The sequence below is a fragment of the Ipomoea nil genome, unplaced genomic scaffold (assembly GCF_001879475.1).
Source record: "Ipomoea nil cultivar Tokyo-kokei standard unplaced genomic scaffold, Asagao_1.1 scaffold2480, whole genome shotgun sequence".
NCBI lineage: Eukaryota > Viridiplantae > Streptophyta > Magnoliopsida > Solanales > Convolvulaceae > Ipomoea > Ipomoea nil.
This window is the reverse complement of record NW_017618908.1, coordinates 4063632-4182604: the sequence shown is the minus strand read 5'-3', so window position 1 is coordinate 4182604 and position 118973 is coordinate 4063632. Positions and strand designations below refer to the sequence as shown.

Here is a 118973-nt window from a genome sequence, read left to right as displayed (position 1 = left end):
CGGGCCGTAAGAGCATCCACACTTGTGGATATTGTTGAGATAATTCAGCATTCATTCTTCCCTCTTTGAGATAATAGCTAGTGTGGACATGAGATAATTGAAAAATAATCTCCCTGCAAATGTAGGGAGATTGTCAGAAAAAAAAAAAAAAAAAAAAAAAAAAAAAAGAAAGAGGAAGAAGCAAGGCTGTGCGCGTTCGCGCAAAAGCCGGGCGCGTGCACTGCACGCGCCCGGAGGCGCGTCAGGCGCGCCTGACGCGTCTGATTACTTTTTTTTTTTTAATTTTTTTTTTTTGTTTTGTTTTTTCTTTTTTTTTTTTCTCTCCCCTCCCACACTCTCTTTCCTAATCACTCTTACATTATCTCCACATTCTCCCCAACCAATGTGGATGCTCTAAGATCAATTTAGCAATTATGATATATAGGTGGGCCCCCAACCACGATGTTTTATTGCGGAAGCTGATGGGCCCTTTAGGTACAACGGTCTGCGCTGCGTGGCAAAATTGTATGAAGTGGGCGCTCTCAACGATTTTTTTCGTTTCTCTCGTTAATTTTTTTTTAAAATAAAAAATTTCCATGTTTCAAATGTACGAAATTGTATAATAGAATACACATAAACTCTTAACATAATACACATAATTTAATATAATACACATAAATACTTAATATAATACACATAAACTTTTAACATAATACACATAAACACAAGTGTTAAAAAAAAAATTTAACACAATACACATAAACTCTTAACATAATACACATAAACACAAGTGAAAAAAAAAAAAAAAACTGTAACGGGATTGGACAGATGGAACGGTGTACGTCGCGTCAACTCGTCACCAACTTATAGAAACGTCGCAAGATATAACGATTGGCGTTGCGTGCCCAGAGTTGTTATACCATGGACCAGGGTCCACCTTGATCCTAAAGGAAGTATAAATTGTGTATTTTTAGTATTAGAATTGTGTTTCTAAGTCAAAACACATAACAGTTGTAAAAAGGAATTTATAAATACAATACATGGTCATCAAATTCTAATTTGTTAATTTTGTGTGCTGCAGTATTTGAAAGGAACTTGTGAATACAAAACAAGGTAATTAATTACATATATGTTAGCATTGTATGTTCGTAGTATACAAATTGTGAATGTTTAAAATGTAAATTGTGAACATTTAGTATGTGAAATGTAAATATTTGGACTTGGATCCATAGAATAATTTGCAGTGTGCCCAAATGGAAAAGATCAAGTAAATGGAGTATAATTTTTGTACTAATGTTTATAATATATTATCAAAAATTGCTTTCTCTTTATGACGTAAACATAATCTTCCTAATATAAATGAAATATTATAACAATAAGTCAATAACTAATACTTAATCCTACCACAATTATTAACTATAAATATCATCTATAAACAATATTGCAATTATTAAGTGTGACATTTCTTTCATTTCTTGTAAGTCGTAACACTTGTTGAGTAATGCATGTTTGTACTTTATCAAATTTCAACATAATAATATGGATTTCACCTTCTTTACCTTATTTATCTACTATTGTTTTCTTAAATTATTTTAATATAATTATACTTTTAAACATTAAATACTTATTTTTTTTATATATACAAAAATTAGTTGTGTAACAAAGTGATTATATGATTTCAATATTTTTTTTTTATAAATAGCTACTCATGTGTGATTTGCGAAAGTATGTGTATAATATTAAAATTATGGATACATTGAAATAATTTGAGAAAAAAAAAATCATCTAGATTTAAAACGCTGTAAATTTCATATTTCATTGGAAAATGTTGTTATGCATTACCAAACAAGTGCTTCAAGAAATGGTCAAATTAGTAATCACTATAAATTATAGCTGATAATTATAGATAATTATGATATGATTAATTAGTGTCATAATATTAAAGTTTAATGCACTAGATATTTTTGTATATGGTATGAGGGTCACCAAAGTTGAAGCCAACTAGTAATGGCAACCAAGTTGATCAGACAATTAATTTGGTAATCACAAAGTTCTAAGGTCAACTCCCTATGAGAGCTATTTATTGACAAAGTGTACCTTCGAATAGCGATTGTGAGTCACCAAAAAAGTGAATCAATTAATCGAGAGACTCAATAATGTGATCAAACATGCATTGCTAAGCTGGCACATCCTAGAGCCTATAGCTAATACTGGACTACTCAACAAGGAGAGTTCCCCACTACAGAAGCAGAATTCAAAAGAACAGTAAGAATGATACATTAGATATTAGTTACTAAATATTGATCCTATGGAATAATATGATATGACTAATTTGGGGAATTATATATATATATATATATATATATATATATATATATATATATATATATATATATGGCTGCTGAACTTCTCTATAATTACTCAATTCTTCATGCTGTGATGAACTTTGCAATTAGGCTCAGAAACTAATCTGTAACAGCTTTCTTCAAACTTGCCATGTATGTCAGATAAATGGTCCATATGTATGAACATGAACTGTTCATCAATGGCTGGCCGAAAAAAGTACAAAATATTACACTTTTATACTAAGTTAGAGATTAGTAAAAGGCTGCAATTGTATAAAAAGGAATATAACAGACCTGCAAATGGACTGGGATTACTTTGTATGTCAAGAAATCACAGACTGGCCAGTACATGAGACCAGACATCAATGTTGGCAGCAAGTCACGCTTTAACCTTGCAGCAATCTCCTTTCCACTTTCACCTAAAAAGTCTCACATATAACGCAAATGAGCAAAGGAAAAAATTAAGATTTCTTTGATATGCTCCAAGTTTACAGAATATCCTATTAGGTTCTCTTTACCTTTCCCTTGGCCTAATTTATTGGTATTCATACTCATAGTAATATCCAATAACTCAGATGAAACTTCAGATCTTTCAATGGAAAAAGGAAACCATCTAATCCTCTTAAGAAGACTAAAAAGACAGCACAACTAGATATGTTCCATTGAGTGGTTCCTAGTGTTGGTGTTTAGTTTCCTTAATATCTTCTTTCAAATCCTCCAAATTAGCACCTTGTTAGGAAGTTCATATCAAATCATAAAAAGAAAAATAATAATATTGTGAAGATAATGCTTTGGAGCATTTGAAGAGGTGTGGCCAGTGGTGTGCTATGACATGCAAATTGCATGTTTGATCAAGAAATTGGAAATTTTGTTTGCATATTTGGCACATGCATTTCAGATGAAGCTAAAAGCTCAATTCAAATTTGTAATTGGGAATTTGAGGGTTTTGTTTGGGGTGATCAGTGATCACCATCACCCCCTGTTTTGTTCTTCCTTTTAGATATAGAGTTTTGTTGCCTTCAACAAGAGGAGGCCTTAGTTACAATCACGCCTCAACTTTCTGTTAACAAAGAGCACTTCCCTTAACTTATTACCTTACCATTTCACTCCATAAAGTCCATAGGCACTTTGCTTATCCTTATTTACTCAGGGAGGAACCATCATTTAAATATGAAAACCACCAAAAAAGCAGAAATAGCTACAGTTGTTTCATTGTTTGTCTGCACCCTGTACTTATTGGTAGTCATTCAATTTTAGCAAAGCTCTCCACTTCATACTTCTCTAATGCACTAAGTGTTGTGTTGCCACTAACTCTATCCAGCCTTGCACTATGCATGTGCCTATGTATAAGTGTATGTGTGCCTTTATGGTGCTGCCACTAACTCTATCCAGCCTCTCACTATATATGTGCCAGTGTATATGTGAATAGGTGTGTCTTTATATGTATAAAATATGTGTGTGTGTACATATCTGTACAAATGGATATGTCGTGAGGGTGATGATCTTACTTTTGCTTCATCTATTTCCTCCTTGATCACTACCTTACTCTAACAATACTCTGCTGGACCATCTCTTCTAGAGAATCAGCCATTATATGAGTATATAATTTCAGTTTAATTTGTACTAACAAATGTGAAAATTTCCATCAACAGCATGTAAGTATGTAACCACCCCAGGTAACCCAGCCAAGTTGGTAACGCTGATGACTTGGTAACCGCAAGGTTACAATTTCAACTCCCAGCGGGAGTTGCCTATTGACCTTCTTGGTTTGAGCCGGTTAGCTATGGGCAACCTAGATTGGTTTATCTTCTTGTGGTCCTTTGCTGACTAAGGTCATAAGGCATAGTTTACCTAGTGCACACCATGGGATACTGACTACCGGTTTCTCTCATCATTCAAAAAACAAAGCATGTAACCACCCCTTCAGTCATTGCACACTAATTCAGTTAAGGAACTAAACAATATGGAGAAACGTTCTATCAACTAGATATATCAGTCAGCTCATGAGACAATGAATCAAATTAAGTTGATAAACCTTGCAAGCTGGCGTTGAAAGAGAAGAAAGTCCCAGTAATACATGGTCCCAAAACAAGCTGCCCCAGCACCAATTTCTTCAAGGTAGTTGCCACATCTCGTCTAGGCAATTTTCTCCCCAAAAGGTTAAACCAAGCATGTTGAACTGGTCCCAAAATAAGTAGCCCAAAGCTCGCCATGCGCAGCACCCTGATATTATCTAACGAGTCCGAAGGTGACATTGTAATCATCTGAGAGATTCGAACCACAAAAAGTCTCGGTTTCACATTTCTATGTATATTGCTGTGCACATCGAACAATCCCAAACGAATCGTAGATATATAACAGTGCGTCAACAGTAATCAAATCAGTGAATTAAATTCAAATGATGAAAAATACCTGGGAGGTGGAGTCGGCGGCAGCGTATATAAGACCAGAAGATATGCTCTTCGTGAGAATGGGACGCGAGTCCAGCATTCCCAAATACCACGCCAAAACCCCCTTCTTCGAATTCGAAGACGACGAGGACGAATACGATTTCCGGAGAAACGGGAAGAGGTGACAAAACGGAGCATTCGAAACCCTAGTTGTACTGAGCTGGTTGCTGTGAGATCGAGAGTAATAACATCGGCATTGTTGCAGAAACTGCGATTGAGCAGAGACGCCGGAAACGGGATAGGCGGAGGAGCGCCACCGGGAGTGTTGATCCGCGGCGGCGCGTTTTGCTAGGTTTTTGAGGGAGCTGATTCTCATTTCCCCACTGCAAATGTGAGTTGTTTTCCTTCCTAAAGATGAAATTCTCGTGGTTTGATTGAAGATTTTTTGGGGCGAAACAGATAATCCGTGACTGGAACAGTTAGGGAAGAGCTTGAAGAAGTGATTTCATGGCTCTCTGAAGTGGCGGGAGAGATATGTGGTTAGCTGTAAAACTTGAGTTAATTATACCTTTACCCCTTTAATCTTATGTTTCTTGGAAATGACCCCTTGAAACAAGGTAAATTAAATTGTAGACATAACTACATTTTTTAGTACAATGGAAGCATAAATTTTAGTATGTGGTTAAAAAAAAAAAAAAGAACCAAAGGCGAAATAGACATATTTCATGGAATGCTATTCCATTTCTCGTCTATTCCACAAATCAAACATCACTGCACGTCAAAGTCTAATAGATTTTAATCTAAAAAGTGCATTTAGTTCTTGAAGTTGATTTTGACGGGTTTAGCCTATTTGAATTACTAATTAAGAGTTAGTATGTAATATATTACAGTATGATATTATGAATAAGTTCAATTTTGTATGGTTTAATTTGTCATTTATTGGTCAAGTTTGTGAGTATAAATGTACATAGCTAATTTAGTATAATTAATAGTATGAATGTCTAAAACCATATTCAAATTTAAGATAAAGGCCTCCTATTTATGCTAGCTAGTACTTTCACAAAATATTAAGAGTTAATGGACAAAATTATTAGGCTAACATTATCAAGATGCCATCTTGTCACATGTGCAATAACAATATAGCTTTATTGTGAACTGACAATAACTATTGTTCACACCTCTCAGAAGGCGTATATATACTCATTTGGTGGAGTTTCAAGCCTTAGACTGTTTCATTATGTGGTTAATATAATATTGAATTGAGCGAATTGAGCTAGACCAATTACTAATATTTTGTTAATTTTTATTTTTCATTCCCATGTCTTAAAATAGAATTTGTCGTTTTCAAAACAACAACAACAACAACAATAATAATAATAATAATAAGCACAAGAATATAATGAAAGCAATTATTGATTTATTATATTTGTGTTTAATTTATTGCATCTTTGGGTATGGGAGTCCTTATTGATCACAATTGAGTTTGGAGAAATAAACTAATGAAGTAAATGGTATGGATAGTTATATGACATATGAGAAGCTTTGCTAGCAAGAGATGATTGCTAGAAAATTATTCTTATTTCCAAACCTCCACCACCAACATCACTACCAACCGTAGGTCAGTTACCTGGCCCATATCGGCCATAGCCACCACTACCACCATCACCATCACCGTCGTCTCCAGCAAACCCTCCACCGCCGCCGCCACCACCACCTCCTTCTCCACTGCTACCTTTCCCTCCCGAACCATACTCTCCACCGTCCCCAGCACCACCTCCCCCGCCTCCCCCTCCCCCACCTCCGCCGCCTCCACAGTTACCAGCCCAGCCACCGCAGCTACTGCCACCACCACCGCCACCGCCACCGCCGCCACCCCATCCACCACCGCTGCATCCTCCCCCATTACTGTACCCATACCCATATCCAGCTGACCCACCCCCTTGCCCAAACCCCCCACCAGAGCCCGAGACCGAGCCCGAGCTCGACCCACCTTTCCAACCTTTTCCATCCCCACTGGTAGCGAGCACAACATGAGCCACCGGAGCCGCCCTAACAGTTTTCTTGCCACGGTGGTCTCCGCCGCCTGCTACATCCTCCACCTTCATCTGAACCCCCCTTGTCCTTATCGCTTCAGTCGCCACGAAGCCCTGAATCACCAGACACACAACCACCACAAAAAAACCCACACTCCGGCGGCAATGCTCATAAACTCCTCCTCCCATCTTCTCCGGCCTCACCACCTCACAGATAGATACAACCACTTACACCAAATCTCACACCAAAAACCGATCAAAGGATGCCAAATTAAAGTCCCAATCTAGGAACAAGTATTAAATTAACTTATTAAGATTTAAGCTGCATGAACTAAACAATTAAGGTTTATGTTGTTGGCTGTTCTTAGCTCCACTGAGATATATAAATAGCTTATAAGTGAGACTGCATGCATGCATGCCGCCATGGCCATGGAGATTGCGTGATCGATCGATGAGGGTGGTGATGTGTGTGAGGAGGTTCAGGTGGTAAGAACAGTTTGCATGATGATAAGATAGATGGGTACAAATTTACAAATTAAAATTAGTGGGAAATAACAGAGAAAAAAGTAATTTTATATAATAAAAAAAAAAGTGTAAATTATAGGCAAGAGATGAATTAAGGGTTTGGCTTCAAGGCCTTTAGAACTTTGAAAAAAAATAAAAAATAAAAAAATCACTACTCTACAACCTAATGTCTTCAATCATCAAAAACGTCAAAACTCAAAAGCTTAGGATTTATGAGTTCACAAAATTAAGGTTTTCGACCTTTTTTGAAATCCACAAATTTGTTTGCGTGCTACTAATACCAATCATCTAAAAATATCATAGCACTCAGACCCGATTTAGTAAAATAATTAACATATGAGTCAATTTTAACTTATTTGATCACTATTAGATGTTTGACTTGCATGGTTAAATAATCAATAGGAGTGTTTGATTAATTAGTTTTTTATAATAGTTTATTGCTCTAAAATGCTAAAATTCAAAAAGCTTGTCAAAAACAGTTTTTTGAAAAAATCATTTTGTATGTAATCAGCTATCAACTAACAACTAATTTACCAAACACTTTTCCACAATCAGCTAATGCTATCGACTAGTCAAACACACTAACACAATCAGCTAACAACTATAACTATTGGTGGTTGCCAACAATTTTCAGCCCTTATTGGTGGTCAGATTTTTTCATTTAAAAAAAATATACATAACAACCATGATACAAGTATTTTTGTAGTTGGGTTTCTACAAGAAATCCTTTCTTTTTCTTTTTTTTTTTTTTAGAAATCTAAGTTTATGAGAAACAATATAATAGAAATGTAGATTTTCTAGGTAGTTAAGTGGTTTCTTATAACTAGAAATCCACTTTTCGACTATCACCAACCGCATGTTGTTAGAAGAGTTGAAAAAAAAAAATTATCTACTTTTTAAGTGATGGGATGATAATGGTCTTGTTAATTAGTACAGTTGTTTTGTACGTTATATAGTACTGCTGTATATATATTTGATTGACACTACATGAATTATTAGATTCCTAACTACTTAATTGAAAGATCCAGTAATGAGGAGATATAATAATAATAATAATAATAATAATAATAATAATAATGATGATGATAATAATAATTATAATTATATTATTATTATTATTACTATTATTATTATTATTATTATTATTATTATTATTATTAATGTTGAGGGGATGCTTGACAAGGTGTACGTACAATATTCTACTATTAAAATGTATAAAAAAATATAAATATACAAAGAAAATAAAATTCTATTTTTTTATTACTAGTTATAATTTTTAATGTAACAATAAGTTGCAGGTCTATCATAAATAACATACGTAATTAACCTAATGGAAAGAGTAATGATATACTCCGTAATATATATAATCGCAAAGTACGTAGCAACGACTTTTAATGTTATCGACAAAATGTAGGAGCTGTCTACTTTAGCAGGGAGGGTCATGTTATATAGATTAGACATGATATATAGTTGGATAGCCATGCAAGAAACAATAATATAATATAATTAATGACCGAATCTGACAGTATTATATTATTCTGATTAATTAATAATACATTCATTATACATAATGTCTTAATTACAATTACTCACAAAATGAAAATAACTAATCATTTATTATCACATCAAAAAATAAAAGTAAGAGAGTATAACTCGATTCATTTCAGTAATTCACCTGGTGTCAATTTTTCAGACTCACAATAGTATCTAGCACATAACCAACACTAAATGTCAGATTTTCTTTCATATGTATGTATGTGTGTGGGGCAAAGGTATATATATATATATATATATATATATATATATATATATATAGTGTGGAAAAAATCGCTAGGCGCCTAGGAGGCTGACTACCTAGCGCCGCCTAAACGTGATGTTTGTAACACTGTGTGTGTGTGTATATATATATATATATATATATATATATATATATATATATATATATATATATATATAGAGAGAGAGAGAGAGGGGGACGCACTCAGGTGCGAATAAGTGCCCAGGAAGGAAATGCGAACGAATCAGCGCGTGACACGTGTCCGGATCTAATAAATTAAAAAAAACGCGGTGGCATTTTCGTAAATAATTGAACATCGAAGTGCAAGTAAAATCTCTTATAAGTGCATGTAATTTTGCCTTGTTAGCATTCACTTTTCGCAACCATTCATGCACCTGGGTGTGCTTATAACTATATGTGCAACTATTTATAACTATAGGTGCAACTACTTATAACTATATGTGAACCTACTTTCACCTATAAGTGCATGCAATTTTGTCTTGTTAACATTCATTGATCTGAGTTCAGCAGGTAGTAATACTCCTGAAAACCACTCGCAAACATTCATACACCTAGATGCAACTACTTATACCTATGTGTGCAACTACTTAGAACTATAGGTGCAACTACTTAGAACTATAAGTGCAACTAAGTATTGATGCTCAGTGTAAATTTTTACTTGCACCTATAATACATTTTACATGCACTTGTAATACATTTTACTTGCACTTCGATGTTCAATTATTTACGAAAATGCCACCGCGTTTTTTTAAAAAATCAGTGTTTCTCATCCATTAGATCTGGACACGTGGACGAACAGAATCCATTCCTATTTCGCGCCTGGACGATCCGTTCGCACCCGAGTGCAACTCTCTCTCTCTCTCTCTCTCTCTCTCTCTATATATATATATATATATATATATATATATATATATATATATATATATATATATATATATATATATATATATATATATATATAGACTTATTAATTATCCTTGCATTCAGACGGATATACATCAAACTTGTGCATCACATCTAGTCAACTAGTGTTGGGTTATCAGCCCACCTTCAAAGTCTCATCATCTATCTAATCTTAGTCAATCTGCACATAACACATTACCATACACCAATAATAATAACAAGACAAGTGCTAACAAGATACTTAGAGTGTGATGTTATACTATAAATTTGATATTTTGAGAGTGGTTGTTAGTTTGTTATATTCATAGCGGTTTTAAATTTAAAAATAAATTTCTTAAAATATTTATACATCTTTAAACAAAATATTTATAAATACACACTTTTTTTTTTCAAAAAATAAAATACAATTATTTCTACACTTTCCTCACGTTTCATATATATCAAGAAGGCCTCTGACTAAATCGAATAGGGTTGCCCCACAAATATTATATATATACCGATCGAAATATACCACACAAGTATTTATCTTCTTCGTTCATTTTATATCGTTGTGTTCTTCTTCCATTATTTAATTAAAGAAATATGATTGAAAATGGGGTGTTATAATTTGTGTTAGGGTTTTTGAATTCATTAATAACTAATAAATGTAAAAAAATTATGGTTTAGTGGCACGAAGTAGCTCTCCCAAATAGAAAGTTTTGAGTTCAAGTCACAATGAGGGCAGTATTGACTTTTTGTGCTTAATTATATTGAGTATTGACTTTTTGTGCTTAATTATGTTGAGAAAGTAGTTATAAATAGATATTAACAAAGTCAGTAGTACTCAAAAAGAAAAATGGGTATTAATATATTAAAATAAATAGTATCCGCTTAATATTAAGATGAGTAAATACCTAAAATGGTCCCTCGACTATAGCTAAATTCACAAATTGATCCTCGACTTTCAATTTCAACCAATTAAGTCCTTAACTTTGTAATTTTGACACGATTTGGTCCTCCATCTATTTGACCGTTTGTTAACCGTGATCGACGATCTCCAGAAGAACCTTCAGCTCTCGTCGGAGCACGTGGAGGCCTCCAAGATGACGTTGCACTGGTTCGGAAACACGTCGTCTTCTTCGCTCTAGTACGAACTCAACTACATTGAATCCAAAGGGAGGATGAAGAAAGGCGACCGGATTTGATAGATTGCTTTCGGCAGTGGATTCAAATGTAACAGTGTGGTCTGGAAATGCAACCAGAACCTTAAAAAAATCGACGATGGACCATGAAATTACATATATATCTTCAAAAATCACAGTCAACAAACGGTCAAATAGACAGATGACCAAATTGTGTTAAAATTACAAAGTTAAGGACTTAATTGGTTGAAATTGAAAGTTGATGACCAATTTGTGAATTTAACTATAGTCGAGGGACCATTTTGGGTTTTTACTCTATTAAGATTGACTTAGATTACATTTTTTTTTGGGTCACATCACTCCTACTAATTAAAATCACTCTCTGAGGGCTATTATTGTATTGATATGTTTTTTGTATTTTATTATTGCATAAACTTTTCATTAATTAGCAGTTTAACTGACTAATTTACAAACAATTTTTCTTTTCGCTTAATTGTTATAAATAATTTAACGTCTACAATAAACATTGAAAGGTGACACTTTTTTATAACATTGCCTCTTTGCCCAATCCGAATCAGTTGTCTTCCCTCATTTACTATGAGTAGGTATGCTGTGCATCCATATGCACCATACGGATACAAAAACGACGTCGTTTTATTAAAAACACGCGTCTTCCCTTAAAAAAAAATTCAGGTTCGATTCTCAGCAACAACATTATGTTGTTCATTCATTCTGGAATGTTAGTTCATAGATTATGGAATTTTAGTTCATTGATTTTGGAATTATAGTTCATCGATTCTAGAATTGTAGTTCATCGATTCTGAAATTTTAGTTCATATATTCTGGAATTTTAGTTCATTCATTTTGAAATTTTTAGTTCGTAGATTAGATTCTGGAATTATAGTTCATAGATTCTGGAATTATAGTTCATCGATTCTGAAATTTTAGTTCATATGTTGTTGCCGGAAATTGAACTTGATTTTTTTTTAAGGGGAGACGCACGTTTTTGCATCCGTATGCACCATGTATGGTGCATACTGATGCACAACATAATTTGCCATTTACTATCATTCTAGGTGTAATATCTTAATTTGCAATGTGAACGACCAATTTACTTAGTCAATGAAAATACACAATTTTGCTAGACTAAATATAAATTCGGCCCGACTGCCCTAGCTAAATCATTGGGGTCTCAATTAATGGTTTTTCCTCATTTCACTATCATTCTAGATAACAATTTTAATACATCATATGGTCAACCAATTTACATACAATCAAAATATACAATTACCCCCACCTTTGTCAATCATTATTGTATGAACCATGATCCACACAGTTGTGTAGGCCATATTATATAAAATAATGTATTTTTAGTATATTAAAAATGTACATTGTACTCAATAAAAGTACATTATTTGAGTACTAAAAGTACATTATTTTATATAATGTACATTTAATACACAAATAATATATTTTTTATTATGATCTACATAATACTATGTAGGCCATAATTCACACAATAATTTGTCCACCTTTGTTAAACTAAACATGAATGTGGCTCATATCACCCGTCCCAAACTCCCAATTTTACTTAATAAAAGTAAACAAAATTTCTCCATCTCTACCAAATTAACCTAAATTCGGCATAAGTCATGCCCATAGAATTTGACTTTTCAGTCTTCTTCCAAAAGGTTGAAGACCAACCCTAAGGGCCCCCGCACAGTCCGACCCCCGACAAAGCGTTTAGAAGTATGTAAATCAACTGAGCATGAAGCACAGAGGCTAGACATTTGCTCACCGCGTACAAGGAACCCCCCTCAGTTTGAGAGGGAGCTAAGACTCGATCCCTGGTCATTCTTCCAAAGTTTCACCTCTATAACCAGTTGAACTGCCCATGCGGGTGACTTTTCAGTCTTCGTAATTACATTAACAGTTCACTTACCAACTGTCCAAATAATTATTATTTTTCTTTAAAAAAAATGGCTTTTTTTTTTCGGGATAGCATTGCCACTTCCAATCAGTGGTCTTCCCTCACTTCACTATCATCCTAGCTTAAACACAGTCAGAACCATGGTTTGCATTGCAAAGGATGTGGGTTCTATACGCAACCTAAAAGCCAAGCCAGAATGTAGTAATAAATACAGTTTTATGACAATTGGATTCAACTAAGATAGCGATAACGCTAATAATTCAAAGACCCAACGTGGGGGGTGGGTCACGAGCTTTTCATTACAGGCCACACAAGAAGGCCTTTCCAGACAAGGAAATCTCAGATCGAAGAACAGAGCGTCGGAAACCTCAGCCACTAGGATGAACACAGCCGGCAAGGTTTCAAGATCCCTTTCAGCAGCCCCACAGTTTTGTTTGATTATGGAATTATGATTGAAAATGATATGGTGTTTAAGGGTCGAAAACGACGGCGCCTGGGGTCCAAGGATCGCACTGTTTTCAAACATTAATTGCATGTCCTCAAGCAACTCCCCCAACTGTTTATCTGCATTATTGTTGCAGACAATCAGTCGTTTATTAATTGTCGACGATGGACAAGATGCTAGACAGAGAGAAGGGAGGAAGAGGGTTTGTGTAATACAAAACCAAAAAATTAAGGCAATTGATCGTAAGAGTGGTGATGAGGTGAGTAGACAATGCAGTGAAGAAATCGATGAAGTGAGGAAAGATGAGTGAGGAGGCGACGAGAAGAGTGATAAGGCTGAATTATCAATTACGTAATGGGTTTTGTAATTATAGGGGTAATCAAATCCTATACCTGTGTTTTAAAAAATTGTCAACCAATCAATGTGTATGACTTTCATTCTCATTCCTTGTCTCTAAACTCATGAACCAAGCACACTCATAATCTTTTTAGTGTGGTTTACCTCTTATGCGTGGTTCGCAGGCTACACGGAGTGGAGTTTACCCATCTCAATGAACAATTAGGGAAAGACATGGGTTTAGACATTCAAACGGGCAACCGAGTAAATAGGCCATGAGCTGGTAAGATTGGAAATCTTGATGGACAACTGAGTGAATTATATAGGCTCTCGATCCAGCCCATCCCACATAATCTTTCTAGTGTGGTTTACAGGCTACACAGAAGTGAAGTTCACCGATCTCGATGAACAATTAGGGAAAGACATGGGTTTAGACATCCAAACGGACAACCGAGTAAATAGGCCATGAGCCAGTAAGATTGGAAATCTTGATGGACAACTGAGTGAATTAAATAGGCTCTCAATCCAGCCCATCCCACATAATCTTTCTAGTGTGGTTTACAGGCTACACAGAACTGAAGTTCACCGATCTCGATGAACAATTAGGAAAAGACACAGGTTTAGACATCCAAACGGAGAACGGTAAATAGGCCATGAGCCGGTAAGATTGGATATCTTGATGGACAACTGAGTGAATTAAATAGGCCAGGGGCTAGACGATGTGGACATCCATATGGATAATCGGGTAAAGACTAAAGACACAGGCATTGGGGCTGGCTGGACATTTGGACAAAAACAACCAGGTAAATAGGCCACAAGATGTTAAGATTGGCTATCTACAACAGGCCAATGGACCAGACCAGACCTATCTAATACCATGTTAGAATTCAATAACATGTATTAATAGATTCCAAACATATTTAAGAGAGTCAAGTCGAACATAGTAAAAATACAAGGGAGTGATGTCTTACATAGGCATTGCATTATTCCACATCAATTCATTCCTGTCAAGGCAATAAATAAAAGTGATTCATTTGTTGCATAGTCAATTCAAAATCAAGAACGGCTGCTAATTAATCAGGGAGATAATGGTTGTATTAGTCATATTCAAACACACCCAGAATGAAAGCTCCCCCTTTTCCCATCCCTTCCACCAGCAATTATGGGTGGTAGGGTCACTCCAGCTAATTGCCTCAACAGGCACTTCTAAAGTGGGATGTAAGATACTGTATCATAATTGGCTAATACAGCTAGCAATTAGGCGAATAGAATTAAAAGAACATACCTTTAATAGTATAATCTTGAAAGCGACAAAATTAACATGAAATTCAGAGTCACTTTTGAGCACCCAGTTTCCTGGTGTTGCAGAATATCATAATCTTTTTCACTTTTCGGCACGCTCAGTGGAGAATTTCTTAGTAAAAATCATGTACGGACTATTTTCCTTATCCTGATGGAGCTGATGATGCTTGTTTCATGGTAAAATGACAGTTAGCCAATGGAGAGCCATTCAGCAAAAGCAGAAGGTGCCTCTTCCATTTCCAGGAAAAAGAAAAAGTACTTTAGAAATAAGCGTTGGAGAACAATTGAAAAATAAAGATGACACTTAATACTTACTTTTCATTCACCGGTCGTTATAAATTGCTCATCCTATTAAAACTTATCAAGTACGGAATATGTAATTAGACATAATATGCTTGAGATAATAGTTTCTTTATGAGCAAAAATACTTACCTGGACAGGAAATGATGCACCAATAATGCAAGGTTTCCAATTGTAGTCAGGGTTGGGGCGGAGCCATTTTCTGCTTAAAAGTAACAAAATGTGAAAACCATGAACACATTTGATGGTCACAGCATTCTTATCCTCATGTCAATAAAAAATTAATTAATTAATTAATTAATTAAAAAAAGAAATCTGTGTTCCACAATCAATTTTGTCATCAAGTGGGTACAAATAATTCTAAGAATCTTGAGGCCTAGAGTATTAGGGAGTACCTACACAGTCACTAGGTAAATATTAAATAAGTATCATAACGGAGAATAAAGTGTATCACAGTGAAGAACAAGTTATGATACGACGCATTGTAGTAAAGCTTAATCAATGATCATCTTTATTGCAACAATAATTGTTCTTTATTATAATACCACTTGTTAACCAGTGCAATGCAATATGAGCTCATATCATATGGGGACAATTTGGGTAGGACACAGACACAGTAGACTTTCCCGAACTCAATATATTAGCCATACCTGTGCTCCACAATCAACACATTCTCACAAATTAGCCACTTTCTCCTTTATGGGTCCATTCTTCCATTAAAGTCCTCCTTAGGATCTCAAAAGCAGTGCTCACAAAAATCTGTTTCCTCCCTGGTTTTTCTGATTCAAAGACCATAGGAAGATGATGATGCAAAGATTGAGGCTTAGGCTTCTTCCAATATTAGTGCTTCTAATATTCCTTCATGCATGTGTGGATGGAGAAGTGCAAAACCAGAAGAAGACTTATATCATTCACATGGACAAGTCCAACATGCCAGCTGGCTTTTATGATCATCTCCAGTGGTATGACTCATCCTTAAAGTCAGTATCAGATACTGACATGCTGTACTCCTACAGCCACGTTATCCATGGCTACTCAGCACGGCTAACTGCGGATGAAGCCAAAGCACTTGAAAAGCAGACAGGAATTCTTTCTGTCCAGGAGGAAGTGAAGTATGAGCTTCATACTACACGGACACCGAAATTTCTTGGACTTGATGGGAGTGACAGTAAAGCATTCTTTCTTCAGAATAACATAAAAAGTGATGTCATTATTGGTGTTCTGGACACTGGTGTTTGGCCTGAATCAAAAAGTTTTTATGACACCGGACTTGGTCCAGTTCCCAGTAGTTGGAAGGGTGCGTGTGAGGTAGGCAATAACTTCAACTCATCAAACTGTAACCGAAAACTCATTGGAGCAAGGTTTTTCTTGAGTGGGTACGAAGCAGCAAACGGACCAATTGATGAGGCCGTTGAATCCAGGTCACCAAGGGATGATGACGGCCATGGTACACATACAGCATCTACAGCAGCTGGATCAACTGTTACTGGAGCAAGCTTCTTCGGTTTTGGTGCTGGCACAGCACGTGGAATGGCACCCCAAGCAAGAGTTGCTGCATACAAAGTGTGCTGGGAGGGAGGGTGTTTTAGTAGTGACATACTAGCTGCTATGGAGAAGGCCATAGAAGATGGTGTGAATATAATATCGATGTCACTTGGTGGTTCCGTTGCTGAGTACTACAGTGACCCGATAGCAATTGGAGCATTTGCAGCAACAAGTCGAGGAATCTTTGTCTCTTGCTCAGCCGGAAATAGCGGGCCATTTCCAGAGAGCCTCTCCAATCCTGCACCATGGATAGCAACCGTAGGTGCAGGAACAATTGACCGTAAATTCCCAGGATATATCAGCATAGGGAATGGGAAGAAATTTGATGGTGTATCACTTTACAGTGGAAAACCCTTATCTAGTTCCCCAATACCTCTAGTGTATGCAGGTAATGCCAGTACATCAGATGGCAGATTATGCACACCTGGCAGTCTGATTCCTGAAAAAGTAGCTGGAAAAATTGTGGTATGTGACAGAGGTGAGAACAGAAGAGCAGAAAAGGGTTTAGTTGTAAGAGAAGCTGGTGGCATAGGGATGATTCTAGCAAACACTGACCTCAACGAAGATGACCAGATTGCTGATGCCCATCTTATCCCTACAGCAGCTGTTGGTCAGACTGCAGGTGATATGATAAAGGAGTACATATCTTCCACCCGCAATCCAACAGCCACAATTGCATTTGGAGAAACCAAGTTGGGAGTCCAACCCTCACCTGTTGTAGCAGCATTCAGCTCCAGAGGGCCAAACACAATCACGCCAGAAATACTCAAACCTGATTTTATAGCACCTGGTGTTAACATCCTCGCTAGTTGGACAAGGAGAATTGGACCAACTGGGATGGCAGAAGACAAGAGGCATGTTGACTTCAATATTGTTTCTGGGACTTCTATGTCATGCCCACATGTAAGTGGGTTGGCAGCACTACTCAAAACAGCCCATCCAGAATGGAGCCCTGCAGCTATAAAATCAGCACTTCTGACAACGGCCTATAGCACATATAAGAACAGGCAAACCATTGAAGATGCAGCAACTAGTATGCCATCAACACCATTTGATCATGGTGCTGGACACGTGAACCCGGTATCAGCACTTGATCCAGGTCTTGTTTATGATGCAACAGTTGATGATTACATAAACTTCCTCTGTGCCATAGGCTACAGTGCAAGTCTGATCAAGACTGTCACAAAAAGAGACATATCTTGTGGTACAAATAAGGAATACAGAGTGGCTGATTTTAATTACCCATCTTTTGCTGTTCCTCTGGAGACGGCTTGGGGTGAAGCTGGAGATAATGAAGAAACAACAGTGATCAAGTACACAAGGACTCTCACAAATGTGGGCAACCCAGCTACATACAAGGCCTCAGTCTCTTTTCAGACCAAGTCTATGAAGATCATAGTTGAGCCCCAAACTTTAAGTTTTAGTAGACTAAATGAGAAGAAGAGCTACACAGTGACATTTATTGCTAGTTCAATGCCATCAGGCACAACTAGCTTTGCTCATCTGGAATGGTCGGATGGAAAACATAATGTCCGTAGCCCGATTGCTTTCAGCTGGACATGATTCTCCTGGATCTATATCGTCATGGGAGTTATCCAAGTGCACATAGTTCCTTAATGAATAAGAATAATATGGAGTAATGTAATAGTTATGTGTTTAGTTATCTAATCTGCCTACAGTGCAACCAGACCTGACTATATTATCAAGAAACTCTTGTATAAAAAGCATGTGTTGATTGTATGGTAGGTGGCAACAACTTAATAGAACTTAATAGTTTCTCTGTTTTTACTTATATTTAAGTTATTTGTCTAAAAACTTTGCATTACATGTAGCTTCCAGCTGATTTCACATGGAGAGAGTGCTCTTTATTAGCGATAGTTAAAAACTAGAATTCAGCATCTGTCTATAAATACTTAAACTAAACCTTTTACACCTGAATTTAAATATTATTATTGAAAAATCAATTTGTTTAGGTGATGGAATATTCCAGCCAACTTTTAAACATGTTGATCAGAACTACTGCTATTCTTTTTAACAGCTTATGTATATTATTCCTTAAAAGTAATTAAACTGCATTAACAATTAATAAATACACCATGATGATGCCATCCTCCCCTTTCAATTTTCCTTATACATAACAAGATGCTGCAAGCCATGAGATTTTGTAACAAACAGTATAAACAAGTAAAACAACAACAACAAGAGACAATCCACCAGTTACAAAATTCTAAATATCATTGCTGAAAATTAGTACACATGGAATAACTATGAATTTAACAAAATATCAAGAGATGCGCATCTCCTGCTGTTACGTTTTGTGAACGAGAATGATCTTTACTTGAAAATAACTATATTAAAAAACAAATAGAAGCCTGGAATACAAAGCTCCCCCTATGTATGGGGTCCACAAAATGGTCTATTGTTATCACTAAAAAACAAGTAAATAAAATCAGTCAGATTCATTTGTAGACTGACAAACAGGGAGATAATATGTATCCAACTCCCAGTACTTGTGTTTAACACCTTCCCAGATTTCTTTGCTTAAGCAATCCTTCACCGGTAGAGGTATCAACTGTGTAGAATAACCCGTGCTGGCAAGTTCCAGGGAAACTAATTGACAGTAAACAACATGGAAGAAAGGGTTACCTCCGCAGAGGCCATTAAAGAATGAATAGATACCACCAGGATTCAATAATTTAGGAAGATATTGGTGAAACTCTCGCATATCTTCATAATATTCCCCATATGTATCGAAGAATATACCTAACAAATTGAAAAAATAAATCCAAGAATTATTTATTTGGTAGAAGGCTAGTTGTTAAAACTTCACATCAAATGACAGTTCCGCATACAATCAAAAAGGCCAAGTTTAGACATCTCCAACTAATTTTACAAGCTTGAAGGCTGAATTGTGCTTCATCAGAAATCACAATTCAATGGCCATTTCCCATTGAAGTTTCATCAATTCTTTACTTAAGGCACGTGTTTTAACTCAGTTGGATCCAAAACCAATTATAACTACAATGAGTTGACCATAGTAGGTTATATATGATTTCACTTTGTTAAGTTTTTAGGGGAAAGGCTTAGTAGGGGGGTTACCATCATAAGATTCAAGTTGTGAAACAACGTCCTGCCAACGACCAAAAATGATCTTCACATTATCCTTCTTGTCCCATCCTTGACGTATCATGCGATCATAAACCTCAGGATGAGCTTCAATAATAGTATGTGAAGCAGGTGCATATTGCTGTATGGCAGTATCCACGAGCCCCATTCCAAATCCAACGTTCAAAACATGGCCGCCATTTGAGCAAACTGCCTTTGCATGAGCCTCCATCAATGGTTTCTCCCAAGCCATCATAACAGCCTTGCTTTCTGCATCCATAATCTTATCCTCACTGAAACTAACTCTATCTTCCAAGTAATCATCAGAGTTCTTGTTCGCATTTCCCTTCCTTGCAATTGTGCCAAGTATCAATTCTGCTTGTAATGCTATACATACAAACCAGAAGGTTCAGGGATAAACTCTTGAGAACTAACATAAAGTACATAAATAATGGCAAACATATTGAAAGTACCAACCATCACATAAGGGGATGTACGAAGCAACTTCAATCAATTATATTATTATCACCCCCAAAGAAATATTAGAGTTGTTCCAGATTGCTAATTTCCCAAATTACTATAGTACTAGTCTTTCAACGGCTGCAGAAGTCTAGTGTGATCACTTCAGCTGAGATATTACCATTTTATACTTAATACATGTAAAAAACTTTCAATTTCATAAATTTAACTTTTATGCACTGGAAAAACTCATTGATGTAAGTTGGATTTGCACTTTAACAATGAAAATGGTAAGGAGTATGAAGTTTTAACCTGCATTGAGGAGGGCGTCGAAGGCTTCTTGGTGGCCAGCCTCCATGGCGAAGTCGCCGGCAGAGTGATTGGAAGGAGAGAGAGCATTCCAGGGAGCGCCGGCGTCGATGAGGTCCTTGACCACCTCCGCGTGGCCGTGCTTGGCCGCGTGCATCAGTGGATTCAGGCCGTCGCTATCGAAATATGAGACGTCGGCTCCGGACTCTATCAATGATTTCACTTTGTCCGAGTCGCCGTTCCGAGCTGCCTCGCACAGCGCTTCTTCGTCGGTCATGGCTGCGCCGGTTAGAGACTTGATGAAGTAGAACCAGGCTTAAATCTATATACCAGATAGGGTTTTAGTTTTGTATTTATTTATTTATTAAGATTAATAGTTTATAGTTTTTTATTTGTAATACTATTGACTCTATTACGTGTTATCTGTTATTTATCTATTGCAGTTTAAATAGTCAAGAATACAAGATCCACCAGGGCTCGATCTGGTGACCTTCCCTTAATGGAGGGACAGATGTGTCATCTGAGCACAAGGCATTTGGTAGTTTATTGTTTACTACTAGAAATATTTTGTGATTAAAAATACTTTCTAACTTGATAATTAAAGACGAAAATGCTTTGATTTACTGGACAATTAGAGTAGTTATGATGTCCATCCGTATGCACCATGCATGATGCATACGGATGCAAAAACGACGTCGTTTTATTAAAAACGCGCGTCTCCCCTTTAAAAAAAAATTAGGTTCGATTCCCAGCAACAGCATTATGTTGTTCATTCATTCTGGAATTTTAGTTCATGGATTATGGAATTTTAGTTTATGGATTATGGAATTTTAGTTCATTGATTCTGGAATTATAGTTCATCGATTCTGGAATTGTAGTTCATCGATTCTAAAATTTTAGTTCATAGATTCTGGAATTTTAGTTCATTCATTCTGAAATTTTTAGTTCATAGATTAGATTCTGGAATTTTAGTTCATCGATTATGGAATTATAGTTCATCGATTCTGGATTTTTAGTTCATATGTTGTTCTTGGGAATCGAACTTGATTTTTTTTTAAGGGGAGACGCGCATTTTTAATAAAACGACGTTGTTTTTGCATCCGTATGCACCATGCATGGTGCATACGGATGCACAGCATAATTTGCCGGACAATTAGGGTCGGTTTGGTTCGCACATAGTAATCGGAATCGGATTGTGAATCAAATACGTAGTAATGATAATGAGTTTTAGTGAAAGTATTATGTATGTTTGGTAATTGGCAGTATGATGAGTTGAGAATAAGTATCAATATTGATGATTATTTGTGTATGAGCTTATAATAGTAATAAATGTTTTTGATGGATTATATTGACCTGGGGTTCGAATCAATTAACCCGATTAAATTAAGGATTATGACAAATAAGGATAATGGTATAAAGACAATGATAACTGTGATGGTAATAAAAGGACAAAATTGATAAGTCACGGGGACAATATTGTATTGATCCAGTGTAATGTCATTACAAGAAAAAATTTATGCAATAACAAGAAAGTAGTGGATAATGAATGAATTATGTCTTAACAAGACACGATGGAGTGCTTTTATACTCTAAATCGACCCCAACTACCTCGAAAAAAATAGTGGGAGTTACAACCTCCTTGGACTGCAACAAACACCGCCAAAACCGCGTCCACGCGAAGACTCGACACCCGCCCAAGCACGGAGCTCAGCCGAGTGTCGAGCTCAACCCAAGTGCCGACCCCGTAGCCGAGGAAGCCGACCTTATGGCCAAGCGCGGGGCTTGGATATGCCCAAGTCCGTCAGGTCTAGGTCCGGGTTACCTCCGGAACTTCGAACTTGGTTCGCTTTATGTTGTCCCGTTCCGAATTCATTTGTAATTATTCCATCAATTTTAGAATACAAAAACAAAAAGTCAAGTGAATTGATCCTAATAAAATGAAATTCAAAGCATCAATATGAACAAAAAAATTAAAACAAAAATCTAAAAAGTAATAATCAACTAAGGCTCAAACTCACAACCTCACAATAGAATAGCAACTTAGTGCTAATAGACCACATGGTCCTTGACATCTCTTCTATTTGAATATGCGTTAAAAATAAATACCTATTGTGATCATAATAATAATTGATTGATTAGTTAAAAAATTAATTAGTCTAGTGATACCAAGCTCTTCTTCCATATAGGAGTTTGTAGATTTGAGCCTCAATATTAATACTGCATTGTAATAGAGTCAGTTATATAATTAAATTCAATATAGAAATGATTACTATTAATTATAAATTTATTCCAATAATTGAAGGACAAAAATATAATTCTCCGAAATTAGAAATTATTTGCTAGAAATCCCCTCCATGGTCAACATCAGTCAATAGCACGGTCATTTTGACTGTACCCCCAAAAATTCGTACGTTAACGCAAATTTCTTCGGGTTTTGCTTACCATATATATATAACCGAAATCGAACATGGAAAGAAAAAAAAAAAAAAAAAAGGAAAAGGAAAATTAGTTCTCTGAATCCAAAAGAACGCATAAAATCTCCAATTTTCGTATTTCGCTCGCGCATTTGAATTCGAAAGACTGTTGTTCATCCTTAATTTCGGCTTGTTCTTTCCCATTTCGACGTAATCTGTGAATTTTTCTGGACAGAACTATTGGTTTTCGGTGCTGAATCCTTTGGTGTAAATTGGGAAACAAAAATCTCGAATTCGAGGATAAATGGCGACACATTTTGAACGGTGGGAGAAAGATCCTTTCTTTCCTGCCGCCGAAGAGGTTCAGCAATCCGCCGACAGGTAACATTTTCTGCAAATTTTGTTTTTTCCGGTTGTTTCCCTTTCCGCTGCGTTTTGCTTTATTTGCAGTATTCATCAAAATGTATATTCTCCAGTTTTGTATGGGTTTGATGGATTTATGCGGATAGGCCTTTGTAATATATAATAATAATTTATTTTCTTTTGCTTTTATAATGAAGGATGGAATCCACTTATAGAAAATGGGTTATTTCCAAGAAGGAGAAATCCACCATTTGGAACTCTGATGATATTCGTCGAGATTTACGGACTGCTCTTGGCACTGCTAAATGGCAGGTAAAGTATTCAAATGATTCCTATTTACAGAAACTATAACCCTAGCCTCCAAAGTACCACAAGGAGGTAAATAGGCTACTACCCATAGCTGATAGGTTCAAACCTAGAAGACCAATAGGTTATAGGTCACACTTGCTGGGAGTCAAACTTGTAAGCGTTTGGTTACCAAATCAATTGTTTGACCAATTTGGTTGGTGCCTAGTTTACCCATAGTTGACTGATTTAAACCAAGAAGGCCAATAGCTAGAGAGAAGGCCAATAGACCGCTTGGGAGTGGGAGTCGAAATTGTGAGTTTGTGGTTACCAAGTCAACCGTCTTACCAACTTGGTTGGGGTTACTTCTGGTATTATCAATTCTTGTTTCTATAAGCATTGTAGCCTTTCCCTTAATATGTATAGCTGCCTATGCATGGGTGAAATGTGGATTATTAATGTAATGCAGTTGGATGACTTTGAGAGGGCTGTTAATTCAAGCTACACTAATAATAATCCAGCGGATTCTGCAAAAGATAGGCATCGTGAGTTTGCTGTTGCTATTAACAGTCAGATTAAGAAAGTTGAGGGATCTTTAAATGAACCAGCCGTTTCTCAGGGCAAGCCGCCATTGCCATGGGTCTTGTTAGACGAGAGAGAGTGCAATGAGCTTGCAGTGTTCCTATCAGGACCATCCACATCGTCTGCTGTTCGAAGAGTTCCTGGTAAAGAGCAGCAGACAGTGAGTTGTGAGGTAGCTGATAGAGAGTTGATGCCCGAGTGTTCGAATATGTCCAATTCTCTAGAGCAGGGTCGAGTGGAGGCTAAGGAGGAGAAGTGTTCAGGGCACCGTAGGACGGCTAGTGCCAATGCTGACATGGGTACATTGAAGATTGCAGTCGCGACTGATGTCCCCAATAGACGACCTGAATCTCCCATGCGAAAGATTCCTAGCTTTTCAGGATTTTTGAATGGCATGGAGTTTGCAAACCACTTGAAGTTCTCAAGGAATGGTTACAGAAAGTTGAAGGCCTCTGATCACAACAAAGTAGGCTGTGCTTCATTCCCGCATATTCAGCAGTTGAGTAGGGTGAATATTTTCTTCTTGCAGATGTTTAGTCATTCCTGGATGGCTACCGATATGGTTAGGAATTTTCCTTTTGAATTCAACTGTATTGTACTATTGTGATATAATCTGCTCTTTTCTGTGAAGGACATTACCAAATGCCATGAAAAGAGTAAGAGTTGCACCGATGGCTCTGATAAATGTTATGGCAAGCGACTGTATGGTCTGTACGGAGCCATTCAAAGACAGCTTCAGAGGTCTCAATATTACATGCAATATAGTCGCTCCGTTCGAGTTGTTTTCTCAGCCATTGTCCTCCTTTGTTTGATTGGTAAGTCGGTTGCAACCTTCGATAATAGATATTCCTTCATGACTTCATTCATGATGACATATTACATTCATCTTGCCCCTAGGGACATAGCTCAGTGGTCGAAAGGTTGAGTGTGGGTGTAGTGACCCAGCAAATACTCGGGTTCGAGTCCTCAATGCGGGAGGATCTCAGTATTGGGGCAAAAAACAAGCACTCAGGTTTACCTCCTTTCACAATCCCCAGGGCACGGGGTGAGGGCCCTCAGGTTTAGGGTTTAAACCAATATCGCATTCATCCTTGGGCATTTTTCACGGTTTCATAGAATGTCAGAGCTTGTTTCAGTTAGCATTTCACTTGAAAGTGTAAACAATGTATGTCCCTGGGTTTAGACCCCAAGGCCTCCACCTGCCATTGCCCTAAAACTTTGGTGGCAAATCCCGCTCCCCTTGGTAGGATTTGAACTTGCACAGCTGCCAATTAAACAATCCGTTAACTTTACTCTGGGTTGATTTGGTTAACCACAATGTTGAAAAAATCGCTAGGCGCCTGGGGACCGCCTAGAGCGCGATTTTTGCAACACTGGTTAACCAATTGAAGTACTGAACTATGTCCGGGGGCAACATTGTTTGTGCTCGGGTTTTCTTCTGCATTTTGGTACTTATATTATTTCATCGCTTTCTGCAGTTTTAGTGGTGCTGCAGACCATGCGAGGAGCAACGAGTCCTCTGCTACAATAGACAGCGGTGTGTCAAAAAGGCTGATTCAAGTGTAGGTGTAGTTTGATCTCGGAATTTGATGCCAGTGTTTGGTATTGCACCAAAATTGGTGCAGAGAAACCTTATCATCATTAGCAACTAACGTTATTGTTCTTGTTGGTTGCCCAGTCTTGTTGTCATTGTATGTCTCCTGTGGATGACAGGTGACCTCAGCCATACTTGCATCCCACAGAATGAAAGAATTAGGCTTTTGCCACTGGTTTTTGTGTAGTCATTAGCTTTTATTCTTTTTTGCCCACAAAAGGGATCTACACCTTGGTCCGATAGGATAGTGAAAAAGTGATAGGATAGTGGAAATGTAAATTATGGCGACTACTTATTAGATGGGAGGACTAATGTTTGGTGTTCACAAGGAGTCCACCATATTAGGTGAAACTCTCATATTGCGGCTGCTAGGGCTTAATAATGTGTCTTTGCTTACAATTTATCCCATGATCCCCTTTTTGAAGCTACGGGCAGTGGAATCCTGAATAGAATAACATCATCTTCGAGTGCAAAAGCTGGATTAAGAAAGATTGGATCGTCAATTGCTGTCATGTTTTGCGGGAGCAAAATCAAGTGGCAGAATGGTTGTTGAGAAATTACGGTCCACAACCTGATTTGGCATTGCTTTATTTTTGTCCCAATGCCATTCTTGTGGAGTTGTGGAACTTGTTTATAGTGATTGGAGCGGGGTTCCTTACGCTCGTGGTGACTAATTTTGTGTTTTGTTTCTCTCCGGGGCTCAACCCTTCCTTATTTCCAAAAAAAAAAAAATCACCCATGAACCAATTGAATTGTCCTTGTGAGTACTTTTATTATTTTTTGATAACCTAAGCTTTTCTTCTTTTGTTGCATTATATCCTGAACTCCATGAACCTACCTCTAGACCCATAAAAAGGTAAATCAAGTCAATCTAACTTTGAGATCATCAAATTATACACTGAAGTACAAAAGAACCCAATAATACTATCACTGAATACAAGTTTTAAGTAAGACTTTTTCATTCACTAAACCAATACTCTAAAGGCGTCATCGAGCCTATGTTATTTATCGAAGCTTGACAATGTTTTGGGTCATTTGTGATGATCTTCGTTCAGATCTTGGTGAAAGGATACTGTGTGATTGAATTATCGTTTTGAATCATTTACTATATCTTTATTCAGTCAATATCCTCACTAAAATTTAAATATATAACCTCCCATTCGAGAGAGTCACAATTATGTCACCCACAAGTGACAACATGGTTTTTGGCAAATGGGCATTTTTGTTAAATTCAAAGCAAAATGTATTCACCATCGTAACATTTATTATTGTCAATATTTGCCCTAACATTTCAAAAATTATAAACTGCTCCTCCAGATTTTCTTTTACCGTCTATCTATGATCTATCGCTCCACAGTTACAGCCGCCGCAGAATTCAGCTCAGGCGAGCGAGGGGTTCTTTACCAAGTAGACCAGCGGCTTCTCCATGGCCTTTCTGTTTAACAAATTTCAAGAGGTCATCTTTCTCCCATCCTCCATCTGAAATTTCATACATTGATATGCTTAAAACTCGATATTAGTATCTTAGTTTTTAAGATTTTATCCGATATTGGCATGTTTTTGTTTCGATCACACAATATGAATAAAAGGGGGTCTTCCAAACCATCATTTTGAACTAAAAATCTGATATTTTTGCTCTAATTTTAGGCTGTGAAGGTTCTTGCAAAAAGCCCCACGTTTGCAAGAGATCCAAGGCGTTTTCAGTTTGAGACAGATATAAATCGCCTTTTCCTTTATACTAGGTGAGTAGCAGTTTATCGCCATGTTTTTCAAACTTTGTGGAATGGTGGAGCTTATGCTTATCTTAGCAGGATATGGCAGGTCTATGAACTATCATTTTATTGTAGTTAAAGCTTTTAAAGCTATTTAGTCATGCTGTGTACTTGTATTGAGTGAAATTTGCAAGTGTTGGAGATTTGGCCAACCACTTTTGCCCATCTTACAAAAGCTTTTATTAATTTGATTAACTTCTAATTAGTACTACTCGGAAATGATCCTTGATGCAATTGCTTCTCTTTTCATGAAGGTGTAATCAGATTCATCTTCAGTAGCGTTTGGGTATATATTTGCGTGTTGAGCAAAGTGCAAACATTTGAGCTTTTAATAAGATTGAAATGGTTTCACAACCATAAAAGAGAGAAGGATGAGAATTAGACATAAGAACTTTGCCAAGCACCTTGTGCTCAGATGGCACCTCTGTGGCTCCCCTTGAGGGAAGGTCACAAGATCGAACCCCAGTGGTGGGGTATTGACTCATTGGGCTGCAGTAGTTAAAGAAAGTATAGAACAGATACTACATTGTAATAGAGTCAATAATATTCAAAAAAAGACATAAGAACTTTTGTGCAAGTATCATTAATATGTCCATTATTTTTCATTCCTAGATGGTAGAGGTTTTGATATTTTATTTTATTGTAATAGTAACTAGTATTTGGGTTTTATATGTAATTTTATTTTTGTCTATGGAAGATGGCAGACACATGGCTTATGGCTAATAAGTTACTACTTTCCTTTTCTTAATTACAAAAAGAAAAAAAAAAAAGTAGTTCCTTCTTTTCATAATGTCGTTGATATACTTTGTTAAGAGATGTCGAGCTTTGACATGCCCACTGTCTCTTTTAGTTTCTCAGGCTCTCCTTTGTGTCTGTTATAGCTAATTTTTGTTTATATCATTCTAAATTAAAGTATGCTGATATGTTTCAAGTGAAGGACGAGTCAGTCATTGCTTCCACATTTTACAGTTTCACCTTCTCATGATAATCCAATATTTTCAGCCACAATCGTCTGGGGAAGGGTGCTGATGAAAAAGATGCAGAAGAGATAATCGATATGGCTAGCAAGGCCTCCCTTGACGATCAACAGAAGCAGGTTCAGGAAAATGTTCACTGTCAAGTTGAAACCTTCTGCACATGTATGGATGAAATTTTAATCCCTGTTTCGAAGAGCCCTGTTGAGCCTCAATTACCCTTAGAAAGGAGTAATCCTCCTCGTCGTAGTGGTCTTAGTTTCGCTGTTGGTGGAAGTTCTCCTTTGAATAATTGCCCTGGTAAGTGCCATTTTATCATATTATTCTCTCAAGTTCAATAATTCTTCATTTTGTGTATTTCATTTGAGAATTAATATTTATTTTAACGTGCATGCAACTTTACTTCTCCTTACCTGACATGACGATTGCGCTGGCCTTATGCACTAGGACCAACCTTTTATGTGATCTCTTATAATCTAAGATTGGGCTAGGGTCACTCAATTGGGTTATAATGAGCATGGGCCAAGCCATACTAAAAGATTGAATCCAATCAATTAGCTAGTCTAACCTAGAAACGAAAGCTCTAGACGCCACCAAAGTGGACCGAACAAGACAGCCGGGTGAACACAAAGTGGACCGAACAAGACAACCGGGTGAACACAAAGTGGACCGAACAGACTTTGATATCATGATATAATCTAAGTTGGGCTAGGGTCAATCAATTGGGCTATAATAGATATGGAGCCAAACCACACTAAAAGATTGAATCCAATCAATTAGCTAGTCTAACCCATGACCTTATAAACCTATATGTTCTTTCATATTTTATCAATGACTCTTAACATAATCTATATTGAAATCTTCCATAGCCCACCTTGCTATTTATTTCACCTTTGCTTATATTTTTCATTTAGTACCTTTATGCATCTTCACTCAGAGAACTTTGTTTGCTGAGTAGCTAGCTCCCTGGAATCTAATCACGCACAAATTTGCAGTACAGCTGTTCCTGAAATCAAGGCTTTAAAGCGTGCAGAGGTTTCTCAGAGGTTGAAGGAGCTCATTGGCTATACTCTCGAGGTAAAACCATCTCAAATTCCCCATGAAGATGCTGGCAAAGGTTTATTTTTAAACGGCGAAGCTGAGCTGGGTGCTGTTATAGCATTCTATCCTGGTGTAGTCTATTCTCCAGCTTACTACCGTTACATTCCCGGGTATCCAAGAGTTGATTCCCAGAATTCATACTTGATCACAAGGTATGACGGGTCCGTGATCAATGCAAAGCCCTGGGGTGCTGGCGGAGAGTCTCGTGAAATATGGGATGGATCGTGTGGCCCACACGCTACACCAATTAAACAAGCTGCTGAAAACAACGGTTCTGATCGAGTCTGGAGGATGCTTAGTAAACCGTTGGATGGTACGAGTATAGGACGTAAAGGTGACGTGTTGGAGAGGAGAAACCCTCTAGCTTTTGCGCATTTTGCCAATCATCCAGCCAAGGACATGGCCCCGAATGTCATGGTTTGCTCCTACGACTTTCCACTAACCGAGAAGGACTTGAGACCTTACATTCCGAATATTTCATTTGGAAATGGAGAGGTTAACATGAAGAAACTCGGCAGCTTTTGGTTCAAATCTTGGAAATCAAATAGCAGTGGAGGAGGAGCAGATGTCCCCATCCTGAAGTCTCTCGTTCTCGTGGCGACTAGACCAATCTGTAACGAAGAAGTGCTCTTGAATTACAGATTGAGCAACTCGAAGAGAAGGCCTTGTTGGTATACTCCAGTAGACGAGGAAGAGGATCAAAGAAGGTGGAGCTGAGCTAAGGCGGGTATATTCGGACAATCGGACCGAGTTTTGAAACGTGTGACAATAACAGTTTGCTGCAACCAAGCTGCCTCGTGTTATCATAAAACGAGGCTTCAAACTAAATCTGCTGGAAAACTTTCAGCCAAGTTATAAACACTGCATTGCCTTTGCATATGCAAAATGAACTGAACTCAGAACTCTTACCTTTTTTCAGTTCTTGATTTCGTAACTTATGAGCGAAGACAATTATGTTACAGATGACTTGATTATAAAGAAAAAGAAACTGAAGGATGAGTTGCAGCTTTTGATTGAGACTGTCAATTGTTTTAGACTCCAATTAACCCTACTTTCTTGTACCCTTCAAGTTCATCAACTATGAAATGCATTTTTTTTGGGTACTGTACTTCTGATTAATCTAAATTTCAAACTATAGACTATTATTTTTAGAAAATTGATGGTGAGACGTGTAATATTTTTTAATTAAAATATAATTTATTATTATTATTATTATTATTATTATTATTATTATTATTATTAACATGTAAAATGACAATAATAATTGTTTTTAAAAAAAATTAAAAAAATATAATTAAGTCAATCATATTAACTACTTGTTGGAGTATTCAAATTGAAGTAGAAAATCACCTCGCAATGTCCTTGTTTGGCAATCAGTAGTTAGCTCTTCAATATTTTATGCCCTAATTTTTATTTGCTTCCCCTTATGTCCCGTATTTGGTTTCAACCATACCTATACAATTATTTTATTGACAATTATAATCAATGTTGACTATATTATCTTGCATTTGTAAACTTATAATTACCTATTTAAATATGCAAATTTAATATTCAATTATCTATGTATGAACAATTCAATATAATCTTGCCTTGATATATATACTTTAAAATACTTATTTAAAAAATAATAATATTGGGCATTATCCCAATCGCGCAATGCGCGTAAAAAACTAGTATATATATATATATATATATATATATATATATATATATATATATATATATATATATATATATATATATATATATATATATATATAGGATTGCATTCAAGTGAGAACACTCTTAAAATACAAACCTATGGACTAATATGGACCATTAGATTAGATTAGATGAAGGGATTAGATTATAGTGGGAAAAAATAAATCAGAATCCCAATCAAATATTAAAAGGGTAATTAAGACAATTGATGGGAGTATTAATTTAGGTAAAACTAGGATTGTGATATTTAACCTAAATTAATAAGACTAATTATAGTATGATTAGAATGAATCACACACTATAGAACACGGCACTCCAACACCCAGCGTGAACCTACCCCCCACGGCAACGGCAAACAACGTACGGGAAAGAAACTTCGACGCCAACGGCACTAAGGGCAAGCAACGAACATGAAGAATCAGAGTCAAGAATGGATTATACATCACCATCACAACCAGGTAATTATCACAAATTCATTACAATAGGTAAAGCATAGAATTTGAATAAACATTGAATAGTACATTGTGTGAATGTGATAACAATGCAACGCGGTTACTATGTACAGTAGGGGTAATTGAAAAACCTAACAATCTACATCACATGAACACAGACAGGTTGGGGGGAAAAATGACACTAAGGTACCATGCACACGCACAGATAGTACAGTGCACACCTAGGACACCAGTAGCAATAACGTACACCACGGGCGGGGCCTAACTTACCATACACATACCCGTGCACGCATCTGGGTGAGTCCATGCACAAATCCAGAATCACATGTAAGCATGTTAAAAAACACCCCGAGAAAATGAAACAACTATACTGACATTCACGGAGTATGTGTTTGTGATACCACGCACACAAGCGGGACTACCCGAGCACACATCAGAACCCCCACCATATTGGAATACTCCTAACGTACTATAGAATGAGCACAACCTTCATACTATATGACGTAATTTACAAGTGACGAACACCTCTAAACTGTATTTCGTGTGATGAACAGGTGAAGATAATTGCGGACACGGAATACACGAATGTGAAATGGAAATAGGCGTAGACGGTCCGAAATACTGGAGACCGACAACTCCGAAAGAGAAGACACCGTACGAAGGACAGCGATTCGAAACAGTAGAGGCCGGGATTGATTTCTACATAGCATACGCTAAGGAAGCAGGATTTGACGTTAGGCACGGCTCAAAGCGTAGAAATCGAATAGGGGAATTTAGAATTACGAACAATGTGTTGCACCGTACTTTGTGTTTTTAATTGAACATTGCGCATTAAAAGTTTTAGGAAAAAAACATATACCCACCGCACGCATCCCACAATGGTGTGCACACATGTCAATAATTAAAACCACAACACACCCCATCCCCGTGTTCAAAATTCATGATGCAACGTACAGAACTAAACCCAAGCACATGATTAACAACATACGTGCACATATAGTCATGATACTAGCTATGCCATCAATACTGAACAAACCAACTTAACATACATTTACGAACCAAATTTACACGAAGCATACTTGTTACATGAAGCGTACTTTTTACGAGCCAATAAAACAAAAAACATTTATGAACCATGCTTAGAAAAACAAAAACACAACCACGAAACCCCTACGCACGCAGGCACAACAAGCACGCGCACACGTGTCCCACGGGAAAAAAATAAAAAATAAAAAACAAAACCAGACTCACCGCACACATTGTACCACAACATTGCACACATGTAAGAAAATAACACCACCGCCATTTTGAATAAGTACCTTAACCGTTGTTAGCTAAGCACACGTTTGAAAAAGTACGCGCACACCCATTTTAGTGATGGTGTAGTGGAAAACGGACTAGAACAAAAAAGAATCGAAATACGAGGCAAAACGTAACATCACCCCACTACGCTCACATGAAGCGACATACACGCACACACACTACGATGGGGTCAAGAGAACACCTTGCACGTAGCTACATTAATAAACGTTGCACATAAGCAAAAACGTAACAAAACAGCCTAAGTCTACAGTACCAACATACACCTCCACCCACGGGGAAAAAAAAATAAAAAACAAAACCAGACTCACCGCACACATTGTACCACAACATTGCACACATGTAAGAAAATAACACCACCGCCATTTTGAATAAGTACCTTAACCGTTGTTAGCTAAGCACACGTTTGAAAAAGTACGCGCGCACCCATTTTAGTGATGGAGTAGAGGAAAACGGGCTAGAACAAAAAAGAATCGAAATACAAGGCAAAACGTAACATCACCCCACTGTGCTCACGTGAAGCCACATACACGCACACACACTAAGATGGGGGTCAAGAGAACACCTTGCACGTAGCTACATTAATAAACGTTGCATATAAGCAAAAACATAACAAAACAGCCCACGTCCACAGTACCAACATACACCTCCAAAACAACGCCAACACAAAAACAAATACTCCAAAACCAAAAATCAAGCACAGTAATCAATATCGGTGTGCCCAGAATAACAAAAAGCCAACAATGACTACCTAAATAATCCACATGTCTAGACAGGGGGCAGAGGAACAGAAATGGACTGGTACGCTCGCGAAAGATTGCGCTGCCTGTGCACATTAAACTCCGAAATCACAATCTCCGACATGTAACGTAGCCTAAGCTTGTGCAAAGTAGTAGTGTCCCCCTTCAATAGACCTCAATCCCAATCACGAACACGCTGGCCAACATACGACTCCATATGCCGCATGAGAAAAACTCCGCAATCAATCTTGTTCTTCGAATCCCGCCAAGACATTTGCAAACGCTTCGACTCAATACAAACACAAGCAGCAGACCGAGAAGGAGAACGAACCTCATAGAATCGGGAAAGCATCCCCATCTGAAAGACAAAAAAAACAATATCCATTCAAACACCACTCACACCAGCGACATACGGAGAAATCAACACCATAAACAGAATAAAAGGGGGAAAGGGGTGCAGAGAGAGCCGCACTCACTAAATCCTCAACACAATCACCATATCATTCTTTTGCTGCACCGACAAGTCCACAAGCGCATCAACAAGAGCCGCGGACTGCGCTCAAAACTTAACACTAGGCAAATCTAATTCATCTTCAGACGCGTCCCCAGCACCCGACCCCCCAGGCGAAGCATCAACCTCAGGAACAACATCAGGGGCCTACTACAACGGGTCTTGTTCCAATCTCGCTAAAAAATCCAAGGGGGGTGAAACAAAATCATCATCACTCACCGAAGACAAAGCCCCACTAGGACCACCCTACACACCCTTCAACTTCTTGCCTAACAAAGAAAAACAAACAAAACCACCCACGCACGTAACTGAATACCAGACAAGCACACAGAAAATGATAACAAAGCACACATCTATAAACAAAGTCACGCACCACCACCCAATTAAAATACAATCATACAAGAAAGATTTAAACGACAAATACATCCAGTAAGAAATACAATAACACACTACTCTACATACTAAAAGCATTACAATTAAAAATTATAAAGGAGCCACACTTGACAAAAAAAAAAAAAAAAAAAAAAAAAAAAAAAAAAAAAAACCCAACAACTAAAAATTCATAACAACAAAGAAAGAAAAAAAAAAAAAAACCACAGAACTCCTTCAAGCCAATACCTTTGAACTCCACTAATTCCAATCTCTCACTGAAATTTTCTTTCTCATCACTTTTTCCTAGAAAACTACTAATAAGATTTCATTTTCTGTGTTATGTGGCACTTGTGCCCTTTTTAATTTGAGAGAATTTTTAAAGGGAAAGGTGTATAAACTGATTTAGGCTACAAGAATGACAACAGTATATACAAAAAGAAATTATAAATCAACTAGATATACATGGATGAATCTGTTTGAATTTCTTGATGTTCATTTATATTGTAGAAAACCAAAAAAAAAAAAAAAATAAAAAATACACACACATCTATTTTTGAATAAACACACACATCTGTAATATACACAGCAATTTGTTAAGAAAGAAACTGCAATAGGAATCTACAATACACACACACACTTTGATCAATCTGCAATATACACAACAATACTTAACACATAAACATGGATGAATCTGTTTTGAATTATTGAAGTTTGATTAATAATCCAGAAAACCAAAAAACAAATACAAACAAAAACACACAAATATTGTAGATTAAGAGAACCATAAGCAGAGCTGCAAAAACTGCCACCACCCATCCCCGGCACCATCCACCACCATGCACAGCCGGAAATGCCCCCAAAACTGCCACTACACCACCCGCGACAGCCCCCGAAAGTAGAACCCCCATCCCCCCGGAAGTAGAACCCCCAACACGCCCCCCCCCCCCTGACTCCCCAAAAAATTTTTAAAAAAAAAAACCACAATAACCCGGACCCAAACCACCTCCGTGCCCCGCGAAACCGGTAGAACACCAGACACCCACCCCCGAACCAGAAAACAACGCCACCAAAAAACCCTAGCTACCCAATCCGGCCAAAAAAATCGTCAATACCCACCCCCCGCAGTCAAACACAGCTACCACCCACCAAACAACAAAAACCCACCGGTAAAACAACAAAAACGGAAGCAAAACACAAAAATTGCAAAAAATTTTTTAAAAAAAAATTGAAGCATGTGCTCCATCTCAACTAAAAGCCTAAGCTAATAGTTGGACTACACATTAATGGCTATATGCTCACACGCCCCCTCACGTGTGCGGTGGGTTCCAAGCAACACGTGGACCGGTAAATCGTAGTCGCTTACGAGTGGCGTTGGGTTCGGCTCTGATACCAAATTGAAGCATGTGCTCCATCTCAACTAAAAGCCTAAGCTAATAGTTGGACTACACATTAATGGTTATATGCTCACAAAAAAAAAAAAAAAAAACAAAAGGGAAACCAACCAACCTCGCCCGACAACCGGTGGTCCCCCTCCCCCCCCCCCCCCCCCTTCAGTGTGCAGCGGTCCCCCCGACAACCATGGCTATGTGGAATGGACGAACAGAGACACAAGCTCGTGGAAGAAGCGACCAATAACCTATGCACGATCGGAGAAAAAACAAAAGCAAGAGGGAAGACGTGCGCGAGAAATCAGATACCTAATCTGACTACGTTTTAATGACTAGCAAAATACCCAAACTAACCCCCTTAACATAAAAACACACTAAATTAAGCACTGAGATTGCGTGAGAATCACAACCATCCAATAGCAAAATTGAATGGCCAAGATTAGTCCACAAGTTTGTACTTTAAGATGTGTTTTCACCTGAATGTAATTCTATATATATATATATATATATATATATATATATATATATATATATATATATATATATATGTATGTATGTCGCAACTCGCAAGTCGTATCCAGCATGTCATTTGGATCGGAACATAGGACTATATGAGAAGAATGTGAACTGATGAATATGAATTGTACGTTTTACTTAAAATTACATGTTTATATATATTAGTGGTCGGACGTATTTTCCATCAGTACAAGTCTCTAATTTTTCTCCCCTTCCTCTAGTACTTGGGGGTATTTATAAGGGATAAGGGTGCCGCATGCTGGCCTTTTGGCATGTATGTCGTCCACCTAGTGCCCGAATAACAGGTTAATTAAACGTTGGTGCGTGTCAAGTATAAAAGGATTCCTGAAGTCGAACCTAGCTGCTACGTGTCTGAAGAGTCTTGACGACAAGAAATGTTGGCGTCTGGGACATATATATACGCCATACGGGTGTTGGGTCGATACATGGGAAGGAGGATCATAGGTCTGGTACTATTCGAAACGCCCCCAACCATTTTACTCGAGTTAGTCGGGACTAATCTAGTCAGGTTCGAGTCTAATTGCATGCTCATGTTAAAATATTTTCCCATTAATTAATAAGAATTAAATTATATTTTACTCACTCAGCCATGCCCGGGGCAATCAAATAAAATCTTTAATCATATTGTCGGGTCATAACTTGGAAGAGTTCTGAGTTTCTGAGTTCTCCAAGAAAAGCACAACCACCTTAGCTTTAGTCGTTTATTGACTAATGGAAGTTTCGAAACCTGAGATGCAGACTTAATTAGATTTGATCAGTAGATTTCAGATTAATCTCCTTAATTAATATACATGAGTTCAGTCTTAAACTAATCTGGATGCCTATTTTCCATGCCCACACAATTATCAATAAACAAATATTAATTAACTAAATGCTTTCCAACGAATCACATGTGTCGGCCTTCTGACCTCTGAACAGAATGATTGGTTAGCTAGGCAGCTCAACATTTTTTTATACGATGATCTTGTGTTAATTAAGGTTAATTGTCTGTTTTTTTTCCACTTCTGATCAATTTAGTATAGCCGCATTTTCTCGAGACATTCCCCATTTGTACTCATATTCTATTTATAATCTCTCTCTCTCTCTCTCTCTATATATATATATATATATATGTTCGGGCGCGCATTTAAGTGTTTCACTGCGTGAGAATTGTGCTTAATGTGCGTGAGTTTTGTACTTAATGTGCGTGAGTCTTGTGCGTAATGTGTGTGAGTTTTGTGCTTAATGTGCGTGAGTGCATACTTAATGTGAGTTGTTGTTGAAACTTTAAAGTGCATAAGTTTTATGCTTAATGTGCGTGAGTTTTGTGCTTAATGTGCGTGAGTCGTGTGCTTAAGGTGCGTGAGTTTTGTACTTAATGTGCGTGAGTGTGTACTTTATGTGAGTTGTTTTTAAAACTTAAGGTGCGTGTGTTTTTGTGCTTAACATGCGTGAGGCTTGTGCTTAACATGCGTTAGACTTGTACTTAACGTGCGTGAGACTTGTGCTTAACATGCGTGAGGTTGTGTTCTGAAGGTGTTTTGTTTGTGTGCTTAATGTGCGTGTGTTGTGTACTTTAAGTGCGTCAGATTAATGCTTAACGTGCGTCCACCCGCACAACAGCACGAGAAGTCTTAAATGCACATAATCCCTTCCCATATATATATATATATATATACCCCATATATATATATATATATATATATATATATATATATATATATATATATTCTCATTTTTATATATTGTTATTTTTACTCATAAAATAGATTTATGTAATTTATTTTATATTATTTTGATTACAATCAGACATGCATGAACCCATGTGATTGAGTAACGCCAACTTATATATAATTTTATGTTAGAATATTGTACTATGTTTTATATCTAATCCGTTGCCTCCATTGGATAATTAGTTGGGTAATCATCAGTAGGAGTTAAAGATGGCTCGCGACAAGAGTTTATCTAAATTATAAGTAAAATTGAATTCTAAGACAATAGTTAAAGCAATCCAGAATGAGGCATTGAGAGTTGAGAGTTGAGAGTTAAGGACGACTACACATTTATCTTGGATTACATTGCGTTACTTAGGCAAGGTTGGCCGATTTTTGGCGTTAGTATCAAGGAATTCAGTAGGCTCCTTGACTGTGCCATCAATGTATCTCAACAGGCCAAGACCTATGAGAGTCGAGTGAACCTGTCGACGCCAGACTGTGAAATTAATATCAGTGAGGCGGATTGGGAAATTGGTCGGGGCGGAGAGTTGATAATAGCAGTAGTAGAGGTAGCCGCCATAAGATTGAATCGGGAAAGAAAAGGGAAAAAAGTGATAATGAATCTCGTGAGAGTTAAGCTCTTGATACCATGTGAGAATGAGCAGAAAGAATGTATATTCAATATCACAATAACACTGTACATGCAAGGTATAAATAGAAAAAATACTAGCAACAGTTCTAGACCACTTCTCCGGGAGATAAAATATAACCACTCAGACCCAATCAATAGACTAAATACATGTGGACAAATATTAATGTTTAATATCACATACCCGTAGGGAAACAGATGTGCGGATTATATGACTAACCTAAGTCAAGTTAAGGGAGCATTTGGTGATTTGGGGCAAAATAATTTTTAAATTAAATCCCCTCCTCCAAAAAGTATTAGGCATATGTTTAATTAATGATCTAGATATATAAGATGATCGAAATATAAATCTCATAGAATTAGGGTTTAAATATGGTCAAATTAAATTTGTGATATTATATTGTTGTATTACATTTAATTTTACATTTTCAAAATTTATAAATAAAAAAAACATGTGTGGCAAACAGAATGAACGCAGAAAATTGGAAATGCGGAAGCATTGAGAAAAGGAAAGGGGACCAAAACTTCACTTCGGATATGAAGGAGAACATTCTTAAAAAGAAGTTTTAAGTGGTCCCTTCTTAAGCCTCATTGCAATTAACATTTTTGTAACATAATAAATCTATATAGAAGATGTTATGGCTTTTTAAAGATTGAACTTTATACTGTTATGTTCACATTTGCAAGAAATTATCCTATCCTGTCTTTCTAGGTTATTATACACATTTCAAGTGTGGTACCATGTTACATAGAAAATATATATAAAAGTCCTAATTCTCTACCCCGTGAAGCATGTATAATAGTAGGTTGGGGTAACAATATTGTAGCCCATTAGAATATTACAACTTTTATTTAATTTGTGTGTATATGTTATGGATGTCTCATATGTTACTTAGCATAGTGAAGGGGAGTGACAACACTTGTTTCCAGGGTTCGTTGAGTGCGTCGGAAGTGTGGGTCGGGGCAGGTTCATGTAAGAACATATATTTTGTAAAACATGCAAAATAATCTCAACTGTCCATCTAAAATGATTAGACAATAATTAAAAATAAGAGGAAAAATATAGTGATATTTTCATAATTATTACAAACTTTGGACATATAGTAAACAAACTTGACTGTCGTCCACAAATAACAGTAGTGCACTCAAAATCTAAAAATAATACGTGCATGCACTCGAGTTTAATTTGTTACACAGTAACATATCAGTGCAAGAAACTTGAATGCATTGTTAGTTGTCAACTGATACACTATCAAACTTGTTCAATAATACACAATCAAAGTTCATATTACAAAAATGTTATCATATTTTTCTTTTTTCCCCTATTTTCACATTGTTGATCAATCCAAATAGACATATGAGATCATTTCACTTTTTTCTTTTAATACAAAGACATGTATTGTTATTCAAGACCCATATGTCATATATATACTCTTCAACTATAATAAACTAACTTTACTAATCAAAACATAACAACCATTAGCCACTATAGAGGCAAAAGGCAAATCGTGCAATCAATTCACCAATTACTGTTTTCAGTTGTGACATCAATTCAGACAACGAATGACTATATATTTAATAATTACATGAAGTGCATAGTTGCATTGTATATTTAACGAAATTATATCACATATTTTGTATAAAGAAAAGATAGTATATATAATTTGATCAAATATAAACTATACCGAGAAAGAATTTTCATATATACATGGGTTATCTTTCATCTTATCATTTTATTCTTCGTACGTGCATGTGATATTTCTAAGATTAGAAACAAAAGATTTCAAGAATCCTGATTGTTGGCATCATGACAAAACACAAAAAACCAGAATAGTTCTGGAGAATTATATTATGTCGTCATTGGAATCTAAGGTTTAGATGCTGATGAGGCATAGAAAACAAGTAAAACCAGAAACATTTATATATCCAAACAGGATTCACATAAGATAAGATGATACATCAGACAACATATATGTCTGTAAAACAATGATGAAGTTTACTTCTTCTTAGTACAATTTACCTCTCATCTCTCATGTATAATTTGTGTGTTATTATATAGAAACGGAGGTGAGACACAAGCAAGAGAAAGTGAAAAAAGCAAGGGGTAAAAGCGTCAGACAAACACTGAAGTACAATAATTTGAAGCACACAGTACAGTAGAGAAGAGGAGAACAAAAATGAGTCACCATCCATTTTGGATATAATAATATTAACGACAGCTCTCTTTTATGGTAAAAGTAGATGCGACCTTGAAGCCTGCACCATGTCTTTTCCACATAAGACAAAATACCTTTTGCAAGAGAGAATGAAGAATTCATCAACTGATCAACCTAGCTAGATACAAAGGTCTACATTTTATTTTTAGCCTTCATATTTCTTTTTTTTTTTTTTAAAAAAAAAAATCTAGGACGACTGAAGTAATTATAATTTCGAGACTCAACATCAAACTATAAACTTCTATGCACAAAGAGTTCAACCTAAATTCACAATGTTCGTGGCAGTAATTAAACTTCACCTGTTGCTAGAAGTAATTTTAAGTGAGGGTTTTATCAACTAGACTAATGTCTTTTTTTTTTTTTTTAGTGATGAGGGAAACCAGTTCCCTTTGCCCAAGAGTATAGATTGTGTAAACCTCAGGTTTATGTAATAGTTGACAAATCACACATGAAAATAAATCAACTAGGTGGACAAAGTGGTTGGTTTAATTTGAAGTCATTCTAAATACGTTAAGGAGTATATATATTAACTTTAAAAAAAAAAAAAAAATCTAATGGTGACTCGATGGCTTAGAGACACGGCCAAATGTCGGTACGCACAAGGGACAGGTGACTCGATGACTCATAAGACAGGACCAGTACACAGAAAGAGATCTGCCTACTTTGAGCATAACTCTCATCACGGTGTCTCAATGACTCAATAGACATGTCCTGAACATAATTCTCACATGGTGACTCAATGGTTCAGACAGGGTCTAGGCATAATTCCCACATTGTTATTGCCGAGGTTCAAGCTTTATCTTTTCTTCCAAATACTATCTAGTGAAGCAGTAAGCTAAATTCGTGAGGCGTGACAACTTGTTCATGTAAAGGTAGTAGATGAAATTAAGCTGTTTACTAAAGTTGGAAAGTTCCCTTTTTAGTGTTTGTTAACTAAAAATAATAATATTTTCATTCTCATGCGCCGGTGGCGGTTTCCACTCACAACACAAAAGCTGATGAACTTACACATACATATATACATACATACTTGGCCACAGTAAAACCCTAACAAATTAAACCACAAAACCTCCAACCCAGAGATCATATATCCCCTAGAAGACAGCAAGACCGACAACCTTAATTAACCTCGTATCATCATCATCAATCTAATGCCTTCTCCTGAGAAAATGGAGAAAAACCCAAGCTCTTGTTTCTTCTGCATCATGAAGGAGCAAGACCCCACAATCAGAAAACCAAGACTCAGAGCCTTCTTCAAAGCCATGGAATATTTGGTTCAAGATCAAGAACTTGTTGTGGTGCTAAGTGGGATATGGAGCATTGCCATGGCGGACCCTAACGACGGCGAGCTGCCGGCGGCCGGCGTTTTAAAATGCATGGCGGAGCTAATCAAGAAAGCCCTGGACGATGAAGATTGGCTGCTGAGAGACCAGAACATTTATGTCCCATACTATGCAGCCCACGTCATAGGATCTTACACCATGAACAACGTCGGATTCGCCGTTAAAGCGGTGGATTCCGGCGTCCTTCCGCCGCTTCTGGAGCTTCTTAGGGGGAGGATGACATGGGTGGAGCAAAGGGTGGCCGTTAGAGCGCTTGGGCACTTAGCAAGCTACGAGAAAACCTTCAAATCCGTGGCGGTTTTCGAGCAAGAAATCGTGAAGTTAGCCATGGGTTTAGCCTCCACATGCTTAGAAACCGTGTACAAAGATTTTGTAAGCGTGGAGGATAAAACCAAGAAGGTGATATTAAGACTTATTTGTTATGTTGGCCTAGTCTTGTGGTTTTGTTGTAACTAGTTTCCTGCTTTCAACAGGTGAAATACCACAGAGATTTGCTGACAAGAGGGGTTGGGGGATCAGAAATGGAGAACAGAAAAGCCGAGGAGTGGGCTTCCCAGCTTCAATGCTGGAGCCTTCATCTTCTCAACTGCTTTGCAGTGAAAGAAAGGTGTTTAGATCTCATCTGCACTACAAAATTCTTGAGGGATTTGAGTGGAATGTGGGGTGGGTTAGTGAACCACACTTCTCCTGGGGGTGTTGGGCTGATCAGAGTGCTTTGCTACAACAAATATGGCAGAAAATCCATATCTGAATCCCCAGAAACACTCAAGAGCCTCTGCAACCTCTCAAGATCTTCAGATGACTGGCAATACATGGGAATTGATTGTCTTCTTCTCCTCCTATCCGATATGGATACTAGGTACAAAGTACTAGAAACCTCAGCTTTGTGTCTTGTGGATTTGGTTGAGCTTAGAAGCCTCGGGGGAAGACTAAACGTCGGCGAAACAATCTCAAGAGTACTCTTGAGAGATTTCAAGAAGAGATCAAGAAAAGTTGAAATCAAGATTATTAATGCAGAAGGTGAAAGGGCATTGGAGGAAGTGTGGGGTTTAAAGGTGGAGAGGAGGAAGAGAGAGCAATCCATGTGTGAAGAAAAGCTTGAGGAGAAAAGGGTTATGGTTAGTCTAATGAAGCAACAAGGACACCATAGTTTCAACCTGGGGAAATTTGCAGAAGCCAAGATCACATACACAGAAGCCTTGGAGTTTTGCCCATTGAAATACAGAAAAGAAAGGGCTGTGCTTTACAGCAATAGAGCACAGTGCAGGTTGGTGGTGGGGGAGATTGATGGAGCCATTAGCGACACGACTCGGGCACTTTGCCTCTCAAACTCTCATGCCAAGAGCCTGTGGAGAAGATCACAGGCTTATGACATGAAAGGGCTGGCTAAGCAGAGCTTGATGGATTGCATCATGTTCATCAGCACCACCTGTTTCAGGTCTGAATCTGCTGGAGCCAAGAAGGGTGTGAAGATCATCCCTTATTATGCAGTCAGGATGATCACCAAGCAGATGGACTCCACCTGGCTCTTCTCCAACTGCAATGGAACACAAAAACACAACACCATTGGTGATGATGACAACAATAAAAGCAAAAGCAAAACCAGAAATTGCAGACAGAAAGGCAGGTTTTTCAAGGCCTGTTGAATGATTGATCATACATATATTATAATATGAGATTTTGGGGACAACCTCATCCAGACATGGTAACCATAAGGTTACAAGTCAACTCAAAACGGCTTATTAGCCTTCTTAGTTAGTTTGAGCTGATAGGGTTTACTCAATGCACACACTCGGGTAATGGCTGTAGGTTTTGGGAGGCAGTGCCAGCTAAGTTGGTCGGGCTATTGAATTGATAACGATAAGGTTACAAGTTTGGCTCCTTCTTGGTCTGAGCTGGCAGGTACCCAGTGCACGTACAACCTCGAGTAGTGACTGCGAGTTTCTCTCGTTACTAAAAAAAAAAAACATATAAACACTTGAAGATTTGTTCTTTTAATTTTCTAATAACCCATCTATGTGGTTTGATGTTTCTGCAGGAATGCCCACTATCTTGAAGAAAGGTGTGATGGGTGAAACAATGTGAGTCCAGGCAGATATGCAGCTAGCACTAAGCAGTAAGCATAAAATGTTGATATAGTGGCATTGCCACAGAATATTTGTACCATTTTTATATGCAGTCAACATGGTGATTTGCCTGAATCCTAGCTTTGTACTATATATTAATTTGTTTCTTTTTTGTCTGGTAACATATGATGGTACAAATTAAACTGCGATCATCAGATCACCATTATTCTGCAGCTTGGATGTGGGGTTTGTGGTAAGGACCACAACTCCATATTCATTAAACAATTACCAGAATTAAATTGGAAATTTAGTTGCATTATATTGTGAAAGAGCTGAGATCAGAGGAGCATGTTCATGGATTAAACTTATACATACACACACACACACACATATATATATATATATAGAGAGAGAGAGAGGGGGGCAGAAAAGGCCTCTATTGATTGTTTTTAAAATTCTCTTAGAGTTGAATTTTCATTTTTGTTAGGTTTATTAATCTCTCTCTCAATCTCTAAGTTAGTGCATGTTCAAAAGAAGTGATCAAGTAAGTGAAGTATGATTCTCATACTTGATATTACAAGTTCGGTTCTTACTAATTCTTTAGTACGACTTGCATGGTCAAATTGAGAGAATGTGTGAGATAATATAGAAATAACTATGTTCTAAAACAGGTCAAAGTATCTATGAGGTCCCTGTACTATAATGTTTTGTTCAATTGAGTCCTACCTTAATTTTGTTCAATTTAGTCCCTATACTTTTGAAAGTGAAACAATTAAGAACAATAGCTGATGTGGCGTTGACATCATATCTGTCAAGTCATCATACTTACATGCCAATTCATATATTATTTTATAAATATTTAAATTAATTATTTTTACCACCAATATATTACATTAATATGTCGAAAATAAATATATAAATATAAGCTATTGTCATTAATTGTTTCACTTTTAAAAGTATAGGGACTAAATTGAACAAAATTAAGGTAAAAGGACTAAATTGAACAAAACACTATAATATAGGGACCCCAAACTCTCAAAGCTACTTTGACCTCTAAAACATATAATAATATATAAGTACGTACTACATAGGAATGATAGGATTACAATTGTTGGACAATGAATTCAAAGTCCAAGACATATATAATCCTATTGTAAAGGAAAATGGTCAAAAAAATCCTTGAACTTAATATTAATAATAATAATAATAATAATAATAATAATAATAATAATAATAATAATAATAATAATTTCTTGAAATTTAAAAAGTTGTAATTAAACATACCAATTTATCATTTCTTTTTTTGCATTAGGTCCAATAACCTGGTTATTCACGGGTAACTAGGGTTCCAAACTTCCAAAGAGAAAATGTAATTAGGTCATCTAATTTTAAAAAATACAATTAACTCCCTAAGCAAGCTAAATTTGTACAATTAACCAAAAGTTTTAAAAAATACAATTAACTCCCTAAGCAAGCTAAATTTGTACAATTAGACCAAAAGTAACACACACACGCACGCACGCGCGCGCGTACACACACACACAATAAGGTTGATTAAGGTTGCCAGAAACTAGATTTATTTGCTTTTATTGCAAATTATGTTGTGGACCCGGGTCTAAAACGACATCGTTTTGCTTCAAAACGGTACCGTCTTAATTAAAAAGAAAAAAAATTGCTTCCTCCCTTGTAATTAATTTTCTGTTTGTCTTGAGAATTCGTTCCTCTATATTCACAAAAAGAATATCATTTTTTTATTACAAAAGAATATATACACACAATATTCGCCTACACCAAAACTCGAACACTAGACCTCCCACATAAGAAAACAAATCAAATATCAATGAACTATAAGCCACTCAGTACAAAAAGAATATCATTAATTGAGGAAGTGGTGCCACTAAGACACCGTTATTCCAGACACGCATTTTAGACATGGGTCCGTGGCATAACAATTGTGCTTTTATCACTAGGGCCTTTAACCTAAGAAAACTTGAATACTAAGCCAGAATCCAACTTTAGGCCCACATTTATGTGGATTTGCTGTGGCCTTAATAATCTTTGATTCCTTTTAAGCCCAAAAGCCTTATTATTATTATTATTATTATTATTATTTTGATACGGCTGGAGCAGGAGGTAAATTGTGAGTTGTCCTGTCAATCTTTAAGTTGTCACCCCTTGCATATATATGTGTACAAGGGACCTTCATCACCTCTGATGGTCAAGGTCCTCAATGACCCCTTAGGTTCTCAGTGAATTTGAATCCCTACACTGCCGTTAAAGCAACACTTTAGAATAATTGGTCAAACCAACTGAGTTATCCCTGCGGAAAAGTTTTATTATTTGAAGTTACAACTTACAAGTGAGATATAAAATATCCAATCATTAAAAAGCTAAGCGGAGTGTATGGTATGACTTGTTTAGGGTTAACATTATATTTTCCAGGCCGGCGTTGGTGCATGCGTCCATAATATATTGGTGTAGAAAGACAGCACAGAAACCCCTGGGTGGTACAATCATTAATCATCTCTCTCTTTATCACCCCAGAAAATACAATATCTAATTTCGATTTCTATTCTCAACTTTTATTCCACACTTAAAATTTTGATATAGACACTTTTATAAACGCCTACATAAAGAAAATAACATATCAGCGCAGCAAATTATATCATGGATCAGGGTCTACCTTGCATTGTAAACTCTAGTCCAAAAATAACCTTCAGATTCTATATCTATAGTGGACACATTCTGTATTTGCAGTTGATAATTTTTGTACCTTTAACTATCATATTATGTGTCAACAATTATCCAAAAATAATCTTCAGATTCTGCATATATAGTTGACACATTCTGTACATCCAGTTGATAGTTTCTGTACTTGTAGCTATCATAATATATGTCAGCAATTATCCTGTTATTGTTGAAATGTACATAAACTATTAAGTGTAGCTGTGTAGATACGATATGTTAACTGAAGGTACCAAATTTTTATATCTGAGTATGAATTCTGGTCTATGGTATAATAATTATATCAACACTCAACACATTACGGAGTAAATTTAAGAAAATAAAATTTAGAAGTACACATAGTATAGCTCATCCGCCGGTGCCCCGTGGCCACCCTCTTGTGGTTCACTTTCATGCCAAAATTTTCTAAAGTGCACAACCAAATTAGAGTGGGTGCAGAAATGTATGTTTTTAAAAGAGTGAAAAATATACACTCCCACTGCATAGCGACAGCGTGACCCTCTGCAATAATCACCCATCATGCATTGTTACACACCCACGGCTTTGCCACTCATTGCAAATTTATGTCTGCTTAATTAAAACCATATATTTTGGTTGAATAGTCAAAAAAGAACAAAAATAAAAAGAATATTTGTTTGCTTGATTGGGATTATAGTTGAGAAGTCATAATAGTTTATTGGAGAAAAACAATTGAATCTCTTATAGAATTTTAATGAATCTTTAATTAGGTGGTAAGTGTCAAGTCTTCTTCCTTGTTGTCAGTTAGGTGATAGATATCGAGTTTTATTCCATGTCCTTGACCAGACCAATGGTGTCAAGTTATTTTCCTTGTCCTTGGTCATATGACATGTGTGAGGTGTCAACTCATCCTCCCTATTCTTAACTAGGTGACGGATGTCGAGTATTTTTTCATGTCCTATTGTCTTCATATGGTAGGTGTCAAGTGTCAACTCCTCTTAGCTCCCTTCTTGTTCTCAACACGATAAATGTCAAGTCTTTTTCATGTCCTATTATCCTAATATGACGTACAGGTGTCAATTCCTCTCCTCTGTTTTCAACCAAGTGACAGGTGGCAAGTCTTTTTCATGTCATCGACCAACTTACATGTGTCAAGTCCTTTCTCTCGTCCTTGGTCATGTGACAGACTGGCAAGTGTCAAGTACATCACCCTTGAGGCCATCCTAAGCCGGTCTTTTTAGGACATCATCAATAGTTTTTTTTTTTTTTTTTTTTTTTTTTTTGTAAGTGTGATTAGGAAAGAGAAGATGTTAGGAAAGAGAAAAAAAAATATAAAACAAATGCAAATTAAAAAAAAAAAAAAAAAAAAGAAGTAAAAGAACGCCATTAACACGCCCACTGTGCGTGCAGTGCACGTGCGCCCGTTGGGCGCCATGGTGGCCTTCATGCGTGTAGCACGGGACTGGCCTTAGAATGCAGTGGGTCCCACTTTTTTGAAAAAACTCCAAATTAGCACAAAGAACTTGGACATTCTCTCTCTTCACTCTCTTTTTTCTATGTTACATTTTTTTCTTAAAATCCGTGAACAATCCCCTTAATGAGGATGCTCTTACATTGCTTATTTTATCATTAATGTAGTCGTTAATTAGCATGTAAATGTATGAAATTATATAAATCCACTTTTTATTCACAGAAACCACAGTTCAGAGGGGCAGAATTTTACAGAACTATAGAAGATGCAAAACCGCCAGCCTTACAATTGGAATTCATCCTAGGAAGTATTACATTACAGACTGAAAAACCAAAATGTAATAAAGTTTTGGAGAAGTAATCTCTAAATAATCCTGTGACTATGTACAGATTGCCAGATTGGGATACACAAACTTAAAACTTCCATGATCACCTTCACCTCAAATACTCACCCAATGTGACGCTATTGGTTTTGCCACCACACGATTTATCGAGTGCAGAAACTTTAATTTTGCAGGCCTCGTTCTTCGTTCTCGCCCCTCGAGAAAGCTCACAAGCTTCCCCGTTGGAACTGTGTCTCAGCTCTGCAGGAGGAATGAAACACTCTTCTGATAGCCCGGGGACGTTGAATGCTACTTCCTCGATGCTCCACGCTTCTTCCATCCTTGTCTTTGTGTGGCTCATGGCGGTCTCGCCAAAGCGGAAGAGGGTCACCACTGACCGCCCCGAATGGGCGATCACGATTCCCTCGACGGGTTTATAGTCGTCGAGAAATGAATTGATTGTGGTCTCCCAATAAACAGCATTATTAGTACTGCCTCCATTTGTTTGGATTCGGGTGAGTTGCGAGTCTTCCAAGTGCACGAGAAGTCCCGTTTTCTGGCTAAAATAGCCAAAGATAACGTGCCTTACTATCTCTGCTGCCCCCTCGCTCCTCGCCTTCAATGTATGTGGATCGGCTGCGAGTTTGAGGACGAAACAGTCCTCGCCATTTATCTCCTTTTCGCCCGTGCATCTTGCATTGGCAAACATGTTGGCAGTAGTTCGAGGGTCCAGTCCCTACAAGCAAAACCGAAGGTCTTAACATAAATGTGCAATCCAACTATCAGCTTAGACTTTTAGCTCATAAATATGCAATCCAACTATCAGCTTAGACTTTTAGTTGAGATGAAACACATGCTTCAATTACCCTCACCTGAAGGGCACGTCGCAAGGGTCTGACGGGACCCTTTGCGGCGTGTGTGCCAAGCCAAGGTGTATGCCTCCAAACGAGCCCACCGTTACAGCCAGCATGAACTTCGTTGCTACCAAGCGCGAGCTCAATGTACCACATGTCGGGATTCATTTGCCAGAGCACAAAACCACCAGAATCAGGCGTTTTCGAAGAGTTCCTGTTCTTTATAACCTTGGTGGCTGTCTCGAGATCCGAGGCCAACATCTTCAGCTTGCCCATCGCGTATGCATTGGCGATACTCTGAAGCTTCTGGCCCCCAGAAGCCGCCATATACTGCTGCAAGATGTACTGAGCTGACGACGTTTCCTGCAGGCATGCCATTGAGTTCGAACAATCCAAACAAAACAAAAACAAAAACAAAAAAAAAAAAACCGAAACTCTAATAAACCACAAAATCACAGAAACCTCGTACCAAATCACAAGAACTGACAGCATATCTACAAACTACATTACTGTACCTTAAAAATAGCTACAAGAAATCCATTTTACTGCAAGCATAGCTTTGAATTTGCTTCAATCCAAGTTAATCTATATCTATACTCAACAAATTGAAAAAAAAAAAAGTCTTTGTTCCTTTCTTGTGAAGACTAATATACCCTTTAATCAAATTATTCTCCCTATTAGCTATACTCTATTTATGCTTTACACCAAGTGTCTAATGCTTGTTCCTTTTCTATGAAGATTAACATACCCTTTGACTAAATTTTGTTAATCATTTGATAACAGTATCATTAACTAAATTCCTTCATTAAATTAAGGAATATAACTTCAAAGTTCTAACTATGGTTCCCAATTGCCACTGTCAATAACTCCCATATTAGTAAAGTGGTGCAAACCTGGTCGGGCTGTTTGACTTGGTAACCATTATGTTACAAGTTTGACTCGATTCCCTGACTGGCCCGAGTGGCTCAAACTGGCCTAACCATTATGTTACAAGTTTGACTCCACTCTCTGACTGGCCCGAGTGGCTCGAAGTGGGCCTAACCATTATGTTACAAGTTTGACTCGACTTTTTGACTGGCCCGAGTGGCTCGAACTGGGCCTATGAATAATTTAGACTAGTTTACCAAGAAAACAAGAAAGTGAATAAAGATGAGATTTTTAATCAAGAAACAAGAAAATATAGAGAGAATAAAGGTGGAGAGACGTAGACTGACAATTGGGGTGTGTTTGATGGTGAGATGAGGCAAAGGGTCGTTGTTGGTGACATGCACGGGGGCGAGCGGCGCGCCTAAGATGCCGAGGAGGAGCCTGAGGTCGGAGCGGGAGGCGGCGGCCGGCGGCCGGAATATCCAGTTCCCCCACTTTTCGCTCTTGGACTCCCCGCAGTCCGACCCGGTGGGATCCGGACCCTCCAGCAGCGGCGACAGTGCCTCGCCGCCGGGGCGGCGGCGACGCCGGATGATTTCAGAAGCGGAAGGCGAGGGGCGTCCTCGGCCCCGAGGTCGGGCTCTAACCAACTCCTCTTTGAACGCCGAAAAGAAGCCCTGTTTTCTCTCCATAACTGTAGAAATGGGCTCAAGAGAAGATCCCGAAACGAAGACCCTCTCTCTCTCTCTCTAGAATCAAGTGTGGAGAAGGAAGAATGATGGCATCTGCAGAGACAGAAAAGCGTGCGGAAGGTGTGTGCGTGCAATGGGTGTCAGACTGAATGAACTAAAAGGAAGCAGAGCAGAGATGATCTTCGTATATTTAAAGCTACAAATAATTGTGGGGTATTTCCACTTTTTTTTTTTTTTTTAATACATTTTTTTTAGAACGTTAACTTACTTTTTTGAAGTCAAACTTATAACTCTGTAATTTTTAAGGGGAGGGCTAACTCGAATTAATTGATTCCTGTAACAATTTTTTCATGATAGAGAGTCCGGATTGATCATTCATCATAAGTTGCATCACTATTGGCGGAAGAATTTCAAGATCACTTTCCATATTCATACTAACTAGCTTATCAATAACACAAATTTTGCTCTCGATAAATATGATTAAAAGAAACCTCTCAATCTCTCGTAACACCTACCTTTTGAATGTCTCAATTATTAGGACTCTATTATCTATATTAGACTAGGACTATATTATTCGTATTAAATTAGGATTCTATCTAGCATCTCTATATATTCACTCCCTATACTCTCAAACGTTATCATTGAATACAGAAAATATATTTTCATATGGTATCAACTAGGTTTTTTCATGAAAAATATCGGTGTTAATGACGGCTTTGTTCTTGGTTCCTCTGAACAGACTGTTGCCGAGATTCCTACGATACCTGCGAGTGGTAGCCTCTCATCGGCTCATCACTTTGTTTCGTTAAAGTTGACCTCCCGGAATTATCTATTCTGGCGGACTCATATATTTTCTGTATTCAATGATCAACCTACCGTGCCCGTAGCCAAGGGCTAGCGCATATAAACCGTCTCAGCAAGATTGTCATTTAGGAAAGCATTGTGAATGTCTAACTGTCGAATAGTCCATCCACGAGAAATAGCTAAGGATAAGAGAAGTCGTACTGTAGTCGGTTTAACCACGGGACTAAAAGGCTCAAAGAAATCCTCACCGGCAACCTGATTGAATCCCTTGGCAACTAATCGAGCCTTGTAACGCTCAACCGAACCATCAGCTTTTCTCTTGGTTCTAAACACCCACTTGCAGCCAACCACATTCATACCTCATTTAAAAGGAATGAGCCGCCATGTATTGGTGTGCACCAAGGCATTAAATTCCAAATCCATTGCATCCCGCTATTCGGGAAATTTGACTGCTTGAGTAAAACATGTAGGCTCAGTAGTGACATCAGTGGATAGAGCAACATGATCATGCGGCTTCGAGCTCCGTGTATTCATCCCATGAGATCACGGACGGCTCGGCAAAGGCAGGCTGATCGCGGTGCTGGTCGGACCTAACTACGGGCACGACAGGTTGATCATTGAATACAGAAAATATATGAGTCCACCAGAATAGATAATTCCGGGAGGTCAACTTTAACGAAACAAAGTGATGAGTCGATGAGAGGCTACCACTCGCAGGCATCGTAGTAGTCTCGGTAACAGTTCATTCAGGGGAACCAAGAACAGAGCCGTCATTAACACCGATATTTTTCATGGAAAAACCTAGCTGATACCAGATGAGAATATATTTTCTGTATTTAATGATAATGTCTGAGTACAGGGAGCGAATATATAGAGATGCTAGATAGAATCCTAGTCTAATACGAATAATATAGTCCTAGTCTAATATGGATAATAGAGTCCTAATATATTATTCGTGTTAGACTAGGATTCTATCTAGCATCTCTATATATTCGCTCCCTGTATTCTCAGACATTATCATTGAATACAGAAAATATATTCTCATATCAATGATATTCCTAAGTAGATCCAATGGCATTGCATTTTATCACTTCGAAAACATATAAAATTTGTTCACATTTTATCAATTTAACATTTTAGTTGAAATAGAGCACATGCGTTAATTTAGTATCAAAGCTAACCCAATAAAAAGAGACTATGGTTCGCTCCTATAAAAAAAATAATCAGTTCGCACATGTGAGGGGCATACTAAGCATTAGTTTAGCTAGTTGATATGAAACACATCTTTCAAAAGTAAATATATAATGGTGGATACTGCGTTTCTAGTTTTGATTCGTTGATAATATTTTACTTGCAAGAAAGATATTTGGTTGTTAATTTTATTTATATATTTTTTTTTAAAATCCACGATTGTTGGCCAAGAAAGCTACGTGAGGGTGGGGGGAGTTGACGTACTTAGGTGATGGGTAGTTTCCGTGACCTAAAATGATTGTGAAATTGTTTCTAATCTCCTATAAAACATACAACAATTCTATCTGCATTTGATCATTCTATTAGGGATTACACATGATTGATATGACATTTTAATGAACATTTGTTTATTTAATCTTCAAAAAGGACAAACATTTATGTTTAAGTCAAATTTTTTAGACCACATGTTTCCTCGATCAGATATACTAAAACCCCTCACACCAAAACTAATCTTGTTTATGTCGAGCATTTGAGTAGGACATCAAAAGGCAATAAGACACTATTTCACTGGTTCTAAGGTGGCTATATTTCTAGAGAGGTTAAACCTAAGAATTCTGAAAGTTAAAAGCGCAGGCAGACGACTGGAATAGGTAGAGTTAAGGAAAGCTACCCAAGATATTGGTTTAGTGGATAAAAAGTTTTACTTAAAACTTGCTTTCACAATGGCATGGCAGTGACTTGATCGGGATTGGGATGTGCTTCTTGTGTGTAGTAGAGGTTGAAATGTGCTCCTTGTACACAAAATTTATCGGAATTCAGAATATAATTCGACATAATCTAGAAAGATAATCCAAAAGACAAAGTTAAAGAAGGCTAGTTGTCGGGATAAGAAATGGCACATGTCGTTTTCCTAACCACTTCTATTAATAACAAAAAAAAAGAAACCATAAAAAAGGACCCCTAAAGTCTAAAGAGTAGATATATGACCATACGAAATTTATGAAAAATTTTATAATATTGTACATTTGTACGTGAAAATATAATGCATTATATATGTATTTGAATCCCCTATATGTTGGTAATGTTTAGTTTAGAAAATAAAAATGTGAGTTGATAGCATTATTGTTGCTTTTTATAAGGAAGATTAGCAGATAATTATAGTTGTCCAGCACCTTTTCTCTCACAAATGTAGTAGCACCTTGTCTTACGCAAATGGCACCTTGTCTCTGGCAAATGTAGACAAAGTCGTTTTCAATAAATAAATTGCATGCCTACATAATCTGTTACCGCAGACACATAATTTAAATGTTATTTTAGACCAGAATCTACAAAATGAACAGTCAACCCTGGTCCATTGTATAATTTGTCGTCTTTTACTGACTAAAATCACAAAGTAAATTTACCCAAGACACTCCCTGAAATAGTGACACAAGTTTCTCTCGTCACACAAATAAAGAATAAATGAATTCAGAGCATACTTTCAGCAGATAACCAAAGTAAAGAATGAAGAAACCTTGTGATGAAGAGGCTATGATTTTATACAGAATGAGAACTGAAAGCATTTATTCAGTGGCAGTCAAGAAAAACTATTACATGCCCTAAATACCTCAAATAGCCACCCATCAACAAAAATAAACAAAACCAAATTATACAAAAATCCCCCAAAAAAACAAAAAAAAAAAAATACATTCTTTGATGCTTCTGCGGCGCCAAATCGTTCGCCATGCATCATCCCAAATCCCTTTCTTCTAGTCTGCTAAATTCAGTCAAAAACACAAACAACATGACACAGCGCTACAGTTTACATACCGACAGATCAATAATGCGAGCAGAAACCGACGAACCCATGCGTGCTAGCTACTTAGAACAGAGAACGCTGCCGCCTGCATGTACATCCCTACCGCCCCTACTCAAACAAGCGAGGATCATTTTCCCGTAGATATTACTCTGCATGGATGGCGCGTTAATCATGATCAGATCAATGAGTGCGTTGAACACCTCGCCCTACATATGCAGGAGAACAAGAAACACGGGTTAATGATCAAGAAACGAGGTTAAACAAGACATTCACGAGAGAAATTATGAAATTTCCGACCACCTGAAAGTGATCTTAAATCAAGTTGAAAGTAAAAAGTGGTCGGAAATAGCAACCAAGGTTTTTCCGGATACCAAAAGTGGTCGGAATAAGACTTTCGACTTGATTTAAGATCACTTCCAGGTGGTCGGAAATTTAATAATTTCCAGTGGTGATGTTCCCTATACAATTCTTTTCTAAAAGAACGTACGAATTGTCAAGGGAAGAAAAAGGGTATAGCATCATCTTGCTTTAAATGAATTCAGATATTTATGATAGTGTTTCATAATCTGCTACGAAGAAGATGACTTAATAAGCTTACCTTTGCTACTTTCAATGCCTTCTGAATGACATAGTTCCCAAAAGGATCCACTAGAAGCATCGAAAGATTCGGGCTCGAGATCAACTCCTTGATAATCTTAGTAGACTGCTCCCCCGAATTCACAAAGAATTTCTCGACAACATTACTAGCGTATTTGTTGCACGCGAGAGATGCAAACTTCCCTTTGAGCCGCCCCAGCAGATTGTCTTCTACTCCCGCTATATTTTGTCCCAGAAGATGTTGCACGACATAGTTGCTGGGCATCGTGAAAAGATAACAAGAACCATGTTATTTAGCGATCGACCCAGAAAGTAACGATAAACAAAAAGGTTTCAGAAGCAAACCCGTAGGGATTTTCGGATAGCTGCACAGCATTTGCTATTATCTCGTTTACGAGACTCTCCCTCGCTTCTCCACGAGCATTTTCTATACAAGACTGCAGCACACAGCACCCGTTTCTATTGGTCGCAATCCCGAAGCAGTTCTTCGCTATTTCATTGATAAGATGCTGCCAAATATAGTTTTTGTCAGACCGCTAATTGTGCGAGAACCTATAGAGTATTTAATAAAGATCTCTTATCAAGTAAAAGATGCAATGGACTCGGGAACCAGATGTAAAAGTAGTAGTATCAAACAAGAATAACGTGCCCATATGGCAAATCTTATTTAATTAGATATTTAGATAATTCAGATACCAATTCGAATAATATGAAGCAGATAATCGATTATTCACAAAATGCAATACTAAACTATACGAACTATTTTTGTTTTTGGTCCCTCAACTATAGTGACAATTTCACTTTTTCCCCTTCGACTTTAAAATCAAATAGTGTTGGTCTCTTGACTATTGACAAAATGGACAATATTAGTCTGATTGTTAAGTTTTTGGTTAGTTTTGTTCGGGATATTTATGTCCATTAATTCACTTTAAAAGAACACACACAAAACTCGTTATCAATGCCAAGTGAGCACACTCTAGCAAGAGAGTTTTGACTTATAATCTTGTCCTATTTATATACACATGCTATACATTTGTGCTTGGCCCAGATTGCCATAATCAATCCTTTGTACTTAGTACTTACTACATTTGTGCCCTAGCCACTGTTTTGTGAGCCAATTCGATTGATCTTTATGTTTTTTGACACTAATAAATTCATTATTTGACAATAAGAAATAGATATTAATAAACTATATGAAAAGCATTAATTGATTCAAGAATGGAAATTTCAAAATCTTAAAGAAATATATTTTAAAAGCTCAGTCCTCGGGAAGAGAAACCAGACACGTAAAATAGGACAGAAAGGCTGGGGGAAGAGGGGTGGGGGGTGTATGTGTATTCACTAAGAGCATAGAGAGCTATTAGAGTATTAGACCAACACCTTATAGTGAGGTACTAAGGTGATGGGTCTAGATGAAGTAAATATGGCGAGGTATCATAAATTCGGTATTTACGGTCATAACATGATGCAAGAAGACCTTCACCAGTCACCACATATGAAATGCATCCTAAGATGAGAAGAAATGTCGGGGAGAATTCAATGTGACTGCTGGAAATGAAGCAAAGGCCTCGGGACTGGGTCCTACAAACAACTTTTTGAGTACTACTGACTCTGTTACAATGTAGTATCTGTTCATAGCTACTTTCTCAACTTACTGAAGCACAAAGAGTCAATACCGCCCCATTGGGGCTCAAACCCATGACCTCCCTGAGTCTCGATAACTTGTGATGAGCCGATGAGGATATGGGTTATGCCAAACATAGCCCAATTTGGAGGAAACTGTTTTATTGGTGTGGTGGATATACTTTAGGTCTTTAGCCAAAATTAATTAATTTACACTATTCAACGAGTCCAAATGGAGGCCCAAAATTCAATGGCAAACAAATGATGCAAATCTACAACTTTTCGACAACCTTGACATGTTTCAGTAATTTCGATATATCTTTTCCATACAAAGTTGGATTGATGCTATTCACGATTCTATTGAAAGCAAAGAGAAAGATCTACAACTTTCATGTGTCGAGTATGAACAAATTGAGGCCAAATCATGGTTAAAAAAAAAAAAAAAAAAAAAAAAAAAAGTGGGGTGGGGCTCAAAGTTACTGCTCGTGCATAGTCAGATTCCTAGAAGGGAAAGGAACCTTTCTCTACTCAAATTAGGGACTCTAAGATGCATCATCTCATATAGTTCAAGTCAGCTATTCCCATAAAAAATTTTAAACTCAAATTGCTCTTAGTTATCCAAGACACCTTTCTATTCCGAATGAAGTGTTAAATTTCAGTATAGAAGAGACACAATTTACAGCACCCATAAAACGGCTTTATTGAATGGAACCATTGAAATGGTGCTTATCAATCCAGTTCTTGATGGTAACAGAAAATGAACCGTGCCTCAAAAGAGGGGTGAAGAGTGTATCATTCAATTATATATAGATACGGAGTGAATTGATACATTATCAAGCTTGAAGGAGTGTTGAATCTTTACCATTCCCATATTTTCATACTATTAGGTTTTACATAATCAACTGAGCACTATGAAATATAACGGTTAGAGGTGACAAACATAAGAGTATACAATCTAACAAGACATCAAACGAATTCAACTGCCACATATAAGTCTCTACCAACATTTTTGTCACCCAACATAACTAAAAACAATATATAAAAACATAAGTTTCATCAACATTTAGCAGCATCTGATAAAGAGAGCTATTAACCGTTACCTTGTTGTATTCAAAGGAGAAATTTTTCAAGCAGTAAAGAATCACAAGGTGGCCATTGGGGTCAGAAGCCAATGTAACAGCACCAGGGCATAAAGCCGCAATTACTAAGGATCTTTGCTGCGGCGAACTAAGATCTTCCAACAATTTCTGCATTGCTCGGGCCCTTAAACACACACACAAGATCAGTTTATTATATATTTCAAAATGAAAATTTTTGAAAAATCTTGAGAATTAAGCATACCCAAAGGGGTTGAGGCAAATGGCGACGAGCTGAAATGGTTTCTTAGTTACAGCTAAAATGATATTAGTTCTTTGTTCTTCACTGCCCACTGAGAAAAGCTTCTGAATAAGGTAACTCCCAGATTGGTTCTTCATCAAATCGCCCAAGTATTCGATAACCTCAGAGAGTACAATCTCAGTTCCTTCATTGTCCAAGAACACGAGATTATCCTGCAATATTCTGCTCCCATTTTGATCCTTTGCTAAAGAAACTATCTTTCCTCGAATATCCTCAAGATTCAAGGCTCCCTGATGAATTTCATCCTTCTGGTTCAAATTACAGGTCAGAGCATTCAAAAAGCTCGGGTTTCTGGGCATTGAAACGTCCATGGATTGAGCAGAATTTTGGTTCAAATTAGGGAATGGGAGAGTTTGGTTTCCTGGAAATGGTTTCTTGCAGAGCAAGAAAGGGTCCTGCTCATGATAAACCATTTCACTGTTTCTAGACCTCAGAGGCTCTCCTCCTCCGCCACCTCCTCCGCCGCCGCCATACCACAGCCATGGCTGGGCGGCGGCGGCGTCTCCGAGATTCCGGGCGGCTCCGGCTCCGCCGCCGCCATCCGCAGCTGTAGTGGGCCAGCTCCTGGCCGGGCCCACATTCAGATTATGGTGGGGCCCACCAAAGCTCAAGAAATCCCCAGCAAAACCAACATTCTGACTCTGGGCCCTCCTCCTCCTCATCATCATCATCATCAAACCCTGCACGTCCACATTGCCACTCGTCACTTGGTACCCAGGCTCCGATCGCAACCCGGGAGACACGTCAGCGCCGCCCCACGTGGAACCCGCAGCCGGCACCGCCAGAGGGTGGTAGCGACGGAGCCCGTAATCCGGCGACACGCGCAGATTGGAGAGAACTGATTCGAGGCCAAGAACCTCGGGGGGGTTTGGGTAAATCTCCGCCAAGCTGCTCCGCTGCGGGGGAGAATTCTGGTGCGATTGAGGCGCCGTCTCCGTCTCCGTCGCCGGCTGCAGATACGACGGGATTCTCACTCCCCAGTGCTGCTGTTGCCGCCTCTCCATCGTCGCCGTTACAGAAAAAGAATCGGCAAAGAAAGAAAGGAAAAAAAATGAGGTTTTTAATGGGTTGAAACTCCAGTAGTGAAGACTCGACTCAAGAGTAAGCAAAGCCTTTTTAAAATCGGTTTTCACATTTTGAACTTTTGGTTCTATGAATATGGATTTTTGTTATTACTATTATTATTATTAAATATTAAATATTAAATATTAAATATTACAGAATAAATAGACATAAAATCTTATACATAAACATAATCATCACGTTTATAAATATTTTTATTTAATACCTTCGTATAACGAATCATACAATTATTTTATAATTTGTATTCTTAGTGTGAATGTTATTGTCATTTTTTATGGATAATGAAGAAACTCAGTCAATAAGGTGTTAATAAGAGTCGAATTAAGTACGAAAATCTGGTTCCATACACTTGATTATTCATTTTGGAGCTATTATTGTTTATTTTCTTTAATGGTTGGGTGATGTAAAGCTGTAATTTTTAAATAAATATTACAAGTTTAATTTTTAATTTGTGTTCAATATTTAATAAAGTTGTGATGTGTAGTTGTGCACCCAATTAAACTTGTGACCATCCAAATAAAAGAATCATGTTTCACTCAATCAACCACTCATTTCGAAAACTTGTTGGGTGTGAGTGAATAAAACAAATAAATAAAGTATTTTGATTTGTCTCTTTTTTTTTTTTGTCACTTAATAAATAACTAAATGACTAAATCTGCATTACAAATAATTAAGGGACTAGATCTACCCAACAATAATAACTAAGTGACTACAAGTGTCATTTTTCCTTTCTTTTTTAGCTAATATTATTTAAATTTATTTATTTTTCGGTGACGTTCACTGAATTTGACTTTTACTCAAAGAATGCTTTGACTTATTCTTTTGTAGCTCACTTAATAATCATTGCTGATTCTCTCATGATGTGTCATTATTTTTATAAAAAATTGTAAAATGCATTTTCAAAAGAATGGTTTTAGTAGGGGAATGTGACATGATTTAGGGTGTGTTTAGTTACAAACTTTTGCATAGAAAGTCAATAACGCCTCCACCAAAACTCGAATCCACAACATTTAGAAGTTCAATTTGATATCATTGGACCACAAGGTCATTAGTTGTTTTCATTACTTTAGTCTTCTAGAAATATAAACAAGGTATTACAACATTTTCTAATTTAGTAATATCTATCTTTTTGAGACTTTATTTCAATTATCCCTAGAAGGCAAGTGCTTTAATTTTAGGAAATGTATGTTATGAGAAAATGAATCATAAGAGTACCTAAAATTCACTTGTTAAGACCAACTAAATTAAAAATTATTATTGTAATTATTTTATTACTATTATTATTTAACAAAGACATATCAACTTTTTTAGTGTACGTTAGATCTTTCCTACTAACTATTGTACTAGAAAACAAAGTTCTAAAAATGGTGCTCCAAATTTGGTTGCAAATTGTTATTTGAGTAATATTTATATTTCCTACTATGTGATCTAATGGTACCCGGGTTGGACTTCCATTTGGAAGATTGTAAGTTTGAGCATCAGTGGAGACGTTATTATTAGCTCTTTGTATTTCAGTAGATTGAGAAAGTATATGAACAGATACTACAATGTAATAGAGCTAGTAGCATTCAAAAAATATTCCTCTACAAAAAAAAAAAAAAAAACACTTTCTTAAATTCTTTTTATGTATTTAATTATTGTATTGATTCTTTATTAGTTGGGATTGATAAATTCATGAATAGTTAATAAAAATAGTGAGTTATTTTTTTTTAAAAAAAAATGTCATATTAAAAAGTGAACATTATTTATTATTTTAGTATGGAAAATTACAAATTTTTTAATGTTAAGGTGTGAATAGTGTATTCCTAATGATTATACGTGTTGGTTTTATAGTACGAGTTCAATGGTCATACTAATTAAGAACATAAATTTGAATAGAGATACTTTAATTTGGTTATAGAAAAGCGCTTGGGAGTAAAAAACTCATAAATAATTAAACACGTGTATTGTTATAAAAATGTGACCGTATCCATTTCCTTTGTTCTTGGGGAAAATTATATAATTTCGAAATAATTAATATTGATTATGATCGGCTATTAACACCTAATAGCTACAAACTTAATGGCCTTAATCAGTTACAAACATAATTGATAAATGCAGGTAATGTCCTTTTAAGTTTTGCATATCATGTGTTTCTCCTTGAGGCATTCTTGGCTCCAAGTTATCATTTTTTTTTCTAAACCACGAGGTGGTCAGATCTTTCTCTGTCTGTTTAACGGTTCAGGTCCATCCGATTAATTTCCGTTCGCTCTAATAGGCTGGGAGCTGGTCTGGGAAGAATCGTCACGGTTCCAAGTTATCATGAAGGTGTGAAACTAACTCTTGATAACCAAACAGAGGGCTTGATTGGACATGCAAACATGGGCTGAGACTAAGAGCAAACACATTAGTAGATTTTAATGAATTTTTTAAAGAAAAAAAATTATGATTTTTACGCTAATGGAGAAAATGGTTTTTAGGTGGTTGTTATTATTGCAAGGGATGATTTTTAGTTGGACTGGAGTGAAAAGAGAAAATGAGAAAAAATAAATAAAAAATAAGCTCTGCGTGTTGAGCGCAATATTTGTGCCTAGTATGCGCGTGCATAACATGCGCCATGTTAGACGTGTAATAGTAAGTTTTTTTACTTAAAAAAAAAAAAAAAAAAAAGATTGTCGGATTTTTTTTTTCTTTTGGGTATCCACTATTCATAACATCTTTCCTTGCCTTTTTTAGCCACAACAGTTTTTTCTTTAATAATACCACTATATGAGCCTTTTAACTTCTTTTTTTATGGTTACACAAAAATAATATTTGTTTCCTTTATATGAATATATCACAATATAGTTGTGTGTAAATTACATGTGGATATTATATATTGGGAAAATGGCCAAATATTTTTTTTAAACTTTATATGAGAAGTTAATTAAGCTTATGAACTTTTAAAAGTCCGAAACGTTGTTGGAGCTCGCCAGAACCTTAGTGACCTGCTATTATAGGTCACTATTCAATTTGTGGACTTCGATGCTCAAAAATAACTAGTTGATGAGCTTAATTGTGATTTTTAAAAATTCAAGAGCCTAATTGGCTTCCCGTATAAAGTTTAAGAGCCTATTTGACATTTTTCTCTTATATATTTGGAATATTGAATTCTAGGTGTACACAATTTTAAGAATTTTTATTAGAGATTAGAGATAATTTTTTATATATAAATATGAAACAATAGAAATATCAAAGTATTGAACCCCGCGCTCTATCACCGTTTTTTGTCAAAATCTTATGAGGTAGTCAAAAAACTCTACAGGTATGATCTACACATATATTTACCTTGTGGTCCAATGACACCAAGTTAAACTCTCACGTTCTTTGTGTTGGAGGCCCTATTAGCTTTCTGTACTTTAGTAGGTTGAGAAAGTAATTACGAACAGATACTGCATTGTAATATAGTTATTAATACCATTAAAAAAAAAATTGTTCTCTAAATACATGAGTAATCTTGACTACCCATTACCTTCCCAACAAACAACAACATTCCTCAATGAGGTTTCGTAATATTAACACAACCAATATGTAATAATATTCATCTACTCATTAATTACATAATAATATTTACACAGAACTCAAATGTTCAATATACTTCATATAAGTTTAAGAAAATTCTAAGATGTTGATCAACACTAGTACTGATTACACCCCACAAAATCAAAAGATTAATGCAAAAAGGTATCGAGTTTGTACCGAGTACATTGTCTTCATTGCACCTGGTAGAACTCCAAACTTTTTGAATTACAATATAATCGGTATTAGCATTGATCAACACCATACAAACTCAGCGACGAGTAAATATTTTATAAATTTACTTTCTATATTCAACAAACACAAAATACACCTGTTTATATCATGTGTATGCAGCAACGCCTTTGAGAGAGCTATCTGAACGTGATCTGATCGAGACTGGGCTAAATTAGTCCAATCCATTCTATCTAGTCAAATGAAAACATATGGCCTGTCATCTCTACAATGCCTAATTCTCAGTTCTTGAATATAACAGTTCTGCTATTCCCATAGTTTCCTGCAAGGATCAAAATTTTCCTCTGATGAATCGAAAGATCAACTTCATTCTAGCTTTCGAGGTGCGAAAATCCATTGGTGTTGCTAGACCACGGCGAAGAATGGCTGCCATGGCAAGCGATGAGGTAGACGAGGAAGGCTACATATCCTGCAGCTACAAAACCCATTGCCAAACCAACGAGCAGCCCGTCAAATTGAGAAAGAAAGAAGGTAAGCATAACATATCCGTTTACCACGATTACAAAGGCTGCTATGCCCCATACCATCCTCTGCAGCAAAAAAAAAAAAAACGAATCAAGAATTACGTAGCGAATCAAACCACAATGTGAAGAAACCGAAACCACGAAGTCTATGTGTTTACCTCTACGGTGGTCCCGATTTTGAAGACTCCCATGATTCGCTCGTTGGACACCAAGGTTAGCAGAGGTATAATCGCGAAGGGTATCTGCATACCTTGAACCACATTAAGCCACTCATTTAGAGAATCCAAAGAAGATTGGGACCGGTTGAAAACCACAGCCACTATGATGGTCGGGACGATGGCACAGCTTCGAGTGATCAAAGATCTCAGCCATTTCTTCATTCTAAGATTGAGAAACCCTCCCATTATAAACTGCCCAGCATAAGTACCCGTCATGGTGCTGCTCTGCCCGGCTGCCAGGAGGCCAACGCCCCATATGTACAAAACCGGGAACAGCTCTCCACCGTATTTCTCCTGCAGAAACTGCCCAGCATTCACGAGCCCTATGCTCTCCGCCTCGTAAGTTCCATAAAACCCCTTGGCGAAGATGGTTGTCACAGCCAGATTGAGCAAGAACGACACGAGAACAGCAACAGATGACTCGATGGTGTAATAGTTGAGAGCCTCTCGCACTTTCCCTTCCCTTTTTGGATCGATTTGCCTCGACTGTACTAAAGCGGAATATAGAAACACGTTGTGAGGTGTTATCACACACCCCACTATCCCAACGGCCTGTTGAATCGTCTGTGAGCTAAGCCTTGGCACTAACATGCCTAACATGAGTTGATCCCCACTCGGCCTCGTCTCTACAAACACCCACGCAAAGGATAATGCCATTGTCGTGATCAAAACCGCGAAAATAGCTTCTAGCTTCCTAACTCCATAGTTTTCAAGAAACAAGAAAATAAAACTGCCAAAAAAAGGAAACTTCAACTCAATACTCTTTAAGTGCATATTGATAACAAGTCAACAACATCTATGACAATAGCACACTGTTTGATAGGTATATTAAACTCTAGACTAATTCAGAGTTGAATTGTTATAAGATCTCGTGGGACTTTGGGAGCTCATGTAAAGCCTGGTCTCCACTAATATCATTAAAGATGTCACTGTAATAATAAACTTGTAAAATTCTCGCCCCAAGGGCCCCACATTTCGATCCAACAGGATTGTAGAGGGATAAATCACGGTGAGTTAGCAGCTCATTAGGTGGGAAAACCCGTGCCTGGTGCCCACAAAGAGCCATCCCAACGGGTGAAACACCACACTGCCGCTGTCGGGGCTCGATTTACATACCCCAGCCCAAGAGAGTATTTGGAAGGATGTAAATCACGGTGACTCAATGGCTCAGCATACAGGGTCAAATGCCAATGCCCAAGAAGGGATCTGCCCACTTTGGACATAATCCCCACACTGCCGCGGCCGAGGCTTGAACCTTCGTCTTCTCCAAATATTGCATACTGAACCATTGAGCTAAGCCCATGCGGGCAACGTGATAATAAGCTTCTCCCAAAAGTGTTGAATCCCCAACCCTAAGGGCCCCACACCCCGGTCCGAGAGAGCATTTGGGAGGATGTAAATCATGGTGATTCAATGGTTCAGCATAAGGGCCAAATGCTAATGCCCACAAGGGATTTGCCCACTTTGGGCATAATCCCCTACTATCGCCGCCGAGGTTTAAACCTTCGTCTCTTCCCCTAAATATTGCATACTGAACCATTGAGCTAAGTCCGTACAGACACGGTGATAATAAGCTAACATTATTGCTAATTGAACATTAGTTTTGTTCAGAAACTATGTATTACTATACTAATTAATACTCCTATTGTTACAGAAGGTATGCAATCACTATCAATTTCAAAGGCAAGACTTAAAGAATGATGAGAGATTTACCAATCAAAAGCAGTGATGAGGACACCAACCCAGAGAGGGATGAAGTCATCACTGAGAATCTTGATGGCAATGGCGCTGCCAATGACTTCTTGAATATCGGCCCCAATCAAGGCAAGCTCCGCCATGAACCAGAGCAGAAGCGTGGCCCAGTAAGGATACTCCTCGCGGCAAATCTCGGCCAAGTGGCGGCCGGTGGCGACGCCGAGGCGGAGGGAGAGGAGCTGGATGAGAAGGCCCATGGCGGTGGACCACATTAGGACCCAGAGGAGAGAGTAGCCGGCGATTGCTCCGGCTTGGATGTCGCCCTCCAGGTTCCCCGGATCTAGAAACGCTACGCTCATCAAGAACCCTGGCCCCATGAACTCCCACAGCTTCCTCCACGAGAACGGCGGCGGGGCATCATCATCGGCGGCGACCTCCATTTCCATTGCCCTGATTTTCTCCTCCTCCTCCGCCGCCTCCGCCTCCGCCTCGTCGTCATCGGACGGCAAGAGAAAGAGGGATTCTCGTTCAAGATTGTCTTCCTCATAATGATGAAGGGTGGTTTCCCGATCCGGCGAGCGTGAGCTCATCATTTCGTCCCGCATTTCCACCGACGATAATGCTCCTCTGAGATGCAAAGACTATGGCATTACGCAAATCAAATGGCCTGAAAAGGCACCGGCAAGGCGAATACTTTTACGAACCTATGACTTGTTTGTGAACACCCATTTCGATCAGCTTATCCGTCACGCACCGCATTTTTTCAGACAATCCGCCAGCTTTTCAAATTTGATCATTAATCATGTCGAACAAGAAAACACGGGGCCCAGCCAAGGGGTTATTATTTTGAAATAAATTACATTTTTTCTCGTAAGTTATAAAAGATAATTGTAGAATAGAATTCGTCCCTAAATTATGTTGCGTTTTGGTCCCTTTATTTATAAAACATTAAGGAAGAAAAGCGAGCACGGAACTATGGAAGTTAACTTAAGAACGAAAAGTAAGCATGAGAAGTTAGCTTATTGACGAAAAATGCAACGTCAATAATAGCTTAGTGGCGAAAAGTGACCAATATCAAAACTTAAGGACGAATTTTACAATTATTCTATAATTTAAGAACAAAAAATACAATTTTTTCTAAAGTTCTACTACATGAACTCCGTATTTTTACTGCTTGATGTGGTGAATCCAAAGACGAGGAAATTTTACCTTTAGGCAGACATTAATCGGCTGACTAGGCAGTCTAGGCGTCCGAGTCAACCAATTCGACGCCTTAGACAGCCAAACTTGACTCCCGACTTGGCAATCTCAACGCCCGAGTCGACCAATTCGACGCCAACTAGACCAACTCAGTTTAGTATTTTTTTAATATGCAATGTGTACATTTTTTTATTATTATTACTCGCACATCTAGGCAGTAGGCGCCCCCAAACGTCCGACTAAGGTCTAGCGCTTTGTATTACATTTAAATCGAGTAAAAAATTGAGTAAACCTAGCACCTGCTACACTAAACTGTATCACCCTGTATGCACACAAAGACCCCAACCAAGTTATAGATTAATTTAGTAATAACAAAGTTAGTTGATTTTTTTTTTTTTTTTTTTTTTGTGGGAGTTATTTATTGACCATCTTGATTTGAGTGAATTAATTATGAACAACTTATGTTGGTTTAGCTTCTTGTTATCTTTTATTGACTAGAATCATAAAATGAGTTTCACCAAGATCGGACGAAGGAGGGGTAGCCATGACTTCCTACCAATAGAATAATGAAGTTATAATTCATTGATGCGATTTCTTTTTAAGTTACGAGGATCTTATCATGAATCCACTCATTTCTACTGCTTCCGATATTGCTGTTGCGTTGGATGTAGGACTTTTATTGGACTTGGAGTTGGTCAAGGGACTGTTACCGGGTCAAACTATAGAAGGTATCGCGAGACAGCCTGAGACGGAGGGAAAAATACGATGCCGGACTTGCTTCTATTGGACCTGGAGTTGGTCAAGGGACTACTGCCGGATCAAGCTGTAAAGGGTATCGCGAGACAGCATGAGGCGAAGGGAAAAATACGAAGGTGGATACAGCCATCATCATCTATAACGAAGGTGGATACAGCCACGGCAGCCTCCCCCTTCATCCAAAATAGCCAGTTGCCTCCACCTTGTTCCGAATTTTCTTTTTAAAAAATGGTTTTTTCTTTTTATTTTTAAGAAAACTTATATTTAATGAAAACTTATAACTTGTAAAAAATACTATTTAAATAACTTTTAATTTTTAAATAGTCCAATTGCACATTTTTACATTTTTTTTATGGAAAAATTTAGTGACCTATTTAACACATTTTCTTAAAAGTTTATCCCATTGATAAAAATGCAATTTTACTGCTCCAACCGGATTTGCAGAGCACAACATTAGTGCATCCCCCAGGCTCCTAGCTGCCATAACAAAAACCATTAAATCAATAGTTCAAACTACACAAAGTCTAATCGAATCAAAGGAGGTGAAGATTACAGTTGCAGAACTATCCACCTAAGTTGTAGTAAAGCTAATATCACCAATGTTTTGAATCACTCACTCGAATTTCTACACCGAGATTCTATATGCAACACTGCAGCTACATTTCGACAAAGTTCAAGCGTCCCGAATCGCTATCCCATGCCTAGTATAGGTTCTACATTTTCTACATACGGAAGTCCAAGACACAAACCACGTTGTTTGAGAAACAAGCAGCAACCTTCTTGCCTTCCTTGTCCCAACAAACTTCGAAAATCCCACCATTCCCGCTGTAGGTCTTCACAATCTTGGCTTCCTTCACCGACCATATGATCAGGCATTTGTCTAACGATCCACTGGCTAAGTACTCACCGTCTGGGCTAAATGCAACAGAATAAACAGGATCCCTGGTTTTCAAATAGAGTGAAATGCGTTAGTAAGTACAAAGATGTCAAAGGGATGTTTCATAAGATCAGTTCCCCAAGGAGTTCTACTACATGTACTCCCTAATCTTACTCCCTGATGTGGCGGATTCTGATTAAGTTATTTTTTTCGTGTGGGTCCCAATACAAGTGTCTACATCAAGGTTTTGTGTGTAGGAGTACAAAATGGGAGTACATGTAGCATTTTCCGTTCCCCAAGTCCCATTCAAAGGTCGGACTTCACTCCAGCATTTCATTAACAGAATTGAAGCAACCAAAAATATATCTGATACCTGTGGCCATTCAAGCTGTGGATAACTCGCCCTACTTCAACATCCCATAGCTTAATGGTTGAGTCAAAGGAGGCACTATACAAGAAATCACATGAGTTTAAACAGTATAAAACATTGGACGATTATTTTTCAAGATAAAAGAAGTCGCTAAGTAATTCAAAGAAAATAACAAATGTAAGTATTCACGGTTCTATGGACACTAGAATAGTAGCATCAGAGTACTAGAAAGCTAAGTGATCTTCTATAGATCACGGAGAGGGGTACTCTTCCAAAACAAAAGGTATAGATCATTATTACAACTGTTGTGATGGAATTAGTATCAACAAAATGATAATAGTTACCTCTCTACTTCTCTTAGAGAGATAACATTGTATCATTAAATTAAATCAATTACCTTGCCAGCATCAACTGCTGATTTGGGTTGCTTGTACCTGGCCCTGTCGGACTCCATCTAATTGTGTATATCTCCTGAAAAATAGCAATTCATTTTCAAAACTTTAATGATTGTATGAGTGAAAAAGAGGAAAGAGATGTTAATCTGTGAATGAAACTCATGTGCATGCCACACCTTAGCATGTTCCCTCAAATCCTGCACACATGTATCCTGCTTCAAGCTCCATATCTGCACCATAACAAATTTGAGTTGCTAGAGTATTCCTGATATATGGTGGCTAGTAGGATGCAGGAATTTCAATTCTTTTACTGTATGGATAGAATAAATCAGAAAGGGGAAATAGCAAAACCACCTTAGCTGTGGAATCATCAGAACATGAAGCCAACAAGGAACCTGAGGGATCCCACTTGATAGCATTAACCTCACCCTAAGATAAATATCAAAGATGCTCAAAGTGAGAATGTAGATCAAAATTAGATGTCCATGAACTAAGCAAGAGAAATATACACACGCCCTATATTATACCTATTAGGCAATGGTAATATAGGAATTTTAAAAAATTGGTACAAGCAGTTCAAATGTCATTTATATATAGGCATTTCTTGAAGTCATTGTATTATATTCATTATAAAGGTCTTGTCTTCGACATTCTTTTATTCGGAAGTTTTTTTTTTTTTTTGGGTGGTGGTGGGGTGGGGGGAGATTAAAAAAAAAAAAAAAGAGAGAGAGAGAAGGTAACTGTCAAAATGAACCTGATGCCCAGAGAAAGTTTTCACTGGTCTGTTATCCCCAACTTTGCAGACATATATCATGTTGTCAGTGGAGCAGGTTGCAAATGAGGTATTGTTTCGCCAATCAACGTCAAGTGTGGGGGCTGTGGTAGAAATTATGTTTATACTTTATAGCTGCTTCAAAGCCCTCATATAATACAAGGTAACCTGTTTAAAGTAAGATAAAGGTAAAACAGAATCACAGAAAATGTCATTGAACAACCTGAGTGAAATTCGAATTGTTGCTTCCATTCGCCTGCCTTTATGTCCCACACAATAGCAGTTTTATCCACACTACCACTTAGAAGATAGTCACCTTTTTTGTTCCATTTCAAAGAGAAGATTGGCCCTTTATGCTTATTCAATGTACTTATCAGCTCCCCTAGACAAAGAGACAGCTTCAGTATCATCATAGCTGATCATAATTGTCAAAAATAAAACAAACAAACAACAAAAAGCAAAACAAAACAAAATGCTTTTTTAAGTCAGTCCTTAAATGAACCCCCCTTTTGTCAACCAGAGAACAAAGTAGATGGGGAGGAAAGGGGGATCAATCAAATGTCTAATCAAAGAAGAAAAGGTTTTCCATTCACCAGCCCGCCTTCCTCACTCCCCTCAGTTAAGCATTAAAAGCAACTCAAATATCAAATCCAATTAATTTTACCTATTGATTGAAATTATTCCAGCGAAACATGAAATACATTTAGAATCATATCAACAGCTGAAAAACTATTCTATAACAAATACAACATATGATAAATTGTATGCCATCACATGATGCTTCTATAGTGATTGGGACAAGAATCTTCTTTCCTTCAGTTCATAACGCAATATGAAAAACAGGCAGTTAAATCAACACCTAAAGTGTAAAAAGCAGAGGTGGAGATTTGTCAAGAAATTGCTACTACTTTTTTCAGTGCATTTTCTTAATAATGACTCTCTTCATAGAAAGTCTACTATTTCCACATTAATAACATTGAAGTAGACAGCTTACCATCCCGGTTCCATATTCTTGCCTGACCATCATAAGAACCAGTAGCCAGTAACGTACCATCGCCCTGCATAGAGAACAGGCCAAAAAAATTCACAAATGCAGAAGTCTTGTTGACAATACATGCAACCCAAGCTGACCCATCATATAAAAGCATTGGTAAAAGACAAGAGGCACAACAAAGAATGTTAGCCTCACATTCCAATCAAGTGTTGTAACATCCTTGCTTTTCTCATTAGTTCGACCTTTGAAATGCTTCAATAAAACAACATTTACTGGTTCAGTCTGCATTTTAGAACTACATGGCCCATCTCCAATTGTCCAAATTCGAGCTGTTGAATCTCCAGACCTAAAAAGAAGGGAATATATGTAATATTAAGCTTGAAAGAAGAATAAAGGTAATGAAAATTTCACACATGGGGCTATTGGTCCCAACCAATGAGATAAGTACAGCAGACTCTTATTACAGCCATCTTAAATCTCAGAAATGAAATGGAAATAGTATACATCACCTAAATTACTAAAGACATGGGGCGTTTAGAAAGTTCCCGAACTCCAAGAGTGTTTTTACATTTGACCTAACTTAGGGGGATATCAGATAATTGTCCTACTATAATTGCCCTGTAATACATATCAACAATAAAGGAAAAACAAAACAACCCTGTAATATGAAATGAAAAAAGGATTACCACCCTTTCAAGTGAGCCTAGTATTACAGTAACATAATACAGTTTTCAGCCCAGAAAGATAACCAAACCCAACAAAACAAATACAATTGAGGTGGAATTGATCAATGACCTTACTAGCCTCCCACCCAAGACAATAGTGACCATTAGTAAAAGTGATATGATTAGCTAGACATAAATAGGAAAATAAATCTAAACCACAAAATAATGCATAAATGGTTATTATTCCTGAGAAAAAGCAGTGAAAATTCAAGGCCATATACCCACCCAGATGCAAGAAGTGAACCTGTTGGACTCCAAGCACATGCAAATACCTGCCACATTAATCAAGAATAGCTTTATTATTTTGATTATGGTTACATAAACATTATCTCCCAAAAAAGAATCATGGTATGCAATTAAACCTCAGATGTGTGCCCTTCTAAAACCAAGATATCAGAACTTGGGATTTCACAGGATAAGGATGTCAAGCTTGTGCAAATATCCATGGGTTCCGGCTCTATTTTGAATGTCAACAAATAAAGTGAGGGAAATCAAATCAAAGATAATAGCATCAACAAGATGAAAAGAAAAAAAACATGATAAATGCGCTTAGTCTAGGGTATTTTGCATGAAGTGTGTGCATAGAGAGACAGAATCATATGTTACCTCCAGCAGTTTCATTCTCTTCATGTCTGATACTAATTTTATCATTGCTTTGTTTGGCTTCCACCATAAGATCCTCGTGAGGTTTTTCTTTGTCTTTGCCCTTCTCCTTTTCCTTCTCCTTCTCCTTCTCCTTCTCTTTCTCCTTCTCCTTCTCCTTCTCCTTATCCTTCTCCTTCTCCATCTTCTCTCTATCACGTTCTCGATCTTTATCCCTTTGCTTCTTTTCCTTCTCCCTTTCTCTCACAGGTTCTCGTTCATGATGGTCATTTTCACTATTACCTTTATCCTTTCCCCGGGATTTACTCTTATGGAGATTTTCCTTTTTCTCTTTAATGATCCTTTGAAGTTCATTTACATCCTTGGTAATCAGGTCCAAAGGTTGTAGAAACTGAAAATCTTCATCCAGGTCTGCATCATCCTGGATACTTAGTCATTATCAGTCATCAAAGACTCAAAGAGTTTCCATGGGGACGGAAAAAAAAAAAAAAAAATCAAACAAGGAAAAAGTTAAGCATACATTATTCAAATTTGCTTCCAATTCAAGGTACTGAATTCCTTTTTGCACAAATTTAACAAGAGCACCAGGAGGAACCAAATTTCCATCTATAGTGCTTTTATGTATCCCTGCCTCATATCCTAGGGCAAAAGCAGTATGAGTAAAACCTGAAAAAGAGATTATTTGAGAACAAATTAGCAAACCAAGCAGTGGAATATAGAGTGAGAATAATTCAAAGCAGAAGATTCTAAACACAAGTTGATTTCTCTGAACTTTTGGAGGAAAAACTAATCAGTTTTCTTCTGAACGAACTATTGCAAAGCATGACGCATAAGTGCATAAATCGATGGTCAACATAAAAGTTGGTTCATCATGTGAGAACAAGACCTGGTTATCAAATCACCACATTCTAAGAACTTTTTATATCTAAAATACATTCAGAGTATTAGAATATATTTTATTATTGAACTATGTGTCTGTGATATGTTTATTGTGAAAATAAAATATAGATTGTGATATGGGACTTTTGTAGGCAGGGGGTTTGCTATTAAAAAGGAAAAGTGCATCAGCTTCACTGCTTCACTAATACATCTTTGGAAGCTTTAAAATATAAAATCAAAAAGTAAATTCACAACAAGAAAAAAAGAGCAACATAGGTAATCAACTGCAACAATATCTAAGAATGTACATCAGAGCGAGGCACCTAAGGATACCCCTTTTGTGGAATAACTGTAATCACTTCACATTTTTATTTTTCATGTTAGGTATTTGCTATCAAAGGTGATTCAAGTTCTATGTCAGAAAAATGCATCATAAAATCCATTTTGGTTGTTTCAAGCCAATTCAAACATTATCCTTCTTTATAACTCCATAAATTTTTCATCAATTATACAGTATGAAAATACAGGAGTATTTGAGAACTCAATCTGATTTTTTAAATACAGGCTGGTTAGCTAGAGGCCATATCTTAACAACGTTGCATCAATTCATCTTCAAATCATACTCAGAACATCTTTGGATTCCATAACCAGAAGCAAAAATTCCAGCTTCCTCAAAGTTAAACCCACTAAAACATATACACAAACTCCCTCACACATTCAACTCTTTTTACCAGTGAAAACAAAATCAAAGTTCAAAAATACCAAGTTATTGGACACGGAAGACTACCGAAACAAGTTAAATTTGAGCAAGATACAGGGATTACCAAACCAGAAACTCAAAACAACGAAATGAATGTTTTCAAAAGAAACCCTAATTAGCTAAAGCGGCAAACTTTTTTTCCCATTTTCACCTGCTATTCTTCGTTCCACAACATGGAAATGCATACCGTTTCTTAAACTGAACCCTAAGTAGCTAAAATTAGAACGGGGGAGAATTACCGGATTCGTGAAGGTAGCGGAAAATGAGGTAGTTCAGGTCCTCGGACGTTATAGAGAGCATCCTCGCGAATCGCCACCGGCGACGGCGAATGTATATGGGTGATAAGGTGTGTGCGAGCAGCTAGAAACCGCAGAGATTTTAGAAGAGAGAAGAGGATTGAAGCGCTACATAAATATCGCATCGGTACGGAGCTTCATCGCCGTCGACAGATTTGGAGGGAGGAGATGAAATGACTAAAGTAGCCTTAGATGACCCAAATAAGGATTTTTAGATAGGATCGTATTGTCTTTGCCCAAAAAAAAAGTACGGATGGTATTCTAATTTAATTCATACCAAACTTTATGAAATTACAATTTCATAGTTTGGTTTTTTTTTTTTGAAAGAAAAGAAACTTCATTAATTCAAATCATAGTACAAATCGTTGACAATGAAAGAAGGAGGGGTAGTATGCCACTCCTGACGTACAGACATAGAACAAGCTTCCCTAGCTAGGCTATGGGCTACTCTATTCGCAGTACGATTGACATGGGAGATATCTACGTTTGTGAGTGATCGTAGCATATCTTTAATATCAAGGATAACAAGATCAAAAGAAGAATCATCACTGTTTTGCTTAATACTTTGGACAACCTGAAGCGCATCTGATTCAATTTGGATGCTGCTTATACCTTGGCTCTTCGTCCATGTGAGCGCTTCCCTAATAGCAATCGCCTCGACCTCTCTTGGAGTGTATAGGCCTTTGCCGGGGATACACGCAGCTGCAACAAAGTGTCCAATATCGTTTCTAAGAACCCAACCGTATCCAATTCTGTTGCTTTGAGTGTCCACCGCTGCATCTGTGTTCAGCTTGAGATAGCTTGGACAAGGAATTTCCCACTTTTGATTTGACTTAGTTCTTGACGTAGGAACTCCATCAGATCCTCTCACTATAAATCTCCAATCAGCTAGGTACCGCTTCGTGCCTTCAACCAAGCTCCCGGGGTTCGCCGATTTTCCGTTCCATACTTTATCGTTCCTAGCTGCCCACACTCTCCAGCAGATCATCAACAGGAGGCTACAACTATCAGAATCTAACATCTGCATTTGTATGTCTAGCCATTGTGCAAAGGTACTCGCCCCATGCAAAGTTAACGACAGCCCAGACAGGTTCCAAACTGCTTTAGCGAAATCACAATCTGTTAACAAGTGCAATGTGGTTTCATCCTCTCTTTGACAAAGCTGGCACTCTGCAGGGCACTGGACACACTTCTTCCTCAAGCTATCCGCCGTAGGTAAGCAACCGCAGCAGGGTTGCCACACAAAAGATTTGATCTTCCGGGGGATGTTGAGTTTCCACATTTCTGTCCAATTCTGTCTTTGAGCAGGATCCAATTGCAGTGAAATATCTCTATAGTAGCATTCCTTAACAGAGAAAGCTCCATTGCTGTTATTGTTCCAGATTAACTTGTCACGTCTCTTCGTCAATGGTAGGGGTATGCTCAGGATCAACTTGACGTCTCTCTCCACAAAGATCTCACGGATCACCTCTTCGTCCCAACCATAATAGTCGTCCCTAATGAGAGCCGATACTGGGGCGTCATGCAATAAAGGGAACTGTGGGGTAATTACCATTGCATTTTCTTGGTTGGGAAGCCATTTATCCCCCCAAATTCTGACCGAGCTGCCATCTCCAATCCTCCACCTGCATCGGTTCTTGATAATCTCCTGCGTCTCGATCAAACTACTCCAGATGAAAGAAGGGTTGCTTCCTTTTCTTGCTGATAGAATGGAGCAGTCCGGAAAGTACTTTGCTTTGTAGACCTTAGCAACCAAGGACTCCGGGTTCTGCATGATTCTCCACGTCTGTTTTGACAGCATTGCCAGGTTGAAATCTCTTAACTTCCTGAAATTAAGTCCTCCATAACATTTTGGTTTGGTCAGGTAGCTCCACTCTTTCCAATTAATTCCACGTCTGCTTATGCAATCACCTTTCCACCAAAAGGAATTCATGGACCTTTCAAGCTCTGTAATTAAAGTCTTGGGCAGTAGGAACAAACTCATAGCATGCAAAGGAATAGCCTGGATCACATTTTTAAGAAGAACCTCCCTCTCGGCTTTGGTTAGAAAACGGTTCGTCCAATTTTGCATTCTGTCCATAATCCGATCTTTGATAAAACGCAGTATGCTCCTTTTGTTTCTCCCAATGATAGCAGGCAACCCCAGGTAGTTCCCCTCGGCTCCTTCTCTATGAATTTGGAGTGTGTTCATGACTTGCTCTCTCGTGGAATTGCTCACATTGGTGCTAAAGGACACTGCAGATTTGTTATAATTGATGATTTGCCCTGAAGCCCTGCCGTAAGTCTCCAACGTATTCTTCAAAGCCACACTCTCTAATTGATTGGCTTTGATGAAGATGAGGCTATCATCCGCAAAAAAGATGTGTGTAATCGTTGGCGCTCCCCTGGCTATGGAAACACCATGGATAGATCCTCTTGACTCCATCTTCCTTAGCATTGCACTCAGTCCTTCTGCAAGTAGAATGAACAAGTAAGGCGAGAGGGGGTCTCCCTGCCTTAGACCCCTCTCCGGATAAATAGGTCCGATCTCTTCGTTCTCCTGTAAAACACAATAGGAAACAGAAGAAATTGAGTGATAAATGAGATTAATCCAGTGATCTCCAAAACCCATTCTGCCCAACAGTGCCTTGACAAGGTCCCACTCCACCCTATCGTATGCCTTGCTGATGTCCAACTTAATGGCCGCATATCCATCTTTGCCCTGGGATTTCCTCTTCAAGAAGTGTTGACATTCGAAAGCCAGCATTATGTTATCACTTATCAACCTGCGAGGTACAAACGCACACTGGTTTTCGGAAACAAGGTTATTGAGGAGGGGTTTTAGCCTGTTTGCCATGACTTTAGAGACGATTTTATAAAGAACATTGCACAATGCAATCGGTCTTAGATCTCCCATCACAGTAGGATCTTTCTTTTTGGGAATCAAAACTAAGTGGGTGAAGTTGATACCATCCGGGAGTTGTCCTGTCGTGAAAACCGAATTGCAGAATTGAACCAAATCAGTCCCTATGATATCCCAAAAAGCTTGGTAAAATCCCGGATTTAATCCATCCGGCCCCGGGGATTTATCTTGATGCATACTAAACACTGCACATTTAACCTCCTCATGAGAGACTCGGCTAGTAAGCAATGCATTCTGCGTGTCCGTAACTCTTCTTTCAATACACCCCAGAATCTCCTCCATATCCCCTGGTGAGCTTTTGAACAAATCCTGGAAGTAAGCACAGATTAATGTGTTCAACTCTGGGCCTTTGGATCTCCACACTCCCCTTTCATCCTTCAGCTTCTCCAGTCTGTTCAATTTCATCCTTCCTTTCACAACATTATGGAAGAACTTTGTGTTGGCATCCCCATGCTTGTACCACGACACTTTGGCCCGTTGTCTCCAATACTCACCTTGGGTATTTAGAGTATTTAGATACTATTTTTGAGCTTCTCCAAAGGCCTCGATACTATTGGGGTCTGATTTATCATTAAGCTGCTCCATCCTCCTTCGACTATACTCAATTTTTTTCTTGAAATCCCTTGTGAGTCCTCTATCCCAATCCCAGAGCATAACACTGCATTTCTCCAACCGCGTAGCAATATTTTCCCCTCTAGTGTAATCCCAAGCATTCCACACTACTTCTCGACAATAATCCTCCTTAATCCATATATTTTCAAACCGAAATCTCTTCTTCCTTTCAACTCTAGCCGTAGGAATTGGCGTGAGTATTAAAGGAAGATGGTCACTGCCAGGAACAACCGCTGACCAAGCCTTGGCTCTCTTAAAGCTTTCCAACCAAGAAGTCGAGGCCAGTATTCTATCTAACTTTTCTTGTACCCAGTGAGGGGTTCCCTTTCCTTTCTCCCAAGTAAATTGGTGGCCATTAAACGGAACGTTATTCAGGCCACTCCTCTCAATAGCACTTCGGAAACCCCTAATTAGATGTTCAGGATGAGAACGGTTACCGCGTTTTTCCTCTTGGCTAAGCAAGTCGTTGAAGTCGCCCATTAGGAGCCAAGGTAGAGCACTTCTCGCCGCAAGATCCGTGATTAGATTCCAGGAGTCAGCTCTGCGCGTACTTTCCGGCATTCCATAGAAACCAGTAAATCTCAACTGTAGGTTACTGCCTTCGAGAGAAATTTGGGAATCTATGTGGTTTTGGGAATAAGATAATACTGAAACGTTGATATTTTCTTTCCACAATAAGGCCAGCCCACCTCCACGGTCCACTGGATCAACCGTGAAGCACCCATACCAGCCCAACTTCCTCTTAATGTCTTGTAGTTTATTACTATTAGCTAAGGTCTCCATAAGGAAAACCAGAACGGGCTTTCGTTAGTGGACTAAGTCCACAAGGACATGAACTGTCGAAGTATTGCCCACTCCTCGACAGTTCCACAAAAGGAAACTCATTGATCTAGGCGGGCCTGAGCTCCAGGACCCGCCTCCAGCAAGTTTTTTGACACATTGGGTTTGGTTATAGAGGGATTTTGCAATTTGTAAAATTGTAATTAGAGTCGTCACAATTAGGGGTGTAAACAGTCGAGTCAAGCTCAAGTCTAAGTTGATTCGAGCTCGAGCTCGAGCTCGTTAAGGAAAGCTCAGCTCAGCTCAAGTTCAAGTTTAATTTTGGCTTTAAATTTGACCTGTTTGATTTTAAATTCATATTTCAATTAAAAATAAAAAGGTATATATTGTCGTATCTCGTTTCCGTGTCGTCGTCGTCGACAGTCTTCCAGACTCCAGAGTTAGAGCTTGGGGAGAAAGGGGACGGGACTGCGAGAGTACTGAAGTGGGGTAAGGGAGTAAAATTTATTTTATTATTATTATTATTATTATTATTATTATTATTATTATTATTATTATTATTATTATTATTATATTATTATTATTATTATTATTATTATTATTATTATTATTATTATTATTATTATTATAAGGCTCGTCGAGCCACGAGCATAGAATATGTGAGCTCGGCTCGAGCTCGATAAGTAAACGAGCCACTCGAGTTCGGTTCGAGTTTGATTTTGACCGAGCCGCTTGCAAGCAGCTCGGTTCATTTACATTCCTAGTGGCAACGATTGTTTGCTGATTTTTTTTTAAATAGGTTCATTAAATTGCATTCCAATTAAGTCAGTTGAATAATCAGTTTAATCATAAAGCTTAAACTTTCCATTGTAGATCGTGTGAAATACCTATTTTGTTGATGAGGAAGAAGCTAAGAGAATTGTTGAAATGTACAATGAATTTGTCAAAAAAAAAAAAAAAAAAAAAAGCACACATAATAATAGAGGGAAGGAGTAACATGGGAATTCATTGTGAATATTGTATAGTACAAAGTATAATATATACTTTTTCATCTTACCTTCCATTCTTCTACCTCACACCCCCTACTCCCTAGCCCAGTCAATTAAGAAACCCATTTCACATTCTCCCCCTTTAATTTCCCTTCTGGTTTCAAAATGAGAATCCAGAAAGCTGTGAAAAATGGTTTGAAAATGTATGACAGAAAATTTCTGGTTTTAAGTGTTGTGTCCTGGTTGGCCATTATTTCTGCACAGAAGAGCACGGCGGTCGTGGTTGCTGCCACGGAAAAGAAGCCATCATCACCAGCTTTGGTACAAACGCCGCAACCTGCTGAAAGAGATCCTCAGCACAACCACTCGTCGGACGTTTTCTCTCCGACCAAGAGGAGAGTCCCAAGCGCTTTGAACCCTCTTCACAACCGGTGAGGCCGGAGACCCACCGCCCAGAACAGCGCCAAACAGTCCATTGGACTGGACATATGTACTCAAAGTTTCGTGGAATTGAAGTTGTAACATTGATTACTAATTTAATAGTCTGACCCTTAAGTTTATCCTAAATAAAATCTCTTACGTTTTATACTCTATGCACAAGATTTAAACTTGAATCGTTAATTTAAAAAAAAAAAACAAAAACAAAATAAAAAAAGGGATCAAACTTTTTTTAATTGATTCAAATGTTATTATCCCTCTTTTTCTCTTTGGGTATATATGTATGACGATTATCTTTCTGTACTTGTTTCATCTTTATTGTGTTGAGGTATGCATGCAATGCATGATGAAGTATTATGGGTAGGAGTACATCATGCATGTAGCTCAATCTTTGCCCGTGATAAATAGTGACGAATGAATTGAACGATTACCTTGTAAATTTTGTTCAAGTGATAGATTTTTCTCTATATTCTATTTGAGATTTTTTTTAAACATTATTAGCTAGAGGTATGATATTTGTCATGTTAAAGAAACTTAGGTAGCGTTTACTAACTGAGAATTTTCAAAAATTTCCGGAAATTAAAAATTGAAAACAGTCCGAGCGTTTACATAAGCTCTTTTCCATTTCCTAAACTGAGAATTATTCTCCATTTTTGAAGAAATCTGAGACACGCTAAAAATGTGTTGTCAAATTAGAAAACACACGAGTGAACAGTAAAGTGGTATAGCATCGAATCCTAGCCACGTCTTTTTTCTTCAATTTTCTTCTTTTTCCGTTAGATCTTCTCCAGTCGCTCTCATCTTCTCCCGTCGCTCTCGTTTTCTTCTTCCCATCTCACAGCTTCAAATTCTCCTCATACTCCCCAGTTTATCATGCGCCCTGGCTCAGCCTTCGGAGTCGGACATCCATACTCGGTGAGGCAGAGAATATAGGTGGGTCAGTAATGGAGTTTCTCTGGTGGCCTCGGGTGCCTTTAATCCCTTTAATTTCCTGTGTTTTTGTATTCCATAGCTGCAGATAAGTTACTAGGTGGTCTTCTCCATCCTGGATTTGATGAAAAATAGTGGGCTTTTATTAGTGTTAATTAATGAAGACCGCGTGGCAAATACTGCAACAATGCTTGAGGTTTAAATGCCACCTGTCTTTGTGCATTGTGTCATTGCCACTCCAACATAAACTAACAATTTCCCTTGAATGGAATCATGGATAATGGATAATGGATAATGGATAATGGATATATATGAATTGTTAAGGAAAAAAAAAAATTAAAGATAAACGCATAAGCTTACTCAGTTGTATACATTTGTAAATAATTGCAATTAATCAATATTTTGTAATTACATTTTGTCACGAAAAACGTTTATATATATATATATATATATATATATATATATATATATATATATATATATATATATATATATATATATATATATATATATATATAATTGCTGCTATTTTGTTTATTACAAATTGCTGCTATTTTGTTTATTACAATTGCTGCGAAAGCTGCCATCTAAATGAACATATTTTTTTGCTTTTCAATTACCAGTCATTTTTAATAAAGTTGTAAAATTTTAAAATAAATAATACATTTTTGCTAACTTGGATTTGATCAGGTGGCTTATCTCATGTTACAATTGCGTGAGGACATTGCAAATGCACTCTGGGTAAATTATAATCATTGATGTGTACTCAATTTTATTTGCAATATTTTGTAATCATATTTCGTCATGAAACAACTTATTTTAAATTATTGCAATTAATATGTTTTGTAATGACATTTTAATTTGTCACGATATAACTTATAAATATATTTATGTAGTACATTTTTAATTTAATAAATGGAGAATGAATTTTGAAAATAAGTACAGGTAAACACGTTTTCAATTTCAGTTTTCGAAAACAAAGAATTGAAAAAACAGAGAATAGAAAACAGAAAACAGTTTTCTGTTAGTAAACGGGCCCTTAGTTACTTTACGTTCTTTTTAAGCAAAATGTTAAGTTTGAATCTTATCTTATAAGTGCTAGAAAAATTCTTTTCATTTAGGCCTTGTTTGGTAACATATTTAACTTATTAACCAATTTTGACTTGTTTGATCACTATTAGCTATTTAACTTGGTTAAATAGTCAATATGAATGTTTGATTAATTAGCGTTTTGTAACAATTGCTCCAAAACACTAAAACAATCAGTTTTTTAGAAAATCTTTTTGCATGTAATCAACTATCAGCTAATTTACCAAGTATCTTTCTACCATCAGCTAATGATATCAACTAGTCAAATCCACTAACTCAATCAGCTAGCAATTATTTATCTAGACCTGGCAATTATGAACACGACACGAAAATAATGGGTTAGTGTTTAGTCTTAACGTGTCCCGGGGCGTTAACGTGTTGACCCGTTAAGGACCCGTTATGTTTCGTGTCTTAACGGGTCAACCCGTTAAACATATTAAAAACCCGTTTAACCTGGTAATATTATCGTGTTAACCCGTTACACAAATCTGTTTATAACTCGCTAAAAGTAATTGTCATGAATGAAATTACAAAAGATATCATGAATATAACTAAGGATGAATTTACTACATTAGGCCAAGATCCTACAACAATTATTGATGTTCAACAATATGAAATTTGAATTTTTACTGTGTTCAATTTTATTCTAAAAACTAGCATGGACTTCTTTAATTATGATTTTTGGATGTTATTGTATCATTTTATGAAGGAAGAAGTGTCAAATAGGCCCATGTACTATTGTCAAGTGCTCAATTGCCACTATGAACTAAATTAAAGGCTAACTTTTTTTTTTTTTTTTTTTTGCAGGTAATTGACTTTTTTTTTGCAAGTTACCAATTCAATTATTAAAAAAATAATTTCAAAATAATTTAAAAATTATTATTAAAAAAAAAAAAGAATACAGCCACCGGCACCGGACAGCCGGTGGCTGTATTCTTTTTTTTTTTTTTAATTTTTTATTTTAATAATTAAATAGGTAACTTGTTATTAACACGTAAAAAAAGTCAATTGAACAAATTTAACTCGTAGATGGACCTATTTGACACTTAATTTAGTTCATGGTGGAAATTAAGCACTTCGCAATAGTAGATGGACCTATTTGACACTTGTGCCTTTTATGAATGTTATATATTGAATGTATTTTTAGTTTGTTTGATGAATTAAATCGTAAGTTTTATTTCTTTTTTATATAACTTAACTTTAGATTTTAGTTTTTTTTTAAAAAAATATATTAATAGGTTTAGTGGGTATAAACGGATTTTGTGCAGTGTCGTGTCGTGTCGACATGACCCGAAACATGTTAGCAAAACATGTCTATCATGTCAACCCGTTAACAAATCGTGTTCGTGTTAAAAATTTGAACACGTTAACCTTAACGTGTCGTGTCCGTGATTGGCCTTATGGTGACGTGTCCGTGCTAACTTTCGCTACCTTATTATTCATTCGATTATTGTGTAATAGCAAGAGTTAATTACCAAAATGGTCCATTGACTATAGAAAATTACCATTTTGGTCCTTGATAATTTTTTTTTCCTAATTAAGTCCTCAACTTTGAAAATGTTAATCACTTTGATCCCCTGTTCGATCATGTGTGAGTAGTATGTTAAATTTGAGGGCATTGATGGAATTTCACATGAGAAGTCCCATTTCCTATCTTATTTACTCCGTGACTGATTAATCCTATTCCAATTGAAGCTTAACGCTTGGCATCGAAGTCATGCCTCCAACAACGATTTTGAAGCTATGCAAGGTATGTATGCCAACAACGAGGAGAGTTGTTGTCGTTCGAGGGTTTACTATAGCGAGGACAAATCAATCTCGTATTGTTTGTGTGGTCAAAGGTTGAAGGTACAGACATCATTGACAGATCAAAACCCATGAAGAAGGTATTGGGATTGTGTCTATTACATTGTAGTATCTGTTCAAACACACTTTCTCAACCTAATGAAGCACAAAGAATCAACAACGCCTCCACTGAGGCTCGATCTTATGACCTCCTACATAGGAGATGTCACTACATGTCATCTGAGCATCATTTTTGAGTAAGAGTGAATTTTTATTTATTTATTTATTTTGTATACAAGGGAGGGGTGTTGGTGGTTGTGGATTTGTGAGATAGTTTGACCATCCAATGCATTCAAGATCGAAGATGATTATTCATAAATTGCTAAGAAGAATAAACCGGAATGAGCAAGTAATTGAAGTCCTAAAAACAAAGCTTAGAGACACTAGCAGTATTAAGGCTTCTAATTTCAATGTGAAACTAAAATTAAATGGTCCGTTTACTAACAGAAAACTGTTCTCTGTTTTCTGTTTTTTGTTTTCTAATTTTTCAGTTTTCACTTAAAATTTAGTTTATATAATATTAATATTTTTTGAGCTAATATTTAAAAATATATATATATATATATATATATATATATATATATATATATATATATATATATATATATATATATATATGGATATATTCATTTGAATGACATGTATATGAATATACAACTTCTACTTTGAATTCTAATATATGTGAGATTTCAATATCCGATATCTGGACCGAAATTGTATTATGATGTAACATAATTAAAAATATTCAAACTAGTAATTTATTGAGTTCAATCAAAATCTAAAACATTATATAGTGTTTAATTCTTAATTTTGATAATGTAAAGAATGTCTAACTTTAATGTGTAAGCAAATAAATTATGTTTAAATAATTAATGTAAGTAGAAAAGATAGAAGATAGAGATAAGTAAAATAAGATGATAATGAATGTAATCATAGTAATGTGGTTATAGTGACATATAACTAAATAGATTATTATGTTTTTCCATTTCGGAAACAGTGTGTTCCAGTTTTCTAGAAATTTTCATAAATTATTTTCAGTTTTCAAAATCGAAAACTGTGCTAGTAAACATGTTTTCAGTTTTCTATTTTCCAATTTCCGAAAATTTCCAGTTAGTTAATTTCTTGGGTATGCTGATCAATTTTTTTTTTTTTTTTTTTTATGAAGCACAAAGAATCAACCATGCCTTCACATGAGGCTCGATCTCATGACCTCCTACTTAGGAGATATCACTACATGTCATCTGAGCATTATTTTTGAGTAAGAGTGAATTTATTTTTTATTTTTTATTTTGTTGTATACAAGAGAGGGATGTTGGTGATTGTGGATTTGTGAGACAGTTTGACCGTCCAATGTATTCAAAATCCAAGATGATTATTCATAAATTGCTAAGAAGAATAAACTGGAATGAGCAAGTAATTGAAGTCCTAAAAACAAAGCGTAGAGCCGTGCTTTATTTTATTTCTTTTTTATCAATATTAGTGTTTGTTAGTAATTTCAAGGCTAGTTTATACAAATTTATACGAACACAAAAAAATATACTAAGGAACAAAAAATCTCAACTCACCGCTTGCATCATGCGTGCCTTTGGACCACTCAATTGAGACCTTCAATTTTTCGCCTTAGGTTACAAAAATGGGGCATGTGATTGAGTTGTTTATTCTGCCCTCCACTTAAACATACTTCTAATGCCTAAATAAACGAATGGCCAAAATGGTTAACATTTTTTTAAAATTGAAAATTTAATTGGACAAAAAAAATTATCAATAGTCAAATTAGTAATTTTACTGTAGTCAAGAAATCATTTCGATAATTAACTCGTAATACTAATGTACAATGTTCCCATAGGTCTCCAATTTTGCACAAATGCACACCGGTGATTAAAAATTGTAACTCATGCACTCTAAAAGTGCACTTTAAAATTTTTATAGTTTTTGAAATTTATTTATTTATTTTGTGTTTTTTATTCAATTGCGCTTTTACATATCTATCAGTTTGGTGGTATGTTACAATACACTTTTGTGCATAATGACTTTTAAATCTAGATTCTCAATATTCAAAATGAAGATTGAGCCCCATCCTATTACTTGTCATGTACTAGATCAATGCCTTGGGCATTAAAATAAATAAGTTGATGAGTTCTACAGCATGAACTCCCAAATCTTACACCATAAATTTTACTAAGTTGATGAGTTTTACAGTATGGACTCTCAAATCCTAAACCATAAATTTTATATTTCTTGATGTGTAGGAAATTGATAGATTACTTTTTTTATGTGGATCTAAGTGTCTACATAAGGATTTTGTGTGTGTGTGTGAGTAAAAGTTAGGAATATAAAATAGGAGTAAAAATATTATTTTACTAAGTTAGGTAGATGTATTGACTATTGATTAAGTGTTAAAAGATTACATTTTCCTCCCAGTTGTGAGTCTTGACTTGTCTTCTCCTTGAAAGTCACTGAAGTATATCTTTTTGATTCATCATCTTTGGGTGGCTGTGGTTTGTTCTCGCCACTCTAAAAGCTTGTCACCTTCGAGGCTCCGAGATAGAAATGGCGATCCAATACTACGTTGCAGTTTTACTGTCTATTCTCCTCCTCGTACTATCAAACTTCTTCTCCAATCGCCGCAAAAATCTACCCCCGGCTCCACTCGCTCTCCCCATCGTCGGCCATCTCTATCTCATCAAAAACTCCATTCACCAAGCTCTCGCCTCCCTGTCAGACAAATACGGCCCAGTTCTTTATCTCCGATTTGGCTGCCAGAATTTTCTCGTCGTCTCATCCCCGGCGGCCGTCGAGGACTGCTTCACCAAGAACGATATCATCCTGGCGAACCGGCCCCGGACCATGGCCGGCGACAACTTCTCCTTCGACTATAAATCCTTGCCCTTGGCCCCATACGGCGATCTCTGGAGAGTCCAACGCCGGCTGACGGTGGTCGAACTGTTTTCAACGCTCAGCCTCCAGCGCTCTTCCGCTATTCGGGAAGACGAGATTAGAATTGTGATCCGATCTTTGTTCAGACTGTCCCAGAACGGGAACTCAACCGTGGATTTCAACAATCTGGGCGGCGTGTTCACTTTCAATTCTATAATGAGAATCATGAGCGGGGAACGGTTCGTGAAAGAAGAAGAGATTGGAGGGGAGAAAGGGAAAGAGATTGTGAATGGACTTAGAGAGATTTTCTTTGCTAGTATCTCTGCCACGAATGTTTGCGATTTCTTCCCAGTGTTGAGGTGGTTTGGTTACAGGGGCCTGGAGAAGCAGATGGTGTTAGTGCACAAGAAGAGAATTGAGTTCTTAAATCGTATTCTGGACGAGTATCGACGGAGAAATGCCGGATTTTCTGAGAATTCAGAAGGTGATGAGATGAAGAAGAAGAAGAGCCCAGTGATTGAAACTCTGTTGCGTCTGCAGAAATTGGAGCCTGAATTTTACACAAATGATCTTATTATGAGTATCATTCAGGTAAGCTACTTCGATCTTCACTGTCTTCAATTTCTTCTTTATTTCCCAGAACAATTAATGGTAAAATCAACACTGCTCAATGATCTCAAGATTATGCTCTGAAGTCCATTAATTCCTTATATTTTTTATAGGTCCTAAAACTTTAAGTGAAAAGTCAATTAATTCCTTATATTTTTTAAAGGTGCAATTACATTCATCAACCATTTATTTAGGTGCAATGAAGTCCAAAAACATGTTAATGACCTCTATCACAAGTCATTTGGGTTCCGACCACCCTATAGCAAAACTTTCGACAAAAAAATGGGTCATGGAAAAGACACTAAGGTCACCTTCTTCGTAGAGAAGGCGACCCAGATCTGGGTCGTCTTCTCCAACGAGAAGGCAACCCAGTGGTTGCCTTCTCTGGTTGAGAAGGCGACCACATCTGGGTTGCCTTCCCTAGCGAGAAGACGACCCATATCTGAGTCACTTCTTGCCGGAGAAGGTGACCCAGTGGTCGCCTTTTTCGTGATCCGTGACTGATGACCGATCGTCGGTTGCCGATCACTTTTTTTTTTTTTTTTTTTTTTTTTTGTGTGTTGGAAGTTAAGCCGGTTGGTCGTCAGTCACTTGTTTTCGCCAAAAATTTTGTCGGAAGGTGGTCGGGACCCTAATGACCTGCTATAGCAGGTCATTAATCTGTTTTTAGGTTTCATTGCACCAAAATAAATTGTTGATGGGCGTAATTGCACTTTTAAAAAGTTTAGGGGGCTAATTGACTTTTGAGTTAAAATTCGATGGCCTATATAACCATTTTCCCAAACAAATTTATGCAATTGTGCAGATGTTGTTAGTTGCTGGAACGGAGACAACAACCGCAACCATTGAGTGGGCAATGTCACTTCTGTTATCTTATCCAGAAGTATTGCACAAGTTAAGATATGAAATTGACAACAACGTAGGACACAAACATTTGTTAAACGAGTCTGATCTCTCTAAGCTCCCTTATTTGCGTTGCATTATTAACGAGACACTAAGACTATACCCTCCAGTGCCACTATTGTTACCCCATTATTCCTTAGAGGATTGTGTAGTTGCAGGGTACGATGTTCCCAAACACACTACAGTTATGGTTAATTCTTGGGCTATGCATCACGATCCCAAGGTATGGGAAGAGCCGGAGAAATTCAAACCAGAAAGATTTGAGGCCATGGGAGGGGAAGAAGGAGAAGGGTTCAACTACAAGTTTGTTCCGTTTGGAACAGGGAGAAGAGCTTGTCCCGGAAATAACATGGGGTTAAGACTTGTTTCATTGGCACTTGGAGCATGTATACAGTGTTTTGATTGGGAAAATACTAAGGAGGATAAAATGCGGGCAGCCTATTTATCTCGAAGCATCTTGCAAAAGGCTGAACGATTGGAAGCAATGTGCACGCCACGCAAAAATTGCCTTCAATTTCTCTCCGAACTTTGAATTGTGTTGCATATGTTTTCAATGTTTATTTTATATACTACTTTTACAAGCGCATTGTACGACTGATTTATTACTCAACGTTTATATTTAAATAAGTAATTCAGTATATATATATATATATATATATATATATATATATATATATATATATATATATATATATATATATATGTGTGTGTGTGTGTGTGTGTGTGTGTGAGAGAGAGAGAGAGAGAGAGAGAGAGAGAGAGTAATGCTACCCAACCCTCATAATCTCCCTCTCGACATGACATTTTTCATTTGATGGTTTAGTCTTAGATAAATTGGTTTGAAACTTTAATGATGTAAGAACAATTTTGTCCGATAAAAAAATAATAGTATAATATTTGTAAAGTAATGTAAAATTGTCTCATTATAGAAATACAGAGAAAAATATTAATACCGTAATGACCTTAGTCATTCCCAATAATACAAAAGCATAATTAAAATATTGAGTCTTGTTCTAAATATAATCAAACCAAGTTAATTAAACGAAATAAAAAGGTTAAAAAAAAAAAAACTTAACTGATAATCGTAGTATGCATGGAATGGAAAGTAAGTTGAGTAAGATGGAATCTTCACTTTGGTATGTCATTCTCTAAGGATGGCAAATGAGCTGAGAATTGAACAATGTGTGGCTAAGCAAAAGTGCATAAGAGCCGTAGAAAGCTAGCTAGGTCTTAAGACTAAACAAAGAACATTATAAAAGTAACAAGGAAAAGTAAAGTAACATACATACAAGTGTAATCAAGTGAATGAAGGAGACTAGGACTAGATGTTCCTTGATCTGATAAAGGGGATAAACCTAGGTATAGGAAATAGTGAGATAAGCCATGAAGTGGCTTTCGTGGCTTACAATTGTGCTTCATATAAGCTTACTGAAGTATATCTTTTTGATTCATCATCTTTGGCTGGCTGTGGTTTATTCTGGCCACTCTAAAAGGTTGTCACCTCCGAGGCTCCGAGAAATGGCGATCCAGTACTACGTTGCAGTAGTTTTACTGTCTATTCTCCTCCTCGTACTATCAAACTTCTTCTCCAATCGCCGCAAAAATCTTCCGCCGGCTCCACTCGCTCTCCCTATCGTCGGCCATCTCTATCTCATCAAAAACTCCATTCACCAAGCTCTCGCCTCCCTGTCAGACAAATACGGCCCAGTTCTTTATCTCCGATTTGGCTGCCGGCCTTTTCTCGTCGTCTCATCCCCGGCGGCCGTCGAGGACTGCTTCACCAAGAACGATATCATCCTGGCGAACCGGCCCCGGACAATGGCCGGCGACAACTTCTCCTACGACTATAAATCCTTGCCCTTGGCCCCGTACGGCGATCTCTGGAGAGTCCAACGCCGGCTGACGGTGGCCGAACTGTTTTCAACGCTCAGCCTCCAGCGCTCTTCTGCTATTCGGGAAGACGAGATTCGAACTGTGATCCGAGCCTTGTTCAGACTGTCCCAGAACCAGAACGGGAACTCAACCGTGGATTTCAACAATCTGGGTGGCGTGTTCACTTTCAATTCCATGATGAGAATCATGAGCGGGGAACGGTTCGTGAAAGAAGAAGAGATTGGAGGGGAGAAAGGGAAAGAGATTGTGAATGGACTTAGAGAGGTTTTCTTTGCTAGTATCTTAGCCACGAATGTTTGCGATTTCTTCCCAGTGTTGAGGTGGTTTGGTTACAGAGGCCTGGAGAAGCAGATGGTGTTAGTGCACAAGAAGAGAGTTGAGTTCTTAAACCGCATTCTGGACGAGTTTCGACGGAGAAATGCCGGATTTTCTGAGAATTCTGAAGGTGATGAGATGAAGAAGAAGAATAGCCCAGTGATTGAAACTCTGTTGCGTCTGCAAAAATTGGAGCCTGAAATTTACACAAATGATCTTATTATGAGTATCTTACAGGTAAGCTATTTCGATCTTCACTGTCTTCAACTTCTTTATTTCCCAGAACAATTACTGGTAAAATCAACACTGCTCAATATAACAATGATCTCAAGATTATGCTCTGATCTTATAACATTAAAAGAGTTAATACCATATGAGGTCCACCGAGTAAACTGATTTTGCCTTGTTTAATTTTAAACTTTCAAATTGTCCATCTGTGGTCTTTCGACTCTCAAATTTAATCATGGTTTAAGTTAATCACTAATGGTCCTTCAAGTTTTGAAATTTAACCAGTGGTAGTCCTCTTGAAAGGACTATGGTTTGTTAAAATTTAATAGTTGAAGGGATATGTGTGGTTAACTTGGAACACAAATTGTTAAATTTGAAAGTTGAAAGACCACAGATTGTCAATTTGAAAGTTTAGGACTAAACGTGGCAAAACCACTATATTCGGGGGACCTCAAATGGTATTAACTCAACATTAAAACAAATGTATGCAATTGTGCAGATGGTGTTTGTTGCAGGAACGGAGACAACATCAGTGACCATTGAGTGGGCAATGTCACTTCTGTTATCTTATCCAGAAGTATTACACAAGTTAAGATATGAGATTGACAACAACGTAGGACATAAACATTTGTTAAACGAGTCTGATCTCTCTAAGCTCCCTTATTTGCGTTGCGTTATTAACGAGACACTAAGACTATACCCTCCAGCACCACTATTGTTACCCCATTATTCTTTAGAGGATTGTGTAGTTGCAGGGTACGATGTTCCCAAACACACTACTGTGATGGTTAATGCTTGGGCTATGCATCACGATCCCAAGGTATGGGAAGAGCCGGAGAAATTCAAGCCAGAAAGATTTGAGGCCATTGTAGGGGAAGAAGGAGAAGGGTTCAACTACAAGTTTGTTCCGTTTGGAACAGGGAGAAGAGCTTGTCCCGCAAATAACATGGGGTTAAGGCTTGTTTCATTGGCGCTTGGAGCATATATTCAGTGTTTTGATTGGAAAAATACTAAGGAGGATAAAATATTGTGCGCAACCTATTTATCTCCAAGCATCTTGCAAAAGGATGAACGATTGGAAGCAATATGCACACCGCGCAAAAATTGCCTTCAATTTCTCTCCCAACTTTGAATTGTGTTTGCATATGTCTTCAATGTTTATTTTATCTAATAATTTTGCACGTGTATTGTGCGACTGATTTAATGCACAATGTTTGTCCTATGTGTACTTTAGTTCATGAGGATGTCATGTACTAACTCATTGAGTGTGCGTATGTACATCGTGTTTGGAATGAATTCTGTCTCCATATTTTTTGTGTGTGTGGTTGGTCTTTTGCGAAATGGTTTCAGAATGCTATGATTGTGTTAACGACGAATGTTCTTATTCAAGTTATTGTAGTTTTTTATCAAGTATGGTGTGTAAGAAATACTGCGGTGTGGGAGACATTTTTGCAGGCGCCAAAGTGTGTTCGGAGGGCGGCTGTGGCGTCCATTACGCCTTGGAATTCGGCCGGACAGCACGCGGAGAACTCCGCTCAGCAGCAGCACACGCTGGCAGTAGCGGGGATGCGCTGCTTCGTCGATGCAGCGTTCGTGCCTGGTTCGGGAGCGGCAGCGTTTGGAGCGGTGTTGTTGGCGGATGGTGGCTCCTTCGTGGCAGCAGTGAACGGGAGGTTGTCATACTGTGAAAATGCTCTCACGGCTGGCCCTGGCTTGCAAGGAGGTTTTGTCTTGGTTGAAGGCTCGTGATGTTACGGATGTTACTCTTTATATGGACTACGCGATCCTTCAAAATTACATCAGCAATTTATCTATTGCCCCTATATCTTACGTTGGCCTGGTGATCAATGACTACAGAGCTATCATGGCTACTTTCTCTTCTTGTGTTTTATTATCGGTTTTTAGGCGTTTAAACATTATTGCCCATACTTTAGCGTCTAATGCCTCGACTCAGGCTACTACTTTGTATTGGGACATTGTCCCTCCTGACTTTATTTTGATGCATTTGCAGTAATAATATTGTTTCGTTGTTTGCTTTCAAAAAAAAAAAGTAATTTAAAGTATAGCAACACAAAATTATATATCAGAAGTTCATTATAGATAATTGCACTTTTCTAAAAACAATTATCTAAATACTTGTTGTAGTTGATATGGAGAAGGCGACCTTGGTGTCTTCTCCGTGACCAACGACCGTTCATTGGTCGCCGATCACTTTTTTTGTTTGAAATTTTGCTGGAGGTGGCCGAAACCATAATGACCTGTGATAGCAGGTCATTAACCTGTTTTTGGGCTTCCTTGCACATAAATTGTTGGTGGGTATAAGTGTATAATTACACCTTTAAAAAATTTAAGTAGCTAATTGACTTTTCAGCTAAAGTTCGAAGGTCTATTTGACCATTTTCTCTATAATTTTTGTTATCTTAAATAACGCCAAACGTCACTTATAATAGTATTAGTTTGATTTTTTTTTTTTTTTTTTGAAATGTGTTTGAAGAATGGACAAATATACAAAATAGTAGTTTAGAAAAAAAAGTGTTTTTTATGTACGTCTACTAATTTAAATATTTAAATAAAATTAAAACACAATTTTTTTTTTTATACATCTTTATCCCTCTCCTTTTCCCAAACTAGCCAGTATTTGCTATATATTTGAATACCTTTTAAAATATTCACATTTTTCTCCAAATATTCAAAAATAGTATTCAAATGGTTAAGGTTCCTGGTTTGTACTAGCCACTTGAAAAGATTGCCAATTCCAACATGGAGAGCCAAACTACCAGACTATTCCTAACACAGAGAAATAACATAAATTACTGAGAGCGACTTATTAGTCTTCTTTGTTTAAGTCTATAAGTTATGTACAATCTTCCATTTACATTCCTATTATTATATCAAAATATGAAAACTTTAGAGACAAGAGATATTTCACGCTTTTAGGATAAGAGAAATCACTCTGTACCTCACTATTCAATTCTTAAAATGGATGTGATTCTCCATACATTATAAAAGTGGCCAGCAGCCGCACTCCATAATAATAATAATAATTGCCCCCAACATTATTACAACAATGTATCGTACGTTGTTACTTTCAACATGGGGTCCAATACTATGTTGATTGAACATACAATTTAGTGTTGCCAATTTGGTAAGCTTGTTCTGTATGTCTGCATCACTATATGCTACCGACGACACACTATCCAAACATAACCAAAGAGTAAATTTTACTTTTAGTCATCAATTATTGTTATATTATAATATTTAACTTAATATTTTTTTTTCTAATTTTGTCTCATTACATCCCTAACTTCTATTTGTTTGTTTACGATAATTGCTCATCATTTACATTTTTGTCATCATTTCATCATTTAATAAAGATGGGTAAAATGTAATTTTAAAAAAAAATGTGAAATCTCTGGCCTCTAGAGTTTTTATATTTTGATATAGGCCCTGTTTGGTAAAATATTAGCCTATCAATCAATTTTGACTTATTTAACCACCATTAATTGTTTGACTTGGTTAAAAAATCAATATTAAGTGTTTGGTTAAGGGCATCTTCAATAAGGGTATCATCACCGCATTTTAGAATAGTAAAATTCCCTTGGGGTAGACTTTGACAAATAGGGTTGGGAGATTTTGAAGAAATTTTGCTCCTGCAAAATCAAAGCTTTTGTCAGCAATATATATATATATATATATATATATATATATATGTGTGTGTGTGTGTGTGTGTGTGTGTGTGTGTGTGTGTGTGTGTGTGTGTGTGTGTGTGTGTGTGTGTGTGTGTGTAAACTGCAGCTTTTCAGAGTGGCCGCCAGTGGGCCACTCTAAAATTTAATTTCGTTGGCCGTGGCCAATGGCAACGACCAAGTTTTTCCGACTGTTGCAATGGCAACAGCCAAATTTTTCCGGCCATTGCAACGAAACCCTTTTTTTAAAAAAATTATTATTATTATTATTATTTGCAGGGAATTTCGAAGGAAATTTTGAAGAAAAACGAAAACTAGGAAGAACTGAGAACGGAGAAGTGAGAGTGGATTGCTTATTTCTCTCCACTTATTTTTTTATATTTCACCAAATTTATTTTTATATTTCTCTTAATTATTTGTTTAATTTTTATTCTATAACTATCGTATTAATTAATTAGGCGTACTGTGTTTATTTTAATTAAGTTTGAAAATTAAAATTTTAAGCAAGTATTTGTTTAATTTTCATATTTATGTATGTTCATTTATTTATCTTTATTTAAAAATTATAAATTTATAAATCAAATAAATAAAGAAATAAATTAAAATATGGAGATACAATGGTGGATACACAAAAAATTGTGAAAAAACTTAAAACTAATGGAAAGAAGAGATTTTGTAATTGAGGGGGATAGTGGATGTTGGGTTGGGGCCCACAAAAATCTGGGATAAAATCTCATACTATTGAGGATGCCCTAATTAGCTTTTTATAATTTCAAAATGCTAAAATTCAAAAAATTACTCAAATCAACTTTTTCAATTAGCTTTTTGAGAAAAAAAAAATTATACCTCCTCAACTATTATGATATTTTTATATTTAGTCCTATTTTTAAATTTTGTAACATTACATCCTTAATTTTTATTTGTTTAGTCCCTTTTAAAAATGTTGTCATTCCACCATTTAATAAATATAGCTAACATGTAATTTTATCATCCAATTAAAATAGTATACAAGAGAGGGGGGAAATTACATGTTGAGACACGATGTTTGAATGATAAAATTACATTTTAGTCATCTTTATTAAATGATGAAATGACAAAAATATAAATGATGAAATGACAAAAATGTAAATGATGGAGCAATTATTGTAAACAAAAAGATGTTAGGATATAATGAAACAAAATTGAAAAAAAAAATTAAGTTAAATATGACAATATAACAATAATCTATATATCTATATATATATATAAAAGTAATAAAATATTAATTGAGTATTGATAAAAGAAGTAATAGAACATAATTAGTAAGAGAATAATGTAATTTATAAGGAAATATTCTTTGGTAAGTAAATAATATAATTAAATATGGAAATAATATTGTTACGAATGAAAAAGAAATTGGAAAAAGAAAATGGAAAATGTGGAATGAAAATAAAAGGAAAATTGGAGTCCATTAGTATTAGTAATTTTATGAGTAAAATGAAAATCGAGTAGTTTTGTTATGAAAATGAAAACTATTTCCATCTTTATTTTCAGAAATTAGGAAATATTAATTTTATTGGAAAAAGAAATGAAAATTACAAATTGAATACAAATAAAGAGATCTCTACCTATCGCCTATAAAATGATCGATGCAACCAAACTTGGGATTGCCTTTCCCCAGTGAACTACTCAGAGATTCAAGAATCATATTCTCTCTCTAAGGTTTTTCCGAGAATGGCGGATCACCGTCATCGTTTCCAGTCGCAGAGCAAGAAAAAAGGAGATCTGAGATGGCCAGGTAATGTTATTCTATATAAACTCAGCAAAATGCATTCTCAAACTCTCATCTTATATTGCTTTTATCTTAATGTCAAATGTCAAATTAGGCTCTAGGAGATGCACACTCTTAAAGATCATGTTGACTTAGTGGTGAATCTGTAAAGGGTTGGAAGTATCTAAGCAGATCAGCATTACATGGTTTAAAATCGAGTTGAAACTGGTCGCAAGCCTTTCATTGGAGTGAGCAACAACAACCATTTATGATAACTAACTCAGAAGAATACAGAGGAGTTGAGGGTTAGAGTTATGATCATCATAATCTAATCTTTTTCTGTATGTTTTACTTTTGCATTTCTGGTTGTATTTCATTGCACCCAACTATTGTAAACTTTGATTTTACTCTTTTAGAGAGGAAAAACTCTCGCATGTAGTAGGTTTAATATATATATATATATATATATATATATATATATATATATATATATATATATATATATATATATATATATATATATATATATATATATATATATATATATATATATATATATATATATATATATATATATATATATATATATATATTTATATTTATATTTATATTTATTTATTTATTTATATAAAACATTTAGAGGCATCCATCCTTTGTAAATCAAGGACTTTTGATACTCTCTCAATGTTAAATTCTCAGTCGCTTTTAATGCCTTTTGTAAACACAGGGATAAATCCAAGTATCGCTTTGCAATTGCAGATTAAGTAGCCTCTTTACTCTTGCTAACTTCCATGCTATTATGGTGAATTGGTGATTAGAATATGAAATATGGGTTCATATTTATATTGAAGATTGTATTTTATTTGTACTTCTATTTTGTTTTTATTCTATATTCGTTGCTTCCATCTTCCTATTGGATGTAATTTATTATCTATAGGATGTTTGTTGATTTTTTGAAGTTGGCATTTGCTTGGTAGAGTAGTGATGTTAATGGCGCGGTTTGACAAAAAATTAACTTTTAATGTTCCATTATTTCATTATTTTGTATAAAATTGTAATATCTTCATGATAACAACATTTTATATGATATAAATTTGTAAAAAGTAAACCATATATATATATATATATATATATATATATATATATATATATATATATATATATATATATATATATATATATATGTCAATTTGCCTATGTAAAGATATTGTATGACATCTATATATACTTTCTACTTTTGTTTTTTTTATTTATCTTTTTTTAATGCCTAATAATTATCATAAATAATTATTAATAATTGTAAATTTATATACACAATTATATTAATAATTAATTATTAAAACAAGTATAATTTATTTTGTATGGTAGACACATTAATTTTAATAATTTTGATTTAAACTATTCAAGTTCTATGTTTTTCATATAAAAAAGTTATAATTATAAATTTATAATTGTAATATTTTTGTAATAATATTGAATAAATATTAATCATATGTTTAGATTTAATCATATATTATATAAAAAGAATTATATATTAATTTAATATAGTGATGGTTAAAATACGGGTAAATCATATATAATCATAATCTAATATAGAAAAAAATTCATTATTAACGATATATATAACTTAGGAAATAACTAAACTTATTAAAACTTAATTATTTATAACTTCACTTTTAATATAAATATATAGTTTTAATATCCAAAATTAATAAGATTTTTCTTAATATGGATCTATATATTTTAAGTAATTTTGATTTAATATTATACCTTAATTATAAAAATAATACCTAATAATTTTAGTATTACATGCCATACAATAATTACCATAAATAATATTAATCATTGACAATTTATATTTGGCAATAAAAATTAATAGTTAATTATTAAGTCAATTATAGAAACTTTTGTACTGTGAATACATTATTTTTAATTATTTCAGTTTAACAATATTATTATAAATTATTATGGCAATTAACAAATTAACTGTATAGATATTTATATTATTATTATTATTATTATTATTATGTAATAATACAATAAAATTAAAATAATAATATTAATAATATAATAATAATAATCAAAACAAAACTATATATAAAATAAAAATAAAATTAAAATTATGAAAAAAAAAAAAAAAACAAAACAAAGGGGAGCAACGCCCCATTGTAAATGATCCTACATCGAAAATATTTGGAAAGATGAGCTCTTGAGCTCCTCTTCCAAACATAATTGCTTGCCCATTAACGTGGACAAGTATTGAGAAGTCAAAATATTCTTATTTAAGAAACTTTAGCTTAATGACTTCTTATTTTGATTTTTTTAAATTTATTACAGTGTTTTGAGAAAATATTAATCTTAATCTTTCCCTAAAATGTATATGTGTTATTTTAGTTTTTAGTAGTTTGGAAAAAATTGTTGAGTTATCAAATAATATTTTTTGTGTTTTGATTACAGATAAAATGTTAAAATGGTGAATTTGTTAAAATTTTGACGAATTTATTATTATTATTATTATTATTATTATTATTATTATTATTATTATGTAATAATGTAATTATATAATAATAAAATAAAATTATAATAATTCCATAAGAAGTCAATTAAGCCCTCCAACATTTCAAAGTGGCAATTAGACACACGAACTTTTAATTCCTGTGCAATGAGGCCCACTGACCGGGTAACCACCTATAACACCCGGTAAAATGCTCTGTAGACGCTGACTAGGCACCATCTTTATACATTTGGCATGCCACTCATCAAAAATTAAATTAAAAAAGAAAAAAGAAAAAAAATATTAAATTAAATATAAAAATATGAAATACGAAATATAAAAATGGTAAATGGGAAATTGGGAAAATTAACTTTGCTATTCATATTGAATGAAAGAAGGGAACGAAACTCCATAACCCTAATACTTTAATCTTACCATCAAAATCAATTCTCCCTTCAATCTCCAACTTCATTCACCCAAAATTGAAATTTACGAAGGAACATTGCATGCTAACAACAAGACGAAGGCTATTGTTGTTGACTGGAGCTTGAAGACGAAGTTATTGGCAGTAAAGGAGTAGGAGAAGTCGGACGAGTTTGTAGCAGTGGAGCTTGAAGACGAAGTTGTAGCAGTTGGGCGAACTTCTTCCACGGACGGTGAGCGATATAACAAACGATAACAGACCTTGAAGAGAGGTAATAAACCTAACCCTTATTCAACTGAAGATTTCATATTAGCAAAGCAAAAATGTATAGTGGGTTTTGTATATTTGAAGGCAAAGATATGAGTTTTGTATATTTGCAGGCATAGATATGGGTATTTGTATATTAAATAGTTTTGGCAGTGTTTTTTTTTTTTTTTTCTTGTTGACTTGGTGTGAATTTGGATTGCTTTGTGATATGGGTCCCCTACAATGTAGTTAATAATTGAGACAAACTTGGGTAGGTGTAGTCCTGCATTTTTCTTTAGTATTTGGCAGTTGATTTTTTTGACTTGTTGTGGTCCCCCTACACATGGTGTTTGTTTTAGGTATATGTTAACTATATAGAGTACTTAAATGTATACAATGACCTACACTGTTTGAAATATAAGCATTTTAAATCTAGGATTTGTATTGCTTAAATCTATATAGGTCTTTGTATTCTTTGTATTGCTTAAATCGAGATATATTTTAAATCTGGGATTTGTATTGCTTAAATCTATACAGGTCTTTGTATTGCTTTAATTTACATAGGTCTATGTATTGCTTAAATATAGGTCTTTGTTTGTTTGTTTGTTTTTTTAGGATGCATTCCACTGTATGTATAAGAATTCATCATGGTGGCAGTTTTGTCCAACACCCTGTTATGAATTATGTAAATGGTGAGGTTGAAGAGGTTATAATGGACCCAGATTATTTATCGTATCCTCATTTGCTGAAATATATTAAAGAGAACAGGTATGGTCAAATTCAATCTCTGTCGTATAAATTACCTCATGAGCGTATGGAGAACCTACATATACTCAATAACGACAGAAGTACACTTGACCTTGTTCATTTTGCGTGTCTGTGTGGTCAAGTTGATTTATTTGTTGAGCATGGTATAGACGATGCAGAGGTAGTTCCAGAGTTAGCATTACCCACACCTGTAAATGAGGCAGTTCGAGATGGTGCTGTGTTAGAAGCTGAATATGATCCTGGGGTTGTTACACAACCAGAGACTGAACATGCTCCAACTGAAAATCATGGTGATGAAGAGCAGTTCTTGAGTGATGATTTAGAAGGGGAAGAGGGTGATGAAGAGCAATTCTTGGGTGATGATTTAGTAGGGGAAGAAACCAAAAACAGTGATGAAGATGATGACCTTGTGGATGTTGAATGTCATGCTGCCTCATCTAATGATGATGAGGACAATAGAGAGGCTAGAAAGGTAGAGGTTGAACCTGAAAATGTAGTTGGAAATGTGAATGAAGAAGTGGAAAGTCAATATTATGACTCTGAAGACCCCCCAAGTTATCAATCTGAACAGGAGGATGAAGAAGCATCATTTCAGCAATCCAAGAAGTCAACAAGTAGATTTAGAAACCCTTCATATAATCCCAATGTTGAATTAATTGAGCTTGAACTGGGAACTCTATACGATGATGGGAAACAATTCAAGAAGGCGATGATAAATTATGCGGTGTACGCAAAGAGAAACATTCACTATGTGAAAAATGAACCAAAGAGAGTTTCAGTTGCATGTGTAAAGCCATGCCCATTTCAAGCTACTGGTTCATGGGATGAAACTCTAAAGTGCTTTTAGCTTAAAACACTAACTGCAGTACACAAATGTAATCTAAAATATAGCTTGGCAATTGTGAACCAACAGTGGATTGAAGATAGGTATGAGGATAAGGTAAGAGATGACCTACAATTGGACCATCAGAATTGAAAAGGCACATCCAATCAGAACTGAAACTCAATCTGGGCATCTCTATGGTGAGAAGAGCAGTGAGGGCCATACTAAAGAAAATAAATGCTGGTTTTCAGGATCAATTTCGCAGAATCCGGGATTATGCTACTGAATGTATGAACTCAAATCCTGGAACAAAAGCATTGGTACAAACTAATAAAACTACCCCTAATAGTCCTTGTGTGTTTCAACGATTTTATGTTTGCTTTGGGGCTTTAAAGTTAGGGTTTTTAGAAGGGTGTAGGAAAGTGATTGGGCTGGATGGGTGCTTTCTAAAAGGACTTTTGAAAGGTGAAATCTTAAGTGCAGTTGGTAGAGATTCTAACAACCAAATGTACCCAATAGCGTGGGCAGTCGTAGAGATAGAGAACACTGATTCTTGGAGCTGGTTTCTAGGGTTATTGAAAACAGATTTGGGCATCACCAATACTTATCCATGGACAATAATCAGTGATCAACAGAAGGTAAAACAAAAATAATAAAATACCACTTATGCATTTTACTAGAATAATTATCTAATATATTCTATTCTATATCTTTTGTAGGGTTTAACACGTGTGATTCAAGAGTTGTTTCCCGACTCCGAGCATCGCAATTGTGCTAGACATGTGCATGCTAATTGGAGTAAGCTACATAGAGGAAAATTGTTGAAGAAACACTTTTGGATGTGTGCCAAGGCTACAACTGAAGCTCAATTCCAAGAACAACTTAAGTGTTTAGAAAAGATGGACCGTACTGCAAAAGCTGACTTAGAAAGGTAAACTGTTTCATATTTCTAATGCATATAAAGTGTCAATGTTTCATTGTGTGTATTATTTTAGGACATCTATGTATTAAGTTATATGTGTCAATGTGTGTTAAGGTACCCTCCAAGGTTGTGGTCCAAGGCTTTCTTTAGGACATTTGTTAAGTGCGATATTGTAGATAACAATTTGTGTGAGGCTTTTAATGGCACTTTGGTGAAAGCAAGAGTGAAGCCCATTATCCCTATGTTGGAAGACATAAGAATAGGGATGATGAAGAGGATTGCAAAAAAAAGGAAAGATGTTGAAAGGTGGACAGGAAATTATGGACCCCTGATAATGAAGAAACTAAATGCAAATATAAGTGAAAGTATGGGATGGAAGGTAATTATATTTCTACCACTTCCCTTTCATTATGCCACTGCCACTGCTAGTAAACCTCACTCCAAGTGAAAGCTTACTGCCAATATCACTTTACTGTAATTTTTAGTTTCTGACTTGATTATTATATTATACTAGGTTGATTTCAATGGAGATGATGGTTATGAAATTAAGAAAGGAAGACAACAATTCAAAGTAAAACTTGCAGGTAGAAGCTGCTCATGCAACTCATGGGATCTTTCTGGTATACCATGTCCACATGCAATTTGTGCAATCTTTGATACTGGAAGGGACCCAGAAGAGTACATTGACTCCTGCTATTCAAAAGAGATTTATCTAAGGACATATTCACATACACTTCAGCCTATGAATGGGGAGTTATTCTGGCCAAAGACACAATCTGAGGAGATACTTGCTCCAATACCAAAAAAGATGACAGGTAGACCAAAAAGAAAAAGAAATCGTGAGGCCAATGAAGTCCCAACTCGTAAGAAGCCATCCACTACTACTACCATTGGCAATGAAGTCTCAACTCGTCAGAAGCCATCCACTACCACTACCATTGGCAGTGTTAAGACAAGGGTATCTAAAAAGGGAAAGCAGATGCATTGTTCTCTTTGTAAGAACCCGGGCCATTATAAAAGAACATGCCCTAATAGGAATGGCCAACAAGATATTTCACCAATGGATTGACAAGCGGATTGTTAGAAACTTTTTTGTTATTTGCCAAACAAACTTGTTTGGTACTATTTGCCATTAGAATCTTTTTTGACTGTTTTATTTACTTGGGTGTTGAATTATGCCTTTGGCAATATGTAAAAAGTGGCAAAAAATATGATTTGGCAACATGTAAACAATGACAAAAATTCTGATTTGGCAAGTATGTGAATGAAAATGTATGGCTGTGTTTTATGATTAGCAGATTGTCATTTGGCAGATTGCCATTTTAATGATGGGCAGATTGGCTTTTTTCATACAACTTTGTAATTGTTATACTTTGGCAGATTATACTTTGGCAGATTTGGGTTATTTTTAGTGGCAGATTGTGCAATTTTTTTTTTTTTTTGAGAGAAGCAGATTGTAAATAGTGGAGAAACATTGATTTGATATTGCACAATTATAAATAGAGGATTCAAAATTTTAAGCCACTAAATAAAGACTACATTACAGTGAAATTATGAATACACAGCCACAAAGCCATATGTCAATAAAATTAAAGTAAGCATCATATTAAAGTACACCAATGCAACATACATCCATATGGTATTGCCCTTTTGTTGTGCAAAATTACATACACACCTATCACTACAACAATTACTAAACTAATTATTATATTTCTCTGCCTTTTTTTTGCTTTCATCAACTTGAATGGCCTTCTGAACATCACTTCGCAATTGTCGAATTTCCATTTTGGTATTCGAATCAACTTCAAGCTTCCCCTCCTTTGATAATAAACTTTTCCACTAAAAAAAAAAATCCCCACAGCCACCTTCCTGGACAAATCCATACATTCAAAAAAAAAACATAAATTTATAAACAACAAAAATGTTGAAAACCCGAATATATTTCAAACAATAACTTAGAAAATTTGAAAATAATAACCCATAAAATTTTATTTACAAAAAATTGAAAACAATAAAAGTACCTTCCATCGTTGACATCCAAAAAATTGTTGTCCATTGTCTCATGATACACATAGTGGTGATTTCAATCCACAACGGCAATACAAAGACGGCTCATATTGTAAATTTGGCCTCAACTTTGAGGGAGACGACATTGGTGAACCATTCCAGCCATAAGATGCAAAGTCCAAGAACATAAAAAAAAAAAAAGAAGAGACGTTTGACACTGAGAAGAAGAACATAAGAACAAGAAGAAGAAATCCTAAGCCCTAAGGAACCTGGTGATTGCTGTTCGTTGGTTCGCGTAGAAGGAGAATGGAGCGTATATTGAGGAACCTCATATATATCCTAAGCCCTAGGGAACCTCGTATTTCTTTATTTAATATTTTGTTTTTTTTTTTAATTTAATTTTTGATGAGTGGCATGCCAAATGTATAAAGATGGTGCCTAGTCAGCGTCTACAGAGCATTTTACCGGGTGTTATAGGTGGTTACTCGGTCAGTGGACCTCATTGCACAGGAATTAAAAGTTCGTGTGTCTAATTGCCACTTTGAAATGTTGGAGGGCTTAATTGACTTCTTATGGAAAGTTTGAGGGCCTATTTGACCCTTTTCCCTAATTAATAATATAATAATAATAATAATAATCAAAACAAAAGTATATACAAAATAAAATTAAATTAAAAAAATAAGACAAATGGGAGCCTGTGGCTCCTCTTTGTAAATGATGTGGGATCATTTTTTATCCCACATTGAAAATGTTTGGAAAGAGGAGCTCTTGGAGTTCATCTATATAAGAGGAGCAATGCTCCTCTTCCCAACATAATTTTCTAATAATAAAAAAAATGGCAATTAACAAATAAATTGTACATATATTAAAGTTCATTTGGAAAGTACGAAAATGATTTTCTTTTTAATGTTTGTCTGTATAGCAAAAAATTGTCTTTTTTGTATTTGATTCATTTTTTGTGTATTTGATTCATTTTTCAGAAATTGTCTTTGTGTATTTGGTTCATTTTTTTAAAAATAAACATGAAAATGAGTAGAATTGTATACAAACGGTTACATGTATAATTGTTCATTGTTTGACCCGTTAACCGAACCATTTGACGCCGACCCGACTACAAAGCCAGAGCGTGAATGTATGGGAGGTCATACAGAGGAATATTTCCTATAATGCATATTTTAAACAATAGTAAATGTAACTTAAAAATGGAATGGAAATATTTCAATAATAATATCATACATCATCAATTAAAAATGGAACAGAAATTAAGTAAAAATTCACTGCATATGATATTCTAATAGACTCAAAATAGAAAAAAATAATTTGCTGAAAATGAATCTGATATTACTAATTAACTTAAAATATAAATGGATCGCTAATTGACTAATATTCTACCATTATATATTTTCACCCGAGTCACACATCCTGATGGACTGAAGGTGTTAACTCTAGACGATGATGGACAAAATTGTGTTGCTACTACCAATGTCGTCTACAAAGAGGTTTCAATAATGTGTAAATACAATCGTTGCTATTATGTTTTTTTAAATGACAAAATTGTTATATATCTAGACAAAAAAATATATCTTCCATACAAATGAATTAAAATAGCAATTCATTCCTATAAGCTATATAATTGAGTTGCTAGAGAACGAACAAATTTGCCTAATTTATAAAAAAAAATACTAAACAATGATAAATAAAATCTCCAAAGTTCATGCACCGCATGCGTACATCTACACATTAGCTATTAATTTAAGCAATTATTTACTCAAATTCAAACAATGATAACATCAAAACACACAAATGATCCAAACTACATTTTCAATTGCATTATATAATATTTGATGTTCTAATTTAAATAATTATATATCGATCCAAATATTCTTAATATATTACAACAAATATCCGTATATATATAATTAGTCTATATATAATTCATAATATTTCGTGTTGCAATATGGACTTAATTACAACATATCAATATATATCCTTTCCATAATTTTAATTATGAGTCAATAATTTCAATTATGTATTACCGTGTGTCCGTTGATTCTTTCCATACTGCAATATGGATGTAATTACAAAATATCAATGTATATTCTTTTCATAATTTAAATTATGAGTCAATTGAATATAAAATAATATGTCTATATTATAAATATTGACTAATCTATATATTCTATATATATAATTAAAAGTAAAATTCTCATATTTCATTTTCTATATTATATATTATATAGATAAATATTATTATGTTATATATTACAACTTCAATTTCAATAGGCTTTATTCATAATGGTTAGTATCTAAATTTTTTTAGATTTAGCTTAGAATCCTCTTAACATTTTAATTATATTCTTTTTAGTTATGTGCAATGTTATAAAAATATTTTTATTTTTATTTTTATTTGCTATTATTTTACCTTTACTCTTTTTAATTGTAACTCTAACAATATTGCCGATCATTTAAATACCACACAATAATTATTGATGTTTTTATATATAATAAACTTTAATTTCTTAAACAACATCCAATTTCATTAAATGGTTGCAAAAGAGTATGAGTATTCATACTTTTCTAATTTTGAAATTTCACGTTGAAATTTTGAAATATCATTTATATTTTCTCATGAGAAAATAAAGAATCCTTTATTTATTGTATATAATTTGATTTTCTAATTGATTGTATATAGTTGGATTTTCTAATTGACGTGCATCACACGGGGACAGATATATTGTTCCCACTTAATTCTTCTGGCTTATCTTGAAATAAACACCCATTTTTACAACATATTTCCCGTGCATCGCACAGGGACAAATACTAGTTGATAACTAAAAGTAAAATTTACTCTTTCGTTATGTTTGGATTGTGTGTCGTCGGTAGCATATAGTGATATAGACATACAGAACAAGCTGACCAAATTGGCAACACTAAATTGTATGTTCAAACAACATAGTATTATATTGGACCCCATGTTGAAAGTAACAACGTATGATACATTGTTGTAAGTTATGTGTGGGCAATTATTATTATTACGAAGTATTATGGAGTGACAGCAGCTGGCCACTTTTATAATGTACGGAGAGCTACATCCAATTTAAGAATTGGATAGTGAGGTAGAGAGTGATTTCTGTTATTCTAAGAATGTGTGTGTGTGTGTTTTTTTTTTTTTTTTCTAATTCATTAATTATCTATTTTATGCCTATAATATATTAAATTAAATATCTTGCGACATGTTTGGTTCATAGAATAGGTCAGGAATGAAATGATATTTTTTGGAATAGACCTATTTCATTGTTTGGTTTGTCACTTTTCATGGGAATACTATTCCTAAGAATGACATGTTCCCTTTGCAAAGGGAATAACCATTCCTAGGGGTGACCTTGGTATTAGCCATTCCCATGCTTATGGGAATGACTTTTATATTACAAATATAAAAAATATCCTTACATATATATATATATATATACACACACACACACACACACACATTTATATATTTCTTATTTTATCCATAATTAAATTTATTTCCTATTTCACCACTACCACCATTGCCACTGTCGCCACCGCCGCGCCGCCACCATCGCCACCGCCACTACCGTCACCAGCACCACCACCGTCACCGCTACCACCACCACCAACACTACCACCACCACCCCACCACCGCCACCACCACCACATATTTTATAAGGGTATTTATGTCTTTTAAAACATATTTAATTTCTGTTCCTTAAACCAACCAAACATTGTAATATAATTCCTAAAGTCTATTTCTTCCGCGAACCAAACAATATAATACAATTCCTATTCTATTTCTTGCTTATTCCATTCTTTATAGAATAACATTCCTATTACCCCAAAATTCATTCCGTGAATCAAACGTGCTGTCAGAGAACTCAAATTTACTATGAGTCAAACCCAAAATCAAAAGTAAACTTCACTTAAAATTATGCAACAAAATAACCATTTTGTAATTTCAACCAATTTTCCACCCGGTACTACCACATCAAATTATATATATTCACATAATGCAAGACTTAAAGGTCTCAATGTTGCGTTATTGACTTCTTGGTAGTTTCAGCTTCTAGCTTTGAAGGTGGGTGATATTAACCTCAACAGCAAGGTTACAGTGTTACACTGCTAGATCCAATAATCTGGCAAATACTTAATTAGCTTGTTGGACCTCGCAATATATATAGGATTCCCGGAAAGGTAATAGTTTGTCAAAAAAAAAAACTGTCTTTTCTCTCAAGTCTTGTGTATATTCATATTGTTCAACCCCATTTTAGAGCCTTTTTCAGACCTTTTATACACATACATAATGATTGAAACGTTAATCCTATTATTAATATTGCTATAAATGAAGGTATAAATACTTTAAATGCCTTAATCATGATGAACTCCGATTTCCCACCTCCTTCGCGTCGGTTCGCTTTCCATAACGATTGGCCTCATTATTGCCCAGTCGTTATATCGTGGATCGCGGTCAAAACGGCGCCGTTAGTTTTAACGGAGCACGCATTTTGTATATGTTAATTACCAACTGACATTACAATATATCTAAACCGACACTGCCTCACGTATTATTTTTATATTATCAAATGAAACTGCAGTTATATCAAAATGATTAACAAATTCACCTCAGATAGATTAGACAGAAGATAGAGTTACAGAGTATATCTTAGAAATAATCTCTAACTAATCTAACTAACAAAGAGCTAAGTCAAAACATAACTACCACCACTAGTCTAAGACTATATATTATACAAATAATAAATATGAAATAATAGTCATGCTAACACACCCCCTCAAGCACAAGGTTGTAGAGAGACAACATTGAGCTTGCCTCGTAAGGTTGCGAACCGTGATGCTGAAAGAGGTTTGGTGAAGATATCTGCTAGCTGATCCGTGGTAGACACATAATTGACAATGAAATCCCCTGAAGCGACTTTGTCCCGGACGAAATGATAGTCAATCTCTACGTGTTTTGTGCGGGCGTGAAACACCGGATTGGCACAAAGATATGTAGCCCCTAGGTTGTCGCACCAAAGCGTCGCAGGGTGGCCAGAATGCATCCCAAGTTCCCGTAGTAGTGACACCACCCAGGTAACCTCTGCGGAGACATCTGCCAGAGCTTTGTACTCAGCTTCAGTGGAAGACCTAGCAACAGTCCGTTGCTTCTTCGAAAGCCAGGAGATTAGGTTGGTCCCGAGATAAACTGCAAAGCCGCTGGTGCTCTTTCTATCTACCGGACAGCCAGCCCAGTCTGAGTCGAAAAAAGCATGTAAACAGGTCGAGGAAGACGGAGCAAGACGTAGGCCGAAGGCGAGGGTTCCCTTGATGTAACGGAGAACTCGTTTCACGAGAGCCCAATGTTCTACTGTCGGTGAGTGCATGAATTGGCACAATCGATTAACTGCATACGCCAAATCGGGCCCAGTAATCGTCAAGTATTGTAAGGCTCCAACGATGCGACGATACTGGGTCGGATTATCGAACACTTCCTGCGCCGGAGAAACTAGTTTAGTGACAGCAGCCGGTGTAGTCAGGGGTTTGCAGTCAGTCATCCCTGAGCGCCCTAGGAGATCCGTCATATAACGACGCTGAGAGAGAATAAACCCGTCACCGGACTTGATTGTCTCAATGCCCAAAAAGAAGCCGGGAGATCCTAGATCCCGAATTTTGAACGTAGTGGATAGGTGTCGGAGTAGAGTAGCGACCAGGTCGGCATCATTGCCCATCATTATTATGTCGTCGACGTATACGAGTAAAAACACACGGGAGTCCCCACTTGTATAGTAAAACAAGGATACGTCTGTTTTAGAGGATTTAAACCCTGCAGATAAGAGAAAATCATGAAGACGCTTGAACCAAGCCCGAGGCGCTTGTTTCAAGCCGTAAAGAGACCGCTGTAGATGACACACATGTCCCGGTGTGGTAGGATCCTCGTACCCTGGGGGTTGTTTCATGTACACGGTTTCAGCGAGATGCCCATTCAGAAAGGCATTATGCACATCTAGCTGCCGTAACGTCCACCTGTTGGAAACAGCCAGAGAAAACAACATTCGAACTGTAGTCGGTTTGACTACTGGACTGAATGTGTCAAAAAAGTCTTCTCCTGCTACCTGATTGAACCCTTTTGCTACTAGTCGGGCTTTGTACCGCTCAACAGAACCATCAGCAGCGCGTTTGGTGCGAAAGACCCACTTGCACCCTATGATGTTCATGTGCGGCTTTGGTGGGACGAGCTGCCAGGTGTTGTTATGCAGTAAGGCGTTGAACTCCTGGTCCATAGCCTCACGCCAGTGTGCATGACCTACAGCTTGCGAGTAGCACGTGGGATCGGCTACTGCAGTTAAAGCCTGGAATGGCTCATCTGTGCCCCTTGTCATGTGCCGTAGCCGCATGACATGATCACGACTTTGTGGCTGGGCACGTCGTTTCCTCGGTCTTACCGGAGCAGTGTGTGTTATAGCTAGCCGTGGTGACTCACGAGCCAAGGGTATTGGCTCAGGCCCGGAATAGGCTGGTGGATCAGCTGGTGCAGAGTCTGAGACAATTGGTGCAGATGCCCACAGTAAGGCTGGTGTGGTAGGTACTTGTGCTGCATAATCTGTGTCAAAAGGAAAGGTAGATTCGTCAAAGCGGACATGACGACAGATATAAGTCTTTCCGCTTATTAGATCAGTGCACCTATATCCCCTAAAGGACGGTGGGTAACCTAAGAAGACACACGGGGTGGAGCGATACTCGATCTTGTGCCGGTTATATGGCCTTAGATGTGGGTAACATCGACACCCGGAGACACGTAGGAAGGTGTAAGGGGGTGATGTATTGAAAAGGCGAGTGTATGGGCTTTCAAAACTGATGGCCGATGATGGTAGATAATTGATTAGGGTGTTTGCTGTTTCAAACGCAAAGTCCCAATATTCACGGGGCACTTTGCCTTCGGCGAGTAGAGTTAAGCCAGTTTCGACAATGTGTCGGTTGCGGCGTTCTACTCTACCGTTTTGTTCATGTGTATATGCACAGGATTGACGGTGATTTATTCCCAAGGATTGGAATATTTTATGTAATTTTCTGTATTCACCCCCTAAGTCGGATTGAATCGATTTGATAGAGCGCGAGAACTGCCGCTCTACCAAGACACGGAACGACTCAAAAGCTTTATATATGTCTGATTTTTCCCGTAATGGGTAAAACCAGCAAAATCTGGAGTAGTCATCTACAAAGAGACAAAAATAACGGAAACCACTAATAGACACTACCGGGGAAGGTCCCCAAATATCGGTCCAAATTAAATCTAATACATTTTGAGCGGAATTTGAAACATTTTCTAGCTTAAATCTAGACGACTTTCCAAGATGACACGAGGTACACGACTCGATTGAAGCAGCTTTATTGGATGTAACAGGGCATTGTTGGAGTACTTTATTGAGAACTTGCTCGTGCGGGTGTCCAAGCCTGCGGTGCCAAGTGGTGGGAGTAGCCCGGGAACTGACGAACGCGACATTTTGTCTTGACACTGGGAGTTTATAGAGCCCGCCCGATGTTGGCCCTTTAAGCAGAATTGTGTTGGTTATGGAGTCCTTCACAGTAAAATAATGTCCATGAAATTCAAAAAAGACATTGTTGTCAATAGCAAACTTATTGACAGAAAGTAATGGAACAGAAAGATTGGGTACATGTAGAATATTATTTAGGCATAGTGGTTTAGACAAAGACGGGATAGTTGCACGACCAATTCGCGAAATAGACAAACCTGCCCCATTACCCACTCTGAGGACGTCTGAACCGTTATACTCATCCGATTGACCCATCATGCTCGGGTCCGGGGTTGCGTGAGCGGTGGCGCCTGTATCCGGGTACCATCCATCACCCGGTGCGGCGGTTGAAGCGGCCGGAGCATCACCGGACACGGCAACATGTGCCTGAGGCTGCGGCGGCTGAGTTGTGTATCGCTTGTAACAATAGATCGCCGAATGCCCATGCGATCGGCATATTTGACACCTGGGCGCACCGCGACCGCCACGGCCACCGCGGTTCTGGCCACCACGCCCTGTCCGCCCACCACGCTGCTGCGGATTGTTCTGCTGCTGCTGTCTGCCTCCGCCATGAGATCCCCGACCCGTGCCGGCGTACATGGCAGTGTGAGAACCTGTGGCATCAAGAGACGGGTAATCGTCCACGAGAATAAACTCGTGGGCCTGTAAAAAATCAGACAAGTGCGTCAGCGTCACTGCCGCTCCAGTCGCCGTGAGGGATGTCGCGAGGGCCTTCAGTTCCGGGCGGAGACCTCGAATGACATACAGCGTCTGTTCCTGTAGCGTGAGAGGGCGTCCGGCTTGGATGAGTGCTTCAACGAGAACACCGGCTCGTCCAAGATAATCGGCGGTTGTGGCATTACCTTGACGTAGCATCTGGAATTGGCTCAATAAAGTGAGGCACCGAGCTTGACTCGAGGATCCAAGGGCGCCGGTGATGGAGGCCCATATGGCTGCCGACGTCTCCCTGCCTAGCGCGAGATGAAGGACTTCATCCGCCATGGAAGAAACGAGGAGAGAAATGATCGTCTGATCCTGCTTGACCCAGACGTGATACGCCGGATTCGCGACCGCTGCTCCCGCGGCCGAGGTGGTTGCCGAGTCGCCGGTCGTCGGAGTGCCTTGGACTGTCGCCGGCGGGCATGGAAAGCTGCCATCCACGAAGCCTAGGAGGTCCTGGCCGCGGAGGAAGGAGAGGAGCTGCATCCTCCAGAATAAAAAGTTCTTGAGGTTTAGTTTCATTGTAATGTAATGATGTGCCCCCGACATGGCGTTTCCGGTGACCGGAGTCGGATTCCCGGCGGCAGAAGCCATTCGCTCGGAGGAGGTCGACATAGGCGGCGAAAAGGGGTGAGAGGGGGGGAGAAAATTTTGTGGTGGAGGTTGGAGAGGATCGAATAACCCGCGTCTGATACCAGATTAACAAATTCACCTCAGATAGATTAGACAGAAGATAGAGTTACAGAGTATATCTTAGAAATAATCTCTAACTAATCTAACTAACAAAGAGCTAAGTCAAAACATAACTACCACCACTAGTCTAAGACTATATATTATACAAATAATAAATATGAAATAATAGTCATGCTAACAAAAATGATACTGTAGTTGTGGTGAAATGAAACTGCAGTGTATATAAAATGAAACTGAATAACATTTCACATATTTAAGTGTATATTGTACAATGAAGTTGTAATTGTATCAAAATGATCATGTAGTTGTGTTTTAATAAAACTATAGTCTATATAAAATAAAATTAAATAACATTTTCACATATTTGAGTCTATAAATATCGAATGAAACTGTAGTTGTGTTAAATCGAAACTGCAGTGTATACAAAATGATATTGAATAACAGAGTTACTTTTTGTGGAAGGGTGCGAAACGGCGGGAAATAGATATCGTTTCCTTTACACAATCGGTCTTTCTCGACTCCTTAACGACCGGTTAATGCAGCCGTCCAATCTTCTATTCGACTGGCCTTAGCTTACTAGCCATGCTGCTTGCTCCAACTGTCTGACTGACTTGATCAATCGACTTCCTCTCATAGACTAGCTAACCCTCTTATTCAACACACTATCCAGAATGCCTCCTATATCCAGCCGAGTCCTGATGTGGCTGGTCTAACTCCTTAAGTATGTCGTTTCATATCCCTTCGACTGACTATGGTCTTTTGCCATTTAGTATGCTCCGCCCAATTCCCTCATCCGTCCTCTTCATTGCGCGGCCTGCCAACTTCAACCTTTCGAGCGGCCCAGATCTATATCCTACAATCGTTATGCCATGGAACCGTGTTCACCATTCATGGTGAACACGGTTCCAACGGTGTTAGTACACCGTTATCTTTTTTTTTTTTTTTTTTTAATTAATTGCGTGACTTTTCTTCTTCATTTTCACATTTCGCGGTTTCACTTTAATTTGAGGTGAGCAATGATTTCGGATATTCATAAATTATGAATTCATGCCTACACATTCACTTTAGAACCATGCCTATACATTCCCGTCCGAAATCACGAACATTCATAAATTATGAATCCATGCCTGCACATTCACTTTGGAACAATGCCTACACATTCCCGTCCGAAATCACAGACATTCATAAATTATGAATCCATGCCTGCACATTCACTTTGGAACAATGCCTACACATTCCCGTCCGAAATCACGGACATTCATAAATTATGAATCCATGCCTGCACATTCACTTTGGAACCATGCCTACACATTCACTTTGGAACCATGAGATTATGAATTTTCTGTTATAAGATTATGAATTTTCAGTAATGAGATTATGAATTTTCAGTTATGAGATTATGAATTTTCAGTTATGAGATTATGAATTTTCTGTTATGAGATTATGAATCTACATTACATTTATAATCTCATAACAGAAAATTCATAATTTAATACATATTTTACTTTTATGCAATTATGAATTTTCTGTTATGAGATTATGAATTTACATTACATTCATAATCTCATAACAGAAAATTCATAATTTGATCAAACGCGCGCTGTTAACTTCACATCCGGCGAATTTTTTTATTTTTTTATTTTATTTTATTATTATTATTATTATTATTTTTCCATAAAAACGACGTCGTTTGTACTTATGTTCACATAATTTGCGTATATCCCATCAATATATTTTCAAGTTATTGCTATATATTTTTTGGGTCTGGTTCGTACTAAATAGCCACTCCAAAAGCTTGTCATTTCCAACATGGAGATCCAATACTACGTTGCATTGTTATTATCTGTTCTCCTCATCCTCCTAAGACTGTTCTTTTCCGGTCACAGAAAAAACCTACCGCCGACTCCACTCGCTCTCCCAATCGTCGGCCACCTCTATCTCATCAAGAACTCCCTTCACCAATCTCTCGCCTCCCTCTCGGCCAAATACGGCCCGGTTCTTCACCTCCGGTTCGGCTGCCGGTCTTTCCTCGTCGTCTCTTCCCCGTCCGCCGTCGAAGAATGCTTCACCAAGAGCGACATCATCTTCGCGAACCGGCCCCGGACCATGGCCGGCGACAACTTCTCCTTCAACTATAAAGCCTTAGTGTGGGCCCCGTACGGAGACCTCTGGAGGGCCCAACGCCGGTTGGCGGCCGTCGAACTGTTATCGGCGGCCAGCCTCCAGCGATCTTCCGTTATCAGGGAGGACGAGATTCGAACGGTAATCCGGTCACTGTCCAGACTGACCAAAAACGGAGCCGTGGATTTCAACTCTTTGGCCGGCGGGTTCACTTTCAATGCGATGATGAGAATCATAAGCGGGAAACGGTTTGTGGAAGAAGAAGAGATCGGAGGAGAGAAAGGGAAAGAGATAATCGATGGGCTTCGAGAGCTTTTCTTCGCCAGTATTCTGGGCATGAATGCCTGCGATTTTTTCCCGGTTTTGAGGTGGTTTGGCTACAGAGGCCTGGAGAAGAAGATGGCGTCTGTGAGTAACAGGAGAATCGAGCTGGTCAGCCGCCTTTTGGACGAATTTCGCCGGAAAAAACTCCGGTTTAAGGATTCAGACGGCGGCGAGAAAACAACAGTGATTGAAACTCTGTTGCGTCTGCAAAAATCGGAGCCTGAGTTTTACACAGATGATGTTGTCATGAGTATCATACTGGTAATTAAACTACTTCTTGTCTTCTTCCCTGTCTTCATTTTCATCTAACTCTCATTTATTTTCAATTTTAAAATTACCAAATTTAGTTTAAGTACCAAATCATTTTCAATTCTAATTCTGGTTGTAAATCATTAACATTGAGGGTAAAATTAGAAACTTATGACCATGACGTTAATTGTTTCTCACACGTGGAAAACAAAGTTCGAATTTCCTTATTCTAGCCGCCTAACCATTAACACAAGTTAATTACAATTGGAAATTATTCAATACTACAAACCTAAATTTAATGAGTTCTACTACATAGACTCCCAAAATTCTACTCCATTATTTATATTTTCAGAGGTGGCAAATCAAGATTGATTATTTTCATCATGTGGGTCCACAGAAAAGTGTCTACATCAAGAGCATGTGAGAGAGAGTACAAGTTGGAAGTCTAAAAATGGGAGTACACCAAGTATTTTCCAAATTTAATAGCTTTAAAAGTTATTGGTCTTGTTTGGTAACATAGTTAACTTAGTTCATTTTGGCTTATTTGACAACTATTAGTTGTTTGACTTGGTTAAATAATCAATATAAGTGTTTGATTAATTAGTTTATTTTTTTGTAACAGCTTATTGCTCCAAAATGTTTAAAGCAGCTTTTTTTCATTAATTTTTTGAGAATGTAATTTTGCATTTAATCATCTATCAGCTAACAATTAATTTACCAAACACTTTTTTACAACCAGCTAACGCTATCAACTAGTCAAATTCATTAACTCAATCAGCTAATATAATAACTATTGACTAAAATTGGAAATAAGTTAGTTATAGTACTAAATTTAGAATTAACTCTAATTTGTAGATATGAAGAAATAAACTATATATACAACGTAACACTCGGTCTCCATGCACATTCTAAACTTTGGGAAAAAATATATCTTTAATTAGTACAAATTTGTGCAGACTATGTTTGTGGCAGGAACAGAGACATCATTAGCAACCATCGAATGGGCAATGTCGCTTCTTTTATCTCACCCGGAGGTGCTAGGCAAGTTAAGAAATGAGATTGACAACAACATAGGACATGAACGTTTGTTAAACGAGTCTGATCTCTCAAAACTCCCTTACCTACGATGTGTTGTTAATGAAACTCTAAGACTATACCCTCCGGTTCCACTTTTGATACCCCATTATTCATTACAAGACTGCATAGTCGCAGGTTTCGATGTTCCTAAACACACAATACTCGTGGTTAATACTTGGACTATGCATCACGATCCCAAGGTGTGGGAAGAGCCGAGAGAGTTCAAGCCAGAAAGATTTGAGGCCATGATAGGGGACGGGGAAGGGTTGAACTATAAGTTTGTTCCCTTTGGGATGGGGAGAAGAGCTTGTCCCGGAAACAACATGGGATTAAGGATGGTCTCGCTGGCATTGGGGGCATTTATTCAATGTTATGAGTGGAAAAGTATTGGTGAGGACGAAATGTCTGCTGCTCCTCTCTCTCGAGAAGCTTTGCAAAGGGCTGAGCGAGTGGAAGTAGTATGCACTTTGCGCAAAAATTGCCACCAATTTCTCGTCTAACTTTAAAGGATAGAATTTGTGTTGTTGTTGTCCGCATGGCCGGACAGTTCAACTAGTTGCAGAGGTGAAATTTGTCACAAGAGACCAAAGAGTTATCATGATTATCCCTCCACAAATAGTTGGGTCAGGTGTAGGAGCGCTTGGAGTGAGCGATTCTATCTTTTGTCATAAGAATTCGTATTGTTGTTCTCATTGTTATTATTGAGTGCTCTTATTGCTGTGGTCATGATTTTTAATTTTCAAATTTATGGTAGTGTGTACAAGTTCGTCATAAGAATTCGTATTGTTGTTCTCATTGTTATTATTGAGTGCTATTATTGCTGTGGTCATAATTTTTAACTTTCAAATTTATGGTAGTGTGTACGAGTTCTGGTTCATTCTAATTATTATCAACTATTTTTGTTAAGGGAAAGTTGAATTTTGAACTTTAACTATATTGACATTTTAAAAATGAGTCATAACTTTTATCTCTTAATTAATTAAATTTAAAACATCTCATTTATTAGAGAGGTTGTCAAGGCCAAACTACATCTCTTGAATGAACACACTTTTTTCATACCAATATGTTAACATCCTATTGGTCATGAAGTACACTTCAACTAGTCAACTAATTGAAATTGAGTTGAGAAGCTTTGCTTAGCTAGTAACTATAGAGTGCAGTGTAAATGATAAAAAAAAAAAAAAAAAGTAAGAATTGACTTTGTTGTGGGTACTGGTATACAAACATTTAATTTGGGGACATATATAAGCTAGCTAGCTGAGACATATCCGTAATTTATTGTTAAAAGAAAAGAAAATAAAACAATAGTACAAGCAAGAATATAGCTAGGTAGGGTGTTTGGGATCGGAAGAAATGACTTAGGGCAAATTATATCATGAATCAGGATCTATCTTGCATGGTAGATTCTGATCTAAAAATAACATTAAGATTCTGTACTATAATTGATACATTCTTTACTTGCAATTAATTAACTGTTATTGTACCTGTAAACAAATTGAATGCACATCATATGATAATTACATACACATAACATGTAACTACAAACATATAAATTGTTAACTATAGTTACAAAATATGTTGACCGTAGATACATAACATGTTAGCCAACATCTATGTGTA

General features: G+C 36.8%; 13 protein-coding genes and 1 long non-coding RNA gene across 18 annotated transcripts; 7 read left to right on the top strand and 7 right to left on the bottom strand.

Moving 5' to 3' along the window:
- Positions 1–2377: 2377 nt before the first annotated feature.
- LOC109153214 (PXMP2/4 family protein 4-like) lies at positions 2378–5245 on the bottom strand. Its single transcript, XM_019301051.1, has 4 exons — positions 4737–5245; positions 4360–4588; positions 2619–2743; positions 2378–2528 (listed from the first exon to the last, which is right to left on the bottom strand). The coding sequence occupies exons 1-4, from the start codon at positions 5088–5090 to the stop codon at positions 2445–2447; spliced, it is 792 nt and encodes a 263-aa protein (XP_019156596.1). The 5' UTR covers positions 5091–5245; the 3' UTR covers positions 2378–2444.
- A 7845-nt stretch (positions 5246–13090) lies between these two features.
- On the bottom strand, positions 13091–15077 carry LOC109153011. Its single transcript, XR_002049454.1, has 2 exons — positions 14777–15077; positions 13091–13588 (listed from the first exon to the last, which is right to left on the bottom strand). It is a non-coding gene; the product is annotated as an uncharacterized LOC109153011 (long non-coding RNA).
- Positions 15078–16005: 928 nt separating this feature from the next.
- On the top strand, positions 16006–18767 carry LOC109153006 (subtilisin-like protease SBT1.7). The gene has a single exon (XM_019300726.1). The coding sequence runs from the start codon at positions 16209–16211 to the stop codon at positions 18513–18515; it is 2307 nt and encodes a 768-aa protein (XP_019156271.1). The 5' UTR covers positions 16006–16208; the 3' UTR covers positions 18516–18767.
- A 402-nt stretch (positions 18768–19169) lies between these two features.
- On the bottom strand, positions 19170–21175 carry LOC109153010 (protein arginine N-methyltransferase 2). The gene is made up of 3 exons (XM_019300730.1): positions 20829–21175; positions 20052–20444; positions 19170–19715 (listed from the first exon to the last, which is right to left on the bottom strand). Exons 1-3 carry the CDS (start codon positions 21100–21102, stop codon positions 19402–19404), a joined length of 981 nt encoding a protein of 326 aa, XP_019156275.1. The 5' UTR covers positions 21103–21175; the 3' UTR covers positions 19170–19401.
- A 2098-nt stretch (positions 21176–23273) lies between these two features.
- Positions 23274–26322, top strand: LOC109153008. Of its 2 annotated transcripts, none has more exons than XM_019300728.1 (5): positions 23274–23620; positions 23800–23914; positions 24357–25031; positions 25101–25284; positions 25948–26322. In XM_019300728.1, exons 1-5 carry the CDS (start codon positions 23544–23546, stop codon positions 25998–26000), a joined length of 1104 nt encoding a protein of 367 aa, XP_019156273.1. In that variant the 5' UTR covers positions 23274–23543; the 3' UTR covers positions 26001–26322. The 2 variants fall into 2 exon arrangements, with proteins under 2 accessions (XP_019156273.1, XP_019156274.1); XM_019300729.1 differs by having other exon boundaries at positions 23277–23620; positions 24357–24977.
- Positions 26323–27347: 1025 nt separating this feature from the next.
- On the top strand, positions 27348–31066 carry LOC109153007. Its single transcript, XM_019300727.1, has 4 exons — positions 27348–27519; positions 27711–27805; positions 28838–29109; positions 29810–31066. The coding sequence occupies exons 1-4, from the start codon at positions 27490–27492 to the stop codon at positions 30625–30627; spliced, it is 1215 nt and encodes a 404-aa protein (XP_019156272.1). The 5' UTR covers positions 27348–27489; the 3' UTR covers positions 30628–31066.
- Positions 31067–42531: 11465 nt separating this feature from the next.
- On the top strand, positions 42532–45146 carry LOC109153328. Its single transcript, XM_019301229.1, has 3 exons — positions 42532–43232; positions 43307–44460; positions 44872–45146. Exons 1-3 carry the CDS (start codon positions 42642–42644, stop codon positions 44906–44908), a joined length of 1782 nt encoding a protein of 593 aa, XP_019156774.1. The 5' UTR covers positions 42532–42641; the 3' UTR covers positions 44909–45146.
- A 4124-nt stretch (positions 45147–49270) lies between these two features.
- LOC109153330 lies at positions 49271–51984 on the bottom strand. Its single transcript, XM_019301232.1, has 3 exons — positions 51464–51984; positions 50268–50612; positions 49271–50131 (listed from the first exon to the last, which is right to left on the bottom strand). Exons 1-3 carry the CDS (start codon positions 51806–51808, stop codon positions 49508–49510), a joined length of 1314 nt encoding a protein of 437 aa, XP_019156777.1. The 5' UTR covers positions 51809–51984; the 3' UTR covers positions 49271–49507.
- Positions 51985–55618: 3634 nt separating this feature from the next.
- LOC109152752 (putative pumilio homolog 8, chloroplastic) lies at positions 55619–60223 on the bottom strand. The gene is made up of 5 exons (XM_019300399.1): positions 59163–60223; positions 58922–59084; positions 56544–56707; positions 56200–56455; positions 55619–55807 (listed from the first exon to the last, which is right to left on the bottom strand). Exons 1-5 carry the CDS (start codon positions 60221–60223, stop codon positions 55661–55663), a joined length of 1791 nt encoding a protein of 596 aa, XP_019155944.1. The 3' UTR covers positions 55619–55660.
- Positions 60224–63887: 3664 nt separating this feature from the next.
- LOC109153329 (metal transporter Nramp2-like) lies at positions 63888–67264 on the bottom strand. 3 transcript variants are annotated; one of them, XR_002049494.1, is made up of 4 exons: positions 66487–67264; positions 64714–65503; positions 64341–64621; positions 63892–64301 (listed from the first exon to the last, which is right to left on the bottom strand). XR_002049494.1 is itself a non-coding variant. In XM_019301231.1 (4 exons), the coding sequence occupies exons 1-3, from the start codon at positions 67071–67073 to the stop codon at positions 64403–64405; spliced, it is 1596 nt and encodes a 531-aa protein (XP_019156776.1). In that variant the 5' UTR covers positions 67074–67264; the 3' UTR covers positions 63893–64296; positions 64390–64402. The 3 variants fall into 3 exon arrangements, 2 of the variants coding, with proteins under 2 accessions (XP_019156775.1, XP_019156776.1); XM_019301231.1 differs by having other exon boundaries at positions 63893–64296; positions 64390–64621; XM_019301230.1 differs by having other exon boundaries at positions 63888–64621.
- Positions 67265–68901: 1637 nt separating this feature from the next.
- LOC109153257 (F-box-like/WD repeat-containing protein TBL1X) lies at positions 68902–75270 on the bottom strand. Of its 2 annotated transcripts, XM_019301118.1 has the most exons (14): positions 75039–75270; positions 73681–73826; positions 73164–73581; positions 72920–73014; positions 72783–72829; positions 72028–72178; positions 71833–71896; positions 71062–71220; positions 70821–70942; positions 70421–70495; positions 70243–70296; positions 70069–70142; positions 69675–69749; positions 68902–69366 (listed from the first exon to the last, which is right to left on the bottom strand). In XM_019301118.1, exons 1-14 carry the CDS (start codon positions 75097–75099, stop codon positions 69147–69149), a joined length of 1761 nt encoding a protein of 586 aa, XP_019156663.1. In that variant the 5' UTR covers positions 75100–75270; the 3' UTR covers positions 68902–69146. The 2 variants fall into 2 exon arrangements, with proteins under 2 accessions (XP_019156663.1, XP_019156664.1); XM_019301119.1 differs by lacking the exon at positions 75039–75270 and having other exon boundaries at positions 73164–73571; positions 73681–73761.
- An 11886-nt stretch (positions 75271–87156) lies between these two features.
- Positions 87157–89709, top strand: LOC109153129 (cytochrome P450 81E8-like). Its single transcript, XM_019300915.1, has 2 exons — positions 87157–88148; positions 88972–89709. The coding sequence occupies exons 1-2, from the start codon at positions 87231–87233 to the stop codon at positions 89599–89601; spliced, it is 1548 nt and encodes a 515-aa protein (XP_019156460.1). The 5' UTR covers positions 87157–87230; the 3' UTR covers positions 89602–89709.
- A 649-nt stretch (positions 89710–90358) lies between these two features.
- On the top strand, positions 90359–92723 carry LOC109153127 (cytochrome P450 81E8-like). The gene is made up of 2 exons (XM_019300913.1): positions 90359–91514; positions 92005–92723. The coding sequence occupies exons 1-2, from the start codon at positions 90453–90455 to the stop codon at positions 92635–92637; spliced, it is 1695 nt and encodes a 564-aa protein (XP_019156458.1). The 5' UTR covers positions 90359–90452; the 3' UTR covers positions 92638–92723.
- A 22632-nt stretch (positions 92724–115355) lies between these two features.
- LOC109153130 (cytochrome P450 81E8-like) lies at positions 115356–117990 on the top strand. The gene is made up of 2 exons (XM_019300916.1): positions 115356–116288; positions 117233–117990. Exons 1-2 carry the CDS (start codon positions 115392–115394, stop codon positions 117851–117853), a joined length of 1518 nt encoding a protein of 505 aa, XP_019156461.1. The 5' UTR covers positions 115356–115391; the 3' UTR covers positions 117854–117990.
- The last annotated feature ends 983 nt before the right edge of the window (positions 117991–118973 follow it).

Excerpts from the sequence above, each read along its gene's own strand:
- LOC109153329 (XM_019301230.1), bottom strand. The coding sequence starts at position 67,073 with ATGCGGGACGAAATGATGAGCTCACGCTCGCCGGATCGGGAAACCACC. Across the intron at positions 65,504-66,486 it reads CTCATCACTGCTTTTGATTG|TTTTATTTTCTTGTTTCTTG; the intron begins GTAAATCTCTCA and ends TTTTTTTGGCAG. Across the intron at positions 64,622-64,713 it reads AAATCGGGACCACCGTAGAG|AGGATGGTATGGGGCATAGC; the intron begins GTAAACACATAG and ends TTTTTGCTGCAG.
- LOC109153214 (XM_019301051.1), bottom strand. The coding sequence starts at position 5,090 with ATGAGAATCAGCTCCCTCAAAAACCTAGCAAAACGCGCCGCCGCGGAT. Across the intron at positions 2,744-4,359 it reads TTTCAACGCCAGCTTGCAAG|GTGAAAGTGGAAAGGAGATT; the intron begins GTTTATCAACTT and ends GAGACTTTTTAG. Across the intron at positions 2,529-2,618 it reads TAATCCCAGTCCATTTGCAG|CCATTGATGAACAGTTCATG; the intron begins GTCTGTTATATT and ends TTTTTCGGCCAG.
- LOC109153127 (XM_019300913.1), top strand. The coding sequence starts at position 90,453 with ATGAAGTGGCTTTCGTGGCTTACAATTGTGCTTCATATAAGCTTACTG. Across the intron at positions 91,515-92,004 it reads TTATTATGAGTATCTTACAG|ATGGTGTTTGTTGCAGGAAC; the intron begins GTAAGCTATTTC and ends GCAATTGTGCAG.
- LOC109153007 (XM_019300727.1), top strand. The coding sequence starts at position 27,490 with ATGGCCTTTCTGTTTAACAAATTTCAAGAG. Across the intron at positions 27,520-27,710 it reads TGTTTAACAAATTTCAAGAG|GCTGTGAAGGTTCTTGCAAA; the intron begins GTCATCTTTCTC and ends CTCTAATTTTAG. Across the intron at positions 27,806-28,837 it reads CGCCTTTTCCTTTATACTAG|CCACAATCGTCTGGGGAAGG; the intron begins GTGAGTAGCAGT and ends CAATATTTTCAG.
- LOC109153257 (XM_019301118.1), bottom strand. The coding sequence starts at position 75,099 with ATGCTCTCTATAACGTCCGAGGACCTGAACTACCTCATTTTCCGCTAC. Across the intron at positions 70,297-70,420 it reads CTGATGATTCCACAGCTAAG|ATATGGAGCTTGAAGCAGGA; the intron begins GTGGTTTTGCTA and ends GTTATGGTGCAG. Across the intron at positions 70,143-70,242 it reads ATTTGAGGGAACATGCTAAG|GAGATATACACAATTAGATG; the intron begins GTGTGGCATGCA and ends GCTATTTTTCAG.
- LOC109153006 (XM_019300726.1), top strand. The coding sequence starts at position 16,209 with ATGATGATGCAAAGATTGAGGCTTAGGCTTCTTCCAATATTAGTGCTT.
- LOC109153008 (XM_019300728.1), top strand. The coding sequence starts at position 23,544 with ATGGCGACACATTTTGAACGGTGGGAGAAAGATCCTTTCTTTCCTGCC. Across the intron at positions 25,032-25,100 it reads CCTGGATGGCTACCGATATG|GACATTACCAAATGCCATGA; the intron begins GTTAGGAATTTT and ends TTTTCTGTGAAG. Across the intron at positions 25,285-25,947 it reads TGTCCTCCTTTGTTTGATTG|TTTTAGTGGTGCTGCAGACC; the intron begins GTAAGTCGGTTG and ends CGCTTTCTGCAG.
- LOC109152752 (XM_019300399.1), bottom strand. The coding sequence starts at position 60,223 with ATGGAGAGGCGGCAACAGCAGCACTGGGGAGTGAGAATCCCGTCGTAT. Across the intron at positions 59,085-59,162 it reads ATTTGCCTCAACCCCTTTGG|GGCCCGAGCAATGCAGAAAT; the intron begins GTATGCTTAATT and ends TGTGTGTTTAAG. Across the intron at positions 56,708-58,921 it reads TCTCCTTTGAATACAACAAG|CATCTTATCAATGAAATAGC; the intron begins GTAACGGTTAAT and ends TATATTTGGCAG.
- LOC109153328 (XM_019301229.1), top strand. The coding sequence starts at position 42,642 with ATGCCTTCTCCTGAGAAAATGGAGAAAAACCCAAGCTCTTGTTTCTTC. Across the intron at positions 43,233-43,306 it reads TGGAGGATAAAACCAAGAAG|GTGAAATACCACAGAGATTT; the intron begins GTGATATTAAGA and ends TGCTTTCAACAG. Across the intron at positions 44,461-44,871 it reads AATTGCAGACAGAAAGGCAG|GAATGCCCACTATCTTGAAG; the intron begins GTTTTTCAAGGC and ends ATGTTTCTGCAG.
- LOC109153010 (XM_019300730.1), bottom strand. The coding sequence starts at position 21,102 with ATGACCGACGAAGAAGCGCTGTGCGAGGCAGCTCGGAACGGCGACTCG. Across the intron at positions 20,445-20,828 it reads CGACGCCCTCCTCAATGCAG|CATTACAAGCAGAATTGATA; the intron begins GTTAAAACTTCA and ends TTGTATGTATAG. Across the intron at positions 19,716-20,051 it reads ACAACTTGAATCTTATGATG|GTATATTCTTCGATACATAT; the intron begins GTAACCCCCCTA and ends TCAATTTGTTAG.
- LOC109153330 (XM_019301232.1), bottom strand. The coding sequence starts at position 51,808 with ATGGAGAGAAAACAGGGCTTCTTTTCGGCGTTCAAAGAGGAGTTGGTT. Across the intron at positions 50,613-51,463 it reads CCATCAAACACACCCCAATT|GAAACGTCGTCAGCTCAGTA; the intron begins GTCAGTCTACGT and ends GCATGCCTGCAG. Across the intron at positions 50,132-50,267 it reads CCTTGCGACGTGCCCTTCAG|GGACTGGACCCTCGAACTAC; the intron begins GTGAGGGTAATT and ends TTTTGCTTGTAG.
- LOC109153129 (XM_019300915.1), top strand. The coding sequence starts at position 87,231 with ATGGCGATCCAATACTACGTTGCAGTTTTACTGTCTATTCTCCTCCTC. Across the intron at positions 88,149-88,971 it reads TTATTATGAGTATCATTCAG|ATGTTGTTAGTTGCTGGAAC; the intron begins GTAAGCTACTTC and ends GCAATTGTGCAG.
- LOC109153130 (XM_019300916.1), top strand. The coding sequence starts at position 115,392 with ATGGAGATCCAATACTACGTTGCATTGTTATTATCTGTTCTCCTCATC. Across the intron at positions 116,289-117,232 it reads TTGTCATGAGTATCATACTG|ACTATGTTTGTGGCAGGAAC; the intron begins GTAATTAAACTA and ends AAATTTGTGCAG.